The sequence below is a fragment of the Aegilops tauschii genome, chromosome 3, assembly GCF_002575655.3.
Source record: "Aegilops tauschii subsp. strangulata cultivar AL8/78 chromosome 3, Aet v6.0, whole genome shotgun sequence".
NCBI lineage: Eukaryota > Viridiplantae > Streptophyta > Magnoliopsida > Poales > Poaceae > Aegilops > Aegilops tauschii.
In genome coordinates, this window is record NC_053037.3 from 45,942,350 (window position 1) to 46,086,528 (window position 144,179).

Here is a 144,179-nt window from a genome sequence, read left to right on the forward strand (position 1 = left end):
CGTATTAAATTTTCAGGGCATTCCGAGAACTTTTATTTTTGGGTCATTTTTTATTGCACGAGAAATTCAGAAAACAGACAAAACATGGCATTTTATTTTATTTAACTAACGAAAACAAAAGGCAGGGACAGAAGGTAGTGCTTACTAAATTCATCAACTTCATACCTCTAAAAAATGATCCATTAATAAGGTTGATCAAGTCTTATTAACTACCACTTTCGATTAGCATGAAACCGAAGAACTTTCGTAAATCACTAAGTTACCTCAAGGGGATATGAATGTCCCCAACAATAAGCATTCCATATTTCTTTTTAACAATAGGTAGAGGTAGATGAAAACTTCCAATAGTGATTGTCCGAGATTTTTCAATAACATTAATACCATTCACTTGTAATTGTTTCTTCGGAAAGTGCACCGTATGCTCATTACCATTGATATGAAAAGTGACCTTGCTTTTATTGCAATCAATAACAGCCCCTGCAGTATTCAAGAAGGGTCTACCAAGGATAATCGACATGCTGGCGTCCTCGGGCATCTCAAGTATAACAAAGTCAGTCAAAATAGTAACATTAGCAACAACAACGGGCACATCCTCACAGATACCGATAGGTATGGCAGTTGATTTGTTAGCCATTTGCAAAGATATCTCAGTAGGTGTGAGCTTATTCAAATCAAGTCTTTTATATAAAGAGAAAGGCATAACACTGACACCAACTCCTAAATCACATAAAGCAGTTTTCACATAATTCTTTTTGATGGAGCAAGATAGAGTTGGTATTCCCGGATCTCCAAGTTTTTTAGGTACTCCATCTTTAAAAGTATAATTAGCAAGCATAGTGGAGATTTCAGCTTCCGGTATTTTTCTCTTATTAGTGATGATGTCTTTCATATACTTTGCATAAGGAGGCATTTTCAAGATATCAGTCAAGCGAGTACGCAAAAATACTAGCCTCAGCATTTCAGCAAAGCGTTCAAATTCTTCATCATCTTTATTTTTAGTTGACTTAGGTGGAAAGGGCATAGGTTTTTGAATCCACGTTCTCTTTCTTTATCGTGTTTTCTAGCCACAAAGTCACTTTTATCATACCTTTTATTCTTAGGTTGTGGGTTATCAAGATCAACTGGTGGTTCTATCTCAACATCATTATCTGGTTCTTTTTCATTGTTGGGTTGTGTATCTTCATGAACATCAGCATTATCTTTTTCATTATCACTAGGTGGATGTTCATTACCAGACTGAGTTTCAGCATCAGAGACAGAAATTTCATTATCATTATCAGGATGTTTTTCTACTTCAGGTTCACTAGAAGCATGCAAAGTCCTATCATTTTTCTTTTTCTTCTTCTTTTTAGAAGGACTAGGTGCAGTTGTGTTGTTCCTTTGTGAATCCCGTTCAATTCTTTTTGGGTGTCCCTCAGGATAAAGTGGTTCCTGAGTCATTTTACCTCCTCTAGTTGCTACTCTAACAGCAAAGTCATGTATATTGTTATTCATTTCATCAAGCAACTCTCTTTGAGATTTAGCAACTTGTTCTAATTGAGTTTGAACCATAGAAGCATGCTTTCCAACACCTCTAACATCATTTGAGATTCTAAATAACAAGTCACTCAAGCGAGCAATCATACTAGAATTATATTTCAATTGTTTCATAACATTTGCATTGAAGTGATCTTGCTTTCTAATATAATTTTCAAACTCATAAAGGCATTGTTTAGGGTGCATATTGTGAGGATTATCATTATCATTGAACTTCATTAAAGAATTTACCTCTACCACCTTAGGCAGTGGTGGTGTATCAAGCCCATGTATTTCTTCAATTGGAGTTAAAATTTTAATATCCTCAGCTTTAATACCTTTTTCCTTCATAGTTTTCTTTGCCTCTTGCATATCTTCAGGACTGAGATATAATATACCCCTCTTCTTTGGAGTGGGTTTAGGCGGTTGTTCAGGAAGAGTCCAATCATCATAATTTTTCAATATGTTATTCAGTAATTCTTCAGCTTGTCCAACAATTCGTTCCCTGAAAACACAACCAACACAACTATCTAGGAAGTCCCTAGAAGCATCTGTTAGTCCATTATAGAAGATATCAAGTATTTCATTTTTCTTAAGAGGATGATCAGGCAAAGCATTAAGCAGCTGACAAAGCCGCCCCCAAGCTTGTGGGAGACTCTCTTCTTTAGTTTGCACAAAGTTAAATATTTCCTGTAAAGCAGCTTGTTTCTTATGAGCAGGGAAATATCTTTCAGAGAAGTAATAAATCATATCCTGGGGACTACGCACACAACCAGGACCAAGAGTATTGTACCAAGCTTTAGCATCACCCTTTAATGAAAACGGAAATAATTTGAGAATAAAGTAATAGTGAGTCTTCTCATCATGAGTAAAAAGGGTGGCTATGTCATTCAACTTAGTAAGATGTGCCACAACAATTTCAGTTTCATAACCATGGAAAGGATCAGATTCAACCAAAGTAATTAACTTTGGGTCGACAGAGAATTCATAATCCTTATCATCAATAAAGATAGGTGAGGTAGCAAAGTTACGATCATATTTCATTCTAGCATTCAGAGATTTTTCCTTATACTTGCATAATAATTTCTCTAGATCATCTCTATCCTTACAAGCAAGAATATCTCTAGTTGTCTCCTCATTCATAACATAACCTTCCGGTACCTTTGGCAATTCATATCTAGGAAGGCTAGCTCTAGCAGGTGTTTCAGGAGTTTCAGTTTCAAGCTCATCATCAGATTCAACAACATCATGGTGTATTACTCTAGCAATTTGTTCATCAAGAAATTCACCTAGTGGCATGTCATCATTATCAAGCAAGGTACTAGCATCATCATAAGCATTATCCATAGCAGAAGTAGCATCATTAATAACTTGCTACATATCAGAATTGATAGCATGTGGTGGTGTTGCAAGTTACTTATAACAGAAGGTGAATCTAAAGCAGAACTGGATGGCAGTTCCTTACCTCCCCTCGTCTTAGAGGGAAATATCTTGGTCCTAGCATCCTTCAGATTCCACATAGTGATAATATGATAATAATCCCAAGCAACTCAACAAATATAGTTATGCTCCCCGGCAACAGCGCTAGAAAAAAGTCTTGATAACCCACAAGTATAGGGGATCGCAACAGTTTTCGAGGGTAGAGTATTCAACCCAAATTTATAGATTCGACACAAAGGGAGCCAAAGAATATTTGTAAGTATTAGCAGCCGAGTTGTCAATTCAGCCACACTTGGAGATTAATTATCTGCAGCAAAGTGATCAGTAGCAAAGTAATATGATAGTTTTGATAATGCTAGCAGTAGCAATAGCGACAGTAACAGTGATAGCAGTATTTTTGTAGCAAGTGCAACAACAACGATAGTAGTAGTAACTTAGCAAGAACAATATAGGATAAATTCGTAGGCATTGGATCGGTGACTTGTTGGATGATATTCATCATGAGACAGTTATGGAAAGAACATGCATGACATCTTTTGTCCTACCCTCCCGTGGCAGCGGGGTCCATATTGGAAACTAAGGGATATTAAGGCATCCTTTTAATAGAGAACCAGAACAAAACATTAACACATAGTGAATACATGAACTCCTCAAACTACGGTCATCACCGAGAGTGGTCCCGACTATTGTCACTCCGGGGTTGCCGGATCATAACATGTAGTAGGTGACTATAACTTGCAAGATCGGATCTAGAACATGGACATAATGGTGATAACATAAACGGTTCAGATCTGAAATCATGGCACCCGGGCCCAAAGTGACAAGCATTAAGCATAGCAAAGTCATAGCAACATCAATCTTAGAACATAGTGGATACTAGGGATCAAGCCCTAACAAAACTAACTTGACTACATGATGAATCTCATCCAACTCCTCACCGACCAGCGAGCCTACGAAGGAATTACTCACTCCCGGTGGGGAGCATCATGGAATTGGCGATGGAGAAGGGTTGGTGATGACGAAGAACGAAGATCCCCCTCTCCGGAGCCCCAAACGGACTCCAGATTTGGCCTCCCGATGAAGAACAGGAGGTGACGACGGCTCCGTCTTGTGGAACGCGATAATTCTTTCTCCCTGATTTTTTCCTTGAAAAATAGCATTTTATGGCATCGGTTTCAGGGTCTGCGGGGCCACCAGGTGGGGACAACCCACCTGGGCGCGCCTGGTGAGGGGGGCACGCCCTGGTGGGTTGTGCCCACCCAGGTGCCCCCTCCGGTAGGTCTTGGCTCCAGAAATTCTCTTATTTGATATAAAACTTCCTCGCAAAGTTTCGTTCCATTCCGAGAACTTTTATTTCTGCACAAAAACAACACCATGGTTGTTCTGCTGAAAACAGCGTCAGTCCGGGGTTAGTTTCATTCAAATCATGCAAATTAGAGTCCAAAACAAGAGGAAAAGCGTTAGGAAAAGTAGATACATTGGAGACATATCAACGTGTCACCAAGATCAATCTAGGAGATGCTCGCAACGAGAGAGAGGGAGTGCATCTTCTTACCCTTGAAGATCGCTAAGCGGAAGCGTTACATGAACGCGGTTGATGGAGTCGTACTCGCGGCGATTGAAATCGCGGAAGATCTGATCCAAGTGCCGAATGGACAGCGCCTCCGCGTACAACACACGTACAACCCAGGGACGTCTCCTCCTTCTTGATCCAGCAAGGGGGGAGGAGAAGTTGAGGGAGAACTCCGGCAGCACGACGGTGTGGTGGTGGTGGAGCTCGTGGTTCCCCGGCAGGGGTTCGCCAAGCTCAACGGAGGAGAAGGAGGTGTAGGAGGGGGAGGGCTGCGCCAGGGGGAAGGGGTGCGGCTGCCCTCCCACCCCCTCACTATATATAGGGGAAGGTGGGAGGAGGAGGCGCCCTAGGGTTTCCCTAGGGGAGGGGTGGCGGCCACAGGGAAACCCTTGATGGGTTTGGGCGCCCCACCCCTAGGAAACTTGGCCCCCAAGCCGGGAGGGGCGCTGCCCTAGGGGAGGCGCCCCAACCTCTCCAGGTTATGTGAGATGGGGTGGGAGGGGCGCACACCCCCTTAGTGGGCTGGGGTGCCCCTCCCCTTGGTCCATAAGGCCTCCCAACGCTTGCCGGGTCCTCCGAAACTCCTTTCGATCACGCTGGTCGTCACCCGGTACTCTCGGAACAATTCCGGACTCCAATACCCTTCGTCCAATATATCGATCTTCACCTCCGGACCATTCCGGAGTTCCTCATCACGTCCGGGATCTCATCCGGGACTCGAAACAACCTTCGGTAACCACATACTATTCCCATTACAACTCTAGCGTCACCGAACCTTAAGTGTGTAGACCCTACGGGTTCGGGAATCATGTAGACATGACCGAGACACCTCTCCGGCCAATAACCAATAGCGGTATCTGAATACCCATATTGGCTCCCACCTGTTCCACGATGATCTCATCAGATGAACCATGATGTCGGGGATTCAATCAATCCCGTATACAATTCCCTTTGTCCATCGGTACTTGCCCGAGATTCGATCGTCGGTATCCCCATTCCTTGTTTAATCTCGTTACCGGCAAGTCTCTTTACTCGTTCCGTAACACATGATCCCGGGACTAACTCCTTAGTCACGTTGAGCTCATTATGATGATGCATTACTGAGTGGGCCCAGAGATACCTCTCTGTCATACAGAGTGACAAATCCCAGTCTCGATTCGTGCCAACCCAACAGACACTTTCGGAGATACCTATAGTGCACCTTTATAGTCACCCAGTTACGTTGTGGCGTTTGATACACCCAAAGCATTCCTACGGTATCCGGGAGTTGCACAATCTCATGGTCTAAGGAAATGATACTTGACATTAGAAAAGCTCTAGCAAACGAACTACACAATATTGTGCTATTCTTAGGATTGGGTCTTGTCCATCACATCATTCTCCTAACGATGTGATCCCGTTATCAATGACATCCAATGTCCATGGTCAGGAAACCACAACCATCTATTGATCAACGAGCTAGTCAACTAGAGGCTCACTAGGGACATGTTGCGGTCTATGTATTCACACATGTATTATAGTTTTCGGTTAATACAATTATAACATGAACAGTAGACAATTATCATGAACAAGGAAATATAATAATAACCATTTTATTATTGCCTCTAGGGCATATTTCCAATAGAGGAGTGATACATCTCCATCGTATCTACTTTTCCAAACTCTTTTGCCCTTGTTTTGGACTTTAATTTGCATGATTTGAATGAAACTAATCCGGACTGATGCTGTTTTCAGCAGAATTGCCTTAGTGTTATTTTTGTGCAGAAATCAAAGTTCTTGGATTGAGCTGAAAATTTACGGAGAATTTTTGTGGAATAAATAAAAAATACTGGTGGAAAAGATACCCGAGGGGGCCACCCATAGGCCACAAGCCCTGGGGGCAGGCCTACCCCCCCTCCAGGGCGCGCCTCCCAGGCTTGTGGGGCCCTTGGACCGCCTACAACCCTAACTCCAACTCCATATATTCCTATTCGTGGAGAAAAAAATCAAGGAGAAGGATTCATCGCGTTTCACGATACGGAGCCACCGCCGCCTCCCGTTCTTCCTCAGGAGGGCTGATCTGGAGTCTGTTTTGGGCTCCGGAGGGTGGAATCCGTCGTCATCTTCATCATCAACCTTCCTCCATCACCAATTCATGATGCCCACCACCGGGAGTGAGTAATTCCATCATAGGCTTGCTGGACGGTGATGGGTTGGATGAGATTTATCATGTAATCGAGTTAGTTTTGTTAGGGTTTGATCCCTAGTATCCATTATGTCTTGAGATTGATGTTGCTATGACTTTGCTATGCTTAATGCTTGTCACTAGGGCCCGAGTGCCATGAATTCAGATATGAACCTATTATGTTTTCATGAATATATATGTGTTCTTGATCCGATCTTGCAAGTTGTAGACACCTATTACATGTTATGATCCGCATACCCAAGGTGACAATAATTGGGATTCTTTTCGGTGATTACCGTAGTTTGAGGAGTTCATGTATTCACTAAGTGCTAATGCTTTGTTCCGGTTCTCTATTAAATGGAGGCCTTAATATCCCTTAGTTTCCTTATGGACCCCGCTGCCACGGGAGGGTAGGACAAAAGATGTCATACAAGTTCGTTTCCATAAGCACGCATGACTATATATGGAATACATGCCTACATTATATTGATGAAGTGGAGCTAGTTCTGTGTCGCCCTAGGTTATGACTGCTACATGATGAATATTATCCAACACAATTATCCATCACTGATCCAATGCCTACGAGCTTTTCACATATTGATCTTTGCTAAGTTACTTTTGCCGTGCTACTGTTACAATCACTACAAAACTGCTACTGTTACTATTGCCATGGTTACTGTCGGGGATATACCCCGCGGTGTGACCCGGCCGGAGATATAACCCGGCTGGGACTTGATGTTTCATTGGTGACCCGACAGACTATAAGCCGGCGGGAACAGTTAAGCAGGCTAAACCGGCGGGAACAATTAAGCAGGTTAAGCCGGCGGACACAGTTAAGCATTGTAAGCCAGCAGACACAGTCATGTAAGCCGGCAGACACAGTCAAGTATTGTAAGTCGGCAGACACAGTCATGTAAGCCGGACAGTTAAGCCAGACAGTTAAGCCAGACTGTAAGCCGAATTGTAAATCAGCTTACGTTAAGAAGCCCAAGACGATGATAAACCCAAGACGTTAAGAAGCCCATGGTAAGACGTCAAAATAGGTTATGTCCTATTCTGAGTTTGACTCTACATGTAACCCGCCCCTTCATCTTATATAAGGAGGGGCAAGGCACCCAAAGAGAGGAGAGCAAGAAAAGAATCATTAAGGCTAGACACAAAGAGAGGAGAGCCGGATTTACAGCGTCTCCCTCATGAGCATAATAAGACCTAGCCACAAACATCATGTAGGGCTATTACCGGATGATGTTTCCCAGGGCCCGAAGCTGTCTAAATCCTTGTCTTATGTGTTGCGTCTCTCGTCCTGATCAACCCCTCTCAAGCTACCACATAGATGTGTTGGCCTCACGACTAAGTCCTCACACTAGGACATCTGCCGTGACAAATCCACGACAGTTGGCGCCCACCGTGGGGCCCGCGCACGGTGGTGTTGAGTTTTTGGAGGGATCTCCCACAGGGGTCGAGAAGTTCGTAATTTTTCAATGAAGAGGAGCCGACTTGAGAGGATCTACATCAGCTTCAAATTTATCAGTTTGGATTTGCAATTTTTGAGATTTGTGGTCAAGAGAAAACTAGGGTTACGCGTGGAGCCGGCCTTCCTCTGTCGTTGAGCTGCCTTGCGTCGGAGCCGCCAACCTACAGAAGAATATGAATTGGGGGTGGATTACACTCAAGGGCCGATTCACCTGCGACCCGAGTCAGCGCCTACAAAATACGGCTACGAGCCGGACTCCGTTGCCTAAAGCCGCCTCTGTGAGCAGCTGCCTCGCCATGAACCTCCTGACCGGAGTTGCCGCCGTCAGGGCCTGCCTTGCTCTGCCCGAGTTGCCGCCTCTGCTGTCGGAGCTACACCCACGGCCTCCCAAGACGCCTCATTTCTGCGTTGCCAGCCATCTTCGCCTCTGAATCGCCGCCTGACGACCATCTCCGGGTTGCCCATGAGTCACCCCCGAGCACCTCGCTTTTGAACCGCTGCCGTGGCTCTGTCGCCGGACCCCTGTGGACCTGCCTCGTCGACTCGCCTCCGAGCCAGCCCATTCGGAGTCGCCTTCAGCTCCGTGGCCTCACTCCGGGCCGCCCTTGACTCCAAACTTTCCTCAGCTGCTTCTGGGCAACCTCAACGCCAAATTGCTACTGTTCGACCTCACTAAGAGCCGCCCTCGCGGTCCACGTCTCCGTGCTCCTCCTGAAGCGCCTGCCGGCCACGGGTTGCAGCTGCAACATCTCTTCACCATGCCTGAGCGCCACCACTTGTCTGCACGCCGTGAGTCGCCGATCTCCGACAAAACCGCCGCCATGGGCCTGCCTTGACCCGCCATCGTCGCGGTCTCGGGCCCGACCGCGTGTCGCCGGCCTCCTCCCGTGCTCGCCGTGGACTCCGCGCCCATCTGCGCAAGTCGCCGAACTGTGAGCTGCTCCACTACCCTCTGAACTGCGCGCAATAAGTCGCCGTTGCGCCTCAGCGCGCCTCCGTCGTCCGCGCCTTCGCCGTCGCGCCAAGTCGCCGCTGGCTGGTCAAAGCTTCCGCTGACCTCACATCTGCCTCGAGCCACTACTACTCTGAGCTGCTGCCTCCACGGGATCACCTCGGGCTACCACCTCTGCCCGCCGGCTCATGCACCATCACTGAGCTGCCGCTGCCATTGCCTCCGTCCCGCATGGCCACTGACCCGTCGGCCGCTGAGTCGCCGAGCGCCTCAAATTGCCTCGTTGACCTGCCGGCTGGAACAAGTCACCAATCCACCTCTGCCGTGCCTGGGCCGGCCCTCCCGCGTCAGCCGCCTTGCCTCCGAGCCGCGGCCTGGCCTTGAGTCGCCCGGCGTCGCTGTTTATGCCGCCCGCCGGTTCACCTACTCCGAGCCACCGTCAACAAACCGCACTCGCGGCCTCGCCTTGCCTCGAGCTGCCTAGCCACCTGTGCTTGCCATCACTGTGCGCAGCCCTCGGGCCGTCGCCGCGGCCGCCGATGAGCCGCCAGCTGACTGTGCCCCAGCCTCGTCGCACCACCTCCTCAGTGAGCCGCCGCGCCGGCTCTCCTCTGCACGGCCGCGCCTCTCCAACTCGCCGCTGCCGCGGACGCACCCCGTCAATCCGTCGCCATACCCCGGTCCGCTTCAACTGGCTGCCGAGACCGAGCCGCCTCAATCCACCTCCGGCTTGTGTTCACTGCGGGCCGCATTTGAGATATCATCGTCTTGGCTGACCTGCCATCGCCGTTGACCCACCTCAGCTGCTTCACCGACCCGCCCTGTAACCCGCCGGGCGCCGAATCGTCGCTGTCTCATCCTTGCGATGAGCCGCCGCGCTACTACGACCTTGAGACGGCCGAAAAAGCCGCCCCATTACCTCGAAGTCGCCGGTGCATCCCCGCCTTGGCCTCGTTCTGAGCCGCCACCACCGTGCTTTGAGCCGGTCGCTGCATTGGAAAAGTGGGAGCAGTTCGTGGCTAGAAAGAAAAGTCAAAAGGCCTTAGTGCCCGACCAAAAAAAAGGGATCAATCTTGAGCCAGCCGGTTCTGCGCTTTAAGCTGCCACCTCCACCGCGGCCATGAGAGAGTGGCTAAATCACAGCTGAAGTGACTGGAGGTGATCTATGGACGCTATATACGGCTCATTTTTTCCAGACAAATCAGGTGAAAGCTGTCCAATCACTTTTTATTGATACATTTTTATTCTCTTCGAGAACGATTACTCTCGTTTGTGCAATTTCTTATGCAGAACAATTCATCATTACAAAAGAGGCCATCAAGCTATGTCCCTTGCTTACACCGGATGGGTCAAAGGACAGGGTCAATTATAACCCGGTCCTGGAGGCCACCGCCATATTGGTGAAAAGTTAAAAGGCCGTCAGAAAATTTCCGGCTTAAAAAGAAGGATTCCGGTTCAAGGGAAATCTGTCTCCCACAAAGCTCTGAAGCTCTCAAATCCGGTTTAAAATTTTGGCTCAAGAAGAATATTATCTCTCGCAAGTTTGAGTTCTCGGGAAAAGCTAAAAGGTTGCCAAAGAGAATTTGCTGCCATGATGCATGGTTCAAACATGAGTATCCTGCCTTATGGGTTTATCTTGATCACTTGGGGGCTTCCTGTTCAAACATAGGTCGTATTCGAACCAAAGAGAACATAGCTGTCGGTACCCTCTTGATCGGCGCAACGCCAAAACCCACTAGGGGCTTCTTGATCGTATTCGAATCATAGCTTAACCCCTTTTGGGTACGACTTTGATCGTATTCGAATCAGAGTCGTTAAAAAAACTCTCAAGGTCATTTGGGGGCTTCCTGTTCAAACATAGGTCGTATTCGAACCAAAGAGAACATAGCTGTCGGTACCCTCTTGATCGGCGCAACGGCAAAACCACTAGGGGGCTTCATGATCATATTCGAATCCTAGCTTAACCCCTTTTGGTCCGGTTTACTAATCGTATTCGAATCAAAAGCCTCATTTTTTCTCTGTTTGGCTTAAGTTTTTTTTGAAAACAATCTTTGGTTTTGTCTTGAGACCTTTTTGTTCATATCTGAAGCATATATGTGGTTTCGATTAACCCGGCTTGACTTTGGATGATAAGTCGCCATATATGACAATCATAAACATTTGGAAGTTTTGGCTTCTAAAGATTGGGTTATCACCCTTACTACACAGGTATCCTAAACCGGCAGTACGCTTCAATATCACAGGAACCGATTTTCCAAACCTGATTATATTATTCAAATCTTTAATAGCCAACATGGCTGGATTTTTATTATGGTTATCAATAGCCAATATTACGATGGAGGTCTTCAAAGTCGCTTCAGCGCAATGGTTATTATTTTATTAATGGACATGATTTATTTTTACAATGGAGGGAATAGTCCCGAGTCGCTGCAGGCTTACGACCCGGCACTTGGAGGCTACATTATTCAAATTGAGATTACATCAAATATGCAAGTCCCATGTCACTGCCAGCATGCACCATGGCACTTGGGGCTAATGTAAAGTCATTTTTTGATCAACTTATTGAAGACCCGACTCATCCCATTGTAATGAGCCGGCCCTTGGGGGCTACCAATTGCTCATGTCAAAAATTCAAGGTACACAAGCCTCAGTCCATTATATTGAAAGATCCACTACTCGGTTGGTAGAGTACAAAGCTCTTAACCTTATGGACGTGGGTTCAAGCCCCATGGTGGAGATTACATCATATGATGTTATTATCAATGAATTATATACAAAGTCCCAGCTCAGTATTATCTTACTGAGCCGGCCCTTGGGGGCTACACGTTGCTGCTCAAGTCTACATGATCATATTTACAAAGTCTCTGCTCATTATTGCATAACGACCCGGCCCTTGGGGGCTACAAGTGATATGAATATAATGGAGATCTACATCTTCAAGCCGGCTGAAAATCAGATGAGTATTTCAAGGCCAATATTCTTTACAATATTTTTCCATGAGAAACCAATGTCAGCAAATTGATTATGAAGCTGGTATATTGACCCGGACTTCCCACAAGAAGGAAATGACAAGGACTTAAGGATGACCAGGTGCCGGCTTACACGAGTTCTTAACCCAGAGCATTATCTGTCAAAATTGTTCTTGTGTTTGTTTTACGGGATCAGCTTAACATGGATGAATCCAAATTAAACTGGGGGCTAATGTCGGGGATATACCCCGCGGTGTGACCCGGCCGGAGATATAACCCGGCTGGGACTTGATGTTTCATTGGTGACCCGGCAGACTATAAGCCGGCGGGAACAATTAAGCAGGTTAAGCCGGCGGGAACAGTTAAGCAGGTTAAGCCGGCGGACACAGTTAAGCATTGTAAGCCGGCAGACACAGTCATGTAAGCCGGCAGACACAGTCAAGTATTGTATGTCGGCAGACACAGTCATGTAAGCCGGACAGTTAAGCCAGACAGTTAAGCCAGACAGTTAAGCCAGATTGTAAGCTAGATTGTAAGCCGGATTGTAAACCGGCTTACGTTAAGAAGCCCAAGACGATGATAAGCCCAAGACGTTAAGAAGCCCATGGTAAGACGTCAAAATAGGTTAAGTCCTAATCCGAGTTTGACTCTACATGTAACCCGCCCCTTCATCTTATATAAGGAGGGGCGGGGCACCCAAAGAGAGGAGAGCAAGAAAAGAATCATTAAGGCTAGACACAAAGAGAGGAGAGCCGGATATACGGCGTCTCCCTCATGAGCATAATAAGACCTAGCCACAAACAGCATGTAGGGCTATTACCGAATGATGTTTTCCGGGGCCCGAACCTGTCTAAATCCTTGTCGTATGTGTTGCGTCTCTCGTCCTGATCAACCCCTCTCAAGCTACCACATAGATGCGTTGGCCTCACGACTAAGTCCTCACACTAGGACATCTGCCGTGACAAATCCACGACAGTTACCGTTACTTCCATACTATTTTGCTACTAAATACTTCGCTGCAGATATTAAGTCTTTCAGGTGTGGTTGAATTGACAACTCAACTGCTAATACTCGCGAATATTCTTTGGCTCCCCTTGTGTCGAATCAATAAATTTGGGTTGAATACTCTACCCTCGAAAACTGTTACGATCCCCTATACTTGTGGGTTATCAAGATGAAAGCACTTGCTACTCCGGATGATTGAGTTTTCCTTCAGGACTGCTATCCTCTGCATTCATTCAATCAGCTTCTTATCTAAATGCAGTTATGTCTTGTAGTAGATGTCACCAGCAATATGCCCTACAAGGTATAATTATTCTAATCAATCTCCATTTAGTCCAATCATACTCATGTGTTATTATTATAAATCATAACTTGTTGGTGCATTTGTCTTGAACAGATTACATTTTAGGGGCACTGCACAAAAAGGCGAGGCGGAGATGTACTAAAGGCTAGGCAAGTGGACTACTTGGGACGATGACATAGTGTAAACACATCACAACAGGCTTACCTTTGTAGGTTTACAAGTATGTTTAATGTGTTGGCTATGAAGTGTGTTCAATGTGAATGTTTTCTTTGAACCCCCAATTACATGCTTGTATTGAAAAGCAAATTTCTTATCTAAATGAATGATGTGTGTTTGTGTATCATATGTGTATGTTTTTGTCAATCTCACTTGCTTTGCTGGTAACAAAACAGAAACAAAAGTCATCCATGAAAAAGAAATGAAGTTGTTATCACTGACTGACAAACTGGCCCGTCTGTGATCCTGAAGTCATCACTGAACCAGAAGCATTGCTGGGCCAAAACACGGCAGTGATGATATGATTTGGTCAGTTACTGTTATTCGAATCTGTAGTAGTGGCAGCCCAAACAAATAGCCTAGGAGGTCCAGATAAATAACTCCAAGAAGAAAGACACTGTTTGAAGATTTATGAAAGCTCAAGGATGCTCTCAATTGGCCATGAGGAGGATTCAAAGATGGCACAAATATTTCCAGCGGAACTCACATAGAGCAATAAATGGCCCCTGTTTCGAAGGTTTGAGATCCTGTTGACGCTAAAAATATTCCCAGTCTAATAAGATCTCCTATAGAGCATCTACAACTGGACTGCAAATCAGACTCCTATATGTCCGCGGATGCATCCGCAGACAGTGATTGGTCACCTCTCTTTTTTCCTCCGCTGGAACAAAGTACCTCATATTTCATAACTGAGGGAAATACTTACCGTTGCTGTGCTGCATCATCCTCTTCTCTTCAAGAAAATACCAACGCAGATACAAGCAATCAGCCACGACCATGGGAGGGGCAGAGCCGGATCCGCACCATCACCATTGCCCCTCTAGTGCTATTGCACTGCGACCATTGGGAGAGGAGGGCATCACCCACGGTAGGCTGGAGGCGGGGCACACGTGTGTCGGTTTTGAACGTCGCCACTCCTACCATGGATATCTGCAACGAGCACCCCGTCGTCACCCGCAGGAGATCCGCCCCTGGAGCACTAAGTGTAGCCCGCAGCGCCGCCGGCTCGCCACGCTTACGCTCACCCTTGGAGAAGCCACCGACTGCAGGCAACGCCACTCCCCCGCCCCCGGGCCACCTGCGGGAGGATCTTGGTGGCGGCAGGGCTCGGCCGCCTCGGGTGGGTGACATCGGTTAACACCTCGCCCACGGCCACCTCCCGCGTCGACCGAACTACTGCCGCCCAAAAGATCAAAGGCACACAACCCCGAGCGGCGAGATCGAAGATGGCTTCCTCAACTCATGTGGAGGAGAAAACCTTGCAAGCGCCGGCAGGGAGAGCAACTAGTTAGAGCATCTCCAACGGTCCCACAAAAAATTCGCGTCCAATAAAATTTATAGCGCGCTACTGTAGCATTTTTAGTGCGCTGGACCAACATTATTTTAGCAAACGCTCAAAAACCCACGCCCAAAAAAGCACGCTGTGCAAATTGTGAAGCGCGCCCAATCCGGAGCCCAAAATATGGTGCGTGCGATGGCGTTTTTCAGCGCGTGCCTAAAACTTTTTAGCGTGCGCATAATTTTACAGCTTCTGTTGGAGCTGTTCGGCGCAAAAAAAACAACTTTTTAACGCGTGGAGCTCTTTTTAGGCGCCTGGTTAAGATGCTCTTAACGAACGCTCCTTCGGGAGCCTCGCAACGATCAGCGCCACTTGTCGCGCTCTCAGCCATTCACCACGTGTCGCGCTCTGGGCGCTTCCTCCGGATTTTGTTTTTTTTTAAATTTTCCGCACGCGTTTTCGGCTTTTAAACGGTTTTTTCCAGGTTTTTTCGACGTTTTGGTTTTCCCCCGGTCTTTATTAGCTTTTCAATAAAAAAATCAAAAAAAAAATTTGCGCGAAAAAAACGCGTTTTTATTCTTTCGTGAAAGTCACGGTTTTTCTTTCGCGAGAGGCACGGTTGTGCTTTAGCGAGAGTCACGGCCGTGCCTTTCAGAAACGAAAAAAAATGCGTTTTCTGTTTTTTTCTTTCGCGAGAGTCATGGTTTTGCTTCCGCAAGAGACATGGTTGTGCTTTCGTGAAAGTCACGGCCGTGCCTCTCGGAAAGGGTAAAACAAAACGCGTTTTCTGTTTTTTTTCTTTCGCGAGAGTCACGGTTTTGATTCCGCGAGAGGCACTGTTGTGCTTTCGCGAGAGTCACGGCCGTGCCTCCAGGAAAGGGAAAAAAATACGCGTTTTTTATTTATTTTTCTTTCGCGAGAGTCACGGTTTTGCTTTCGCGAGAGGCACGGTTGTGCTTTCACGAGAGTCACGGTCATGCCTCTCGGAAACGAAAAAAAACGTGTTTTCTGTTTTTCCTTCCACGAGAGTCACGGTTTTGCTTCCACGAGAGGCACGGTTGTGATTTCGTCAGAGGCACGGGCGTGCCTCTTTCGGAAAGGAAAACAAACCATGCTCCCGGTTCGGTTTTTTTGTGAAAAAAAAGTTCGTCAAAACCTGTCAACATGGGATCTAGTTTTGAAGATCTCGACGCGAGGAATCCAATGGTGAAAACGGTTCGAGATTTGGACGCACGGTTTAAGAGATAAAACGTTTTGAATAAACGGATCTACGGAAAAAGGGAAAACTCCCTGGTTGCGACAAGTGGTGCACTGCATGTGCGGCACCTGTCGCGACCTGGGAAAGTGAAGTGTTCTTTGCAATGAGTACTCCTTAATTAGTGATTTCGGCCGGAGGAGTGGTACTCGTTGGCGGCGGCCAGATGGCTCGGCCACGTCGGGCGGCCCAGGATGTATAGGGCCGGCACGAGGCGTTTGTCTGCGTCTGTTTTTTTACCGATCAATGACGGGACCGTTCGCGCGGGTGGGCGGTTATGCTCTATTTTTTGAACACAGTACAGATGCAAGCGCTCATATACACGCGCATACACTCACCCCTATGAGTAAACACACGCATATCCTACCCCTATGAGCACCTCCGAAAGACTGAGCTGGCATATCATCTTGAAATTTATGAAGTCACCGTAGGCACCTCGTCGTCGACGGAACGTCTTCTCCCACTAAATGCGCATCGCCGGAAATCCTGAAATAAATACAGGAATAAATGCGAGCATCAGGATTTGAACCCTGGTGGGCTGGGGATACCACAGTCCCTCTAACCATCCAACCACAGGTTGGTTCGCGGTTATGCTCTTAAAGTATGGAAAACGGGGTAAAGATGCCCCCATGATGAAAATTAATTGCTAGGAACTGACTATGCACCAGGTACATGAAAAATAAACTTTCATTAGTCACTTTTATTCTAAACCGTTCGATCTTCATCTAACGGATGTAAACAGATGTGACACTGTTCATCTTCAACCTCTGGTTTCTTCTTCCTCCCGTGTAGCTGTCGGCCGGCCAAGCCTGGCCGCCTGCCTCCGCCCCCCGCGGTCGATGGCTAGGATCACCTCGCGGCCCCGTCCTCCCCTCTACCTCTCTCCACCGTTGTGCTGGCCGCCGCCCCTGCCATCCCTCTAAGCCCAGTCGCACCGGAAACAACACCGGCGATCCCCTACACCCCTTCACCCCTCCTAAGATAGATAATGGGGCCATGGCTCGCCCCTAAGATAGCTTCGTTGGCAAGTTCTCCGGCAAGCTCTAGCATGAAGGAAGGAAGGAAAATGAAGGAAAAAAGATGTATGATGTGAGCAAAATTTTGGGTACCTCATAATTAGCAAAACGGTTTTGCTAAATCTCAGTCGATGCTATATTTATGAGATCTTACGATTCGTGCAAAGGTTTTCTTTTCCTTTTATATGTTATGTCACTCGAGTGAGATCTAGCAACACCCTTGGCAAAACCGTAATTCCTAGGGTAGCTTTCCCAGCTGTGTGCACACAGCGGCAAGGACTACACGGAGAGAAAGCAAGGATCTTTTATTTAATTTGGCTTTTTCGTTGCCATTCAACCACCAAGATGCGATTGCGATTGCGATGCGAATAGATTTTGATTTTATTCTTGATGATGATTGACGCGCGGTTGATCTGCTAGTACTACAGTACAATCTGTGAGTCACTGGGGGTCGGGGTTGGTGAGCCTGACGACCTGCTTGCCGACGTTGCGGCCGTGGTAGAGGCCGATGAGCGCTCCGGGCGCGGCCTCGAGCCCGTCGGCGACGTCCTCCACGTACACGACCCTGCCCTCCTTGATGTGCGGGAGCACCCACGCCATGTACTCCGGGTAGAGGTGCTTGTGGTCGGGCTCGATGAACCCTTGCATCTTGATGCGCTTGGAGACGAGGGACGTGAGGTTGCGCACGCCGACGTCGGCCTCCTTCTCGCCGGCGGTGAGGTTGTACTGGGAGATGAGGCCGCAGACGGCGATGCGGCCGTGCACCTTCATGTTGAGCAGCACGGCCTCGAGCATCTTGCCGCCGACGTTCTCGAAGTAGACGTCGATGCCGTCGGGGAAGCGCTTCTTGAGCGCGCCGGCGAGGTCGCCGTCCTCCTCCTTGTAGTTGAACGCGTCGTGAAAGCCGAACTTGTTGATGAGCAGGTCCACCTTCTCCTTGGACCCGGCGCTGCCGACGACGTGGCAGCCGAGGAGCCTGGCGAACTGGCCGACGAGCTGGCCCACGGCGCCGGAGGCCGCGGAGACGAACACCGTCTCGCCGGCCTTGGGGGAGCAGATGTGGTGGAAGCCGACGTAGGCCGTGAGCCCCGGCATGCCCAGGATGCCCGTGTAGTAGGACAGCGGCACGCCGTCGTCGGGCTGGATCTTGGTGAGTATGGCCGTGAAGGGCGGCTTCACCACGCTGTAGTCCTCCCAGCCGGTCATGCCCCAGACGAGGTCGCCGGCGGCGAGCCCGGGCCGCGAGGAGCGGACCACCTCGGAAACGCCGTAGCCGGTGATGGCGGCGCCCGGGACGAAGGCGGCGGTGTAGGACTGGTGCAGCGGGCGGGACATCTTGGGGCGCATGTAGGGGTCGCAGGAGAGGTACAGGTTCTTGACCAGCACCGACCCCTCCTCGGCCGCCGCGGCCTCGTCGACGGCCGCGGCGGGGAGCAGCTCCATGTGCTCCTCCGTGGGGTAGCCCTCCACGTAGTCCTTGAGGATCACCCGCCGGCTCTTGAGCTCCGCCATCGCCGCTGTGGGTGGACTGCAAGACTACGATCTCGAGCACCGACTTGAATTGGTTTGGATATTTTATTTTGCTTGGAGTTGGAGTGGATATATGATACCTGCCGGGGATGGATGGGATGGATGGCGAGGGCGATGGTGCACGGTGGTCCTCCTCCACGGCGCTGCGGTGGCCGGTGCTGGTCCGTCCACTTGTTACGGTCGGTCCGTCGCTTCTCCACGGGCATCACGTGCCAATAATTGAAGCTGCACTCTGCACATTTTTGCAGCAGATCTTTATCGGCTCGCGTGCCGATAAATTTGCTGGCCTGCGCGACGACTCCATATAGGAAGATCGACTCCCAGCTCCCATGAAGAAATGACCTTCCGAGATCGGTCCTCACGACGAGAGCGACCTACCACCTCACAACCACCATCCTTTTTCTTTTCTTTTTGAACTGCATAACTACCATCTTAGCCCAAGATCTTAAAAAAAAACATCTTACCCCAAGGGCGATGCGACAGTGTCAATAGTGTCAATAATCGAAGTTGCAGGCCCGACCGACCGGGTCGAGCGGCCAGCAAATGAAGTCATTAAAATTGCTTTGGCCGTTTTCCCCTTTGCTTTTAGGGAAACGTTTCCAGCCGGCGCACCGGCCGAACCGTTACGCCGGTCTCACGCAAGCCGCGAGATGGATCGCAATCATGCGGCCAGAAACAGCTCATCCCTTTCCTTATCTGCAACACATCTCCTTCTTCCTTCTCCATCGCTCGCCTCCTCCGCCATAGCACCAGGCAGCTCCGAGCACTCCTCCCTTCACACCCCACAGCTGCACCTCCTCCATGGGGAGTGCTGCTCCCATGCGCCATGGCCTGCGAGCTCAAGGTCAGGGCGGCCATGGCTTACGAGCTCGGGGCGGACTGCGACTGGGGCTCCAACAAGCTGCTATGGACTGTATCGGGGCGCCGCGACGGAGGTGCTGGGACCGCGCCGGGGGAATCATGCCGAGCCGTGCCGACGAGCCTCCATGGATGACCACGGTGAAGGTTGCGTCGCCAACGAGCGGACATCTTTTTTTGCTACATCCGGCATCGTTTTTTGCTGGAACCAGTCGACTGCCCGCTACGGCTGAGCTTCAACCAGCGACGGTTGGAGGTGGAAGAAGATGACATAACGCTGCAGTTTTGCTACATGCTTCAACTGGCATAGATTTTTGCTACAACCGGCATAGCATTTTGCTACGACCGGCGTCACGTTTTGCTACAACACATAACTTTTCTCTGGTTGCAATGTCAGGTTGGAGCTTTCTTTCTTAACGATTGAAACTTTTTCATACACGGTTGAAGCTTTTTCCGTCCACGGTTGAAGCTTTTGTGTAAATGATTGGAACTTTTTTTGTTTTGAGCAGCCTTTGGTTAAAGCTCTCTCTATCATCTGGTTGAAACTTTTTTCATCTAAGGTTGAAGCATTTTGCGTCAGCGGTTGTATCTCCTCGTGAATCGCAGTGCCAGTTCAAGCTTTTGTTGGAAATATGCCCTAGAGGCAATAATAAATGGTTATTATTATATTTCTTTGTTAATGGTAATCGTCTATTGTTCATGCTATAATTGTGTTATCCGGAAATCGTAATGAATGTGTGAATACATAGACCACAATGTGTCCCTAGTAAGCCTCTAGTTGACTAGCTCGTTGATCAACAGATAGTCATGGTTTCCTGACTATGGACATTGGATGTCATTGATAACGGGATCACATCATTAGGAGAATGATGTGATGGACAAGACCCAATCCTAAGCATAGCTCAAAGATCGTGTAGTTCGTTTGCTAGAGCTTTTCCAATGTCAAGTATCTTCTCCTTAGACCATGAGATCGTGCAACTCCCGGATACCGTAGGAGTACTTTGGGTGTGCCAAACGTCACAACGTAACTGGGTGACTATAAAGGTACACTATGGGTATCTCCGAAAGTGTCTGTTGGGTTGGCACGGATGGAGACTGGGATTTGTCACTCCGTATGACGGAGAGGTATCTCTGGGCCCACTCGGTAATGCATCATCATAATGATCTCAATGTGACTAAGGAGTTAGTCACGGGATCATGCATTGCGGTACAAGTAAAGAGACTTGCCGGTAACGAGATTGAACAAGGTATTGGGATACCGACGATCGAATCTCGGGCAAGTAACATACCGATTGACAAAGGGAATTGTATACGGGATTGATTGAATCCTCGACATCGTGGTTCATCCGATGAGATCATCGTGGAACATGTGGGAGCCAACATGGGTATCCAGATCCCGCTGTTGGTTATTGACCGGAGAGGCGTCTCGGTCATGTCTGCATGTCTCCCGAACCCGTAGGGTCTACACACTTAAGGTTCGGTGATGCTAGGGTTGTAGAGATATGAGTATGCGGAAATCCGAAAGTTGTTCGGAGTCCCGGATGAGATCCCGGACGTCACGAGGAGTTCCGGAATGGTCCAGAGGTGAAGAATTATATATAGGAAGTCCAGTTTCGGCCACCGGGAAAGTTTCGGGGGTTATCGGTATTGTATCGGGACGACCAGAAGGGTCCCGGGGGTCCACCGGGTGGGGCCACCTATCCCGGAGGGCCCCATGCGCTGAAGTGGGAAGGGAACCAGCCCTTAGTGGGCTGGGGCGCCCCCCATGGGCCTCCCCCCTGCGCCTAGGGTTGGAAACCCTAGGGTGGGGGGCGCCCCACTTGACTTGGGGGGGGGGGGGAGTTTCCCCCCCTTGGCCGCCGCCCCCCCCATAGATGGGTTCCAGGCCGGCGCCCCCCCTCCCAGGGGCCTATATAAAGGGGGGGGGAGGGCAGCACTACTACAGCCTTTGGCGCCTCCCTCCTCCCCTGCAACACCTCTCCCTCTCGAAGAAGCTTGGCGAAGCCCTGCCGAGATCCCGCTACATCCACCACCACGCCGTCGTGCTGCTGGATCTCCATCAACCTCTCCTTCCCCCCTTGCTGGATCAAGAAGGAGGAGACGTCGCTGCTCCGTACGTGTGTTGAACGCGGAGGTGCCGTCCGTTCGGCACTCGGTCATCGGTGATTTGGATCACGGCGAGTACGACTCCATCAACCTCGTTCATTGGAACGCTTCCGCTCGCGATCTACAAGGGTATGTAGATGCACTCCTTTCCCCTCGTTGCTAGTATACTCCATAGATGCATCTTGGTGATGCGTAGAAAATTTTAAAATCCTGCTACGATTCCCAACAGTGGCATCATGAGCCAGGCCTATGCGTAGTTACTATGCACGAGTAGAACACAAAGCAGTTGTGGGCATAGATGTTGCCAATTCTTCTTGCCGCTACTAGTCTTATCTTGTTTCGGCGGTATTGTGGGATGAAGCGGCCCGGACCGACCTTACACGTACGCTTACGTGAGACAGGTTCCACCGACTGACATGCACTAGTTGCATAAGGTGGCTAGCGGGTGTCTGTCTCTCCCACTTTAGTCGGAACGGATTCGATGAAAAGGGTCCTTATGAAGGGTAAATAGAAATTGGCATATCACGTTGTGGTTTTACGTAGGTAATAAACGTTCTTGCTAGAAACCTTTACAAGCCACGTAAAAACTTGCAACAACAATTAGAGGACGTCTAACTTGCTTTTGCAGCATGTGCTATGTGATGTGATATGGCCAGAAGATGTGATGAATGATATATGTGATGTATGAGATTGATCATATTCTTGTAATAGGAATCACGACTTGCATGTCGATGAGTATGACAACCGGCAGGAGCCATAGGAGTTGTCTTTATTTTTTGTATGACCTGCGTGTCATTGAATAACGCCATGTAAATTACTTTACTTTATTGCTAAACGCGTTAGCCATAGAAGTAGAAGTAATCGTTGGCGTGACAACTTCATGAAGACACAATGATGGAGATCATGATGATGGAGATCATGGTGTCATGCCGGTGACGAAGATGATCATGGTGCCCCGAAGATGGAGATCAAAGGAGCAAAATGATATTGGCCATATCATGTCACTATTTGATTGCATGTGATGTTTATCATGTTTTGCATCTTATTTTCTTAGAACGGCGGTAGTAAGTAAGATGATCCCTTATAATAATTTCAAGAAAGTGTTCACCCTAACTGTGCACCGTTGCGAAGGTTCGTTGTTTCGAAGCACCACGTGATGATCGGGTGTGATAGATTCTAACGTTCGCATACAACGGGTGTTGACGAGCCTAGCATGTACAGACATGGCCTCGAAACACACGCAATACACTTAGGTTGACTTGACGAGCCTAGAATGTACAGACATGGCCTCGGAACACGGAGGACCGAAAGGTCGAGCATGAGTCGTATAGAAGATACGATCAACATGGAGATGTTCACCGATCTTGACTAGTCCATCTCACGTGATGATCGGACACGGCCTAGTTAACTCGGATCATGTTTCACTTAGATGACTAGAGGGATGTCTATCTGAGTGGGAGTTCATTGAATAATTTGATTATATGAACTTAATTATCATGAACTTAGTCTAAAATCTTTACAATATGTCTTGTAGATCAAATGGCCCACGTTGTCCTCAACTTCAACGCATTCCTAGAGAAAACCAAGCTGAAAGATGATGGCAGCAACTATACGGAGTGGGTCCGGAACCTGAGGATCATCCTCATAGCTGCCAAGAAAGATTATGTCTTAGAAGCACTGCTAGGTGAAGCACCCATCGCAGAGAACCAAGACGTTATGAACGCTTGGCAATCACGTGCTGATGATTACTCCCTCGTTCAGTGCGGCATGCTTTACAGCTTAGAACCGGGGCTCCAAAAGCGTTTTGAGAAGCATGGAGCATATGAGATGTTCGAAGAGCTGAAAATGGTTTTCCAAGCTCATGCCCGGGTCGAGAGATATGAAGTCTCCGACAAGTTCTTCAGCTGTAAAATGGAGGAAAATAGTTCTGTTAGTGAGCACATACTCAGAATGTCTGGGTTGCACAACCGCTTGTCTCAGCTGGGAGTTAATCTCCCGGATGACGCGGTCATTGACAGAATCCTTCAGTCGCTTCCACCAAGCTACAAGAGCTTTGTGATGAACTTCAATATGCAGGGGATGGAAAAGACCATTCCCGAGGTATATTCGATGCTGAAATCAGCGGAGGTGGAGATCAGAAAAGAACATCAAGTGTTGATGGTGAATAAAACCACTAAGTTCAAGAAGGGCAAGGGTAAGAAGAACTTCAAGAAGGACGACATGGGAATTGCCGCGCCCGGTAAGCCAGTTACTGGGAAGAAGCCAAGGAATGGACCCAAGCCTGAGACTGAGTGCTTTTATTGCAAGGGAAGTGGTCACTGGAAGCGGAACTGCCCCAAATACTTAGCGGACAAGAAGGCCGGCAACACCAAAGGTATATGTGATATACATGTAATTGATGTGTACCTTACCAGTACTCGTAGTAGCTCCTGGGTATTTGATACCGGTGCGGTTGCTCATATTTGTAACTCAAAACAGGAACTGTGGAATAAACGGAGACTGGCAAAGGACGAGGTGACGATGCGCGTCGGGAATGGTTCCAAGGTCGATGTGATCGCCGTCGGCACGCTACCTCTGCATCTACCTACGGGATTAGTTTTAAACCTCAATAATTGTTATTTAGTGCCAGCTTTGAGCATGAACATTGTATCTGGATCTCGTTTAATTCGAGATGGCTACTCATTTAAATCCGAGAATAATGGTTGTTCTATTTATATGAGAGATATGTTTTATGGTCATGCCCCGCTGGTCAATGGTTTATTCTTGATGAATCTCGAACGTGATGTTACACATATTCATAGTGTGAATACCAAAAGATGTAAAGTTGATAACGATAGTCCCACATACTTGTGGCACTGCCGCCTTGGTCACATTGGTGTCAAGCGCATGAAGAAGCTCCATGCAGATGGACTTTTGGAGTCTCTTGATTACGAATCATTTGACACGTGCGAACCATGCCTCATGGGTAAGATGACCAAGACTCCGTTCTCCGGAACAATGGAGCGAGCAACCAACTTATTGGAAATTATACATACCAATGTGTGCGGTCCAATGAGTGTTGAGGCTCGCGGAGGATATCGTTATGTTCTCACTCTCACTGATGACTTAAGTAGATATGGGTATGTCTACCTAATGAAACACAAGTCTGAAACCTTTGAAAAGTTCAAGGAATTTCAGAGTGAGGTTGAGAATCAACGTGACAGGAAAATAAAATTCTTACGATCAGATCGTGGTGGAGAATATTTAAGTCATGAATTTGGTGCGCACTTAAGGAAATGTGGAATCGTTACACAACTCACGCTGCCTGGAACACCTCAGCGAAACGGTGTGTCCGATCGTCGTAATTGCACTCTATTGGATATGGTGCGATCTATGATGTCTCTTACCGATTTACCGCTCTCATTTTGGGGCTATGCTTTAGAGACTGCCGCATTCACTTTAAATAGGGCTCCGTCGAAATCCGTTGAGACGACACCGTATGAATTATGGTTTGGGAAGAAACCTAAGCTGTCGTTTCTAAAAGTTTGGGGATGCGATGCTTATGTCAAGAAACTTCAACATGAAAAGCTCGAACCCAAGTCGGAGAAATGCGTCTTCATAGGATACCCTAAGGAAACTATTGGGTATACCTTCTACCTCAGATCCGAAGGCAAGATCTTCGTTGCCAAGAATGGGTCCTTTCTGGAGAAAGAATTTCTCTTGAAGGAAGTAAGTGGGAGGAAAGTGGAACTTGATGAGGTGATAGTCACCCCTTCCAAACCGGAAAGTAGCACAGCGCGGGAAGATGTTCCTGTGGTGCCTACACCAACTGGGGAGGAAGTTAATGATGATGATCATGAAGCTTCGGATCAAGTTACTGCTGAACTTCATAGGTCCATAAGGACACGTTCCGCACCAGAGTGGCGGCAACCCTATCCTGGAAATCATGTTGTTGGACAACGGTGAACCTTCGAACTATGAAGAAGCGATGGCAGGCCCGGATTCCGACAAATGGCTAGAAGCCATGAAATCCGAGATAGGATCCATGTATGAAAACGAAGTATGGACTTTGACTGACTTGCCCGATGATCGGCGAGCCATAGAAAATAAATGGATCTTTAAGAAGAAGACAGACGCGGATGGTAATGTGACCATCTATAAGGCTCGACTTGTCGCTAAGGGTTATCGACAAGTTCAAGGGGTTGACTACGTTGAGGCTTTCTCACCCGTAGCAAAGCTGAAGTCCGTCCGAATCATGTTAGCAATTGCCGCATACTATGATTATGAGATATGGCAGATGGACGTCAAAACGGCATTCCTTAACGGCTTCCTTAAGGAAGAATTGTATATGATGCAGCCGGAAGGTTTTGTCGATCCTAAGAATGCTAACAAAGTATGCAAGCTCCAACGCTCAATCTATGGGCTGGTGCAAGCATCTCGGAGTTGGAACATTCGCTTTGATGAGATGATCAAAGCGTTTGGGTTTACACAGACTTATGGAGAAGCCTGTGTTTACAAGAAAGTGAGTGGGAGCTCTGTAGCATTTCTCTTATTGTATGTGGATGACATACTATTGATGGGAAATGATATAGAATTCTTGGAAAGTATAAATGCCTATTTGAATAAGTGTTTTTCAATGAAGGACCTTGGAGAAGCTGCTTATATATTAGGCATCAAGGTCTATAGAGATAGATCAAGACGCCTCATTGGTCTTTCACAGAGTACGTACCTTGACAAGATATTGAAGAAGTTCAATATGGATCAGTCCAAGAAGGGGTTCTTGCCTGTATTGCAAGGTGTGCAATTGAGCACGGCTCAATGCCCGACCACGGCAGAAGATAGAGAAAATATGAGTGTCATCCCCTATGCCTCGGCCATAGGGTCTATTATGTATGCCATGCTGTGTACCAGACCTGATGTAAACCTTGCCGTAAGTTTGGTAGGAAGGTACCAAAGTAATCCCGGCATGGAACACTGGACAGCGGTCAAGAATATCCTGAAGTACCTGAAGAGGACTAAGGATATGTTTCTCGTTTATGGAGGTGACGAAGAGCTCGTCGTAAAGGGTTACGTCGACGCTAGCTTCGACACAGATCTGGATGACTCGAAGTCACAAACCGGATACGTGTATATTTTGAATGGAGGAGCAGTAAGATGGTGCAGTTGCAAGCAAAGCGTCGTGGCGGGATCTACATGTGAAGCGGAGTACATGGCAGCCTCGGAGGCAGCACAGGAAGCAGTCTGGATGAAGGAGTTCATTACCGACCTAGGGGTGATTCCCAATGCGTCGGGCCCGATGACTCTCTTCTGTGACAACACTGGAGCTATTGCCCTTGCGAAGGAGCCCATGTTTCATAGGAAGACCAGGCATATCAAGCGTCGCTTCAACTCCATTCGTGAAAGTGTTCAAAATGGAGACATAGATATTTGTAAAGTACATACGGACCTGAATGTAGCAGATCCATTGACTAAACCTCTCCCTAGAGCAAAACATGATCAACTCCAGGACGCAATGGGTGTTCGATTCATCACAGTGTAACTAGATTATTGACTCTAGTGCAAGTGGGAGACTGTTGGAAATATGCCCTAGAGGCAATAATAAATGGTTATTATTATATTTCTTTGTTCATGGTAATTGTCTATTGTTCATGCTATAATTGTGTTATCCGGAAATCGTAATGCATGTGTGAATACATAGACCACAACGTGTCCCTAGTAAGCCTCTTGTTGACTAGCTCGCTGATCAACAGATAGTCATGGTTTCCTGACTATGGACATTGGATGTCATTGATAACGGGATCACATCATTAGGACAATGATGTGATGGACAAGACCCAATCCTAAGCATAGCTCAAAGATCGTGTAGTTCGTTTGCTAGAGCTTTTCCAATGTCAAGTATCTTCTCCTTAGACCATGAGATCGTGCAACTCCCGGATACCGTAGGAGTACTTTGGGTGTGCCAAACATCACAACGTAACTGGGTGACTATAAAGGTACACTACGGGTATCTCCAAAAGTGTCCTGTTGGGTTGGCACGGATCGAGACTGGGATTTTTCACTCCGTATGATGGAGAGGTATCTCTGGGCCCACTCGGTAATGCATCATCATAATGAGCTCAATGTGACTAAGGAGTTAGTCACGGGATCATGCATTGCGGTACGAGTAAAGAGACTTGCCGGTAACGAGATTGAACAAGGTATTGGGATACCGACGATCGAATCTCGGGCAAGTAACATACCGATTGACAAAGGGAATTGTTTACGGGATTGATTGAATCCTCGACATCGTGGTTCATCCGATGAGATCATCGTGGAACATGTGGGAGCCAACATGGGTATCCAGATCCCGCTGTTGGTTATTGACCGGAGAGGCGTCTCGGTCATGTCTGCATGTCTCCCGAACCCGTAGGGTCTACACACTTAAGGTTCGGTGATGCTAGGGTTGTAGAGATATGAGTATGCGGAAACCCGAAAGTTGTTCAGAGTCCCGGATGAGATCCCGGACGTCACGAGGAGTTCCGGAATGGTCCGGAGGTGAAGAATTATATATAGGAAGTCCAGTTTCGGCCAACGGGAAAGTTTCGGGGGTTATCGGTATTGTACCGGGACCACCGGAAGGGTCCCGGGGGTCCACTGGGTGGGGCCACCTATCCCGGAGGGCCCCATGGGCTGAAGTGGGAAGGGAACCAGCCCTTAGTGGGCTGGGGCGCCCCCCATGGGCCTCCCCCTGCGCCTAGGGTTGGAAACCCTAGGGTGGGGGGGGGCGCCCCACTTGACTTGGGGGGAAGTTTCCCCCCCTTGGCCGCCGCCCCCCCATAGATGGGTTCCAGGCCGGTGCCCCCCCTCCTAGGGGGCCTATATAAAGGGGGGGAGGGCAGCACTACTACAGCCTTTGGCGCCTCCCTCCTCCCCTGCAACACCTCTCCCTCTCGCAGAAGCTTGGCGAAGCCCTGCCGAGATCCCGCTACATCCACCACCACGCCGTCGTGCCGCTGGATCTCCATCAATCTCTCCTTCCCCCTTGCTGGATCAAGAAGGAGGAGACGTCGCTGCTCCGTACGTGTGTTGAACGCGGAGGTGCCGTCCGTTCGGCACGCGGTCATCGGTGATTTGGATCACGGCGAGTACGACTCCATCAACCTCGTTCATTGGAACGCTTCCACTCGCGATCTACAAGGGTATGTAGATGCACTCCTTTCCCCTCGTTGCTAGTATACTCCATAGATGGATCTTGGTGATGCGTAGAAAAATTTAAAATTCTGCTACGATTCCCAACAACTTTTTCATCTAGGGCTTGAAGCTTTTCCATCCAGGGGTTGAAGCTTTTTTAATAACATTTGCAACACAGAGGGTGTGCGATGGTTCAAGCCTTGCCTCGGTTCAGACGTGAGCTTGTCTTCGAAGGCGCGCGTCTGGTGATCTTCGCCGCCGCAGCTCCGACCGTCGCAGCGGAGTTGTGACCATCGCCGGGGGAGCTGCAACCGGCGCACACGCTGCTGCATGCGCCGAGCCAGCATGAAACACAGGTGGCCACCGGCGGCGAGGGCGGCAACCGGCGGTGAGGGCGTTGACCGGCGCCGGGGGCGGCCAAGCCTGGTGGGCTTCGAGTCTGGGTGCCTCGCTCATCCATGGCGGCTAGATGTGTACACCAGCGGAGGAAGAGATGAAGCTGCGTTTGACTTTGGTGAGGATTAGATCTGACGGTTAATACAGAGGTAAATCGGGCGGCTGCGGTGCGACCGGCCGAATCGTTCCGCCGGCGCACCGGCGCAGATCACTGCCCTTGCTTTTAGGTGTCCCCTTGAGTTTGGTATTTGTTCTACTCAGAAAAGGCGTGTGGACAACAGCTCATCAAGATGGATTAAGATTCTCTCTAGCTAACCCTGGCCATGCGTCTAACATCGTCAAAGGGTGTGTGAAGGTGTGTTTTCGGCGGGTCTCATATGATTAGATCGATCTTGCTCTTCGGTGGATCCGGTTTTCTTCCGTCTTTGTACGTGTGTCTACAGGTTGGACCTTTTCGATCTATGCTTCTCTTCCTCATCTGTCATTGTTGTTCTGATGTGCTGGTCCCGTGAAGCCTGACCACGATGATTTCTCGACAGTCTGCTACAACAAGTTTTGTCTGGCTTCAATGAGGGATGATGGCGCCAGTGCTTTTAGTCATCTCAGTCTCCGCAGTCTCGAACACAACAATACAAATCACATCATCACATATAAATGTTTTCAACATTTTATTTTATATGCACATAAGCAAAGTATTTGAACTTCGTATTTCAGGGCATCGCATACATTGCATTGGGTAGCCTCATATACAAAGAATTGCATGTCATGATCATTGCATTGGCAAATTTTCACTACATGTAACACCCCGGATGTAACTTTCCATATTTGTAACTCCAACTCTTGCCATTTTCGGCTATGTGTTATGATATTCCCTCCGTGGTTGGGTTTTTGTCTTTCGTTTTGCATTTTGTTCATGTCATTCATCTCATATCATGTCATCATGCGCATCTCATTTGCATATGTGTTCGTCTCATGCGTCCGAGTATTTCCCCCGTTGTCCGTTTTGCAATCCGACACTCCCACATGCACCGGCGCACCCCTCTTGTCTCTTTTCGTGAGCGGGTGTTAAACATTCTCGGAATGGACCGAGTCTTGCCAAGTGGCCTTGGTACACCACCGGTAGACCACCTGTCAAGTTTCGTTCCATTTGGAGGTCGTTTGATGCTCCAACGGTTAACCGGGTAACCGCAAAGGCCTTTCGTGTGTTTCAGCCAAACACCCCCTCCAAACAGCCCAATGACCTATCTAAGCCCCCTCCATGCTCTCGGTCGTTCGATCACGATCGTGTGGGCGAAAACCGCACCCCATTTGGACACTCCTAACTCCCTCTACCTATAAATATGCCTTCCCCTTCCAAATTCGCGGTCTAACCCTAGCCTCTTCCTCCTCCCGCCGCCGGACGCGTCCACCCCGCCGCCGGACACGTCCGCGCTGTCGCCCCCATCCAATCCCACCTCGCCACGTCACCGCCGCCGGCCCCCCTCTCTCTCCTCCGCCGCCAGGGCCGCGGGGCCCAGATCCGGCCCGCGGGGCCCGAGTCGCCGCCCGCCGCCGCCTGTGCGGATCCCGCGAGCCGCCGCCCGCCGCCGCCCGTGCGGATCCTACGCCCGAGTCGCCGCCCTTCGCCGCCTCGTCGCCGGTGCCGCCCCGCCGCCTGTTCGCCGCCGCCTCGCCCCGGCGCGCCCGCACCCGAGCTGGCGAGCTCCCGCGCCAACTCCGGCAACCTCGTCCACCCGCACCCGCGCCCTCGCTGCCGGGTCTTCCCCTCGCCGGATCCGTTCTTCCCCGACCCCGGCGACCTCTCCAAGTTCCTCTCCGGCCGCTCCATCCTCCAACTCCGGCGAAGCCCCGGCCATCCTCGGTTCGCGTGCCCACAGAACCCTAGATCTGGAAAGGTTGACCCCGAAATCCTCCAAGTCCTGAGATATATCACTTTATGTTGCTCTGTTCATCGCATCATATCTCATTGCATACTACTCCGTTTTGCGTGCATGATATATCGAAATGTTCACCACGAGATGCTCTTCATTTTGTTCCATTGTGCCATGTCTGTTTGAGCTCATCTTGAGGCCCAAATCTTTGATGCAAGAGTGCTATATGATGTTTACTGCTGTTACTTATCAGAACTTGATGTTTTGTTATTTTTGTTGCATTTGATGTGTGCATCTTATGAGCATGGGCCCTAAATGTGTTTTGATCTATGCCATGATATCTTTACAGGGGTGTATGCCATGTATTTTTGTGATCTATGTGGTGACTAGCACAAGCATGCAAACTAGGCTTCGTGATGTTTCTGTTTTCAGGGACTTAGGATTTTGCTGTCTTTTACTGCTGTTATTTTGATGCCATGTATCCATGTGTCTATAGTGAGATATATGCTTATTTTCAGTAAGGATGTTTTGGACATATGATTATGCTCTATCCATCCATGCCCCTATTTGCAATTATGGAGTGCCCTAGTATGTCTTAATCTTGCTCTACTTTTGCTATAAAATGTTCCTGGCAGAATGTTAACATGACATTCAAATTTGCCAAGGTTGTTGTAGTTGATACATACATGCTATGAACTTTCTCTTGCCATGGTTAGCTTCATGAACATGCCTTCTTGCTGTAGGTATGCTTGTTTTGTCATGCATTGCTTTGTGATGAGTGAATCGAGCTCACAAAGATGCCTTCATAATTCTGTTAATGCCATGCTCTGTTTTCTGCTGTCTGAAACCTGTTAACGAAACTTGCTATGTTTACATGGGTGCCATCATATCTTCTGATACTTTTTGGCTCATGGTCAGTAAGGGACTTTTGTTCTATGCATTTAGTGGATTCATGCCATGCCTTGTTTTGCTATGTTAATTTCCTGTAGCATGTTGATTGCTTGCTCTGGACATTGCTTCCTGATGTTATTTCTGGCATGTTCAGTATTTTGAGTCTGTGAAGCTGATATCTTTTACACTTTTGCCATGCTTGTTTGAACCTGTTATTGAGTGATCTAGCCGTAGCTCAGTGTTCATCTTTTGTCAAGCATCTCTTGTAGATCACTGCCATATGCTTTGTTACTATGTTGGGGTGCTGTAGCATAGTTTCTTGATGTATTCTAAGTGCTATCATGCTGTTAATCGCAGAATCGTGTCATTCTTGTTTTGCTCGCCATTTGCAAACCGTGCATCCGTTTCCGGTGATCTATATATCGATTTCGACCGAAATCATCTCATCTTTCCAGTGGAATACTTGGTTTGCCAATTTGATGCCTTGTTCATACTTTTTCTTCCGGAGCACGCATATGCATAGCATATCACATCTCGCATATCATGCATGTATTGCATCATGTTATTTGTGCATTTCCCGTGATTGATTGTGGTTCCATTGCTTGTGTTCTTGCTGTGGATAGAGCCGGGAGACGAGTTCGTGAACGAGGAACCTGTTGAGTACGCTTACGAGGATCAAGCTTTCGACAACTCTGAGAACCTTGCAGGCAAGATGACCATACCCTCGAAATCACTTCTATCTTTGCTTTGCTAGTTGTTCGCTCTATTTCTATGCTGCGCTACCTACCACTTGCTATATCATGCCTCCCATATTTCCATGTCAAGCCTCTAACCATCCTTTCCTAGCAAACCGTTGTTTGGCTAAGTTACCGCTTTTGCTCAACCCTTCTTATAACGTTGCTAGTTGCAGGTGAAGTTGAAGTTGGTTCCATGTTGGAACATGGATATTTTGGAATATCACAATATCTCTTATTTAATTAATGCATCTATATATTTGGCAAAGGGTGGAAGGCTCGGCCTTATGCCTGGTGTTTGGTTCCACTCTTGCCGCCCTAGTTTCCGTCGTACCGGTGTTATGTTCCTTGAGTTTGCGTTCCTTACGCGGTTGGGTGATTTATGGGACCCCCTTGATAGTTTGCCTTGAATAAAACTCCTCCAGCAAGGCCCAACCTTGGTTTTACATTTGCCTACCTAAGCCTTTTTCCCTTGGGTTTTCGCGAGCCCGAGGGTCATCTTTATTTTAACCCCCGGGCCAGTGCTCCTCCGAGTGTTGGTCCAAACTAGAGCACCGTGCGGGACCGTCCCTTGGCAACTTGGGTTACGTTGGTACCTGTACGCTTAGCTTATCCGGTGTGCCCTGAGAACGAGATATGTGCAGCTCCTATCGGGATTTGTCGGCACAGCGGGTGGTCTTGCTGGTCTTGTTTTACCATTGTCGAAATGTCTAGTAAACTGGGATTCCGAGACTGATCGGGTCTTCCCGGGAGAAGGTTCATCCTTCGTTGACCGTGAGAGCTTATAATGGGCTAAGTTGGGACACCCCTGCAGGGTATTATCTTTCGAAAGCCGTGCCCGCGGTTATGAGGCAGATGGGAATTTGTTAATGTCCGGTTGTAGAGAACTTGACACTTGACTTAATTAAAATACATCAACCGTGTGTGTAGCGGTGATGGTCTCTTTTCGGCGGAGTCTGGGAAGTGAACACGGTTCGGGTTATGAATGAACGTAAGTAGTTTCAGGATCACTTCTTGATCATTTCTAGCTTCGCGACCATTGCGTTGCTCCTCTTCTCGCTCTTATTTGCGTATGCTAGCCACCATATGCTTAGTGCTTGCTGCAGCTCCACCTCATTACCCCATCCTTTCCTATAAGCTTAAATAGTCTTGATCTCGCAGGTGTGAGATTGCTGAGTCCTCGTGACTCACAGATTCTACCAAAATAGTTGCAGGTGCCGACGATACCAGTGCAGGTGACGCAACCGAGCTCAAGTGGGAGTTCGACGAGGAACGTGGTCGTTACTATGTTTCGTTTCCTGATGATCAGTAGTGGAGCCCAGTTGGGATGATCGGGGATCTAGCTTTTGGGGTTATCTTATTTTCATTTGGATTTGACCGTAGTTGGTCTATGTGTGGATTTTGGATGATGTATGAATTAATTTATGTATTGTGTGAAGTGGCGATTGTAAGCCAACTCTCGTTATCCCATTCTTGTTCATTACATGGGATTGTGTGAAGATGGCCCTTCTTGCGACAATACCTACAATGCGGTTATGCCTCTAAGTCGTGCCTCGACACGTGGGAGATATAGCCGCATCGTGGGCGTTACACTACAGTACTGCGTACCTTTTGTTGGTTTCACCGTTGTCGTACTGTTGTTTCATCACTGACGTTTCTCACACTGTTCGTTTCCTTGTTGTCATTGTTGATAGATGGAATTAACCCATGTTCCATGTTAATTATCCGTACTATTGCAAGAATTATTTATTCATGTTCCATTTCAACAACAAGATATATCTACTCGATCATGGCTATTTCCTACTTTTTTTGTAAATATTATACCCAATCTTGGATATATCTTATAATCTTAATTAAGTAGAGAGAGCTATTTTGTTATAACTATACCATTGTCTTTCTAGCCGCCATTTCAATCTTGTTCGAATCAATAATTGGGGCAATTATACCAACTAAAGACACGAAGGCTCAATCTTTTTGTATAGTGCAGCAGAAGCCGAGAAACGTTACCGGGGTGATATTCTTGTCGCACTATACAAAACACTATTCATAAATAAATGATTTGTATAGTAGAAAAATGCCGCAATAGAAACAGGTGAATGATGTGTCCCTATTTGCAAGGAAAGAACAAAATATACTCAGCTAAACACTAATGGAAATACACCATCCTTTCTCCACTAGCTTCTCCAAGAAGTCACTGGTGGGGAAAAACCGAGCAGATCATATTGTTTCGTCGATCTTCTTCGTAGGAAGAAATCTCGACTCTGTCAAATGAAATGAACAATGTGATCCTTTTGTGTAGCATGACATACATAATATATTTGTTTTAAATGAACAACTCTCATCATGTGGATAAAATGTGTCCAGAATAGATGAGAAGGAATGAGTAGGTAAAATATTTACTGCTATATTGAAATAAGGTGAGAGGAGATACAAAGACTATGAAGTTAATAATGTAACACACAAGCATGCATGCTAAACCTCTAACATATTCGTAGGAACATTTTTATAATTTATAACTACACAATGACATTTTAACGTATGCCACAATGACATAAAGGTTGCAACATTCATTCCTTTTAACATATAACACAATGACATTTTGTCATAGCAAATTGAGCATTCCTCTTTCTGTAATTCTTAGCACAATGACATTATCACATATAAAGCGTGCTTATTTTTATAAATTACATAGCGAATAAAAACCAAGGCATGTGACTCTGCCCATACGAGCACCTGCAAGGCCTAATATACCACTTCTCCCCCTTTGGCAACAAGTATAAAAAAGGGTGAAGGGAACTAATGAGACCCAAATGATCACTGCTCATCGATGTTGTCATCGTCGGGGACCCCATGTGAGAAATAGTGGTCTCAGACGCGAAGCTAAACTCAGGGATCACAGGAACTGGAGGGATAGGATCATCATTACTGATAGGACTCCCACCTCAGGCACGAAGACAAGTCTTATCCTGGTTGACCTTTGTAGTATGAAATGACTCCATGGTAGGAACGTTTATTCTGCTGACAGTGCAGGCAGCGATGATGACCTGCTGGGACTAACCAGGGAAGCGAGCAATGCGGCCAAGGGGCTCAGCCATTGGCCTTGCCTTTTGGCAAGGATCCATAGGTGCACTACCCTTGGTCTTGTCCCTTTTCCCTTCATGCGGAGTCCAGAGCTGATGAGCAACGGTATTATGTACAGGAAAGGGAGCGGGATCATCAATGAGAGGTAGCGCACTGTTGGTGCGGCTGAGGAGGCCGTCATAGGTGAGCAAGTAAATTGTTCAAAACCACCACATTTGTGGCTTGGGTATCAGTACCATCGCTTTTGTCGAAAATAACAAAACACCACCAACTCTACAACAAGTGAGTAACAGATTGCACTAAACGAACTACGAGCTGCGGCTGACAGGAAAACTGACAAGCCTGTCCCACCTATCGGGTCCACGTGGCATATCTAAATGGCCAATGCACTGATCTGGCCAAGGGTCCCACATGTCAGCCCCACACCTCTTTCTTCATGCCCACATCTCTCTTCCCCTCACCCTCCCTCGTCACGGACAACACGATCAAGTGACTCCGGCCCTTCCCCGGCGGCAACAGCCCCGACTACATCACACCCCCACCGCCTTTGCTCCCCGGGGCCCCGATCGCAGTCGATCATCGCCTGCCCATATGCCTCCTCTCACTGCCTCCCTCCTCTCCGCCTTCCTGTTCCTCTCGCTCGGGCTCACGACGCCCCTCCTGTCACTACAAAAAAATACACTTCTGTGATGATACGTGTTTGTCACAGTAGGTCGCGTTTTTTGTCATGCATGTACATCCATGACAGTTTTATGACAGAATCAAGATAGTCATACCTGTGCTGTCATAGAAGTGTTCCATGACATTACCAAAATTATCATCACGGAAGTGTCCACTTCCATGATGATAAATCGCGCGTCACAGAAGTGCTTTCGTCAAGGGTGACCGACACGTGGCATCCACCGTAACGGAACGCCGTTAAACTATCGGGTCCGGTTTTGGATCCGATAACCCGTTAACAGCCTCGACCAATGGGGATTTTCCATGTGTAAAATCATCATTGGCTGGAGGAAACACGTGTCGGCTCACCGTTGGAACAGGTGTCATCCACTCATTGGACGCAAGGCGCCTATGATACATCGACACGTGGCACGGCCCAACAGAGGCCCATTCCTGTGAAAAGACCCGCCCGTTTGACTTGGTCAAAAGGTGGCGGGCCGGCCCACGGAAAGCCTGTTAACGGCATGTTCGCATATAGCCCATTTACAGCCCGCTAACTCACGACCCGTTACGACCTAACGGAATTAAGCCTAGTAGCGTCATCTGGGCCGTCCAATATGATTCCAGCCCGTTGTAACTTCCGGCCCATGTATAGCCCATGACGTATTTCGGCCCATATGAGTCCCTTTGTAACTCTTGGACCATTAATGGCCCGTGGTGAAACCGGCTCGTAATGAAAAGTGTATCGCTTTATACCCATTAGCGGCCCATTATTCCATTGGGTCGTATCCAGCTCGTGTTACCTTTCGGCCTTCTGAGGGTCCATTTATTCTTGGGCTCATTTCCAACATTCGGTTACTTACGGCCCGTTACTGGCCTTTTCTGCTTGTGGGCCAAATTCAGCCCGTGAATACAGTCGGCCCGTTTGTGGGCCGTTAATCTGTTGGGCCATTTTCATAGCATCATCAAATACGGCCTATTAATGGCCCGTTATGGTCAGCCCATAAAACGTACGATTTCCACTCTAGCCCGTTTACGGCCCCTTATACGGCCTGTACAAGGCCCATAGATGAGACAGCCCGTACAAGGCCCATGGATCCTACGGGATGTAGAAGGCCCATTGACCCGACGGCCCATAGAAGGCCCATTGATCCCACGGCCCATAGAAGGCCCATCGATCCGATGGCCCATAGAAGGCCCATGGATCCGACGACCCATAGAAGGCCCATGGATCCGACAGCCCATAGAAGGCCCACGGATCCGACGACCATAGAAGGCCATGGATCGTCCGTCCCATAGATGGCCCATGGATCATACGGCCTGTGGAGGGCCATGGTCACTACAACGTTTGGGCGAGTTGGCCCCCGTTTGAACGATATAGCATATTCAAAGAATTATCCTACTCTATACTATCACCTCTAAAAAACATACACTATACAATAAAGAGACTAAGGCATAGAAACATAGAATAATCCTACACTATAACATAAAGAAATTACAACCGATTATACCCACTGGGCATTATGGTTCGGCACCAGTGATAATAAAGCATACACAAACAACAAATTACATACACTGGGCAAATACAACTCATACATCATGGACGCGCATCAACATAACTTACCATTTGAACTATAATCTCTTCAGAAAATAGGATTGGCCGGATTTAGATAGCACAAATTTCAGTCTGCAAAATCTCCAATTCCTTCGTTGTTACCTCAGTGTCTTGCTTCATTTTTTTGACTCCTGCATCTAATACATGCATGTCCAGTCTCAACTTGTTGATTGTACGTTGAGAATCATGTACACGTTGTCTTGCCAGCTCTAGTTGATGCTCGAGAACATCAGCGCATTCCAATTCCAATCCATAATCATTCGGCAACGACCATGCCGCACTGCTCGCAGATCTTTGTGTTGATGTCACTTCATCTTGAAATGTTTCTGTAAGTACACATGACTAGGGCAAAAATATAGTTACAATAGTGAAGCGAGCAAGACAGACTATTTTGTACATGGCAAAACAGGACTAACAATAATGTTACACGTCATGAAGCATAAGCAGGTGATATTTTAAAAATTATAAAAAAGGTAGTCTGTGCAGCCTGCATACAAAAATCTCTCTTAGCTCACCAGAGGAGCATGATGTTGGGGCCCAATCCAAAACACAGACACGTTACAAATTTAGACAGCACGTTGCGTAGAAGTAAGCAAGCAGTTGGCCATTCTGTAGCTCAATTAAAGTCTTAGGGAGCATAATGAAAAGCAGAGGGTTTCATACAAACATACAACGCAAGCAAAACTATGCAATCATTAGCCTCGTATAAACTAGATTGTGAGCCTCATGCAATAATAGTTGGTTAATAGACTTCAAAGCTTCAGGCACACCTCGGTAGAGTAATTAAATGGTAAGGCCTTTAATTATGTTAACTAATAGTTATACAAGTACCCAACATCAGGCATCATTCTTTGGGCATGTCATTAACTAAGGACAAATAAAGCAATTGAAAAGAGCAAATTAACTATGCCTGAAACAAACAAGGAATTGAACTGTTGAGTTGGATACAGTGACTTACCTTAACAGGTTGAAGAGGCTCAGCGCAGCTCCTACTTCTCTTGCAAGGCTCCTTCCTAACATCTTGTACTTGGAAATCCTCAATCTTATCTTCATTGCACCCCCTCTGCAAGGTGACACAAACTAGTTACTCATCTCCTTGGAAGATAAATATGCATACTTTCCAGTCTGTGAAAACAAAAGGATGAGATTATAACAAAACAACACCACATAATGAAACATGCCGCATCTCTTGCACTTGCACACAATGAAATGAGCATTTACTATGTCTGCACTATGTAAAAACTAGGCATACCTTCGAACTGGATCTCTAGGTACTCTTGGAGAGCCTACTTTAGTGTACAACCAAACCTTTATGTCACCTATGAGTTAGAAAAGGCCCCACTACAGCAGCCCTTAGTGTTTAAATCGTTGACAAGCTCTGTTAGAGTGTTAGGTCAAGAACAACAAGTAATCAAAGCAAACAATCCTAGTATGGCTGGCTGATGCAAACAAGCAATTGAACAGATGTGTGAGCAAATCTTACGTATCAAGAAAAGAAGCAAAGAAGGAAGCTTAAAGACCATCACTTGACTGACCAGATTTAAGGGGCATTTAAACATCATGTGCAACGTATGAACTAACATAAACATTGCATATTCCAGATTCTACAATGGAATGCACATGTATTAGGTTATGCCATGTATGATGATGCCTAAATGTACACTATAGCAGGCAGGAGTGATTCATCATTGCATGCACAATTGAATTGCAGGTTAAGGGCCAGTTCTATTCCGCTTTTTCAGGGCTTATTGTCAAAATAAGCCATAAAAGATGTAAATACGTCATTTTTGACTTATGGGCTTGGGCTTAACTAATTTCGCTTTGGAGGGGGGTGTTTCGGGTAGAACCTCACTAAAAATTGAAGGGGAGGGGAATAGTGAAATGACTCTGTTGTCTGCCTATATTACACTCAAAATGCAACTGCTGACGCCCGCGTCACCCCTCACCCTCAAGTAAAAACAAACACGCAAGCGTTCATTGCCCTGCCCGCTTGCATCTCCTCTCCCCTTTCCCTCTACCTCGATCCCCTGCCTGCAGCACTAGGGTTCCTCTAGCGAGCCGCCGCCACTGGTCCCATCTGGCCTGGTCCTCGACGATGCTCTGTCCAGCTAGGCTACATGGCCGGCGGGTAGGGGCAAATCTCCCTGGCTGCTCCTCCCTCTGGCGCCACCCCTCATTCTCATGGTCTCCAGCAGCTGCTCCATTGTGGTTCGTCCAACGCACTACTCCGGCAGGCGCTGCACAACTACGGCTGATGCCACACTGCGGCAGAAGGCACCTTATTCCCCCTCCCCACCTCCCAGGCCGTGGCCTTGAGGTGCTATTGAAGGATGAGCTCATCCAACAAGGTGAGGATCTCCTCTGATTTTTTGCCAAATTTTCATTCTGATCCACTATACGATGAATTGATATGAGCTGCTTCTGCTGCTACTATATGATGCATTGCTATGAGCTGCTACTGCTGCTGCTATATGATGAATTGCTATGAGCTGCTACTGCTATATGATGAATTGCTATGAGCTGCTGCTGCTATATGATGAATTGCTATGAGCTACTCCTGCTGATGCTATATGATGAGTTGCTATAGGCTGCTCCTGCTGCTGCTGTATGATGAATTGCTATGAGCTACTCCTGCTGATGCTATATGATGAATTGCTATGAGCTGCTGCTGCTGCTGCTGTATGATGAATTGCTATGAGCTGCTCCTGCTGCTACTATATGATGAATTGCTATGAGCTGCTCCTGCTGCTGCTATATGATGAATTGCTATGAGCTGCTCCTACTGCTGCTATATGATGAATTGCTATGAGCCGCTGCTGGTATATGATGATTGCACACTGCTGCTGCTGTATGATGAGTTGCTATGAGCTGCTGTTGCTGCTATATGATGCTTTCAGGTGGTGCTGCTATATGATAATAACTAGCCACTTGGACCATCAAATTTCAATAAATAATTGTTCTTCATTTAAATGTGGGTCATGCGTTATTCGTTTAAATTAGGCAATGGGATCTCTATGGAAAACATTGACCAAAGTAGATTGTGCCAAGTAGATGGTATCTTTGTATTTGCATTTTGAGCAAATAGTGATGGTCTGTTTTCCTATCATATTAATTACTGCACTGGGTTCAATTTGTGATGTTTGCAAGTCAAATTAATTTTCATATGGGCAGCAAAATGGAAAAATATAATGCAATCTAGACTTTTCACTGATCATACCAAAGATAAGTTGAAAACACAATGAAAATAACTGGTTGGCTTATTACATGGAGCTTATATTCACAGGTGTTTATTTTCTTAGGATAACTCGTAATAACTGTCCCTAAGAAACTTGGCCAATAGAACTGACATACAAATAACATGTCATGATGATTGCAATGGAGGAGTGACGTACCATAGCACAATGTATAGGCTCACCACTGGCTCTCCTTTTTTTGCGATGTTCCATGAAATTGCCACATACACACTACTAGGGAAAACCTTATACACAGAACTTTAGCAGTAGCGCTTGTTAAAAAAGGGCGCTACTGCTAAATAGCAGTAGCGCCTGCACGATAAACGCGCTGCAGACACAAACGTAGCAGTAGCGCGTCTACTTTTAAACGCGCTACTACTAAAATTCTCACTACTAAGCCGATAGGCTACATATAGTAGTAGCGGTCTTCTAGAAAGAGCGCTACCGCTAAGTTTATTTTAGCAGCGCGTTTACTGCGAAACACGCTACTGTTAATGAAAAGAAAATTAAATGAAAAACAAATAGAAAAGTAAATGAAAATGAAAGAAATAAAAAAAGGAGAAAGAAAAAAATAAAATGTAAAGAAGCATAAATGAAAAGGGGAAAAGGAGAAAGGAATAGCAGTAGCGTATGTTCATAAGAGGCGCTATAGATAACTTAGCAATAGCGCTTGTTTAGACCCCCGCTATAGAAAGAGAAAAGGAAATAATAAAAGAAAAGGAAAATACATAGCTATAGCAGTAGCGCGTTTACTGAAAAGCGCTATAGCTAACTTAGCTATAGCGCGTTGACAGAAACGCGCTACCGCTAAGTTTGACTTAACCCAAAAGCGGTCCCCCCCGGCCACCACTTCTCCCCCAAATCTCTCGCCCCACTTCGCCGCCGTCTCCCCAATTCGCCGTCGCCCTACTTCACCGCCGTCTCCTTCCGATGTCAACGCCCCCGGAGTCACCAGAGCCGCGCGTCGTCGACGCCACCGGAGCCGCGCGGCCTCATCAACGCCACCGGAGCCACCCTCGACGCCCTGCCTCCCTCGCCACAACTGCCTCCCTCGGCACGACCGGAGCCATCCTCTGTAAGCCCCCACCCCTCCTCTCTCTCTCTCTCATGCATAGCACAAACATTGGACAGAGAACTAGCTAGCTAGGTTAACTAGTTTAATTAGGTTAATTATCTAGGTTAGTGCAAAATTTTAGTTAGGGCTTTGACAGAGAACTAGCTAGGTTAACTACTTTAATTAGGTTAATTATCTAGGTAAACTAGGTAAACTAGCTAGGTTAACTAACTAGGTTAAATAGCTAGGTTAATTAGGTTTGTTAGGTTCGTTAGGTTAAATAGCTAGGGCTTTGACAGAGACTTTTATTGTTGATTTTATCTTTTTATTGAAGTGGTCATGTTATATCTTTTCATTGAGGTGTGGTTCGATTGTGCCCATGTGGCCTTTTTTTGTTTCCAGGGAATGAAGCGCGGGTGGCCTATGTTTTGCCGGAATGTTGATTCATTTCCGTTCCGGCAAATTTCAGGTGCTCGATTTGTCCACTTTTTAGCAAAGGTCATGCCGAAATTTTCCGTGAATTTCGGCATAACTTGTGTTACAAACTAGGACATATTGAGTGCCCGCGATTTGCCGCACCGGGAAGGAGTCAACGTTCCTGCCAAGCATAGGCCTTTTTATGTCATTATTCATTTTATTAGGTCTAGAATTAATTGAGTAGATTTAATCGTAGGAAACATGGCTAGCAACGATGAAGGACAGGGTTCTGGTGACTGCGACAACGTCTACCTGGCGGCAGAAGAATTTTTGAGGGAAGCCGACGATCAAGAGTTGATGTTGCTGGGTCCACCTATCACATCGGAGATTGAGACCGACATCGAGACCGGCGCTGAGACTGAGACCGGCGCTGAGACTGAGATCGGCATCGAGACCGGCGCTCAGACTGAGACCGGTGCCGAGACAAGCGTTGCCGGTATAGAACCGAAAGCAAAGAGGCAACGACTTCCTAACAAGCTCAGGACTACTAGACTGGTGGTCACGGAGGTGGACGACGGCAATTTTGAGCCAAACGCGCCCGCGGAAGCGATTGCTTGTTACGGCAATCAAATAGGCTGCATCATACGGACAACTGCCACCATCAACGATGAGAAACTACAGAAGATAGATAATATGAGGCCCTCCCTCCTAAAGAAGCTGCACCGGATATTCTTGTTCCCGGGCCGGAATGAAAAGGATTATAAAGATCCAGATAAGGACCCGTTCTACCTCTTGAGCACTGCGTTGGTTTTCCCTTGAAGAGGAAAGGGTGATGCAGTAAAGTAGCGTAAGTATTTCCCTCAGTTTTTGAGAACCAAGGTATCAATCAAGTAGGAGGCCATGCTCAGGTCCCTCGAACCTACACAAACAAATAAGAACCTCGCAACCAACACGATAAAGGGGTTGTCAATCCCTTCACGGTCACTTACGAGAGTGAGATCTGATAGAGATGATAAGATAATATTTTTGGTATTTTTATGATAAAGACTAAAAGTAAAGAAAGCAAAATAAACGGCAATAGAAATAGCTTGTTGACGGAAGATTAATATGATGGAAAATAGACCCGGGGGCCATAGGTTTCACTAGTGGCTTCTCTCAAGATAGAATAAGTATAACGGTCGGTAAACAAATTACTGTCGAGCAATTGATAGAAATGAGCATAGTTATGAGAATATCTAGGTATGATCATGTATATAGGCATCACGTCCGTGACAAGTAGACCGAAACGATTCTGCATCTACTACTATTACTCCACACATCGACCGCTATCCAGCATGCATCTAGAGTATTAAGTTCATAAGAACAGAGTAACGCTTTAAGCAAGATGACATGATGTAGAGGGATAAACTCATGCAATATGATATAAACCCCATCTTTTTATCCTCGATGGCAAAAATACAATACGTGCCTTGCTGCCCCTGCTGTCACTTGGAAAGGACACCGCAAGATTGAACCCAAAGCTAAGAACTTCTTCCATTGCAAGAAAGATCAATCTAGTAGGCCAAACCAAACTGATAATTCGAAGAGACTTGCAAAGATAACCAATCATACATAAAAGAATTCAGAGAAGATTCAAATATTGTTCATAGATAATCTGGATCATAAACCCACAATTCATCGGATCTCGACAAACACACCACAAAAGAAGAGTTACATCAAATAGATCTCCAAGAGAATCGAGGAGAACTTTGTATTGAGATCCAAAGAGAGAGAACAAGCCATCTAGCTAATAACTATGGACCCGAAGGTCTGAGGTAAACTACTCACACATCATCGGAGAGGCTATGGTGTTGATGTAGAAGCCCTCCGTGATCAATGCCCCCTCCAGCAGGACGCCGGAAAAGGCCCCAAGATGGGATCTCACGGGTACAGAAGGTTGCGGCGGTGGAATTAGGTTTTCGTGGTGCTCCTCGATGGTTTGGGGGTACGTAGGTATATATAGGAGGAAGAAGTAGGTCGGTGGAGCCACGAGGGGCCCACGAGGGTGGAGGGCGCGCCCAGGGGGGTAGGCGCGCCCCCTGCCTCGTGGCCTCCTCGTCGGTTGCTTGACATCCACTCCAAGTCCTCTGGATCACGTTTGTTCCAAAAATCACGTTCCCGAAGGTTTCATTCTTTTTGGACTCCGTTTGATATTGTTTTTCTGCGGAACACTGAAATAGGCAAAAAAACAGCAATTCGGGCTGGGCCTTCGGTTAATAGGTTAGTCCCAAAAATAATATAAAAGTGTATAATAAAGCCCATTAAACATCCAAAACAGAATATATAATAGCATGGAACAATCAAAAATTATAGATACGTTGGATACGTATCAAGCATCCCCAAGCTTAATTCCTGCTCGTCCTCGAGTAGGTAAATGATAAAAACAGAATTTTTGATGTGGAATGCTTCTTAGCATAATTCTCAATGTAATTCTCTTATTTGTGGTATGAATTTTCACATCTGAAAGATTCAAGATAAAAGTTTAATATTGACATGAAAATAATAATACTTCAAGCATACTAATAAAGCAATCATGTCTTCTCAAAATGACATGGCTAAAGAAAGTTATCCCTACAAAATCATATAGTCTGGCTATGCTCTATCTTCACCACACAAAATATTTAAATCATCCACAACCCCGATGACAAGCCAAGCAATTGTTTCATACTTTTGATGTTCTCAAACTTTTCAATCTTCACGCAATACATGAGCGTGAGCCATGGACATAGCACTATATGTGGAATAGAATGGTGGTTGTGGAGAGGACAAAAAGGAGAAGATAGTCTCACATCAACTAGGCGTATCAACGGGCTATGGAGATGCCCATTAATAGATATTAATGTGAGTGAGTAGGGATTGCCATGCAACGGATGCACTAGAGCTACAAGTGTATGAAAGCTCAACGAATGAAACTAAGTGGGTGTGCATCCAACTCGCTTGCTCATGAAGACCTAGGGCAATTTGAGGAAGCCCATCATTGGAATATACAAGCCAAGTTCTATAATGATAAATTCCCACTAGCATATAAAAGTGACAATAAGAGAGACTCTCTATCATGAAGATCATGGTGCTACTTTGAACTACAAGTGTGGTAAAAGGATAGTAACATTGTCCCTTGTCTCTTTTTCTCTCATTTTTTGGGGCCTTCTCTTTTTTATGGCCTTTCTTTCTTTTTTTTCTTTTTTTTTCGTCCGGAGTCTCATCCCGACTTGTGGGGGAATCATAGTCTCCATCATCCTTTCCTCACATGGGACAATGCTCTAATAATGATGATCATCACACTTTTATTTACTTACAACTCGATACTTAGAACAAAATATGACTCTATGTGAATGCCTCTGGCGGTGTACCGGGATATGCAATGAATCAAGAGTGACATGTATGAAAGAATTTTGAAGGTGGCTTCGCCACAAATACGATGTCAACTACATGATCATGCAAAGCAATATGACAATGATGGAGCGTGTCATAATAAACGGAACGGTGGTAAGTTGCATGGCAATATATCTCAGAATGGCTATGGAAATGCCATGATAGGTAGGTATGGTGGATGTTTTGAGGAAGGTATATGGTGGGTGTATGATACCGGCGAAAAGTGTGCGGTATTAGAGAGGCTAGCAATGGTGGAAGGATGAGAGAGCGTATAATCCATGGACTCAACATTAGTCATAAAGAACTCATATAGTTGTTGCAAAAATCTACAAGTTATCAAAGCAAAGTATTACGCGCATGCTCCTAGGGGGATAGATTGGTAGGAAAAGACCATCGCTCGTCCCCGACCGCCACTCATAAGGAAGGCAATAAATAAATAAATCATGCTCCGACTTCATCACATAACGGTTCACCATACGCGCATGCTACGGGAATCACAAACTTTAACACAAGTATTTCTAAAATTCACAACTACTCAACTAGCATGACTCTAATATCACCATCTTCATATCTCAAAAACAATTATCAAGTATCAAACTTCTCTTCGTATTCAACGCACTTATAAGAAAGTTTTTACTAATCTTGGATGCCTATCACTTTAGGACTAATTTCTCAATTTAAGCAAATTACCATGCTGTTTTGTAGGACTCTCAAAATAATATAAGTGAAGCATGAGAGAACAATAGTTTCTGTAAAACAAAACCACCACCATGCTCTAAAAGATATAACTGAAGCACTAGAGCAAAAACTATATAGCTCAAAAGATATAAGTGAAGCACATAGAGTATTCTAATAAATTCCGAATCATGTGTGTCTCTTCAAAAGGTGTGTACAGCAAGGATGATTGTGGCTAACTAAAAACCAAAGACTCAAATCATACAAGACGCTCCAAGCAAAACACATATCATGTGGTGAATAAAAATATAGCTCCAAGTAAAGTTACCGATGGACGAAGAGGAAAGAGGGGATGCCTTCCGGGGCATCCCCAAGCTTTGGCTTTCTGGTGTCCTTGGATTTACCTTGGGGTGCCTTGGGCATCCCCAAGCTTAGGCTCTTGCCACTCCTTGTTCCATAATCCATCAAATCTTTACCCAAAACTTGAAAACTTCACAACACAAAACTTAACCGAAAATCTCATGAGCTCCGTTAGCGAAAGAAAACAAAACACCACTTCAAGGTACTGTATTGAACTCATTCTTTATTTATATTGGTGTTAAACCTACTGTATTCCAACTTCTCTATGGTTTATAAACTATTTTACTAGCCATAGATTCATCAAAATAAGCAAACAACACACGAAAAACAGAATCTGTCAAAAACAGAACAGTCTGTAGTAATCTGTAAATAACGCTAACTTCTGGAACTCAGAAAAATCTACCAAAATAGGACGACCTAGATAATTTGTTTATTGATCTACTGCAATTGGAATCAGTATTTTATCGCGTTCTGGTGATTTTTAACAATTGTTTTCACGAACAGAAAGTTTCTGGAATTTTCAGCAAGATCAAATAACTATCATCCAAGAAGATCCTATAGGTTTAACTTGGCAGAAACACTAACTAAAACACACAAAAAAAATCTAAACAGAGGCTAGATAAAAGATTTATTCCTAAACAGAATGAAAAGGCAAAAAACTAAAATAAAATTGGGTTGCCCCAACAAGCGCTATCGTTTAACGCCCCTAGCTAGGCATAAAAGCAAGGATAGATCTAGGTATTGCCATCTTTGGTAGGCAATCCATAAGTGGCTCTCATAATAGATTCATAAGGTAATTTAATTTTCTTTCTAGGAAAGTGTTCCATGCCTTTCCTTAATGGAATTTGGAATCTAATATTTCCTTCCTTCATATCAATAATTGCACCAATCATTCTAAGGAAAGGTCTACCAAGAATAATAGGACATGAATGATTGCACTCTATATCAAGAACAATGAAATCTACGGGCACATAGTTCCTATTTGCAACAATAAGAACATCATTAATTCTTCCCATAGGTTTCTTAATGGTGGAATCCGCAAGGTGCAAGTTTAAAGAACAATCATCAAATTCGCGGAAACCTAGCAAATCACACAAAGTTTTTGGATTCGTGGAAACACTAGCACCCAAATCACACAAAGCATAGCATTCATGATCTTTAATTTTAATTTTAATAGTAGGTTCCCACTCATCATAAATTTTTCTAGGGATAGAAACTTCCAACTCAAGTTTTTCTTCATAAGATTGCATTAAAGCATCAACGATATGTTTGGTAAAACCTTTATTTTGACAATAAGCATAAGGAGAATTTAGCACGGATTGCAACAAGGAAATACAATCTATCAAAGAGAAATTATCATAATTAAATTCCTTGAAATCCAAGATAGTGGGTTCATTGCTATCTAAAGTTTTGACCTCTTCAATCCCACTTTTACCAAATTTTGCATCAAGATCTAAATACTCCGTATTTTTGGAACGCCTTCTAACTAAAGTTGACTCATCTCCAGTCCCATCATTATCAAGATTCATATTGCAAAACAAAGATTTAATAGGAGACACATCAATAACTTTTAGATCTTCATTATTCTCATAAAAATTTTCCGGTTTAGCAGCCATCTTATTAACTAAGGTGGCCTGCTTATCCGAAATTTCAGCAATTAATTTTTCAAGATGAGCAATCTGAGATTTCAAAGCATAAAATTCCTTAGACATATCGTCGAGCTCTTTATTCATGTAACCCATAAAGCTTTTTTGTTCCTTCAGTTCGTTTCGAAAGAAATTGTTATGCTCAAATTGTGAAGTCATGAAACTTCTGAGCCTTTTAAGGTGAAGATCACCAAATCTAGATAGAGCCATCGTGACAAGCAAGCAATCCAACACACAAGCAAACAAGAAGCAAACGAAAAGGAGGCGAACGGAAAGAGGGGGCGAATAAAACAGCAAAGGTGAAGTGGCGGAGAGGAAAATGAGAGGCAAATGGCAAATAATGTAATGCGAGGGATAAGAGTTTGTGATGGGTACTTGGTATGTCTTGACTTGTGCATAGACTCCCCGGCAACGGCGGCAGAAATCCTTCTTGCCACCTCTTGAGCACTGCGTTGGTTTTCCCTTGAAGAGGAAAGGGTGATGCAGTAAAAGCGTAAGTATTTCCCTCAGTTTTTGAGAACCAAGGTATCAATCCAGTAGGAGGCCACGCTCAAGTCCCTCGAACCTACACAAACAAATAAGAACCTCGCAACCAACGCGATAAAGGGGTTGTCAATCCCTTCACGGTCACTTACGAGAGTGAGATCTGATAGAGATGATAAGATAATATTTTTGGTATTTTTATGATAAAGACTAAATGTAAAGAAAGCAAAATAAACGGCAATAGAAATAGCTTGTTGACGGAAGATTAATATGATGGAAAATAGACCCGGGGGCCATAGGTTTCACTAGTGGCTTCTCTCAAGATAGCATAAGTATTATGGTGGGTAAACAAATTACTATCGAGCAATTGATAGAATTGAGCATAGTTATGAGAATATCTAGGTATGATCATGTATATAGGCATCACGTCCGTGACAAGTAGACCAAAACGATTCTGCATCTACTACTATTACTCCACACATCGACCGCTATCCAACATGCATCTAGAGTATTAAGTTCGTAATAACAGAGTAACGCTTTAAGCAAGATGACATGATGTACAGGGATAAGCTCATGCAATATGATATAAACCCCATCTTTTTATCCTCGATGGCAACAATACAATACGTACCTTGCTGCCCCTGCTGTCACTGGGAAAGGACACCGCAAGATTGAACCCAAAGCTAAGCACCCATTGCAAGAAAGATCAATCTAGTAGGCCAAACCAAACTGAAATTCAAAGAGACTTGCAAAGATAACCAATCATACATAAAAGAATTCAGAGAAGATTCAAATATTGTTCATAGATAATCTGGATCATAAACCCACAATTCATCGGATCTCGACAAACACACCACAAAAGAAGAGTTACATCAAATAGATCTCCAAGAGAATCGAGGAGAACTTTGTATTGAGATCCAAAAAGAGAGAAGAAGCCATCTAGCTAATAACTATGGATCCGAAGGTCTGAGGTAAACTACTCACACATCATCGGAGAGGCTATGGTGTTGATGTAGAAGCCCTCCGTGATCAATGCCCCCTCCAGCAGGACGCCGGAAAAGGCCCCAAGATGGGATCTCACGGGTACAGAAGGTTGCGGCGGTGGAATTAGGTTTTCATGCTGCTCCTCGATATTTGGGGGTACGTAGGTATATATTGGAGGAAGAAGTAGGTCGGTGGAGCCACGAGGGGCCCACAAGGGTGGAGGGCGCGCCCAGGGGGGTAGGCGCGCCCCCTGCCTCGTGGCCTCCTCGTCGGTTGCTTGACGTCCACTCCAAGTCCTCTGGATCACGTTTGTTCCAAAAATCACGTTCCTGAAGGTTTCATTCCGTTTAGACTCCGTTTGATATTCTTTTTCTGCGAAACACTGAAATAGGCAAAAAACAGCAATTCGGGCAGGGCCTCCGGTTAATAGGTTAGTCCCAAAAATAATATAAAAGTGTATAATAAAGCCCATTAAACATCCAAAACAGAATATATAATAGCATGGAACAATCAAAAATTATAGATACTTTGGAGACGTATCACCCGACAATGAAGAAGATAAACAAACACGCCATGACCAAGTTTAGCGACGCGTTGGCCGCCTGGAAATCAAGGGTGAAATATCGGATCGTCAACAAAAAGGAACCCTACTCCGAGATTGTAAAGGATAATCCGACAATCACGGCAGATGTCGGGGATATACCCCACGGTGTAACCCGCCGTATGTATGACTCGGCTAGAGCTTGGCGACTCACTGGCGACCCGCCCAGACCTGGCGGTTTATGGGTAACCCGGCTGAGCATTACGACTCACTGGATACCCGGCAGATGGGTCAAACGGACGACAAGGCCCAAGGCCCAGTAGGCCGGTTCATATGAAGGTGGGCCGGTTTAAGAGGAAAGGCATAAGGAATATTCTCCTACAAAGGAAGCAAGACTAGGACTCCACTTGTAATAGAGTAATCCTAATCCTACTAGGACTAGTCATGTACCCCGCCCCTTCAACATATATAAGGAGGGGCAGGGCACCCCAAGAGGGGGGAGAAATAATTGCTAAGGCTAGACACAACTAGGAGAGCCGGTTTACGGCGACTCCCTCATGAGCATAATGAGACCTAGCCACAAACAGCATGTAGGGCTATTACCGGATGATGTTTCCGGGGCCCGAAGCTGTCTAAATCCTTGTCTTGTGTGTTAATCCACCTCGCGTCTCTCGATTCCGACCAGCCCCTTCAAGCTAACGCGTAGATGCGTTGGCCTCACGACTAAGTCCTCACACTAGGACATCTGCCGTGACAAATCCACGATAGCAGAGCACTTTCAAATATTCAAGGCGGCTTGCGAGGCCGAAGCTGCCAAAAAAAGTCGAAGTACATGAAGGGGCTTCAACAGAGGAACATTGGGTGCAACCACCTCGGAAGCCATGGTTACGGCGGGAAGAGGTCCATATGGGCCAAGGAGGACGCGAAAGCCGCGAGTCTGGGCATCCCAGACCCCTTGGCGGAGTTCACCGTCCCGCAGGAGCGTGACGTCCTCAGGGCCCGGCACCGTTGGGACCGAGTGAAGAAAATTTTCGAGACGAACGCGATCACGACGGAGTTCATGAGTCTGCTGGTAATTTTAGTTGCTGATCAATTCGACTGCACGTTAGTCATATTTGTAAACGATCCTTGTGCCTTTTGCAGAGAGAGCAGCACAGGATTGCGGCCGAAAGCGACTCGCCGTCTGAGGCGTTGGCGAGGCCGAAGTGGGACACTCCATTCAACCGGGCGTTGAACATATTGAAACGACTCCCGGCGGAGACTCGACCGTCGTATGGACGCGTGCACGGTGTCGGAGACGGCGCCACGTGGAAGAAGTACTACCGTGAGACCACGGAGGAGAGAAAGGAAAGACGGAGGTTAACTGAAGAAAACATCGACAAGAAGGTTGAGATTGCGGTTGAGAAGAAATCATCTGAGACAGTCGCAACAGCGCTAGCTGCCGCAAAACAGGTGCTTGTAGATATGTCTACTTCCTTGGTTCCGGCCGTTTTCAATTGGAGCAGGCAAAATCCAGAAAAAAATGCAGCGGACTTTCCCCTTGCTGACTTCTTGGGGAGCAGCTCGAGTAGCGTTGCACCAACACCTGCCGCTGCACCTGCTCCCGCACCGGATCCTGCACCTGCTCCCGCACCTGCTCCGGCACCGGACGTGCTCGGCGGTGCTTCATCTTTGGCTGAGCTCGACGCCCTCACGGTATCTGTCACACCGGCCCCCTTCCATAAATGTATAATCTCATGTTTTCGTTGCCTTTCGGATGTCTCACGTCACAGACTTTGCTTTGTAGGCCGACGAAACCCCGTGCACCATATTGTACACCATCGGCGACCAGAAGGTGGACGTGGGGAAGGCGACGATAATGGAGCCGAAGGAACCATTGTTCCATAGCCGGCCGATCCCCCCGGACGTCTTCAAGGTTTCCGTCGCCAGTGTCAAACCAGGCCACGAGAATTTGCCTCCTCTGGTACTAGTGGGGGATGACGACGAGACCCCGCGGCGGCTTGGTGATTGTTGCAATGGGTGGGTCCTGTTGTGGACAAAGAGTCTGCTTCATCTGGAGGCGGCCGGGAGCACACCCACGAGCACACAGTTAGGTATGAACATCAACACCTCAGCTACCCAATTAGCGTCGACTGTCGTGCTGGGTGATAGCGGAGGGGGTGAGGAAAAGGCTACATTAGTCGCTGGTGACGTCGCCATAGATGAGGATGAGGATGACGATGACACTCAACAGTATGTCAATACTGGCGCCTACTTAGGGTTTGAGCGTCATGAGTCGGTGCCTGAATTGCCGTCTTCGGAGGCTGAATGTATTATGGACGACCTTCCGGTAGTAAAGAAGTCTAGGAAGAGACCTAGGAAAGGCAAAAAAAGCTGATTCTATGATCCAGCCGCCTCAGCATCCTCATGTTCAAGACCGTATAGATATCCCCGGTGCGGAAAAATGGCATATCCCCGGTCAACCAATCCTACCTGAAGCAGCGCTAGGGGCCAGATTCGGCGATCTAAGGAGACTTCATGACGATGTGCTGCGGATAGAGAAAGGCCTCATCGCCTCGAAAGATCCAGGATACCCACTCTACGTGGTTAACGTTCCGCGGCAATTTTCGTACGTCGACACATTCCTCGCGGAGAAGTTCTTCCTTCGATTCGATTACATATTCGACATGTTTCACGTGAAGAAGCTGGATTTTACGTTTGTCCGCCTTTATGCCTTGCACATGAACTACATCATCGGGGTTGAGAAGATACCTCATATCTGTGTCGCTGACCCGTACTTCATGCACGAGGGCTTCTTGGGAGTCTGCGCAAAGCACCGTGAATATGCGAGGGAATACATCGTCAATTTCACGCTCGCCAATAAGGACAAGGAGGTGATTCTCGTGCCTTATCATCCCCTGTAAGTCATCCGCGCGGATATCCTTCCTTCGATTTCAATCATTCATTTGCACGGTGGAGGCTAATTAATTTGAGGTGTACTTATTTTGCACAGTGGCGGGCGCGCCGTCCTCATCATCCTCTACCCCCAATACTCCCACACTCTTTACTTGGACTTGTCGAAGAATATTAACAAAAAGGATTACACCCACATCAAGGATGTTCTCGACAGTGCTATGTTTTACTATGACGCACGGGGTAGAGAGGTCAAGGACAAGAAGAGAAGGGACGGCAGGCCCGCCTTCGGCCATAAGACCGACTTCTGCTGCATCCAGCAACCAAGTGATTCTCTTAATGATGGATTCTATGTCCTACACCACATGCTGGAGTACAGACGGGATCACCAGAACCTTTGCATGCCACCTACATCCGGCGATGCCCATATTCTGCAATGGGCAAAGAATGTAGGAGATATCGAGGATCGTCGACTTCGAGCTGAGTTCTATCACATCCAGCGCGAACTTTCCCAAATCATCATGAAGGAGGTCGTCGGAAAAACAGGGATGTTCTACGAAGAAGGACAAATGTCACGAGAAGACGTCCGAACACGGGTAGCCGCTCAGCGTCTCGACCTGAAGCCTTTCACTAGGCTCGGGACAATCTCCCTGACTTGGATGGATGGCACTACATGTTGGAGTGATTGTCGATATATGACAATGTGTCCGTTTAGTCCATACTTTTTGTATGACAAAACTTTGATTTATGCACGACGAAACTTTATTTGTGATCTAATTAAACCGTCCTCCTCGACTAGCGACGATCACTCTAGTTAGGGCATTTTGGGTACGATCAACTTTGTTATTTATGCTTATGATATGTTGCTTCTATTTTTGCCAAGTCTGTCTCTTTCTGTTGCTCAACTATATATGTTGCATATCATCAACTCATGTGACGATGCAGGTGCATAGATCATCGACGGCAAAGAAGTGCTACGCCAGGAGTATATATATGACGAGTGGCCAGAGTGTCAGGCCCAGGTGTACCGGTTTCCGGTTTCTGAGCGACAGGCAGTAGTTAGTTTAGGTTCACACTAATGCGAGAGAGGGATACGAACTCATGTACTGCATAGTTTCGCTCTCACTCAAAGTGATAGCTCTTCTCGCATATATCATTGTTTAGATGGATGACGATGTAGTTGCAAGTAATCGAGACTTGTATCGCTATTTTCGAGATGATGACGAGAGACCACTTTGTGTTGGATGATGATTATGATGATGAAATAATTTGATGAGACTATTTGTATGTATATGCTATGATTACATTTGTATGTGTATGATATGCTAAAGATTATTGTATAAAGCCTATTCAAATACAAAACAAATATGCAGAAAAAATAGAAACTAATAAAACTAGCAGTAGCGAGGGGAACAAAGTTAGCAGTAGCGCTGCCTTACCAGTAGAGCTTCCTGCTAAAAAGCGCTGCAGATATTAGCAGCAGCGCTCTGCACTAAAGCGCGCTACTGCTAGCCATGTATAGCAGTAGCGTGGGACGACAGGCGCTACTGCTACACGTTACCTGTAGCGCCTTATCAGTAGCGCATTGTCCCGCGCTACTGATAGGCAAAATACACGCGCTACTGCTAGGGTTTTCCCTAGTAGTGACATCTTGTACTTTTTCATTGTGTAACCCTATCTGCAAGTTGACACAGCTAATTTCAGACATCTCTACATTGCATATCCCTTGCGCATATTTAAACCACCAATTAATGATTGTGTGTGTAGCATAAACTAGCCAAGACTCTGTGTGCTGGACTAGCAGGCACTCTAAAGGAGCCTAATGTAGTGCACTGCAATTCCTACATGCCACCTACGATTTTGTGTAATGTACTGCCTCTTTTCCTAAATATATGTCTATGTAGAGATTCCAGTATGGACCACATACAGATGTATATAGATGCATTTTCGAGTGTAGATTCACTCATTTTGCTCCTTATGTAGCCTATAGTGGAATCTCTAGAAAGACTTATATTTAGGAACGGAGGTACGAGGTAGTATCATGTATGACACCTACATATCTAATTTAGCAGCCAGTAGTAGAAATCATTGTCTGCACGAAGGGATTACTGGTCGAAAATCCTAGCAAAGCATGCTGGCAGGCACAGAAGAATACAAGAGAGAGAGACGTGCTTACAAGATCATAGCAATGCCTCGGTCCAGGATCTTGGTTGGCAAAGCTGTTAGATCCAGAAGAAACATCGTCCTTGTAGTTTTTGCCAGCTGCATAACAGGTAACAGTGACCTGTTAGTATATTTGAAGTACATCGGGTAGGTGATGCTGGTCGGGTTTAAAGGTGACAAGTACCTAGGCCGTGGCAGGTGCTTGGCATCTTGCCAGACGGTGGGAATCAGGTTATAAACGTCAAGGGTGATGACGCTGCGCTGGCTGTCGGAGTCCGGTAAGGAGATCTAGAACCGTCGAGTAGGGTGTTTGTGGAGCGGCTCCGGTAGGGTGGACTACAGTGTGGGCGAAGCGGATCTGTGGCCGTGGACGAGGGCGTAGGTGAAGCTGCTCCGGTGGTTGGGTTAAGGATGGTGTCGACGATGCGGATCTGCGGCCGTGGAAGGGGCGTCAGAAGCTGCTCCGGTAGGTTGGATGAGGGTGCGAGGAAGCGAATCTGAGGCCGTGGACTTGTGAGTTGGCAAAGCGACCCCGGTAGGGTTGAGAATGGTATAGGCGAAACTACTCCGGTGGGGTTGACGATGGTGTCGGCGAAGCGGCTCTGGTAGGGTTGAGGAAGGTGTCGGCGAAGAGGATCAGAGGCCGTCGACGGGGGCGTCGGTGGGGCGGCTCCGAGGGGGTGTGGACGAAGCGTCTCCGGTGGGGAGTACGAATGAGCCACTGCAGATGCGCTGCGGTTGACGAGAGTACCGGCGAAGCAGATCCGGCGCCGTGGACAAGGCCGGCACTAAATGGGCTGTGGTACAGTGGTGGATGAGCAGTCTACTTGTTTCTAGGGGAGGTGGGAGGGGTAGATGCGGCCGCAGAAGCAGATCCGGTGAGGTGGACGCCGCTGGCAGTGAATTGGGCTCTAGTACGCCGATGGATGAGCAGTCTAGGGTTTCGAGAGGGGAGGGGAGAAAGGCCAATGAATTACGGACGGCGTGATGTGAGATGCTCTGGTGCTGTGGAGTTAGTCGTTTTTGCGGGAGGGGGAGAGGAAATGGGGGTGCCGTGTAGTGGGGGGAACCGGAAGTTACCAAAGCATCCCTGACCTATTATGTAGATGAGGGCGGTATTGTAACTATTGGTCTCCGTGCACCAAGGACAAAAGGGGAATTTCGCATGCTAAAGACTAAGGTGGCGGAAAGTTTAGAAGGAGGCGGGAGATTTTGCCGCCCGCGGGATCGTTCGTATCCAGTTTCAACTAATTTTGGACCGTGCTAGCGGGAAGGTCATGCAAGACTGTGTACACGGGGCACGCGTCAGCAGTTAATAACTGGTGTGAAGTCCACCCCAGAAAAAAGACAATAACTCGGGATGATGCGCCGATAACTTGGACGTTCACACGGGCGCGGCCAATCGTACGGGTGTAGTGGCGCGTTCACAAAAAAAAGGATCAAACGCTCAGCCTATGTATTTCTCGTGTAAATAGATAATTTAGTGCAATTGGTTATTTACTTTAAACATAATGCATTGACGTGTTAGTGTAGAGGCGCACAAAAATAAATGGATATTGTAGTCCGCTACTTAAAAGTGTTGCCTCATATGATTACATAGCCTCCATTTCATAAATTGCGTACCCGTTGAATTCATATATGAATATTACATATATTACTTCATAATAGAACCTTAAATCATCCAAGACTAATGATTTTGAATGCAAGAGTAACAATGGTGCATGTACAGGATAGCTACATTGGTTGTTTGAAGAAACATCACTGTAACTTTGGCATGCACAACTGAAAAGGTTTATTTAAATAGAAAAATGTGATATGTGAGTGCCCAATCTTTATAGCGTTGAATCGATATTGTACCTTTGGCCACGATACGAAGTAGATATTGATATATGTTCAAGCGATGCACGTCCACGATCACTAGATAGTGAGACATGAATGAATTGTGCAATCTCTCTCACACGCATACATATCTCATTTCCCTGTGGGCATCGGAATCACACACGCGCACTTCGTGTATTTCTCTCCCTCCGTCAAGGTTAGAATTCATCTTTCTACCCTGTCCTACAAGTCTCTCACACAGAAACACACACGCTCTCTTTGTCGAACACGCCCACCCTTTTAATTCCGCCCATCCACAGCCACTAATGTCTCAAAGTATAATAATGTCTCTCACACATATGCCTAAGGTTAACTCGAGTTCCGGAACCATATTAATACATACAATGAGATTCCAGCAGAGCACCTTTTGTTTTGAGATTTCGCTCTCTCTCTCTCCCCCCCTCTCTCTCTCTCAAACACACACACGCGCGCGTGCACACACACATTGTTTCTCGCTTCATTTTTTCGGCACTTGCATGCACACCGTTTTGTTTATCTTCGTGATGCTTTATGTATGCCTCGCACAAATGCTATCTACCTATCCCTTAATATAGCTAGATATGTGTCACACAAACTCCTTCTCCCTACTAGCAAGATGCCCATGCATTGCACGAGACATCAAGATGCATTTGTATGAATAGTTTATCTTGTGGGTGAAAAGGATGAACGAGGGAATGCCTTATTTGCAAATGCGGAGAGGGGTGTGGGTATCTTTTTGCAAAATTGCCACAGTTTCCTTCCTATCCGTCGGATATAAATCGGATGGCCTATATTGCAGGATGGCAGGAACACCATCATCACCAACTCTGTTTTTTATAAGAGTAGGGATATGTAAGTGTCACTACCCCCCCGACACACACACCCACACCCACACAACCACACACACACACTTCCCAACACCGAAGGAGTAGGGTGACACCTCGATCTTGATACTGATCTATCGACTGGCTTCTCTCTCAAACACACACACACACACTACCCGACACCGAAGGAGTAGGGCGGCACCTCGATCTTGATAGTAATCTATCTACTCCTCTTTCAAACACACACACACTCGCTAGTTGTGCCTCTGTGCCTACCACGCACACTCTCGATACGTCTTTCTCTCCCCCCCCACCCCAACAATGACAGCAGAAGGGTGACAACTCGACCTGATCGTAATATGTCAATTGGTTTCTCTCTTGAACATTGTGTCTCTGTGCCTCGCTCAGTAGCCCCCTCGATATGTAGACTTCTCGCGCACGCACAGCAGTAGTGACGATGACGCTGAACCCAGTGTGCATCGTTTTTACCGGCCTCACGTGATAGTTTTCACCCTGTTTTCTGTTAATTAACAAGTCAACCATTTCTTTTTTACTACTAGTGAATCTAAAATCATTCGGGGCAGACATAAAATATATCACTTCAACCCAATTATCGCAGTAACTATTTTAAAAGAAACTAGCTAGATGCCCGTGCGTTGCACGGAACATCAAGATGCATTTGTATGAGTAGTTTATCTTGTGAGAGAAAAGGATGAACGAGGGAAGGCCGTATTTGCGAACATGGAGAGGGGTGTGGGTATATTTTTGCAAAATTGCCATAGTTTCCTTCCTATCCATTAGATATAAATCCGACGGCCTATATTACAGGATGGCACACACACCATCATCACCAATTCTGTTTCCTACTCCCTCCGTTCCTAAATATTTGTCTTTTTAGAGATTTCAACAAGTGACTACATATGGAGCAAAATGAGTGAATCTACACTCTAAAATATGTCTACATACAAATCCGTATGTGGTAGTCCATTTGAAATCTGAAAAAGACAAATATTTAGGAACGGATGGAGTATAAGAATAGACATGGAGATATATCTCCAGCATGGTCTACAACAAAAATGTGCTGGACTGGTTAGCGTCGGATGCTCGCAACGCGATGACATGAGTTCGAATTCTGTCTTTAACTTTAGATTTTTATATTATATATTACTTATTTAATATATACTTCTTTCACTACTGTACTGACAGTGGAACCCACAGAGTACTTAGAATACAAGATTAAGGATGGACTTGTTTCTTTTTAACTTTCTATATGAAGCTGTAGCCACCCTGCAAGTCATGTGTACACTGTACATGCAATTAACTTTTTATAGAGGGACAATCATACACGCAATTAACTAAAATGGATTGGATGTCACTCTATTATTTCCAGCATAAGAACATATCCAACGGCAGCCGGCAAATTTCCTCCCGCTTCCTTCCGCGGAGGACGACATCAAACGCCAGCGGCATACATTTTCACAACTCTAACCAACCAGATGAAATTCGTGCAAACACGGACTGATTTCATATAAGCATGAAGGATTTCGTATAAAAAAGCCGGATCTTCATATAAACATGATGGATTTCATTACATTTACATGAACTAAGCGGTGCCAATCCGGCTCTCTTGGTATAATTAATACTCCCTCCGTCCGGAAATACTTGTCCTAGAAATGGATGTATCTAGACTTATTTTAGTTATATATACATACAATTTATCCATTCTTAGAACAAATATTTCCCGTCAGCTGGAGAGGGAGTACATAATCTAAATGGCCGCCCGCGGATCCCTTTGTCTTCCTCATGTCCGGCAGACACTTGCGGGGTCGAGGAAGGTCCTCGGAAGAGACGAAGAAGTAAAGAAACCACCTGGATGCTTAGTCGTTGCCTCGACGGTGGCCTTCATGGGACCCTAGTGGCTGCGGCCTCCCATGTTCTACTTCTCCTCGATGATGGCGGCGGACACGGAGAAGTTGGCCACCGAATCGTCGCTCTCCATGCACCCGGCTTCTGTCTCCGTCTGCATGGCGCTGCCGCAGGCACGGGAGGCGCGCCCACAGACATGGGAGGCGCGGCACTGGTGGCGCGGTACGATGCGGCAGCGACGCCCGTACCGGTGTGCTCGCCGCTGTGCCGGCGTGGAGCAACTCGCCACTCCTCATCGAGCTGAACTGGAGCGGCGAGTTGCTGAATCACGCGCCTGCTTGGGGTGGCAACTAGCTCCCTCGGGCCAAGCGAGGTTGGTGAAGCACCGAGCGGCCTCGCCCGTATCCGGAGGGCTCGGCGGGCCACCCAGCCGGGTAATATGCCGGAGAACGGCTCCTCGGAAGCCATCGGAAGAGTGGAGAAAATGGTGAAGGAGGAGATGGGGGAGCGGTGGAGGGGTGCGATTCTTGCCCGCCGTCTGTCTGGCCTCGTGTAAATAGAGGGCGGACGGTCGGAGCTTGGCCGGTGTCTGGCCTTATTTAAACTAAGGGCGGACGGGAGGAGCTTGGCCGGTGTTGCGTTTAATTCCGGCCCACTCATGAACGACGTGGCGCCAGAGTAGGTTTCTCGGTTTGCATGCGGGTTTAATGGAGGGGTTTGATGAAGGCGAGGAGGCGTGTTCAGCCGGGTGTGCAGCGTGCGGTGCAATACTATTAGATTTGACAGCGGGCGGCGCAGTTCCCGATACGGCTTTAATGCAGACGAGGGAGGGAGTAGCAGTTCCTGAAATGTTGAACGGCCAATGCATCCTCCTTCAATTAATGCATGAGGGAAGTAATGGGAGGAGGACCGGGAAAAGAGGCTGCACGATGTGAATGCAACGCAGTTTGCCCTCATATAAAGGCACCCCTCCATTCCAATGCATCTACCACATCATACGCACCTAAGCATTTGCCTAAGCACCTACACTAAGCACAAAAGAGCTCACTCCAGACCCATGGCGGCGATGCGCGCGAGAGGCCAGCAGTTGTGCCAGATGGTCCACGACGTCAGCCTGCGGCATGGCGCCGAGGATCGTCTCCAGACGGTGTTGGAGATCGGCTGGTGGATGGCCGCCGTCGACGCCAACTACGACTCTCAGTTGGACCAGATGATCGTTGCCACCACCAAGTTTACCGTCCTCAAGAAGCTTGCGGGCGACATCGCCGTACTCCTCCAGCACGCGCGCCCGGGCTCCTCATTGCCTGCCACCCTAATCGGCCTCCATGGCATGAACCTCTTTCAAGCACTGGTGGCCCTGCGACTGCCCGCCGACGCCACGAAGAATGTCCACCTGGAGGTCGCGCTCTCCGTGAGGCGCCTCGCCCTGCAAGAATTCATCGACCTACACATCCACGTGTACGAGCAAATCGTGTACATAGGTATCTACAAGGCCAGTGAGGACGCTACGACGTTAGCCTTCCTCAACCGGCTGGAAGCCTTGGATGCCTTTGCTGAGAAGCACCTCGACCTCGCCACAAAAGCCGCCGCTCCTTAGCCACCGGTCGGTAGCCCGGCGCACTAAGTTGAGGAGGAGGAGGTCGTACGTTGATGGATGCATCTTTCTTCTTGCCTTCTGTAACCACCACTTCGATCGCATCATCATCGTGGCCTTAATTCTTATTGTGCTGTTGCATTCTCGTTCCAGTCAATACCGACATGTGCGATCCCTTTGCTTAATTATATGCATCACTGTAACTAGTACTCCAACCGTCAATTTATAAGTTGTGCTTACCTTTTCCATCAACTTCGTGTAATGCGCGGGCATCTTGCTAGAAACACTAGAACATGTCGGACCACGTGTAACCAAACCGACGATGCGCCAACCTAGCTACTACGTACCCTGCTTATCTGGCAGAAATAGCCCTGCCCTAGCGTTTCCAATCATTATTTCTATCTATCGATCGTGCCAAGGAGCAGAACCAAAATGTTACAATTTATACATGTTTCTCTACTCCTACTCCTACAAAAGACTCAGTTGGTGATGGTGGTGTGTCTACCATCCGTCGTTTCTGACCATTAGATCTGCATCTAACGACTGTGAGGTAAGTTGTGGGATTTTTGCAACAATAGCCCACTTCTCTGCTCTAATTTGCAGAAAACCCCTTATTATCTTGAAAGCAACCACATCCCTCCCTCACCTCATCAAAACAGCCTGAGAAATATATTTTGAGTGAAAAGTACTCCCTCCGTTCCTAAATATTTATCTTTCTAGAGATTTCAATAAGTGACTACATACGGAGCAAAATGAGTGAATCTACACTTCAAAATATGTCTATATAATCCGTATGTGATAGTCCATTTCAAATCTCTAAAAAGACAAATATTTTGGAACGGAGGGAGTAATATATTAGGAGTATATCAAAACAAGAGTGATTTCTTTCAAGTTTGTGAACAAGTACTACTATTCTACTACTTTGGATCCGTCGCAACTCACGGGCACATTGCTAGTAAAAGGAAAAGGCCTGCCGCGTTCGCGTCACACTCCCCCCACACATGCCCGGGAATCGGGAGCACTCCACGGCCCGTCCGGCACGACACATAGCTTAGGGAAGGCATGTCGCCTAGCATTTTCACTTTCATGCGGGACCGCCGTTGAGCAAACCTACTATTGGCAAACCGCACCCCGCCCGCCGCCGGGTTGGAAAACAGAAACGAGGGGAAGATCTAGCTGTAGCACGGAAGCCAAGAAATTTTGTGTCAGATGGGGCTCGTTGATAGAGTAGGAGCATTCCGTACTACTCTACTCCTACTAGTACCAAGTTCGTACTATACAACTAGTACTACCACTATACAACTAGTAGGTACGTGCACGACACAACATCGTAGGAACAAAAAACGGGAAGATCTTGTTTTGGGTGATTTATCTTTTGTTTAGTCAACGTAGTATGAATAATATGATGTGGGGGGCACCCATGAAGCTTATGTGGCTTGGTTTCATGGCTATGAAAGGTTAGAGAAAAATAAATAGATAATGTGTTTAGAGTGCACTCCACTAAACAGATATACTTTGGATCCATTGCAACGGGCTGGCACATCTATATCTATACCCCCTATATAGTGTGTGAATAACTTTGAAAGTTGGTCGTTGGATGAAGCCAATCCGATGGTACAAAGATGGCAAATCCGAGCACTACTGGTTGTTGGATATCATCTACATTCCACCTGATTCTGCCACATGTAGAATCTAGAAGACTCCATGGTTGAACTTCATTCATGACTAACTTTGCCACAACTAATCTTAGGCAAAGTGTGTCTGCCACAAAAAATGTGGCTAACAAAATGGCCACCACAAGTGTGGCAAGGTTTGGCAAGAAGTTGAGTCTATGACATGTGGACCATGTAGCTAGAAAAGTGTGGCAAGCCACAAGTGTAGCAATGAACCAAACACTTGCCTGGTGTGTTTGGTAGGGTGTATGAAGGGTGCATGATCCCAAGAGTTCCCTTCTCGACCCACTTTTGGGTGTTTGGTAGAATGTATGGAGGGTGCATGAGTCCACACTAGCTTAGCACAAAGACACTAGAAGCATGCATGAAGAGAGCATACATGAAGAGAGGTGTTGAGTTGAGCATGCATGAAGAGGGAACAACTATGCTGAGACGAGAACGCAACCAAACACACTTGTGGCACGCCTAAGCTTAGGCGTGGCAACCTTAGGCTGCAAACCAAACATCTATACCCCTATATAGTGTGTGAATAACTTTGAAAGTTGGTCGTTGGATGAAGCCAATCCGACGGTACAAAGATGGCAAATCCGAGCACTACTGGTCGTTGGATATCATCTACATTCCACTAGATTTTGCCACATGTAGAATCTAGAAGATTCCACATGTAGAAGCATAATGCACAAACCACCAGAATCTCATGCGTGCAATGCACATGTACCTTACTAGTAGTTGGGAGTAGTAGTAAGAAACAAATTCCGGCTTTGGCACGAGCTCGTACTGCGGGAGCACCACCAGGCCTGCCGCAGGAGTTACATTTCCCTCTCGGGGCCCACGGGACCGAACTTCAGTGGCTTAGTGCTCGGCCTATGAGTCAATGACATGCGGACCTTAAATGCGGCTGGCCCACATGTCATTCTCATGGTGGTGGTGTGGTTCGCGACTCACTCGTTCGAGATGAACCGGCCGGTGGTGGCATGGCCGTGGCGAGCGTGCCACAGCTGGGCGTCGGGGCGATACGAGGCGTAGATGGCCACACCGGCGGGTACTACCTGTAGTACAGAAGTACTCCAGCTGAGAATTGATGCCCGGGACGAAATGTGTCACAGCCGCTGGATGAAAATTCGATGGTGCGGGAGTACAGATCGGAGCACAACAGCGGAGCAGGCAAACCGAGTCCAATCGGGTGTGGCTGTGGTAGAAAGTTAATGGTCGCCGCAGTTCAGCTGGCCCACATGTCATGCACACAAAGGCAGAGGAGCGGTGGGGCCGAGAGGGATGAGGCGCACGTTAGGGGGATGAAGATCCCCTGACGTGAACAATCCTACCATTCTTTCACTGACATGTGGGACCCCCAAGTGTGGGTCCCACCTGTCAGTGAAGGAAAGGCAGGGTAAGGCAGTGATAGCCACGTCAGAGGATCCAGGTCCACGTCGGGGGACGTCGTGCTTACAGGTAGGGTTGGAGCGGCGTCGTGGGAATCGCCTGTGGGTGTGGCAGTGGTAGAAACAAGAAACGTGATGGTCGTCGTGGTTCAACTTCCATGGACAAGCTGTCATGTCTGCTGACACATGTATATCAAAACTAGAGTGTTTATATTTCAAGCACGTGAACAAGTATTATTCTACTACTTTGGATCCATTGCAATGCACGGGCCAGCACATTGGTAGTAGTAGTGTCTATCTCTATCTCTAGAGGCCTTCCCTCGTTCATCCTTTTCTCTCACAAGATAAACTACTCATACTAATGCATCTTGATGTTCCGTGGAACGCACGAGGATGTTTCCTTGGGGGTCTCTCCAGCGCGGCGTGGCCGTAGTTGCAAGTTGACGCCCCTTGAGATGCCGACGTTGAGGGGCACTCGGATTTCCTCCGATGAGCAGGTAAGATGAGTTTGATCACGTAGTAAATGCATTCTAAAGAGTACTTCCGTGTCCATTTCCTAATTCTCCCCCTACCCACTGTTTCACAGGTTAGGATCGGTGCGAGTGGAGATTGGCTTGCATATGTACGGGAGGGTACCAACATCAATTTGCACAACATTTACAACGGTGACACCGTTCCCGTAGAACCTTTGTCCAACATTGGGATCAGCCATGCAACGGGCCACCGCATGAATTGGTACGATGGAACCACGGTGGGATTGAATAAGATAGCATGAACCTTGCACATGGTGGTCAAAGGTGGACCATGCTGTCTACGGCCGATTTGTTGTCATACAAGTACGAAGACGCTGTGCTCCTTTCTAACTGCATCTTCGCGGTGACAAACCAGTGGACTTGTTTCGTATGGGACACATCCTACGATATACTCCCTCTCTCCCAGTTTATTTGTTTTGAATCTTTTCGTTTTATAAGTTTCAAATTCAAATATAGAGCTCCCCATCACATGTTGAGATTACAATGTCCATTAAATCATTGTGTGCATGTATAGTAAAGAAACAAATCTCGAGTTTGGCACGAGTTCATGCAGCGGTAGCACCAGCCTCGCGCAGGAGTTACATTGCCCTCTCAGGGCCCTCGGGACTGAGCTTCAGCGCCTTACTACACCTGCCTTTGAGTCAATAACATGTGGACCCGACAGGTGGCTGGTCCACATGTAATGCTCCCGAAGGCAGAGGGGCAGTGGGGTCGAGAGGGGTGAGCCACAAGCCGGGGGACGTGTGGTGTCATGGGTTCGTGCAGCATCGTGGGAATCGCATGTGGCGTGGTAGAAACGTGATGCTCGCCGCATTTAAGGTGGCCCACATGTCATGCACACAAAGGTAGAGGGGCGGTGCAGCCGAGAGGTGTGAGGCGCACGTCGGGGGACGTGGTGCCGTGGGTTGGAGCGGCGTCGTGGGAATCGCGAGTGGCAGTGGATGAAACGTGATGGTGCCGTAGTTGAACATCCATGGACAAGCTGTCATGTCTATGGACACATGCATTGCATACCGATCACTGGAAGGAGTAGTAGAGAAAGCTTGGCGGATAAATAGTTCCTTATAGTCAAGCGGACCCACGCTACTACTTGTTCCAAAGACATGCACACCATCGAAATAGTCCATCTATATCAATATACATAGAGAGGGAATATTTTTTTACAAGAGAGGAAATAGTTCATCCATCCATAATGCCCTACTGCTGGTGCAGCATCTTCTTCTTCTTCTTCTTCTTCTTCTTCTTCTTCTTCTTCTTCTTCTTCTTCTTCTTCTTCTTCTTCTTCTTCTTCTTCTTCTCCTCATTTTCTGTGGGAGACGGCTTCGCAACAAGCTCTCTGGACCTTGCAGCTATCTCGAAACTCACATGGGCATCAAGGGCATCATATTTTATCCGCTCGTACGTCAAGGGATAATTCTCCCATCCAGACGACCTTAATGCCAGCGTCTCGTTGCCCTTCTGAAGATTTGTTCCTAGCACAAAATTTGCTACGTCGAATAGGGATGGTGTCGGTTTATCACAATCTTCTACATGAATTTTTATTTTGGTTTGTAGGTCAGCGATGCTTTTCAAATCAAGGTTGTACGGCTCCAACTTCCGTTTGTCCCCTGCGATGGCTGCCCCATAGAAGTATATGTCCTCCCGAGACAAGAAATCGTGAAGCTCACCTGGTATGGAGGGCGCGTGTATGATGTGGTACACCAAAACATCATCTTCGAGGCACAGCTGAAGGACAGCGGCGCGTTGGATCTTCCCAGTGGCACGCTCCATGTACTCTGCGTCGAGACCGATGACATTCATCTCCACCTTTTGGAGGGAGTTGGATACATTGTTGATCCACTTCCAAACAACCCTTGGGTGGTCGGTGACTGTGGCAACTATGCTCAACGAGCCTTCGATGAGGACATGTTGGACGCTAAAAACCTGCATCTCGATCTCTTTCGCCATTTGGAACCGCTGGACCGGAGGGCTATGGTTTGGAGAATTAGGATTAGATGGCTAGTCTAACTGAAGAAGATGATTACTTATAGGGGCTTCGGAATTACTCCAGGAGTATGTGAAGAGGTTAAAACAATGTGAATGCAGTGTGGTTTGGATGCAAAGGAAGATCAAGGAGTAGTGAAAAAGCCGAGGAAAATCGGTTCCCGATGGAGAAGTAAATGGGAGAAGTTATGCGCATGCATGAGGAGAGCTGCGGTGGTTTGACTGCTGCATGCAATGGATTGGACGGGCTCTTCGGTTGCCTTTTCTCTCTCCCACGCACACAGAATGGCCCACTTGCATGCTGCAGTTTATTGGTTGGAGTCTGGCTGCAGCTGCTCATGCGTACGCTAATTAATGCTGTGAATGCGGGGCATGGATGGAAATGGGCGCATGCAAAAGGGTATATACGCAGATTAATTAGAGAAATACTGAAAAAGTTATGCGCAGACAAAAGAGGACCGGAGGGAGTACTACTCATGTTCCTACTACGGTTAAGGAATATGTGGTTATCCTCAAAAAAGAAAAGTCCTTCTTCGCGCTTCTGCATGCACGAGAATTTGGTTCTGCTCGCAATATGGACGAGGCATGCTAGCACGGGAGTACTACTCATGTTCCTACTACTCCTACTACTAGTAGTAGTACAACTGTGGTACACTTGTTGGTCAAAATACTATTATTCATCCGGTCCTCACAGTGAAGTGACAAGACCCTACGCCCGAGGTGACACCAGTCCAGGCGGCGTGTCCGGGTACCAAAGTCAGCCTCACCTTGTGCACTGTGCAGTCACTGTCACCGCCGCTGTATAGCATGCCTCGCCTCGTCTCCCTCTCCCCTAGCACCACTCCATCTCCATCTCCGTCTCGCCGGAGATCCTGAGGTCACTCTTCATCATCTCACTGTGCCCCCGCGTACCCTCGCCTCACTCGCTCCCCCAGTACCACTATTCCCTCGCTAGCCGCTCCAGCACCGACAACCTTCTCCCCCGTAAATCAAGCCCCCCAAAACCCCACCTTCCGAACTCCACCATGGCCAAACGCGAACCGCGCAACATCCATATGAGCCGCGATTGGAGCGATCTCCCCAGTGATGTCCTCGACCTCTGTTGTTCGTGTATGGATATGTTGAGCGCCCTGCGGTTGGCTGCATGCTCGAGGGGCATGCACACGGCCATCATCGAAGCGAGGCCTAAGCTTTTCAAGACACCCTGCTTGCTGCTATCTGGTCTTGCGAGATTGGCTCACCATGATACGGAGGCTTACATGATGCCCCTCGACTTCAATCCAATCTCCATTAGCCGAAACTTCTTTGCAGGTATGTAGTGGGTCACCGTACATCATTTCCCTCGACTTCGATCCGATCACCATCGCCCGAAACTTCTTAGCAGGTATGTACTGGGTTGGCATGAACTCCCACTGGATGGCTGCCTTCAGAGAAGACGGTAAAAAGTTGGTGCTCGCGAACTTCCAGACCTCCCATGAGATTATCCTTCCTCCATTGGATTATATAGAGTTTTACCATCGCGGTCCAAGTCATCTAGATTACCACGTCAGTTGGACGGACCTTGTTTTGTAGAAGATTGTAATCTGCCAAGTGCCCACACGACATGCGAATTACGCAGACTTCAAGCTAATTGCCTTGTTCGACCGTGGACTCGCCTATCTTTACGCCGGTGCCTTCTTTAGCTGGAGATAACCACTACAAAAAAAGACACATCCTTGACATTTTGGGCCGAACGAAAATCTTTTCTGTCATACTTTTGACACTTCTATGACGATAATTGTGACAAAACACGGTATCATCATAGATGTGGTGGGGTCCTACTTCTATGACAAAAATTCATGACAGAAAATGGCCTTTTCGTCCTGGGCGGGCCGGAGACGCAGCTGCATGACATTCTTTGGGCCGTCCATGACGGAAAAAACCGTGGTAGAAGCGAGGGCAAGTAAAATATCAGGGTGTCCCCAGTTACGGTGGGTGGTCGGGGGCCGAGCGATGCATGTTTCTCTCGTACGTACGCGCGCGTGTGCGAGTCGTTGGGCTCTAACTGAACCCGAGTGAGGTGTTGGGCTCTAACTGAACCCGAGCGATTGCACTGCAGGCTACGCGTTACGACTGAACCCGAGCGATCGATCGATGGCTATTAACTGAACCCGATTGAGCGATTCCTTCGCTACTGCTGCTAACTGAAGCCGATCGATGCTGCCTCTGGATGAACAGTGAGCGTTGCTGGGGGGTTTGGATGAACAGTTCCCGGTGGGGGTGGATGAACAGGACCTCGTGGCGTTGCCTCTGGCTGAATAGTGAGCGTTTCTGGGGGGTTTGGATGAACAGTTCATGGTGGGGGTGGATGAACAGGACCCCGATCGTTCGAGCCAGTTGGGGCTGGATGAACAGGACCCCGTGGAGGGCACGATGAACAGGACCACCCCGTGGAGGGCAGGATGAACAGTAGACGGTGGAGGGCTGGATGAACAGTAGCCCGTGGAGGGGTGGTTGAACAGGAGCCCGTGGAGAGGGCTGGTTGAACAGTAGCCGGTGGAGTAGCGCGCAGTGGAGGCTGGATGAACAGGAGCCCGTGGATGAACAGTCGCAGGTGGAGGCTGGAGGAGGTCGACGGTGGATGAACAGTAGCCCGTGGAGGCTGGAGGGGGTCGACGGTGGAGATGAACAGTATCCCGTGGAGTCCCGTTTTGCGGTACGCCACACCCCTCCCGATGAACAGGACCCCCGTTTCGACCGTAGTGCTCCAACACAAGTACGTTTCCTCTGTTTTGCGGTACGCCACACCCCTCCCGATCAACAGGACCCCCGTTTCGACTGTAGGAGGTCCGTTTCCTCCATTTTGCGGTACGCCAAACCCTCCCGATGAACAGGATCCCGTTTTGAACGTGGCCGGTCGAACACAAGGCCGTTTCCTCCGTTCTGCGGTACGCCAGGCCTCGTTTTCATCGGCTGTTCCGTCCAAGCCCTCCCGATGAACACGATGACGCATTCCATTCTGACCCAGCCGGTTGTCTCCCCATGAACACGACGACGACGCAGTTTCTCCGTTCCGACCCAGCCATGTACACGAGCCCTGGCCGTACGTATGCGCGAGTAGGTGTTCGAGACCCTGCCCGTATGTACGTACGTGGCCGTATTTTCTTTCTTGCACCCTGGCCGCTGTACGTACATGTACATGCTACGTGCGCGCCTCTACTACGACACGTGCGCGCCTCTACAACAACCAGTATGTACGTACACGTTCGCGACCAGAATGACAATGCTACGTACGCTTCGACCAGGTGGGTCCCGACTGTCAGGCACTTCCTTGCCTGCGAAGATGTAGCTGGTGGGTCCCAGCAGTCAGGGGGAAACGTTTTTTTCGCGAAATACGGTGGCCCTGAATAATTATTTTGTGCGTAATAAGGAGGCACTTCCTTGCTGCGGCCGTGGACCCAGCTGTCAGCCTCTCCACGTACAGTCCACGTCCGATGGAAGCCGTTCCTTGACCACGTTAACCACGCCGCGCCGAGAGCACCAGGGCGGTGGACGACAGCGAGGCCTAGGAAGGGGACGACGCGGAGCCGGGGAAGATGCGGCAGTGGATGCCCACGCGTAGAGGAGTATGAGGGTTCACTGGTTCGCTGCGGTGTGAGGCTGCCGTCGCCGCAGAATAACAGGGGCTGTGGGTGAGTAGAGGGATGGCCTGGCCAGCGGTGGGAGCAGTAGGGGGCGGTGAGGCCTCCGCCGCGTCGCAGCCGGCCACGGGAGGCAGGAGCACGAGGCACGACCGGCGTTGGTTTGGGCGGCTGGAGCAAGAGGACCAGAGGTTGAAGAAGCACTACGGCCGTTGGATGGACATCGTACGGTCACTGGAGCTAGAATCGTGCATATTGACTAAGTTGACAAAGCCCTCCGTCCCCATCAACTTAGTAGGCCCACAAGTCAGCCTGCCACTATACTGGGTCCTAGCTAGCAGGGGGAGTATTCATTTTTTTGTGCGTAATAAGGAGGCACTTCCTTGCGTGCGAAGATATAGCTGGTGGGTCCAAGCTGTCAGCGGCGGTAACATGTTTTTCATGAAATACAGAGGCCCTTTCGGTGGGTCCCAGATGTCAGGTGGAGGAATCATTATTTTGTGCGTAATAAGGAGGCATTTCCTTGCATGCGGACGTGGACCCAGCTGTCAGCCTCTCCACATACAGTCCACTTCAGATGCATGTCGGTCATTGACCACGTTGACCAGGCTGCGCCGAGAGCACCAGGGCGGTGGATGACGGCGAGGCCTAGGAAGGGAACGACACGGAGGCAGGGAAGACTCGGCAGTTGTTTCCCACCCGGAGGGGAGTACGACTGTACGAGGGTTTACTGGTTCGTCTGTCGTCGCCGGAGAATAACAGCAGGTGTGGGTGAGTAGAGGGATGGCTAGGCCAGCGATGGGAGTACGGTGGGGCGGTTAGGCCTGCGCGGCAGCACAGCCGGCCGCGGGGAGGAGGGAGCAGGCAGTCCCGCCGGCGCTTGTTTGAGCGGCTAGAGCAGGAAGAGCAGAGATTGAAGAAGCACGACGGCCATTGGATGGAAATCCAACAGTCACTGCTTGTGCGTCAACCTTTTTTTAGGAAAGCCTCAAATCTGTGGAAAACAGCATACAACCCATCTGCCATTATTTCTAATAATTTACAGCCCATTTGCTAATTATTAAGGTTTTTTTGGAGCCCATATTCTTTTTGTTAGCATTACAGCCCATATTGTGGCCACGGTTAAAAAATTATACGAAATTTTGCATATTTTGGTGCGGTCCGAACTGTTTTTAATCCTGAAATTTCGAGTCACATTCAAACTGATTTTAAAAATAAATGTGTATCAATATAAAATCCAACAAATTGTCCACGCATAAAAATCAATGCAATTTAAAATCTCGAAATGAAAAAAAGAAATTTGAAACTAACTGCCGATTTGATGTGTTTTAAAAATGTACAACCCATTTCTCATTACTGATAGGCCATTTTCTCGGCTAGCCGACTGAAGCTCTCCTCGTCTTGGAAGATTTGCAGCCCAACAGGCCTGACAAAGCGACTTACTTGGCAAATCACAAAAAAACTGGGCTGTGGCCGTGGACCCAGCTGTCAGCCTCTCCACGTACAGTACTCTTCCGATGGAAGTCGGTCGTTGACCACATTGACCATGCCGCGCCGAGAGCACCAAGGTGGTGGACGACGGCAAGGCCTAGGAAGGGGACGACGCGGAGCCGGGGAAGATGCGGCAGTGGATGCCCACGCGGAGAGGAGTACGAGGGTTCACTGGTTCGGCTGCGGCGTGAGGCTGCCGTCGCCGCAGAATAACAGGGGGTGTGGGTGAGTAGAGGGATGCCCTAGCCAGCGGTGGGAGTAGTAGGGGGCGGTGAGGCCTCCGCGGCATCACAGCCGGCCACAGGTGGCAGGAGCACGCGGCACGACCGGCGCTGCTTTGGGCGGCTGGAGCAAGAAGACCAGAGGTTGAAGAAGCACTATGGCTGTTGGATGGACATCATACGGTCACTGGAGCTAGAATCGTTCATATTGACTAAGTTGACAAAGCCCTCCGTCCCCGTCAACTTAGTAGGCCCACAAGTCAGCCACCCACTATGGTTGGTCCCAGCTAGCAGGGGGTATTCATTTTTTGTGCGTAATAAGGAAGCACTTCCTTGCGTGCGAAGATATAGCTGGTGGGTCCGACCTGTCAGCGGGGGGGGGGGGGGGGGGACGTTTTTTTTGTTGAAATACAGAAGCCCTTCCCACGTATAGTCCATGTACAGTGCGTAATAAGGAGGAACTTTCCTTGCGTGCGACCATGGACCTCGTGGGTCCCGGCCGTCAGGCTCTCCACGTACAGTCCTCTTCCGATGACTCTCGTATGTTGACCACGCCGCGCCGAGTGCACCGAGGCGGTGGACGACGGCGAGGCCCCAGACTGGAACGACCCGGAGATGGGGAAAACGCGGCAGTGGAGTCACAGATGGAGAGGAGTGGGAAACTTGACTGCTTCGGGTGCGGGGGGGGGGGGGCCTACACTCGGCAGAGAATAACAGGAGGTGCGGAGTGGAGGGATGGCCTGGCCGTCGGCGGGGTAGCGTTTCGCTGAGGAGCGCAAAACAACGCCGCTGGACGCCGGAGGCTGGAGCAGGCAGTCCCGGCAGCGCTGGAGGAAGAAGACGAGAGATTGAAGAAGAATGCCGGTCGTTGGATGTAAATCCAACGCCTTCTTAGGCTTCGACCTACTGGCCCACATGTCAGCCAGTCCATTTGTTTTTTAGTCCATTTGGTGGGCTGGGTGAAACAATGATGTAGCATCTATGCAGCCCGTTTATATGTATGGTAGAATTTAAAGCCCATTTGCATTTTTCTCGAAATCCGCGGACTTGCTGGGCTGGGTGAAAATATCATGTTGGGCTAGACGGAGAAATGTTATAAAAACATAAACACATGATTGCACGTCTATTACTGCATTGGTCAGTAAAATCTTTGCAAGCTTATGTACGCAATCTCTAGGAGTTAACTTGCCAAGTTATATATAAACAATTATTATTATTATTTTGTAAGAACTTTCAACTTACGAAATAAAATATCATTTAAATTTGATGAGTTAATAGTACGTGGGGTATTATTATTTTTTAGGCTAGACGTGGGACAGTTGAGTTGGTTCTAGGGAACAGTACTGGGAGAAAACTCAGTTTACATCGAAAAAGAAAGTGGGAGAAAATTCAGATATAGGATTAATGAAAACAAAAAATAGAACTGAGCTGTATAGGAAGAGGACGAAAGATTGAACAAAATAAAGAAATACAAATGGATTGGTGGTTGTTCCCATATGTCTGTGTACGAGACCTGCTGGGTCCACCAGAGGAGGGGAATATGTTGGGAGGAAGGAGATTCAAAGCACGGCAGCCGAGTGAACTAGTGTTTTTAACGGACAAGTGAACTAGTTACATACATGAGCAAATAGCCACTAAAAAAAGCAAACAGGTTAATGGGTTCTTAAAAGAAAAATTTCGGACAAAACAGATAATTACGAAACTTAGGCTAATGCATGAAACACTCAGATGAAAAAGGTTCTTATAAACAGATAAAGTACAACATCTAGACCTTCCTGGCACGCTTGATCATGATGCTGCGGCTGTCTGTGTACTCGTCGGTTACGGGAAGCAGACATGCCCTCATGTCCAAGATCTGCCTGTACATGTCGTAGCATGCGTATGCGTCCTTGGCCGCGTAGGTTATGTAGGCTAGATTTAGAGGTACCTCCCACGTGTTCAGGTCCTTGGTATCATTGTCTTCTTTCATGTTGGCGTATCAGGGGTCGATGATGGTCTCGGCGAGGTCAACCACGGAGTCCTTCTCCTGCCCGTTGTTGATGATCTTGTATTGCTTCTGGATGTCGACAAGCTTGTTGCACGAGATGGCCGAATCGTCGCGTTCTTCCTTCTCTCCACCATAGCGAAGGTGCAGTTGGCGCTGCCGATGAAATGGGCGAATGCTCCAGAACCTCTGATGGCCCTACATAAGTGGTAGATGAGAACCTTGTCCCGCACACATACCTGGGCGACGGTGATTTGCTGGTCCCTGTCAGGAGATGAATGGATGGGCACAAGGTCTAGTCCTGCAACCTTCTGCTTTCCCGTCCTGTAGGTACTGCTTGAACTCGGCGAGGCAGAGCTTCACCAAGTCCGGATCGTTGGTGTACATCACATTCAACTTGGTGCAGCCATAGGACTGAACGGTGAACTCAAAGGGGAACTCCTTGCTGAAGTCCATATCCAGCAGGCTCACCCCTCGGATCGCCATTGGAGTCTCTTCAAGTGAACGAGTGTGTAGGCGGCGGCAGCAGTTTGTTTTTCAGCTCTTGGGGAACTGGATTCAACAGTAAACTGAGTGTGTACATGCGACACCAGTTACTACCCCTCCCTCGTCCGCTGCACGCCCGGCAGAAGATGCACCCTTGGCGCATTCAAACGCCTCCATTAAGAAACCTACTCCGGCCACACGTCGGTTCATGAGCGGGTCTTTATTGGTCCTGTAATAACAGGAGTTAGTGGTCACTTTACTTAAATTTAATTAGCTTTAATAGAAATTTATACTTAAAACAAGCAATGCATTGGCTCGTTCTATCATTGCCACAGGATCAACATGCACAACAATTAGAATTATTATTCTCAGGACGCACACGATCAGCACATTTGTCGCACTTTCACAAAGATAATACTACCAAGTTTGAACTTTTTGTTATGGTTGTTGTCCTCTGCATCATCATGCCGTGTTTCCCAGCTTGCAAGATTCAGAACCAACAAATAAGATCCAAATAATAAGTACAACAAAGATGCCTACACATCTCATTGATTCCCAGCTTGCAAGATTCAGAACCAACAAATAAGATCCAAATAATAAGTACAACAAAGATGCCTACACATCTCATTGATTCCCAGCTTGCAAGATTCAGAACCAACAAATAAGATTGAAATAATAAGTACAACAAAGATGCCTACACATCTCATTGATTCCCAGCTTGCAAGATTCAGAACCAACAAATAAGATTGAAATAATAAGTACAACAAAGATGCCTACACATCTCATTGATTCCCAGCTTGCAAGATTCAGAACCAACCTATTAGAGCCTTTTGATAAAGTGAATATTGGGATTAAATCCATCTTGGCTAGCCATGTCATACAATCGAAGAACTTGGCGAATGCTCTTGACCGTCACAACATCTGTAGTTGAGTATTCCTGTTTGCACACCACAAACCAGGAGAGCATGATTTCACTTTAATAGTGGCCTCCTTTACTCAAACTGCAGCTCCACTAGGATGAGGCCTGCCTGGTCTTCCATGATTCAATTCATGCGCCTTTTTCTGCAGTTCACCTGAAATGAAGCAAAGATTGCATCATTCAGCTAGCAAGAAGTACTTGCTCTCATGAGCTGGCAGGTTCTTCTTTAGTAGTTGCACTAAAATTGAGGAACATTAAGGTTGGATGTCCGGCTCATGTAAGGTGCAACTATAATTTTCTTATCCTTTTGTGCAGTTCCACTAAAATAAGGTGCCATTGTGGTGACAGTAACGGCTCATCTTGCAAAGGCTAATAAAATGTTGCACGAGATTACCAGCAGAACTTGACGGAGATTTTGGAAGCTCCAATCACCATTTTGTGCAGTTCCACCAAAATTGAGAGATGTTGCCCACGTGACATTTTAGTTGAACTGCACAAGACACTCATTCCAAAAAAAGTGTTTTGTGCAGTTCACCAAAAGGTCACAATAGCAACAAGGTGAAATGGATATCCCTATCTGCACAAAAAGATAGAAAGTAAACAGTTGCTGGTCAATAAGAATATACGAAACATATACGAAATGAAAAGAAGCATCTTAATTATGTTCATGGCAATCACGCAAGGACAGTAGAAATTTTAAAAAGTCATCAATGCTTCATGTTACGAGAAGCATTATGATCAACAATGAGATTCCTCAAATCTGGGATTACTTTAATGGTGGCATTGCTTGTTTACCAGATACAATAAATCAATAGCAGCTAAAGAGTTGGTTTAAGAGCATGGGACCGTGGGGACACCAGGACACTCAACAGCGTAAAGGAGCAACTTACTTATCATACTGGGGAAAACAGCAGGAGTGCCATTTGTAACACAGTTTAATTGCATCTTATCACTGGAGGCATTAGATTAACAATAACACTGGTTAGACATGTCCCTAAGGTAACAGTGTGATCGCTTCATTTTACATGCGCCCTTACATTAACAACAGCAAAAGGTTGGTATAAGGACATGCGACAGTGGACGCATCAGCACAATGTACCTACAAGGAGGCATAAAGTGGTAATGCAGAGTTTGTTCATGCTATGTGAGGGCAGCAAATCTAATCCTGGAGACCTTTTACTATGTGAGGGCAGCAAACCTAATCCTGGAGACCTTGTACTATGTGAGGGCAGCAAATCTAATCCTGGAGACCTTTTACTATGTGAGGGTAGCAAATCTAATCCTGGAGACCTTTTACTATGTGAGGGCAGCAAATCTAATCCTGAGACCTTTTACTATGTGAGGGCAGCAATTCTAATCCTAGAGACCTTTTACTATGTGAGGGCAACAAATCTAATCCTGGACATACTCTGTTGACTTGTCCACCAGCCGCCACTTTCTATCCTTTTTTCAACCAATAATAGATTTATTCCTTATCTAGTTTGTACTGCGTTTTCCCATTATTTTCGTTTTCAACCAAGAGACCGGTTGGGTATCCGGTCTCTACTACTTTCACCATATTATTTCCTCTTTGAATCAAGTCCTAGATTTATGCTACCACTTTCCCCCCTTTCTTCGTTGTTTGAACAAAGCCCTAGATTCGAATGCATGAAGTAGCTTTACCTCTAATAATACTAAAAATTTAGGTGGCTTTGGAAGAGCTGATGGGAGTAGAAAAAGATGCACATGCAGACACGTGGGGAGCTGGGGTAGTAGAGCAAGGCCGCTTTCGAAGAACTTATACCTGAGGGTCGTCGGGATGTCGGCGGTGGCAGGTCGGATCTGCGGACAATACGGCAGGGAGGAAGAAGGGTCGGAGGACCTACCGAGCCAGCGCTGTGTCGGAAAGAACGGCACGGGCAGAGGATCGGGCATGTCCGGCAGCTGTGGGTTTCCTCCCTCGCCGGTGATGACCGCGCGAACGATGCACCTAGTCCTCTACACACACCAGCCGAAGGGATCCGGCCAGATCTGTGACCAACGGTGAGCAGAGAGAAAATGTCGCTACCGCTGTCTTGTTTATATCTGGAGAGGATGAGAGAATGAAGAGAGCAACCCTAGTAAAGCAAGCGCTCAGGCCCCTGCGCACATATATAGTGGAGTGATTATCTTTTTCTCTCTACAACAAGCGTTTCAATTTATGTACGTGGCATTAAAGAAAACAAACTCTCTATTTAAGGTGACTACCTGTACGACTCCTACTTACTACTACTAGTAGTAGTATTGTTCACTTGTGCTCCCCGGCCCTCCATTCATTGAACAACCCCACGGGTGAATAAACATACAGTACTAGTATTTATGTAGAACGAACAAGATCAAACTATTTTCGCATAGTTAAAAGTTGAGGGCGGGGCTTTTCCCGGGGAGTACGCACGGCAGTTTTCGCGTAGGTGGTTTGACACAGAGGCGAGGAGGGTGAGGGAGTAGCAGATTCAACTTACTTACTGCTGGAAAGGTCGGGCTGTGCAATTTGAACTCAACTAACCCAAAAAATATCCAAACAGGAGGGTTAGTTTGGGTTAGTTTGAACTCAACTAACCCAAAAATATCCAAACAGGAGGGTTAGTTTGGGTTAGTGTTTGGATCCACGTGTTAGAGTTAGTTTGGGTTAGTTTGAACTCAACTAACCCAAAAAAATCTAACCCACCCAAGAGGTGCTTATTTGGGTTAGTTCTTCTCGGGACACTAAAAAACACATTTTTCTCTCGCTCTCCCTGCAGCAGATCCCTCCCTACTTCCTCGAAGCTTCTCGTCCTCTCCCTCCCTCCCTCCCTCTCGCACTGCCCATGAAGGCACCTCGCCGTATCCGCGCTCCATCTAACCCTGTCATCCAAACACATCTAGCATCAAGGTGCACGTGTCATGCAAGGTTCGTTCCATCTATATGAAGAACACATGGGACTGGAACTACGAGACGGACATGTACCCAGGAGTGGACGTGCGAACCTGTGTAACATAGCGCAGTAAGTGAAGTAGAAAGGCACAAATAGTATGAACATGCATGGCATATAGGCATTTGTCTCTTACTACCACTAAATGTTGTACGTGGAATGCCCGGTGATGTTATGGAGTACGTGACTAAGTACTCTACTACTACTATATTAATTGGAGGCACATATTAGGTTTTATATTTGTTTACGTGTATGCCCCGAGACCTTCCAACTAGACGTGTCTTTCTCCCCGGGTCGCACTTTGTATCGTTCATACCACTAGTACAGTAGTACTACTACGTGTGGTCTCCGACCCAGAAGTGGAGACGCTCTACCACGCTGTTCATGTCCCACTCCTTTCGCTGACGTGTGTGACATCCAGCACGTGCCGTGTGTTTGGCACTCCTTCGTTGTAAGAGTTGAAACGCTAGCATTCATTAGAAATAAAAATAAATATAAATCACCAGTGATACTATACCACGCGGTTTCCTTGCTCCTCGATATCGGAAAGAATATTGACGCTCGCCGACATGTGGGACGTCGACCATCCTGGTCCACTTGCCATGCCCGCAGAACTCCAAGGGAGACTCACCCCGGTCGTCGCGCCGCAGTAATTACTAATGAGCCGTCAAATCACAGGCCCAACCTTACCCACTGTGAAGTTGCTCGAACGAAGGAACCATCATGACTTTGAATTCCGCTTCTTGAAGAAAACTACTATACCAACAGTACTGCTAGCTACAGTAGTTACTCCAGCAGACGCCTCCTTTGGTTCATAGGATAGGAATTTTATAGGAATATGAAAATCATAGGAAGTGAGATGACATGCATCTCAATTCCTATAGAGAAAGATATGCCATTTGATGCATAGGATAGGAATTTTTCCATTGAGTCTAGGATAATGTACTGGTAATTTGCTCTAAAAACTACAGTAGTAACTAGTAGTACTGTTACATGCTCGTAATTAATTAAACAAACATACGGGCGACACAGACACACACACTAACTACTAGTACTACTACTTCTCAGATGCTGGCCAGACGCCGTCGTTCTCCTTCCCGGCTTTGTCGGCGACACCCCATCGTGCTTGGATCTCCGCTGACCTCTTCGCAGCAGCGCGTGCGTCCTCTTCTTTCTTGCGGCGGTGGGCCTCTCTTTTCTTGAGTGCTTTCTGACTTTTCCGCTCCCTCTGTGCGGCTTTGGCGCCTCTTGCTCTACCGCCCCTTCGGCCTTGGCAGCTTCAAATTCCGCCCACATAGGTGTGAGGTCGCGAGCGGCGATGAACTCGGCACGGCGGGATACCACCGCTTGCCTACCATTCTGTGTGCGGTCGTGGGCGGCGAGGAACTCGGCGCGACGGGATGCCATCGCTTCCTTACCGGTTAGTGTGCGGCGCGGTGGCATGAACGACGCTTGGTGACAGCTCTGGGGTGGAGTGGCCGGACAACCATAAAGTGCATTGGTTTTACAACAGCTCAAGGACAGAAGATGGAGGAAATTTGGATTCCCCTTCAATCCTGGTCATTTATTACCGAGTAAAATGCATTGGCGGTCATTGAACTTGTCTTGATAGCTCACTTTGATCATTGTATACGAGATATGGTGATTATACGGTCACTGGCTCAGCGTATAGCTCCGTATTTGTCCGGTTAACCAGTCAAACAGTCCGCATGCACCTCATCAGCTCGTGTTCTTTATCTATCTATCTATGCGGGCCTACCTATCAGTGGAGAAAGAAATAAAAAAAATTATGCATATGTGACATTACTGTTTAGACGTTTGCTGGAGGCCTCCGCGAACACCAAGCATGTATTCACCTGGATCAACACCAACGGTCATACTCGTGACTCGGCGCCTTGCTCATGTATATCGTCCATCACAACGACAATCTATAAAACAGCCTAGCTAGAGAGGGTACTATGGTGCGGAGTATGTACTATCGTGAGCAACCGATCATAGTGCCACTGCACACGAGTGTGTGTCTGATTGATTCGTCCATTATTCGTAAGTTATGTATGGTTGTGTGGTGTCTAATGGTGGTCGTCGAATGCTAGCTGGCGACAAGAGTGGTTGCATGGACGCCTGGTTGTCAATACGTGCTGCATACGCTTCAAAGGCTCGTCATCCATGAGTTCACATTTTACCACCACGCCAGCGTCTGACCGCCCTGGCCTACCGAAACCCCTTCCATCGCTAGCGCGCACTCCCCGCCTGAAACGATCACCGTCTCTCCAGAACGTCAATGCCACATTCACCAGCCTTAACTGCAGGTGCAGTTGGTGTGTCACTAACATGCGGGCCTGACGCCCGTTGGGCCCACATGTCAGTGAGACAAAGCACCTGTGGTTAAGTCACTGAAGCAGCGTCCGCATTCATGCCCGACGCGACCTCTCACTGGCGCCGGCATTGCAGCAGCGCAACAGCCGAGAGAGCGCCACCCGCGAGACATCCCGGTGCAAGCGATTGCTCCGCGTTACACCACGACTACCGACGAACCTACTCCAGTGCCAGCCGTCCATCCGTCTGCCGTGGCTCATTGCCATTCACCCGCTATATTAACTTGAGCCCCAGCTCCCAGCCATAGCCAAAAACCCACACTCATTCTCCTCCGGTCCCTTCCTTCTGTTGGCACCACTCCAACCATGGCCTCCGGGCACTCCAAATCTCTCTTGGATGTACTGTCGCAGGAGCAGACGAAGGACATCGGTGGCTCCGCTCTAGGCGCGCTCCAAAGCTCTCTTGGACGTACTCTCGCAGGAGCAGACGAAGGAGATCGCCGGCTCCCCCCCGACCGCCCTCCGCCGCCACGACCATGAAGCCGGCAGCGAGGAAGAGTAGTACACGGTAGGTCGCCACCGCTCTGGTCCCAGGAAGGCCACCGCTCCTCCACTCAGTCGACGCCAAGCTTGGTGGGATAAAAATCGGCGGCTGATTAGCCGCTTGACGGCGACGTGTAGGCGGAAATCTACATAACCTTGTGCTCCAGAGGAGGAGGTTATCAAGGCAGATAAGGAGGAGGCAAAGGCAATGGCTGGCTTTCTCGGGTTCAGGGCCGAACATGGTGGTCGGGGCCTAGCGATCGTTTAGATTAGGTTTACAGTAGGTTTTAGTACGGTTTGTGCGAAATATGTAATGAATTTCGTCCAGTTTATAGGAAAAGTTCTCGAAATGTAATGAATTTCATCCGGTCAATTTGAAATTTGCTTTGTTTGCACGAATTTCGTTCGGTTCGTTCATATAGTTGTCGAAAGGTATGCGGGCAGCATTGGATGGCATCCACCAGTGTCCTCGGACAGATGCCCGTGTAAATTTGAGGGCCAGCGCTGGAGATGCCCTAACTATCATGCTATAATCGCTAACAGTGCTCCATTATTTCGCAGGGAACAGTTATCCCTCGACAAAATCAGATCCACCGTGTTTCGCACTCCTCCCACGTAAGAGTGTAGACTCTTGCTTACATAAAATGGAGCAAGTGGACGGCACTGTAGCACGTCATATCACTCAAACTAGCCCGCCTAACGCGCGGGAAAGCACCGCCCTCGTCATTTTGTTCTGGATTTCTATCAATCGATCACACGAAAATGTTACACTTTGCAAGTTCAAAAGGAAAAGGCGACACACTTACAACTCGTAGGCGTCGCGTTCACGTTGCACCCCCGACAGTCCGGCTCGCACGCCGCTCACCAGAGGGGACATGCGTTGTCTTGCATTTTCACTGACATGTGGGACTGCAATTGAATAAACCGTCGATAACCGAAATCTAATCACTCGGCGGGCGTCGGCTGAGAGGAGAGAGACGGGGGAGGGAGAAGAGATCGCCCGCCCGCCGTGCACAGACTCCAAGAAATATGTGGTGATAATGTGAGGTGGGCCATGCGGGAGTCCGCACCGCTTCCAAGCCCGCTTCTTACCAGCCTGGCCCACCAGAACCCCTCCCCCACCCCACCACCTCCCCGCGCGTGCTCCCCCCTCAGAGGCCAGCTGCCCGCATTCATAGCAAGTACTACCAGTAAAGTTCTAGGCTATAAAGGGCATGTACAATGGTTGATAAGATAGTCTTATCATAAGTCTTGCATGTAATTTAGAGATGAAAAAAACATGTGTACAATGGATCATCACTTAGCCTCATCTTCAATAACTAGTTATTCCTAAAAACATGGTGAAACATATTATGCTAAGAGATCATCTCTTGTCTTCTCGACAAGCCCGCTTATGTGGAGGAGAGAGAGGCATTGACAAAGTCAAGGAGTGGGATCTGTAGGAGCTCGTCTCTACACGTGCTCCTAGGTATAAAAAACTAATTCTAAAAAAAGAGGCATACAAAACAATTGTGTCTAAAAAAAGAAAGGTAAAAAACATTTGAGAGGAAATAGATAGAGAGAAAGTGAGAAAAAGTTGTAACCTTATAGTCAACACTATGGTAGTATTACATGAGGAAGGAGGGAGTGGTGCACATGCCAAGTTCACTGGGCTGCCGTGTTTCACACTCCTCCGTCGTAACAGTGGACATAATAGGTTTCATCAAAAATAAACAATGAATACTCGTTGCTCGTCCACTATATCGGAAAGAATACTTTCATTCGCCGACATGTGGGACGTCGACCATCCTGGTCCACCTGCCATGCACAAAATTATCCTGGTCCACCCCGATCGTAGCGCAGGCTCAACCTTTCCCACTGTAAGTTAGTCGAATGAAGGAATCATCATGACTTCGTTGAATTCCGCTTCTTCAAGAAAACTTACTCTACCCGCAGTACTGCTACCACACGCGAAGACTGGACGGCACTGTACCACGTCATATCACTAAAACCCACTAGGCCAAACTAGCCCGCCTAGGATCTGTACTCCCTCCGTTCCAAAGTTAGTAGTACAAAGTTGACTCATCTATTTTGAAACAGAGGGACGTCTCTGTACTGCTATGATTTTGTGTTGTACGTCTCTGTACTTTTGCTACGATTTTCCTAACCTATGAACCAAATGAGGCCTGAATGTATCTGTGTCGACTATTGTCTGATCGATCGCTAAGCCTACAATTTTAGGAGCTTGGGCTATTGGCCGATCGACGACGGATCAGTATAAGCGTACCACGAGCTCATCAGCCCCAACATTTCTCTTCGGTGAGTGTTTTGCAAGTACTATAGCTTGCACAGTAGCTAGCCTACTAACACCAAGAATCATCAAATAAGCCCTGCTGATATGATAAACAGTTCAAACTTACATCTAAGCATACCATATATTACATCAAAAGCTGGTGAGGATACATCTGTTTCCATAACTCGGAGAGGGTTCACATGATTCACTATCAAACAAAAGTACTAGCAAGTACCGCCCACACAAGACAGTGCACTAGCCCTAAGATGGTTTGATAACACGCATCGTTCTGGTAATTAAACACATGGCAATGCAAACTACCCTGAAGGATTAGCGCGACCAACTATTTCTTATCATCGATCTCTCGGTCAATGACCACAGCACGGACAGCGGCATGGGAATCGATCTCTGGGGCGATGTCCACAGAACTGACCGCGACATCGGAATCGATCTCTGGGGCGATGTCCACAGGATGGACAGCGGCATCAGAATCGATCTCCGGGGTGATGCCAACAGGACGGACCACGACATCAAAAACGATCTCTGGGGCGTTGTCCACAGGACGGGCCGCAACATCGGAATCATCAAGGACGTCCACTGGCACCTGCACAACCCTAACATATTAGCAAGCACATTGCAAATAATCAAAAACCACAACTTTCATTTTTTACCTTGTGCAGCTCACCGGGGGATCCCATCCCTCCGGGGGCCATCTCCTCGTCCTCGATGGGGGCCATCACCTTGCCAGGGGAATACTGCTTCTCAATGGCGACTATCTCCTCAAACTCGGCCTTGAGCCGTGCAAAGGTGGCAATCAGAGTTTCTGGGGTAGGCACGGTGGGGCCCTTGTTGTTCTTCCAACTTTCTTTGAGGAGTTCGTCCGCCAACGTCGTCAACTCTTCGGCCAGTGCTTGTTTCTTGGATTTCTTTGTCTCCATGGGTTGGCCCGCCAACATGGTCAACTCGTTGGTTGGTGCTCGCTCCCTGGAGATCGCTGTCTCCAGTGGATTGTCTGCCGGCAACTCTTTGCCTAGTGCTCCAGGATCCATCAATGAACTGACAAACAAAAAGCAATCGAAAGGAAACCACAATCGCAATGAAAACGGGAAAAGAATAGGCTGTGAGAATCGGTCGGTGCTTCGCAAAAAGAAGATTCTTGGAATGAAAATATAGCAGCATCACTGATTCGCCCACCTTTCCTTCGTCGGTACAGAAGAAAAATGGCAGAAGTGAGTAGCCTGGAGTGAGGTTTTCTTCAAGAAATGGGAGAAAGGGCTTCAACGAGCGTTCCAGTGAAATGATGGTTGCTTCGTCCAGTCCAACTTCGAGGCCACTTTACCACTGCTGGTAAAGGTGTGGGTTTTGTGATATGACGGGTCATGACGGCCACACCGGGGTGACCAGTGAGTTTCGACTGTAGCACCTCGCTGTGATTTGGTGGATGGCATGCGGGCCCGGATGCTTTGATGTCCCACATGTAGATAGAGCGGCTAGTCATATAGGAGTGGTCATGTGACACCCCGAATGTAACTTTCCATATTTGTAACTCCAACTCTTGCCATTTTAGGCTATGTGTTATGATATTCCCTTCGTGGTCGGGTTTTGTCTTTCGTTTTGTATTTTGTTCATGTCATGCATTTCATATCATGTCGTCATGTGCATTGCATTTGCATACGTGTTCGTCTCATGCATCCGAGCATTTTCCCCGTTGTCCGTTTTGCAATCCGGCACTCCTATCTCCTCCGGCGCACCCCTCTTGTTTCTTTTCGTGAGCGGGTGTTGAACGTTCTCGGAATGGACCGAGGCTTGTCAAGTGGCCTTGGTATACCACCGGTAGACCACCGGTCAAGTTTCGTTCCATTTGGAGGTCGTTTGGTACTCCAACAGTTAACCGGGCATCCGCAAAGTCCGTTTGTGTGTGCAGAAAAAACCCTTCTCTAAACAGCCCAAAACCCCTCTAAGCCACTTCCATGCTCTAGGTCGTTCGATCACGATCGTGTGGGCGAAAACCGCACCTCATTTGGACTCTCCTAGCTCCCTCTACCTATATATTTGCACCCCTCCCGAAATCATTCGCAGTCCAAACCCTAAAAATCGCCCTCTCCGCGGCCGGACGCGTCCGCCGCCGCCGGATGAACCAGCGCCGCCGCCCTCGTCCAATCAGGGCGCACCACGTCACCACCCCGGGCGCCCCACTTCGCAGCGAGCCCGCCGGCCCGCCGAAGCCCGCCGCGGGCCCTCCCGAGCTCGTCTCCTCCGTGCCAGTTCCCGTGCGGGCCCGCGCCCCGCCAGCCCCGAGCCCCGCCGTCCCGGCCGCCCGTCGCGCCACCGCGGCCCCGCCGCGTCCGATCCCCGCCGGCGCCTCCCCCCGTCGCGCCGCCGCCTCCTTCCTCCACCTCGCTGCCTCGCCGTCTCCCTCCTCCACGCCGGACGCCGGCGACAGCACCTCTGCTCCGGCCGAAGCTCCGGCGGCCCGAGCTCGAAGCCGCCCGATCTAGATCTCCAGTGGTTGACTTCCTTCTTCCCCGTTTTTTTCTCCAAGTCCTGAAAGATTTGACGTTATATGTCCATGTTCATAGCATCATAACTCTCTGCATATAGCTCCGTTTCGCGCGTGTCATATATCGAAATGTTCGTCTAGTGATGCTCTTCATTTTGTTCCATCGCACCGTGTTCATTTGAGTCCCTCTTGATGCCCAAATCTCTGGTGCAAGAGTGCTAGTTGCTGTTATCTGCTGTTACTTATCAGAACATGATGATTTGTTATTTTTGTTGCATTTAATCTGTGCATCTTATGGGGCATGAGCTCTACATGTGTTTTCTGGTATGCCATGCCATCTTTTCAGAGTTGTATGCCATGTATTTTTGTGATCTCTGTGGTGACTAGAACAAGCATGCAAACTAGGCTCCGTAATGTTTCTGATTTCAGAGAGTAATTTCTGAGTTTTTGTCTGCTATTATTTTGTTGCTATGTATCCATGGGTCTACAGAGAGATCCATGCTTATTTTGGAGATGTTTAGTAAGGATGTTTTGTAGATATTGTTATAATTGATCCATTGCTGACCTTTTTTGCAATTATGGAGTGCCATAGCATGACTCAATCTTGCTCTACTTTTGCTATAAAATATTTCTGGCAGATTGTTTACATGGTTGCATGGTTGCCATCATATCTTCTAGTCCTTTTTGGCTTATGGTAAGTAAGGGACTTTTGTCATATGCATTTAGTAGAATACTGCCATGCCTTGTTTTGCCATGTTAAGTTCCCGTAGCATGTATATTTCGTGCTCTGAACATTGCTACCTGATGCTGTTTCAGGCATGTCCAGTAATTTCACAAAGTCTGTGAACCTGATTTCTTTTGCACTTTTGCCATGCTTGTTTGAGCTTGTTATGTTGTGATCTAGCCGTAGCTCAGTGTTCATCTTTTGTCAAGCATCTCCTGTAGATTACTTTCATATGCTTTGTTGCTATGTTGGGGTGCTGTAGCTTTGTTACTTGTTGCATTCTAAGTGCTATCATGCTGTTAATCGCAGATTCGTGTCATTCTTGTTTCGCTTGCCATTTGCAAACCGTGCATCCGTTTTCGGTGATCTTTATAACGATTTCGACCGAAATCATCTCATCTTTCCAGTGGCATGCTTGGTTTGCCAAGTTACTGCCTTGTTCATCATTTTCCTTCCGGGGCACGCATATGCATCGCAGATCATATCTCGCATATCATACATGTTTTGCATCATGTTGCTTGTGCATCTCCCGTGATTGATTGTGGTTCCGTTGCTTGTGTTCTTGTTTTGGGTAGAGCCGGGAGACGAGTTCGTGAACGAGGAACCTGTTGAGTACGCTTACGAGGATCAAGCTTTCGACAACTCTGAGAACCTTGCAGGCAAGATGACCACCCCTCGAAATCACTTCTATCTTTGCTTTGCTAGTTGTTCGTTCTATTGCCATGCTGCGATACCTACCACTTTCTATATCATGCCTCCCATATTTCCATGTCAGCCTCTAACCATCCTTTCCTAGCAAACCGTTGTTTGGCTAAGTTACCACATTTGCTCAGCCCTTCTTATAGTGTTGCTAGTTGCAGGTGAAGTCGAAGTTTTTCCATGTTGGAACATGGATATGTTGGGATATCACAATATCTCTTATTTAATTAATGCATCTATATATTTGGTAAAGGGTGGAAGGCTCGGCCTTATGCCTGGTGTCTTGTTCCACTCTTGCCGCCCTAGTTTTCGTCATACCGGTATTATGTTCCTTGAGTTTGCGTTCCTTACGCGGTTGGGTGATTTATGGGACCCCCTTGACAGTTCGCCTTGAATAAAACTCCTCCAGCAAGGCCCAACCTTGGTTTTACAATTCGCACCTAAGCCTTTTTCCCCCGGGTTTTCTAGAGCCCGAGGGTCATCTTTATTTTAAACCCTTGGGCCAGTGCTCCTCCGAGTGTTGGTCCAAACTAGAGCATCGTGCGGGACCGTCCCTTGGCAACTTGGGTTACGTTGGTACCTGTACGCTTAGCTTATCCGGTGTGCCCTGAGAACGAGATATGTGCACCTCCTATCGGGATTTGTCGGCACAGCGGGTGGTCTTGCTGGTCTTGTTTTACCATTGTCGAAATGTCTTGTAAACCGGGATTCCGAGACTGATCGGGTCTTTCCGGGAGAAGGTTTATCCTTCGTTGACCGTGAGAGCTTATGATGGGCTAAGTTGGGACAACCCTGCAGGGTATTATCTTTCAAAAGCCGTGCCCGCGGTTAAGAGGCAGATGGGAATTTGTTAATGTCCGGTTGTAGGGAACTTGTCACTTGACTTAATTAAAATACACCAACCGTGTGTGTAGCCGTGATGGTCTCTTCTCGGCGGAGTCCTGGAGGTGAACACGGTTTGAGTTATGAATGATGTAAGTAGGAGTTCAGGATCACTTCTTGGTCATTTCTAGATGACGGCCGTTCCGTTGCTTCTCTTCTCGCTCTCTTTTGCGTATGTTAGCCACCATATATGCTTATTGCATGCTGCAGCTCCACCTCATTACACCATCCTTTCCTATAAGCTTAAATAGTCTTGATCTCGCGGGTGTGAGATTGCTGAGTCGTCGTGACTCACAGATTCTACCAAAACAGTTGCAGGTGCCGACGATGCCAGTGCAGTTGATGAGATCGACCTCAAGTGGGAGTTCGACGAGGAACGTGGTCGTTACTATGTTTCTTTTCCTGATGATCAGTAGTGGAGCCCAGTTGGGACGATCGGCGATCTAGCATTTGGGGTTATCTTATTTTCATTTGGATCTTGACCGTAGTCGTTCTATGTGTGTATTTTGGATGATGTATGAATTATATTTATGTATGGTGTGAAGTGGCGATTGTAAGCCAACTCTCGTTATCCCATTCTTGTTCATTACATGGGATTGTGTGAAGATGACCCTTCTTGCGACAAAACCACAATGCGGTTATGCCTCTAAGTCCTGCCTCGACACGTGGGAGATATAGCCACATCGTGGGCGTTACAAGTTGGTAATCAGAGCCATCCCCGACTTAGGAGCCCCCTGCTTGATCGAATCGCTAGCGTTGTTGAGTCTAGAACAAAAATGTTTTGAGTCTTAGGATTATATATATCAGAGAGTAGGATTCTTTTTACTCCTCAGCCCCTTCGTCGCTCTGGTGAGGCCTCCTGGCGTAGAAGTTTTGACTCTTCTCTCCTCAAATTTCACTAAAATTTTTTTTAGGATCACGCGGGTATCTTAGAATCATTCCGATGGTTTTGTGACGAGAACATTGTTCTTGGTGCCTCCTGACATTTAGGGGTTGTTGCAGTGTCCCGGGGAGTTGAGCTCCGAGGTGTTGTCGTCACAATTTTATCGTTGCAATTCTGGAATACCTGAGTTTCGCCGACATCGAAATCTCTTTTATGCAGTTGTTGGTGAGATCACCTCGACGCCACCCAGTACTGGGGCGGGAGTTCTGGAGTATTTCCATAACTCGTATAACGGATGTTTTTCAAAGGTTGAGGTACACGATTTCCGAAGGTTTCTTGGTTATGTGTTGATGGATGGATACAGCTGGATCTAGGGATTGCTAGTTTGGGTGATATATTTTGTGTCCCCTGTATCCCCAACACCAGATTGCATAACCAGAAAGTTTCGGGAGTTTATAAGTGGGAATTCAAGTAGCTCTTAGGATATCTTTCCGACAGACGCATGATATGAGATTGGGGTTCGACGTCTAGTGGTCCGCCTTTCCACGGTTGGTTTTACAGTGGTCTCGTAGTGTCTTAAAGAGTCCTTGGCTATGCCGACTCGGGGACGCTTCGTATGTCATGTGCACACCCTTGTACATGATGGTGCTGTACGATCGAGCCCATGTGGGCCCCACCACGAAAACTTCAGACGAAATATCTATCATATGTTTGTTCTGGCTTATTCTGCAAGCCAATACTTTGTTTTGTTTTGTATTGTGGTATTCGAGTTGCTTCGAGGTCAAATGTTGTTTCCATATTTTTTCAAGTGGCTTCTCACCTCATTGGAAGTGTGATGATTTACTATGGAATTCATTCGTTCATCCTCGTTCGAATGTTTATTGTGAAGACTATATGTTGCAATTTCTATCCGTTGATTCTACTTGTCTATTTGTCTATCAAGATGCTAACGGATGTCACCCTCTTCAGGATGGCTCCGCCAACGCGTCAGAATCCGGATCGCAATGAAGGGAGTCAGGCGAACCCTCCGCCACCACCTCCGCCTCCGAAGGCATGGCAAGCTATCATGGCAGCCACCAACGCCAATGCTCAGATGATTCTGCAACTCTTGCAAGAACGCACCCAAGGGAAAGGCAATCAAGGAAATCACGGTCAAGGCAACAATCAGCCTCACTTCGCTACCCTCAACCAGTTTCTCGCAAATCAGCCCAAGTCTTTCAGCTACTGTGCCGAGGCCACGGATGCCGATGATTGGCTCGTGGACATCAACAAGCATTTTGAATGTAGCAATGTCAGGCCTGAGGACTATGTCAAGTTCGCTTCTTTTCAGCTCAAGGACCAAGCTGCTGATTGGTATCAACAATACAAAGATTCCAGAGGAGGTCGTGTGATCACTTGGACTGACTTCTGTCGGGACTTCAAAGTGCACCACATTCCAACAAGTGTTGTTGAGAGCAAGCGTGAGGAGTTCCGCAATCTCAAGCAACGCAACATGTCCGTGTATCAATTCAACATCCAGTTTCAGAAACTTGCTCGCTTCGCTAAACAAGACGTTCCTGATGAAAAGAGCATCATCTATCACTTCAGGGGTGGCCTTAGAGAGGATCCGCAGTTAGCTCTCGTTCTTGTTGAAACTACTCAGTTCGATCAATTCTATAACATGGCACTGAAGCAAGAGGCTGCTCAGCTCAAGTGTGAGGCTTCTAAGAAGAGAGTCAAGGACGCAGTTCAGTCTTCTTCTTCCTCACTTGTGGTAGCTAACCAACAGAAGTTCCGGTTGCCTCCTCCTCCTCCGTTTCGTCAGCCTTACCAGCAGAAGAACAAAAGTGGCCATGGATCTTCCCACTCTTCCAACTCTGGCTATCAGAACAAGTCTCAGAATCAAGCTCCAAAGTCGAATGCTCCTTATCACCGTCCACTCTCAGAGGTGACTTGCAACAAGTGTCAGCAGAAAGGTCACTATGCTAACAAATGCTTCAACCAAAGGCGTCTTCCGCCTCCTCCTCCTATCAGATCTTCCAGCAATGCAGTGGTCAAGCATAATCCAAAGTCTGCAAAGGTGAACATGATGAATGCAGCTCAAGCGGAGGAATCTACTGATGTGATAATGGGTAATCTTCCTGTTAATGACTTTCCTACAAAAGTTCTTTTTGACACGGGTGCATCGCATTGTTTCATGTCAAGATCATTTGTTGCAAAGCATGATTTCATTTCGGAAATGTTGGAAAAACCCATGGGAGTTGTTTCTCCGGGCTCTTCTATGAGGGCTACCACAATGATTCCGGATGTTTCTATCAAGATGGGCAACTATAAATTTCTGTCTAAACCTTTTGTTCTTGGTGACTCGGATATTGATCTCATTCTCGGGATGGACTGGCTTTCTAAGCACAAGGCTCAACTTGATTGTGCTGCCAGGGAAATTCGATTGACACACTCTTCTGAGCATGTTATCATTTATGCCGCTCGTGATGAAACCATTCGGTTATTTTCTCTCAATGAGAAGGGCGAATTGAATGCCATCTCTCAGATTCCAGTCGTTTGTGAGTACCAAGATGTCTTTCCGGAAGAGCTTCCGGGTATGCCTCCTCACCGGCCAGTTGAGTTCGTTATCGGTCTTGAGCCGGGCACTGAACCCGTTTGCAAGCGTCCTTACAAGCTTGGACCCAAGGAGCTGAAGGAATTGAAGAAACAGCTCGATAAACAAGAGCGTCTGGGTTTGATCAGACCGAGTTCTTCTCCATGGGGTTGTGGTGTTCTTTTTGTCCAGAAGAAGGATGGCACGGACCGACTTTGTGTCGACTACCGTCCATTGAACAAGAAGACAATCAAGAACAAGTATCCACTTCCCAACATCAATGAGCTATTCGAGCAACTCAAAGGTGCTAAAGTATTCTCCAAGCTTGACCTTCGTATGGGTTATCATCAGATTCGCATTCGTGAAGAAGATATTCCCAAGACAGCATTCAGAACAAGCTTTGGTTCTTATGAATATACTGTCATGTCTTTCGGTCTTGTCAATGCTCCTCCAACATTATCTCGGATGATGAATTTCATCTTCAACCCCTATACCAATGAATTCGTCCTGGTGTATCTCGATGATATATTGGTCTTCTCCAAGAATAAGAAGGATCATGCCAAACATTTGCGATTGGTGCTCGACAAGCTCAGAGAGTATCAATTCTATGCGAAGTTCTCAAAATGTGAGTTTTGGCTTGATGAAGTTCTTTACCTTGGTCACATTATCTCTGCCAAGGGCATCGCTGTTAATCCCGAGAAGGTGTCCGCAATTGTGAATTGGGAACCTCCTCAGAATGTCAAGCAGCTCCGTTGTTTTCTTGGTCTTGCAAGCTATTGCCGAAGATTCGTTGAGAATTTCTCTAAGATTGCAAAGCCTTCCCCAGAAGCATGTGAAGTATGTCTGGTCTCCTGAGTGTGACGTTGCTTTCAACACTCTCAAAGAGAAACTAGTCACAGCTCCTGTCTTAACTCCTCCTCACGAATCCAAGCCATTTGAAGTTTTTTGTGATGCTTCTCTCCAAGGTCTCGGTGCTGTGTTAATGCAAGAGAAGAAAGTTGTGGCCTATACCTCTCGTCAGTTGAAGCCCAATAAAAGAACTACCCCACTCACGATGTTGAGTTGGCGGCAGTTGTCCATGCATTAATAACGTGGAGACATCTTTTGTTGGGAAGACAAGTGGACATATTCACCGATCACAAGAGTCTCAAGTACATCTTCACTCAGCCCAACCTCAATCTCAGGTAGACTTGATGGGTCGAAATGATTCAAGAGTACAACCCGAGTATTGAATATACTCCAGGCAAGGCCAATGTCATTGCAGATGCTTTAAGCAGGAAGGCTTATTGCAACGGCTTAATTCTCAAGCCATTCCAACCGGATCTTTGTGAAGCTTTCCGCAAGCTGAATCTCCAAGTTGTTCCTCAAGGCTTTCTTGCCAACCTCATAGTCTCTCCTACTTTGGAAGATCAAATTCGTGAGGCACAACTCCTAGATACCATGGTGAAGAAGGTGAAACGTGGTATCGACAAGGGTCTTTCCAAATACAAGTGCTACCGCATTGATGACAGAGACACTTTATTCTTCGAGGACCGGATTGTGGTTCCTAAAGGTGATCTAAGGAAAGTCATAATGAACGAGGCGCACAATTCTCTTCTTTCAATTCATCCTGGAAGTACAAAGATGTACCATGACCTCAAGCAGTCGTATTGGTGGACTCGAATGAAGCGAGAAATCGCGCAATTCGTGAATGAATGTGATGTCTGTCGAAGAGTGAAAGCAGAGCACCAACGACCAGCTGGTCTCCTCCAACCTCTTGCTATCCCAGAGTGGATGTTTGATCATATCGAAATGGACTTCGTGACTGGATTTCCAAAGTCCAAGCGTGGAAATGATGCTATCTTCGTTGTCATTGACAAGCTTTCTAAAGTGGCTCATTTCCTTCCAATCAAAGAATCTATCACAGCAGCTCAGTTGGCAGAGCTATACACCTCCAGGATTGTCTCCTTGCATGGTATTCCACAATTGATTTCTTCAGATCATGGAAGCATCTTCACCTCTAAGTTCTGGGACTCTTTCTAGAAGGCCATGGGCACAAACATTCGCTTCAGCACAGCTTTCCATCCTCAAACTAGTGGCCAAGTCGAGCGAGTCAATCAAATTCTTGAAGATATGCTCAGGGCTTGTGTCATTTCCTTTGGCATGAAATGGGAAGATTGTCTTCCATATGCCGAGTTCTCCTACAACAACAGCTTCCAAGCAAGTTTGGGCAAGGCCCCATTCGAGATTCTCTATGGCAGAAAGTGCCGTACTCCTCTCAATTGGTCAGAGACTGGTGAACGCCAACTTCTTGTCAATGACTTAATCACAGAGGCTGAAGAAATGTGTAAAGTCATCCGTGAAAATCTCAAAGCCGCGCAATCGCGCCAGAAGAGTTACTATGATAGTAAGCACCGTGATGTGGCTTTCGAGATCGAAGACCATGTCTACCTCCGCGTCTCTCCAATGAAAGGCACTCGTCGCTTCGGTATCAAAGGGAAGCTTGCCCCTAGATACATGGGTCCTTTCAAGATCATTGGCAAAAGAGGCGACCTCGCCTATCAACTTGAGCTTCCTTCCAACTTCGCGAACGTGCACGATGTGTTCCACGTGTCACAGCTTCGCAAGTGCTTCAAGACGCCTGAGCGCACCATCAGCTTCGAAGAGATTGACCTCCAAGAAGATCTGTCTTATCATGAGCACCCCGTTGCTATTCTTGAAGAAACTGAGCGCAAGACTCGCAACAAGTCAATCAAATTCCTGAAAGTGAAGTGGTCACACCATTCCGACCGAGAAGCCACCTGGGAATGCGAGGACCATCTCCGTTCCGAATATCCGGAGTTCTTTCAGTCCTAGATCTCGGGGCGAGATCCTCTCGTAGTGGTGGAGTGTTGTAACACGCCAAATGTAACTTTCCATATTTGTAACTCCAACTCTTGCCATTTTCGGCTATGTGTTATGATATTCCCTTCGTGGTCGGGTTTTGTCTTCCGTTTTGTATTTTGTTCCTATCATGCATTTCATATCATGTCGTCATGTGCATTGCATTTGCATACGTGTTCGTCTCATGCATCCGAGCATTTTCCCCGTTGTCCATTTTGCAATCCGGCACTCCTATCTCCTCCGGCGCACAGTTGGAAATATGCCTTAGAGGCAATAATAAATTGGTTATTATTATATTTCCTTGTTCATGATAATCGTTTATTATCCATGCTAGAATTGTATTGATAGGAAACTCAGATACATGTGTGGATACATAGACAACACCATGTCCCTAGTAAGCCTCTAGTTGACTAGCTCGTTGATCAATAGATGGTTACGGTTTCCTGACCATGGACATTGGATGCCGTTGATAACGGGATCACATCATTAGGAGAATGATGTGATGGACAAGACCCAATCCTAAGCCTAGCACAAGATCGTGTAGTTCGTTTGCTAAGAGCTTTTCTAATGTCAAGTATCATTTCCTTAGACCATGAGATTGTGCAACTCCTGGATACCATAGGAATGCTTTGGGTGTACCAAACATCACAACGTAACTGGGTGGCTATAAAGGTGCACTACAGGTATCTCCGAAAGTGTCTGTTGGGTTGGCACGAATCGAGACTGGGATTTGTCACTCCGTGTAAACGGAGAGGTATCTCTGGGCCCACTCGGTAGGACATCATCATAATGTGCACAATGTGACCAAGGAGTTGATCACGGGATGATGTGTTATGGAACGAGTAAAGAGACTTGCCGGTAACGAGATTGAACAAGGTATCGGGATACCGACGATCGAATCTCGGGCAAGTACCATACCGATAGACAAAGGGAATTGTATACGGGATTGATTGAATCCTCGACATCGTGGTTCATCCGATGAGATCATCGAGGAGCATGTGGGAGCCAAATGGGCATCCAGATCCCGCTGTTGGTTATTGACCGGAGAGTCGTCTCCGTCATGTCTGCATGTCTCCCGAACCCGTAGGGTCTACACACTTAAGGTTCGGTGACGCTAGGGTTATGGAGATATTAGTATGCGGTAACCCGAAAGTTGTTCGGAGTCCCGAATGAGATCCCGGACGTCATGAGGAGTTCCGGAATGGTCCGGAGGTAAAGATTTATATATGGGAAGTCTTATTTTGGTCGCCGGAAAAGTTTTGCGCATTATCGGTATTGTACCGGGAGTGCCGAAAGGGGTCCGGGGGTCCACCAGCCCCGGGGGGGGGGGCACATGGGCTGTAGGGGTGTGCCTTGGCCTATATGGGCCAAGGGCACCAGCCCCAAGAGGCCCATGCGCCAAGAGATAAGGGAAAGGGAGAGTCCTAAAGGGGGAAGGCACCTCCGAAGTGCCTTGGGGAGGATGGACTCCTCCCTGGCCGCACCCTTCCTTGGAGGAAGGGCCAAGGCTGCGCCCCCCTCTCCCTTGGCCCTATAGATAGTGGGGGGGAGGGAGGGCAGCAATACCTAAGCCCTGGCGCCTCCCTCTCCCTCCCGTGACACATCTCCCTCCTCCCGCAGCGCTTGGCGAAGCCCTGTTGGAATCCCGCTACTTCCACCACCAAGCTGTCGTGCTGCTGGATCTCCATCAACCTCTCCTCCCCCCTTGCTGGATCAAGAAGGAGGAGACGTTGCTGCTCCGTACGTGTGTTGAACGCGGAGGTGCCGTCCGTTCGGCGCTAGGATCATCGGTGATTTGGATCACGACGAGTACGACTCCATCAACCCCGTTCTCTTGAACGCTTCCGCTCGCGATCTACAAGGGTATGTAGATGCACTCCCCTTCCCCTCGTTGCTAGATTACTCCATAGATTGATCTTGGTGATGCGTAGAAAATTTTGAATTTCTGCTACGTTCCCCAACACGCACCCCTCTTGTTTCTTTTCGTGAGCGGGTGTTGAACGTTCTCGGAATGGACCGAGGCTTGTCAAGTGGCCTTGGTATACCACCGGTCAAGTTCGTTTCATTTGGAGGTCGTTTGATGCTCCAACGGTTAACCGGGCATCCGCAAAGTCCTTCTCATGATCTCCACTGGTTGACTTCTTTCCCGTTTTTTTCTCTCAAGTCCTGAAAGATTTGACGTTATATGTCCATGTTCATAGCATCATAACTCTCTGCATATAGCTCCGTTTCGTGCGTGTAATATATCTAAATGCTCGCCTAGTGATGCTCTTCATTTTGTTCCATTGCACCATGTTCATTTGAGTCCCTCTTGATGCCCAAATCTCTGGTGCAAGAGTGCTAGTTGCTGTTATCTGCTGTTACTTATCAGAACATGATGATTTGTTATTTTTGTTGCATTTAATCTGTGCATCTTATGGGCATGAGCTCTACATGTGTTTTGTGGTATGCCATGCCATCTTTCCAGAGGTGTATGCCATGTATTTTTGTGATCTCTGTGGTGACTAGAACAAGCATGCAAACTAGGCTCCGTAATGTTTCTCATTTCAGAGAGTAATTTGTGTTTTTGTGTTCTGTTATTTGGTTGCTATGTATCCATGGGTCTACAGAGAGATCCATGCTTATTTTGGAGATGTTCAGTAAGGATGTTTTGTAGATATTGTTATAATTGATCCATTGCTGACCTTGTTTGCAATTATGGAGTGCCATAGCATGACTCAATCTTGCTCTACTTTTGCTATAAAATATTTCTGGCAGATTGTTTACGTGTTATTCAATTTTGCCAAGCTTGTTGTAGTTGTTTCATACATGCTATGTACTTGCTCTTGCCATGTATAGCTTTATAAACATGCCATCTTGCTGTAGGTATGATTGTTTTGTCATGCATTTCTTTGTGGTGAGTGCATCAAGCTCACCAAGATGCCTTCATATTATTGTTTCTCCCATGCTCTGTTTTCTGCCAAGTCTGAAACCTGTTAACGAAACTTGCTATGTTTACATGGTTGCCATCATATCTTCTTGTCCTTTTTGGCTTGTGGTCAGTAAGGGACTTTTGTCATATGCATTTAGTAGAATACTGCCATGCCTTGTTTTTCCATGTTAAGTTCCTGTAGCATGTTGATTTCGTGCTCTGAACATTGCTACCTGATGCTGTTTCAGGCATGTCCAGTAATTTCACAAAGTCTGTGAACCTGATTTCTTTTGCACTTTTGCCATGCTTGTTTGAGCTTGTTATGTTGTGATCTAGCCGTAGCTCAGTGTTCATCTTTTGTCAAGCATCTCCTGTAGATTACTTTCATATGCTTTGTTGCTATGTTGGGGTGCTGTAGCTTTGTTACTTGTTCCATTCTCAGTGCTATCATGCTGTTAATCGCAGATTCGTGTCATTCTTGTTTCGCTTGCCATTTGCAAACCGTGCATCCGTTTCCGGTGATCTTTATAACGATTTCGACCGAAATCATCTCATCTTTCCAGTGGCATGCTTGGTTTGCCAAGTTACTGCCTTGTTCATCATTTTCCTTCTGGGGCACGCATATGCATCGCATATCATACATGTTTTGCATCATGTTGCTTGTGCATCTCCCGTGATTGATTGTGGTTCCGTTGCTTGTGTTCTTATTTTGGGTAGAGCCGGGAGACGCGTTCGTGAATGAGGAACCTGTTGAGTACGCTTACGAGGATCAAGCTTTGACAACTCTGAGAACCTTGCAGGCAAGATGACCACCCCTCGAAATCACTTCTATATTTGCTTTGCTAGTTGTTCGTTCTATTGCCATGCTGCGATACCTACCACTTTCTATATCATGCCTCCCATATTGCCATGTCAGCCTCTAACCATCCTTTCCTAGCAAACCGTTGTTTGGCTAAGTGTTGCTAGTTGCAGGTGAAGTCGAAGTTTGTTCCATGTTGGAACATGGATATGTTGGGATATCACAATATCTCTTATTTAATTAATGCATCTATATATTTGGTAAAGGGTGGAAGGCTCGGCCTTATGCCTGGTGTCTTGTTCCACTCTTGCCGCCCTAGTTTCCGTAATACCGGTATTATGTTCCTTGAGTTTGCGTTCCTTACGCGGTTGGGTGATTTATGGGACCCCCTTGACAGTTCGCCTTGAATAAAACTCCTCCAGCAAGGCCCAACCTTGGTTTTACCATTCGCCACCTAAGCCTTTTTCCCCCGGGTTTTCTAGAGCCCGAGGGTCATCTTTATTTTAAACCCCCGGGCCAGTGCTCCTCCGAGTGTTGGTCCAAACTAGAGCACCGTGCGGGACCGTCCCTTGGCAACTTGGGTTACGTTGGTACCTGTACACTTAGCTTATCCGGTGTGCCCTGAGAACGAGATATGTGCAGCTCCTATCGGGATTTGTCGGCACAGCGGGTGGTCTTGCTGGTCTTGTTTTACCATTGTCGAAATGTCTTGTAAACCGGGATTCCGAGACTGATCGGGTCTTTCCGGGAGAAGGTTTATCCTTCATTGACCATGAGAGCTTATGATGGGCTAAGTTGGGACACCCCTGCAGGGTATTATCTTTCGAAAGCCGTGCCCGCGGTTAAGAGGCAGATGGGAATTTGTTAATGTCCGGTTGTAGAGAACTTGTCACTTGACTTAATTAAAATACATCAATCGTGTGTGTAGCCGTGATGGTCTCTTCTCGGCGGAGTCCGGGAGGTGAACACGGTTTGAGTTATGAATGACGTAAGTAGGAGTTCAGGATTACTTCTTGGTCATTTCTAGATGACGGCCGTTCCGTTGCTTCTCTTCTCGCTCTCTTTTGCATATGTTAGCCACCATATATGCTTATTGCCTGCTGCAGCTCCACCTCATTACACCATCCTTTCCTATAAGCTTAAATAGTCTTGATCTCGCGGGTGTGAGATTGCTGAGTCCTCGTGACTCACAGATTCTACCAAAACAGTTGCAGGTGCCGACGGTGCCAGTGCAGTTGATGAGATCGACCTCAAGTGGGGGTTCGACGAGGAACGTGGTCGTTACTATGTTTCCTTTCCTGATGATCAGTAGTGGAGCCCAGTTGGGACGATCGGGGATCTAGCATTTGGGGTTATCTTATTTTCATTTGGATCTTGACCGTAGTCGGTCTATGTGTGTATTTTGGATGATGTATGAATTATATTTATGTATGGTGTGAAGTGGCGATTGTAAGCCAACTCTCGTTATCCCATTCTTGTTCATTACATGGGATTGTGTGAAGATGACCCTTCTTGCGACAAAACCACAATGCAGTTATGCCTCTAAGTCGTGCCTCGACACGTGGGAGATATAGCCGCATCGTGGACGTTACAGGTCAATATTGTGCACCGCGACCAAGGCGGAGAGGAAAACGAGAAAACTACATAATTAATGCATGAGTTTAATTAGGGTAGTTTTAAAGTACGAGATACATTCCTCCAATCGCAAAATGCCTTGGTTGATGAGATTTGAGATTTGAGCCCTATAAACCGGAAGGGAGATTTGAGATTTGAGATTTGAGATTTGAGATACTGCACGCGGTGTAGTCTAGTCACTTGTTGGAATCTCTAGTATACCACATGATTCTTTGCTTCTTCTTACTACTACGTACTACTTCGCCGACATGTGGGACAGCCAGCAGCATCCGGGTCGACGTAATACGTGTCATGCACCAGATTAGAGTGCGGAACGGAAGGGGGGCATCACCCCGGTCGATGGCCAGCCTCGACACGGAGCAGTCGGTGCACCGGGAAGCGGCGCTCTCTCGGCCGTCGCGCCGCTTCAAAGCCAGCGCCAGTGAGAGGTCGCCTCCGCTCTGGCCGGGCCTTAATGCGGCACTGACGCTCCAGGGCGACACTGACCATTTCACGCGGGAAGCGCGCGCTGGCAAGGCAGTATAGGTTTTGAACCGTTTCATGTGTAGTACTGGTAGTTTGCAAAACTACTCAATTATTGCACTCAGTTTCCTAAGAAATTGTGGTAAAAAAGTTATTCCACAGCCCGCTTCCCTTCTCCTTCCTCTTCCACCGCCCGCGCACGTCTGCGGGAAGCGACCGGTCAACCCTTATATAGGAGTGCTAGCACAAAAAGATGCATACATGACCACTAAAATTTCCAGATTAAACAGCCGCTCCGGCGGGAGTATGGCGTATATTGTTACCTTCGGCCGGGCCATGGATACCGGGCGACGGCGACCAGAGAAGAGGCGGCAGGAGGGGAATGAATGCAGCTACTGTTTGGGTTCACCGTCCGGCTTAAATAAATGCGCAGCATCACGTGTACCCGCAGGTGCACAAATTGTAACATACGTGTCTGCTTAATTGGGCGTCACGTAACTGGTGTGTGTGTGTGAGATTCTGAGAGACAGAGTGCATGTGTGCGACTCTACTCTTCGGACATGTACTCAACCTTTTGCATCGAGATATAAGTATAATGGTATTTACTTTAGCTAGTGATTTACGTGGCCATGTTAATGTGGTTGTGTAAAAAAATGTCACTTCCTGCTCGTGATTTGCGTTATATAATTACAAGCAAGATGCTCGTGCATTGCACGGAACATCAATATGCATTTTTTTACAAAACACATGTTGTGATTTACCCATGCAGGAGTAATCCCATGTGTAAGAACTGATGATATTTCGAGAATTTTACCGAAAAACTGGTATCTCGAGTATGTCATCGAAAAAATGAAAGATGAGAGATAAGGTGAGGAGGAGTGGAGCGTGGTGGTGACTGGTGGTCGGAATGGGCGGAGGCATGGGGATGGACGGCGCCAGCGGCCACCACGCTTGATTGTTCCGGAGACTTTCTTTTTTAATTGCTCAGCAATGAGGTGTGGGAGATAAGGATGTGGAGAGAGGTGCGGCTATCTTTTGTAAAATTATCATAGTTTGCTTTCTATTCGTCAGATATAGATCAGCGGTCTATATTACAAGATGGCAGGCACACCATCATCGCCAACTCGGTTTTTTATAAGGGTACAAATGATAAGTTTGCTAACTACTAAAGTAAAGTGGAATTTGTCCATGTTATACAAGTAAATTAAGGTGATTGTTTATCATACGGGTAAGGGTGGATAAAGGGTGGTAGGAACAAATGCTCCGCCTAGAGCATGTGTGTGAGATGGAGTCTCAGTGTGTGTGTGTGTGTGCGGGGGGGATAGAGAGAGATGGAGTCTTAGTGTGTGTGTGTGTGTGTGCGTGTTTGTGTGATGAAGTCTTACTCTGTGTGTGTGCGTGTGTGTGTGTGGGTGGGTGGGTGCGTGCGTGTGTGTGTGTGTGTGTGTGTCGCGGGGTCTTCGGTGGCGGATGTAATTTAAGTGTGCATGGCTTCATCATAGCGAGGTGATGTGTATGGCAGAGGCCACCAACGATGGGGTGCGAGAGAGAAAATGCCCGTAGAGAGGGAAGAGAAGGTGTGTGCGCATGAGAGTAGTCGACATCGAGAGAACATGTTTGTTCGAGAGACACCAAGGAAGACTACTATATATCGATGGTGCATGTAGGCGGGAATTAAACGAAGGGATGGTCTTATTGGTTTCGGGGATATAGCGGAAGAGTGAGTGTGTGTTTTACCCATCCAGGCGGAAGTTATGTGCACACGAGAAGAGAACGATTCTATGTGGTGTTACGGTTGAGGGTAATTAACTACGTATGGAGACATAGAGACCTTCAACGTGCGTGTGTGAGAGGTATACATGTATACGTGGGATGCGTGTGGGTGTGCGCGCATGATCGAGATAAAAGAAAGAAGACATAAGTCATAAGCTAAGATCAACGACATGGGAGAGACGGATCGGTATGAAAATATGCATGCATGCGAGAATGCAGGGAAGAAGGCCCGACAATTGAGCATGTGTTTTTGTCTTTAAGAGATAGTGGCGTGGGCTGGAGCATGCATCTATGGCGAGCAGAGGGAGTGAGGCACAACGATTGTGCAAAAGAGATCAACCTATAAATGAAAGAAGGTTGATGGAGAAATAGATAAATAGAAAGATAAAGATGCTAGCTAGTGTGCGTTAGAGATAGGAGTCGAGTGGATCAGAAGGCTGAGTTATGGGTGTGGGTGTGAGAGAGATGAAGAAAGGGTGCATGTGACTCACATACAAACAAATATCGGAGAGAAATGAGATCCCGAGAGACGGAGTTTTGTGTCTGCGAGAGAGAAAGATATTTCAAGACGAGAGTGATAGCTAGAGAAACATATGAGGGAACGCAAGATATCTCTAGGGAGAGACAGTGTGTGTGAGCGACATGCAAGAGAACAGTGGAGAAATATGTGACCCTGGGAGACAAAGTTTGTGTTTGTGTGTGAGAAAGAGATATTTAAGAGGAAGAGTCGTAGGTTCTCATACCTATGGAACGAAAGACATCTCTGTATTAGGGGTGTGCGAGTTGCACATAGGGGAATAGTAGAGAGAAATGAGACCCCGGAAGACAAAGTTTTGTGTTTGTGTGAGAGAAAGAGATTCCACATGGAGAATCATATTTACAGACATATAGCAGGGAGCAAGATATACTTAGAGAGAGATAGAGTGATGAAGGTCGATGGAGAGAGTACCGTCAGTGTGTTACGAAGATAAAAGATCATTGTCGACATACAGGTAGCACGAGAGATACCCGAGAGACGATGAACGCGTGGTCTAGAGAGATAGTCCTATATAAGCATGAGTGATAGTTATATGAGACGAATATCTGGATTAAATGGGATTCAAATATTTAAACTGGAGATCACGACATCGATAATATCATAACGCAAATTGGTGTATCAAACATGCATATTCATTTGAATTTCGGGACACGTGTAATGTTATATAGTTTATTAATATTGGTGATCCATAGATTCTTTACTTAGAAACAATGCATGGTTTATTTGCATTTAATGTCTAAACGGGATACACTATATGTTGCGTGTGTGAAACACATTATACATGTTTGAGAAGTAAAAAAAATCTGCATGAATCACACATTAATTGGAGACAGTTAGCGAGGAATGCATACATTGGATTTCAACATAAAGTGGTTTCAAATATTTGAAAATCCAAATTGATGGATACAACCTTATGAATCTGAGATCATGCCATTTGTAAACCATATTTATGTATAAAGGGTGTTGTGCTTTTGAAAGTATATATAAAAAAATGATGTATATAGAATTTTATTCCAATCGAAAATGGATCCTGCCCAAAAAAAATAGAATACAAACGGGATTCGAATTGAGTTGGCACGGTAAATGTGCACTCTGCAAAATTTGAATGAAGCAGGGAAAGTCGCAGTAACCGCCCGAAACCAAAATCCGTGAGATGGAAATTACTACTGCCTATCCCTGCCACGCAAAGCCTATCTGCTCGATTTCTATAGGTTTCGATAGGGGTAGGTTTGTAATTTCACTCGAATGTGACATAACCGCCTCTCACCCGGATTCATACACGGTGGGCGCCAAAACACAGTGTGTCCTCAGCCGAAGTCAACTCCCTCCCCGATTCATACACGGTAGGCGCCAAAATCAAACTCTCGTCGGCAAATATTCGGTGTATGCGAGATTACCGTCCTATCCCCAACCAACTAATATTGCTGTGATGAAAGAAATTTGAAACGGGGGCTAAGTTTGTAAATTTCCTCGCATTTGAGACAAGCGCGCCCTGAAGACATGGTTCCCCCTTCCTCTCCACCTCCATTTCCCCATTCGTACTCCGTGAGCGCCAAAACACACTCTCCACCCCAGCCTCCTCCGTCCGCCACCCCATCCACCGCCGTCCTCCTCCACCATGCTGGAGCTGATACCCCGACGCCGCCGTCCATTACAAGAGATCGACCTCTCTCATCCACGCCTTCGGACCGGGATCCTTGCATCCCGTCCTCTCGCTTCATCCCCGCCGTCGTCCACCTTGTCGGCGCCGCTCCTACGACCATCTCGTCCACCGCGCCCCGCCGCCACGGTCTACCCTCCTAGATCTGCTTCCACGCCGCCAACAGCCATCGCTACCGCGGCACCATCAAATTCTCAGCAGATGCATACACGGCGCCGCACTAGAGGCGGTACTCTTTCGTATCTGCTCAACTTATTGATCGCAGCAAGAAAATAGATCGCCACTGCGTTACTCTGATTTCTTGTCCATCACTTACTTGCTAGTTGAGAGCAAAAATTGGTTGCGAAGTTGCCTTTGTCCGGTTTGCACCTTTAGATCCACCATGGCACGCTCAACACTATACTCCCAATGCTTATGGTTTTCCCCTTTTATATTCCACACTAGTTAAATCACAGTAGACTAAAATTCAAAATTGGGTCAGTCGATTTTTTAGAGCTCGCCGAAGTTCGCCGGTGCGAACAAAGGGGCTCGGGTGGGGACTTTGGTTGTTGGGGGCGGTGGTGGGGCCTCGCCGAACGAAGAAAACTCGACGCGGGCGGGGGCGGGGGTGGGGGTGGGTGGTGGAGGAACACATGCAGTGGGGGCCGATGGTCCGGCCGGCGGCCCGTGCGGTGTTCTGTATGGGAAGAATCAGAGACGAGGAAGAAGAAGGGTTAGGAGACGTAGGATCTTCATCCAACCGCCTGAAATGGTCGACTGACCCAAATGCAGACATGCCATTATATTCAGTACCATCATCGTACCTACTTAGCACTGCTCCTGAATCCATCAAGCTAAACAACGTGCCACTCATAATTCCAAACTTGTTTCTCAAGTACGAATCTGATATGATGCTGATATTACTAAAACAGATAACATTTAATTGGTCAGCTAAGGTTCCTACTTTACTTTCGAAAAAGCACGTGCACCACATATAGAGAGACAATAGGGAGTTGCTTTCTTAATGCGCTCTGGTTCATCATGTGTGGGCACTGCGCAACTTACATTTTATTATCCAAAATCTGCTTGCTCTTCTTTACCATTCCCTCTTCCGTTCTTCTTTAATAAGTACTCTCTTCATTCCTAAATACAAGTCTTTGTATAGATTCCACCATGGACTACATATGGAGCAAAATGAGTGAATCTACACTCTAAAATGTATCTGGATGCATCTGTATGTGATCCATAGTGGAAATTTCTACCAAGAGTTATATTTTGGAACGGTGGGAGTATGATAGTAGTACAGTATGTTCCTTGTAGTGAAGATGAGCAGGGACATTTGCAGTGTAGAGGTCTATACGGTCGGTTGGTATGGACACTTTGAACTCGTCGGGACTCTTTGATTCGTAGGATTTTGTAAACATGGGAATAGGATTTGTAGTGGCCTGCCCACTTGAATCCTATAAGAATAGCAAGAAAATGCGGGGAGCTGTGCCGCCTTTGAGAGTTACATTGATATTAACAGTACCGCACCTTCAGTTGAAGAGAGCTGGTATCCGAAGCCTTTCTAGCCGTACCGGCAATACTAGCACATATATTCCAGCAAGTTCCACTTTGCTGATTTTACTCTGATGCTTATGGTTTTCCCGTTATATCTACACTATGATCTGTGTAGCTGCTTTGTGTCGCACTAGCAGCAGTCCACTCTTGAAGCTAAACACTGCAATGACTTACAAAATTGGCACCAAGGCATTGAGTGCCATTCTGGATGCAATGAAACTCATACGCTCCCCACCTGTTGACTCTTGTTCAGAATATGATCCTAATGACTCTTGTTCAAAATTGCCACATATAGAGAGACAACATGGAAATTTCTTTGGGTGTTGTGATTCATCATGAGTGGGCAACCAACATTGTATGCAATTAAGCGGAACCTCAAGAATATGTTTCCTCTTCTGTTCTTTAACAGGTTCCTCTTTTGTTATTCTGTATTTAGTACATACAGTATGTTCCTTGTCAGGAAGGGGAGTAGGGGCATCTGCAGTCAACAGCTGATAGAGCTGGCATGTACTTGATCGGTAGGCTTTCAATTACTAGCGGCAATACAACACCGTATTTTCAAGCCAGTTCCACTTTGCCAATTTATATATCGTGGTTATGGTGTACCCCTTTTATGTACACTATGATCTGCCTAGTTGCTTTGTGCTCTTGTTATCATGGTTTGGCAATAAACTCTCTATATAGTATATTTTGAACCTATCATCTGCCAACTATCCTTACTTCTGGAGCCTATTTTTGTGTGTACTTGTGCCAGATTATATAAATGCACGCACCATATTACAGCACACATGAGCTCTCTCATCATAATCCAGTGATAGCACACAAGTGTTTAGAGGGGCGCCCCTATATTAGAATATCCTCTGCATTACAAAGATAATCTCACAACTATTTATGTTTTCATGGTTCTCAGATATTATACGTAATTACCGTGAATATCAGAATCCGCGCATCAGAAGAATATTGTGGAACACTGCAATGACTTACAAAATTGGCACAAAGGCATTGAGTGCCATTCTGGATGCAATGAAACTCATACGCTCCCCACCTGTAGATTCTTGTTCAGAATATGATCCTAATGACTATTCTAACCTCGACGAGTCAAAGGCAGATGGCCTGTCATGTTCACCCATCAAGGTGCCTGCTCTAATTTGGCAAGGTTTTATTGATTGCGCATATCTTGCATATGTTGTCTTACATTTCTTCTACTTTGTTGGACCGCCATCTGCTTAGTTTACTCATCATATATGTCGAGATGCCTGCCCATCCATAATCAATACATATTCCATCTGTCATCATACCATGTTTTTCCACTCAAATGTTGTTCTTGTGCATCAGACATCAAAAAGGAAGAGGGTGATTGCCGAACCTGAAGGAGCACCAGCAAAGTCCTTGAAAAACGTGGTTGTGCCAGAGAAATCAGACAGCACCCCACTTATATTGGCTGTACAACCAGTGACACAAAACATAGGACCGACTCCAGCAGACTGTACCCATACTTCACTGGCCACACCACTAGCCCCACCACACAGGACCTGCACTCCAGCAAAAGGTATGCCGATTTCAGTTGCCATAGCACCAGCCGTACCACAGAAAAATCCCACTCTAGCAAAAAGTACAGCAAGTCCACCGGCCGAAGACCTATCCCAACTGCAGAGACGGCCAATTCCTGCAGACTGGAACCCCATTCCAGTTATTCCCAGTTTAAAAGACAATGCTTTCAATGTTGTTAGGGACTACGTGCATATATTCCCATCATTGGAAGATTATTGTGAAGACAAACACCATTTTCACATCTTCCTGTCCCACTTACGTGTAAGTGCTATTATTCATGGTGATTATTTTCCTTTTTTCTGCTGATTGAACACATCAATGATTTACATTACATTGTTGTAAGTAGGCGAGGGTCAATCTGGATAGTCATGACGAGCAAAGCATGCTTGCACTTTTCAAGGAAGCATTGCAGCAGTATTGGTGTTACCTGAGGAAATCACACTTTGATGGAAAGTCTATAAATGAATTTCTGGTGAAGTCTCCTATGCTAAATTTAGAAGGCATTGAATGGAAAAACCTTGTTATGCACTGGTCTCGTTCCGAGGATGAGGTACTGTCTATGATATCGCATGAGAATTTGAACTTCTACTTTTCCGCATGTGCCTTACGGATCTTTTTTGCAGGAAATCTGCTCGAAAAAGAATTCCGGTTTGAAAAGAACGACAGGATATCACAAATATGATGACCGCTGCTTTGCTCTTGTTAGTACATGTTGTCCTGTATCACTGTACTTGCATACATACCTGGTTCATTATGTGACAACAGTATGCATGATAGCTTGCTTATCAATTGTTCGCTCCAAATTATCTGATCTGTATGAATGGTTACATTAGTGTAGAATATATCCGATGCCAATGAATTTTTTTAGCTCTGCATTGTTCTTGTAATTACCTGCTGTCCTTTATCAGTGTACTTATATTGACAGGTAGTTGTTCATGTACCATCACTCTGCAGCTTATTTTCCTTTGCCCTCCATTTTCTACACATAAGATCTATATTTACTCTTACCATAAGGTTGGATAACACCGATGGTACTGAAGAATTTTAGCTCTGCATTGCTCTTGGCTGTACCTTTTGCCTGTATAACTGTACTTACATTTATAGCTACTTGGTTATGTAGCATCACTCTTCATCTTATCTTAAATATTCTCCATTTTTTCTTATATTGTCACATCTATATTTACTCTTAACAAAATGTAGAATAAAGGCAATGCTTATGAAGAAGATTCTGTGGGAAACTTCTTGAATTGCCCCCCCATCAGCATGGACAAGAGCTTTATAGAGCCTGCCTTCACCAATAATGTAAGTTTGTCCTTCTCAGGCCTTCAAACTTTGTTGTGTATATTTGGTTAGGCATGACTGCAACAGCTCTTTATTTTTGGTGTTTGCATCAAATTGCATGTTTAAAGTTTATTATGTACTCCAGTTCATAAACAAAAGTTTGTCCTTCTCAATTTAAGTTTTTAGTTGTACAACCAAGTTCCTTCTTCATACTATGTAAATTAAACTATACAGAGCAAGTGATCTTATTTTGCCAATCTGAAATGGGATAAATTGACAGCACACTAACCATTGATACTTATGAGTTCTTGATCTGTAATCCAGTGGTGTCGTGAAGCTGCCAACTCCTTCACTATGTCATTTCCTGCCATGTCGTGACCTGAACAATACCATATTGTGTTAATGCTATTTTAAAGTGTGTCACTTTATTCAGTAAGAAATGTGATGAATTGTCAGCACTAATACTTGTATGTGCAAAACCTGTCATCTGTCTGCTTGTTTATCTTTCAGAGTGAGGAGGATATAACTGTCAAACAAGTGCAGTCTCACCAGCTTGCTCAGCTGCTTGCGCTGCAGCTGCCGAGCAGGGCTATCCTTTCTTGAACTCTATTGAAGGGCTGTCGGTTTTGTATATTATTTTGTCAGCGTGTTTAGTTGCACTGGTGGCAATCTTTGATGCCTAGTGTATGTAATCTATTGTCTGCTTGTGCTTTATTATCATAGTGGCAAACTTTGATGCCCAGTGGATGTAATATGCCGTAATTTCTTTACTGTATAGTCTAGGTTTTTTTCTTATTCACGATGCTGCAGTTATTTTACTATATATATATATATATATATATATATATATATATATATCCTGTCTTCGCAGTAAACCGGCCAAACCGTAAAATTATGGTACATAATCGGCCCGTCATGCAAATCACCATGTATGATCCGCATCATGGGCCCCGTCATCTTAGTCTGTTAACAGGCCTAAATGTAAACTGGCCCACTAGTAGATTCGGGTCTTTAATAGGCCGAGTAAACCGCCGGCCCTATTTTCCCAAGAAAACTCAACGGGCCTTTAGGAGGCTGAAAAGTAGGTTGGGCCTGAAACGTGTCGAACAGCTCACGGGCCGGGAGCAGGCCGAAATAGACCCCGGCCCATGAATGTGCCAATCAAATCATGGGCTTATAACAGGCCAAAATTGTCTCGGTCCTTGTTTGGCCCAATCAGATTATCGGCTGCGAGCAGGCCGGATGCAAACCGTGCCGTAGTTAGGCCCAACTATATGACGGGCTTTTAACAGGCCGGAGTTAATATAGGGCCGAAATGTTAAACGGGCCCTTAATAGGCCGAAACTAATATCAGGCCGAATTACTAAATGGGCCTTTAGCAAATGGGCCCAAAAGCGTAGCGTCTAGTTGACGGGCCGAATCTGATATGGGCCATAATTTAGCCCAAAGCATCTTAAAGGGCCAGAACTGATCTGGGCCGTAATTTGGCCCAGAACATGGTAGGCTTTTAACGGGCCGGATCTCATATGGGCCATTATTAGGCCCAGAAGGTGGCAGGCCATTAATGGACCGGATTAAATATGGGCCGGCATTTGGCCCAAAACATGGCAGCTAGTTAATGGGCCGGCCTACTAGGGTCCTCAAAATCTTGTGGGCCTAAAGCTGGGCCGGCCCATTAATGTCGGTGAAATCTCATGGGCCTTTAGCTGGCCCGGCCAATTATGGTCCACAAAAATCTTGTGGGCCTTCACCTGGGTCGGGCCATTATGGCGCGCAAAAATCTTGTGGGCCTTTACCTGGGCCGGCCCATTATGGCCCGCAAAATCTTGTGGGCCTTTAGCTGGGCCGTCCCATTATGGTCCACAAAAACTTGTGGGCCTTTAGTTGGGCCGGCCCATTTAAACTTTATGGGCCACTGTTGGGCCGTGCCACGTGTCGACGTATCATAAGTGCTTTGGCTCCAATGAGTGGATGACATATGTCCCAACGGTGAGCCGACACGTGTTTCCTCCAGCCAATGATGATTTTACACGTGGAAAATCCCCATTGGTCAGGGCTGTTAACGGGTTATCGGATCCAAAACCGGACCCGATAGCTTAATGGCGTTCCGTTACGGTGGATGCCACGTGTCGGTCACCCTTGACGAAAGCACTTCTGTGACGCACGATTTATCGTCATGGAAGTGGACACTTCCATGATGATAATTTTGGTAATGTCATGGAACACTTCTACGACAGCACATGTATGACTATCTTGATTCTGTCATAAATTTGTCATGGATGTACATGCATGACAGAAAACGTGACCTACTTTGACAAACACGTATCATCACGGAAGTGTATTTTTTTGTAGTGAACTCAGCTCGCAGTGGATCATCGTCAAAGCTGATACACACTTCTGTGATGCTATTGAACACAATGGCATCATCTACGCGATCGACAAAGCAGATGGCACCACGTATTGCTGGGACGGCGCGTGTAAGTTGTTTCCATATCATGTTAATGATGACGTCATGACACTGTTTGAACTTTTTGTGATGATTGCATATCCCTGTTTGAGCAGAATTTGGGTAGAACTATGGCAATGTATTAGAGACGCCATAAATCAGCAATATTTGGAATGAGTTAATTCATGCAATTGTGACCATGTCATTACAGCCAATTTGTACCCCTGAATAATCAGACGGTTAGGAATATATGGATATTCTCCTTATTTTACAGTAATCTATATACTACTACTAAATATGAGTGTGTATCAATGGCCATGTTAGTTTCCTCATTTTCATGATGTAGAAACATGCACCACATTGTTGGTTTCATCTAACCATGCATTAAGGAAGTAAATGTGCATATGGAGAACTCTATATTTGGAAGTAGTGAAATCTTGTAATGCTTACCATGTGTACATACCTATATTCGCCCTTCAGCAATCAATGGCTAGAATAATATCCTCACAAAAAAATTTGCCCACAGAACACGAGTATATAACAATGCATGGTCTGTTAGTTACCTTGAAGAATTTGTTTGTGAGGACAGAACATGATTACATAACATGCATGACATGGTAGTTTCCTGTGAAGAATCGATTGCGAGATAACATGAGTATAACCATGCATGGCACTTCTATATTTTCGAACCCAGTATACATTTCCCTGTATTTTCCTCCCAGTTCCAACAGGGATATATCAATGTTGTTTCTTGCATTATCCTACTCATACTCTGAACAATGCCGATCTTACATTAACAATGCCTATCCTTTTTGATATGATGCAGTGTCCCTACAGTTACTGCCCTTTGTAATCACACCACCTTTGCCAAAAACAGGGAAGCACAACTGGTTCCTCGCTCGATCAGACGACGGCAAAAGACTGATGATCATTCGGACATGTGAGCCGGAAAAGTTATATTGAAAAAACCCCACTGTATACAAGCACCGTGAAAGACATGAGTATCCGGACAGTGGCTGTTACGTCTATGAGCAAGATACCAGTTTGTTGGGGCCTTCGGGATTTTTTAGTTGGAGGCGGGTAAACAGCCTTGGTTCACACTCTCTTTTTCTCGGACTCAATTATTGGATTAACCAGGAGATCACCGTTGGCAAGGACCTTGATGGCAGAGAGGCTCTGTTTGCTATGGAAAACTGTGTCTACACGGCGAGCCCTAGGAGTTCGGGAGTAAACTCCCCTGATTGTCAACGATACAGCCTGCAGCCGAAAGAAGGTGAGAATGACAAAGTCATCCGGATAAACTTTGATCCTTGGATGTCTCAATTACGACAGGCAGTGATGTGGTTCAAGCCTCCAGGTTGATAGGTAATTGGGCTGTTGCTTCGAAAGGGTGGAGTACTGGTGTCTCCAGATCATTGGTCGCTGAGTCAGGGCTGCAAATTATGATGGTGTTGGATCATCTCTTTGAATGACTTTGTTGTCATTGCTGCTTGTTCTGGATGGGTAGTTCTTTCTTTTGTTATGCATATTCCTTGTCATTTGGTCATCCTCGTCTATGTCACTCTTACTATGTAATAGTTTCCTCTGTTTAGAATGTCATTCTCGTCTGGATCACGAGAGTCTGAGCGCTGCAGATGGGTGCGTTTTGGTGGTGTAGCAAGACTTCTTATGAACTATCATGTCTTGCTGTTTATGTCAGTAGTAGTCACTAATCAGTGTTTGAATGTTGTATATATCGTTGTTTCGAACTGTTTATTGTCTCGGACTACTGGTGGGCTAAATGAGGACATCACCATTCTCCAGTGTTCAGAGTGTATCTCCTTTTTTCAAGTTATATAATTTGAGCTCAGTGTCTTTTTGATGATGTACACTTGTTTGGGCCAGTGAGGTGTCGTTGAATATGGGCCGAGTAGTAACGCAATGCCAAACAGGTCAATTATGGCTCTCGGGCCGGGCTCTCAAAAGATCCTCAAAAAAATGGTCGGGCTCTCCAAAAAAGAAAGAATAAGGACTCTTAGGCCGACATGTGGGCGCCACCGGTGTTTTCATGCGCTTGCGCGCCGAGAGCATATTGGCGCGTGTTCGAAATTCATGCTACCTTTTCATCCCCAATCTCCCGCCCCTCCCCCACCTCTGGAATCTCGATTCCTACTCCAGTTCCCCCAAATCCCCCTCCTGTACTCCCTGTACTCAAGCACACTATCATGTCGCCGGTCAACGTGGATCTCCGAGCCGGAGATCCTGAGGTCCGTCCAACCTTCGGTCGCTGCGTGTTGTCGGTCAACAGTGGCATGGTGGCGCTTGACGACCAGTTTGCCGGCAAAGTGCTGATGCTAACCATCAACGGCGACCGGCCTCCCGTCTTGCCGGACGACCTTGTCAAAGCTCTTGGCATTGCGCACGGCATCCAAATAAGTGACTTGCTCATCGAAGTCTGTCCGCCACCGGCTGATTTCTTCGTCAGGTTCCGGACAACTTTCGACTGCAGTCGTGTGTTCGAATCTTCCCGGCGTTTGTTCTGCGATGGCGCGCTGGTGAGCTTTGATCGGTGGCACCCAAGATGGGGCTCGGTGCCCTCTGAGCTTGAGTTTTTAACAAAGCTTACCTTCCACGACATGCCTTGACGTGCTTGGAACAGCGAGTCCATGAATGAGCTTATCAACGACCTTGGAGGTGAGCTCATAAGTATGTTTGTTCCTCCAGACAGCTGGGCTCTGACGGTTATGGCATGGATGAAGAAGCCGTCCACCATACCGAAGGTGATTGGTGTTGAGATACCGGTGCAGGAACCGAGGTTGTACTATTTGTCGCCACCAAGGCCGCCGTGGACCACGTTAGGGATGTACCTGTATCGAGTGTTCACGCATGTCGAAGAAGTGGTCAATCCATCAATCGAAGTCCTGCCGCCGCCGCTGGTGCCAGGGTCCGTCGACAACGTCCATTACAGGAGTCAACATCAGACTTTCCCCGTGTTGCTCGGAATGATGGATGGCACAGGGCCTACTCCATCGCACGGCAGAGGCCACTGCTTCTTTGGGAGAAGAGGCTGAAGGAAATATGCCCTAGAGGCAATAATAAAGTATTATTTATTTCCTTATATCATGATAAATGTTTATTATTCATGCTAGAATTGTATTAACCGGAAACATAATACATGTGTGAATACATAGACAAACAGAGTGTCACTAGTATGCCTCTACTTGACTAGCTCGTTAATCAAAGATGGTTATGTTTCCTAGCCATAGACATGAGTTGTCATTTGATTAACGGGATCACCTCATTAGGAGAATGACGTGATTGACATGACCCAATCCGTTAGCTTAGCACCCGATCGTTTAGTATGTTGCTATTGCTTTCTTCATGACTTATACATGTTCCTATAACTATGAGATTATGCAACTCCCGTTTACCGGAGGAACACTTTGTGTGCTACCAAACGTCACAACGTAAATGGGTGATTATAAAGGTGCTCTACAGGTGTCTCCAAAGGTACTTGTTGGGTTGGCGTATTTCGAGATTAGGATTTGTCACTCCGATTGTCGGAGAGGTATCTCTGGGCCCACTCGGTAATGCACATCACTATAAGCCTTGCAAGCATTGTAACTAATGAGTTAGTTGCGGGATGATGTATTACGGAATGAGTAAAGAGACTTGCCGGTAACGAGATTGAACTAGGTATCGAGATACCGACGATCGAATCTCGGGTAAGTAACATACCGATGACAAAGGGAACAACGTATGTTTTTATGCGGTCTGACCGATAAAGATCTTCGTAGGATATGTGGGAGCCAATATGGGCATCCAGGTCCCGCTATTGGTTATTGACCGGAGAGGTGTCTCGGTCATGTCTACATAGTTCTCGAACCCGAAGGGTCCGCACGCTTAAACTTACGATAACAATTATATTATGAGTTTATATGTTTTGATGTACCGAAGGTTGTTCAGTGTCCCGGATGTGATCACGGACATGACGAGGAGTCTCGAAATGGTCGAGACATAAAGATTGATATATTGGATGACTATATTCGGACACCGGAAGTGTTCCGGAGAAGTTTCGAATTAAACTGAAGTGCCAGAGGGTTACCGGAACCCCCCGGGGAAGTATTGGGCCTTAGTGGGCCTTGAGGGGAGAGAGAGGGCAAAAGCCAGGAGGTGGCGCGCCCCCTCCCAGGAGGAGTCCTAGTTGGACTAGGAGAGGAGGGCGCAGCCCCCTTTCCCTCTCCCTCTCCCTCTCTTTCCTTCCCCCCTTCTTTTCCTAGTAGGACTAGGAAAGGGGAGTCCTACTCCTACTAGGAGGAGGACTCCCCCCCTCTCCTTGGCGCGCCCATAGGCAGCCGGCCTCCCCCTTGCTCCTTTATATACGGGGGCAGGGGGCACCTCTCTACACACTTGATATACGATATTTTAGCCGTGTGCGGTGCCCCCCTCCACCATATTACACCTCGATAATACCATTGCGGAGCTTAGGCGAAGCCCTGCGTCGGTGGAACATCATCATCTTCACCACGCCGTCGTGTTGACGAAACTCTCCCTCAACACTCGGCTGGATCGGAGTTCGAGGGATGTCATCAAGCTGAACGTGTGTAGAACTTGGAGGTGCCGTACGTTCGGTACTTGATCGGTCGGATCGTGAAGACATACGACTACATCAACCGCGTTGTGATAACGCTTCCGCTGTCGGTCTACGAGGGTACGTGGACAACACTCTCCCCTCTCGTTGCTATGCATCACCATGATCTTGCGTGTGCGTAGGAAATTTTTTGAAATTACTACGTTCTCCAACAGTGGCATCCGAGCCTGGTTTTATGCGTTGATGCTATGCACGAGTAGAACACAAGTGAGTTGTCGACGATATAGGTCATACTGCTTACCAGCATGTCATACTTTTGTTCAGCGGTATTGTGAGATGAAGCGGCCCGGACCGACATTACGCGTACGCTTACGCGAGACTGGTTTCACCGTTCAGAGCACTCGTTGCTTAAAGGTGACTGGCGGGTGTCTGTGTCTCTCACTTTAGTTGAACCGAGTGTGGGCTACGCCCGGTCCTTGCGAAGGTTAAAACAGCACCAACTTGACAAACTATCGTTGTGGTTTTGATGTGTAGGTAAGAACGGTTCTTGCTAAGCCTGTAGCAGCCACGTAAAACTTGCAACAACAAAGTAGAGGACGTCTAACTTGTTTTTGCAGGGCATGTTGTGATGTGATATGGTCAAGACATGATGTGATATAATTTGTTGTATGAGATGATCATGTTTTGTAACCGAGTTATCGGCAACTGGCAGGAGCCATATAGTTGTCGCTTTATTGTATGAGATGCAATCGCCATGTAATAGTTTTACTTTATCACTAAGGGGTAGCGATAGTCGTAAAAGCAATGAGTTGGCGAGACGACAATGATACTACGATGGAGATCAAGGTGTCGCGCCGGTGATGATGGTGATCATGACGGTGCTTCGGAGATGGAGATCACGAACACGGTGCTTCGGAGATGGAGATCACGAACACGGTGCTTCGGAGATGGAGATCACGAACACGGTGCGCCGGTAACGATGGTGATCATAACGGTGCTTCGAAGATGGAGATCACAAGCACGGTGCTTCGGAGATGGAGATCACAAGCACAAGATGATGATGGCCATATCATATCACTTATATTGATTGCATGTGATGTTAATCCTTTATCCATCTTATCTTGCTTTGATTGACGGTAGCATTATAAGATGATCTCTCACTAAAATTTCAAGATAAAAGTGTTCTCCCTGAGTATGCACCATTGCAAAAGTTCTTCGTGCTGAGACACCACGTGATGATCGGGTGTGATAGGCTCTACGTTCAAATACAACGGGTGCAAAACAGTTGCACACGCGGAATACTCAGGTTAAACTTGACGAGCCTAGCATATGCAGATATGGCCTCGGAACACAGAGACCGAAAGGTCGAGCGTGAATCATATAGTAGATATGATCAACATAGTGATGTTCACCATTGAAACTACTCCATCTCACGTGATGATCAGACATGGTTTAGTTGATTTGGATCACGTAATCACTTAGATGATTAGAGGGATATCTATATAAGTGGGAGTTCTTAAGTAATATGATCAATTGAACTTAAATTTATCATGAACTTAGTACCTGATAGTATCTTGCTTGTCTATGTTAATTGTAGATAAATGGCCCGTGCTGTTGTTCCGTTGAATTTTAATGCGTTCCTTGAGAAAGCTAAGTTGAAAGATGATGGTATCAATTACACGGACTGGGTCCGTAACTTGAGGATTATCCTCATTGCTGCACAGAAGAATTACGTCCTGGAAGCACCGCTAGGTGCCAGGCCTCCTGCAAGAGCTAAGCCAGAAGTTATGAACGTCTGGCAGAGCAAAGCTGATGACTACTCAATAGTTCAGTGTGCCATGCTTTATAGCTTAGAACCGGGCCTTCAACGACGTTTTGAATGTCATGGAGCATATGAGATGTTCCAGGAGTTGAAGTTAATATTTCAAGCAAATGCCCGGATTGAGAGATATGAAGTCTCCAATAAGTTCTATAGGTGCAAGATGGAAGAGAATTGTTCTGTCAGTGAGCATATACTCAGAATGTCTGGGTATAATAATCACTTGATTCAACTGGGAGTTCAACTTCCGGATGATTGCGTCATTGACAGAATTCTTCAATCACTGCCACCAAGCTACAAGAGCTTCGTGATGAACTATAACATGCAAGGGATGGATAAGACAATTCCCGAGCTCTTCGCAATGCTAAAGGCAGCGGACGTAGAAATAAAAAAGGAGCATCAAGTGTTGATGGTCAGTAAAACCACTAGTTTCAAGAAAAAGGGCAAAGGGAAGAAGAAAAGGAACTTCAAGAAGAACAGCAAGCAAGTTGCTGTTCAGGAGAAGAAATCCAAATCTGGACCTAAGCCTGAAACTGAGTGCTTCTACTGTAAGCAGACTGGTCACTGGAAGCGGAACTGCCCCAAGTATTTGGCGGATAAGAAGGATGGCAAGGTTAACAAAGGTATATGTGATATACATGTTATTGATGTGTACCTTACTAATACTCGCAGTAGCACCTGGGTATTTGATACTGGTTCTGTTGCTAATATTTGCAACTCGAAACAGGGGCTACGGATTAAGCGAAGATTGGCTAAGGATGAGGTGACGATGCGCGTGGGAAATGGTTCCAAAGTCGATGTGATCGCCGTCGGCACGCTACCTCTACATCTACCCTCGGGATTAGTTGTAGACCTAAATAATTGTTATTTGGTGCCAGCGTTGAGCATAAACATTATATCTGGATCTTGTTTAATGCGAGACGGTTATTCATTTAAATCAGAGAATAATGGTTGTTCTATTTATATGAATAATATCTTTTATGGTCATGCACCCTTGAAGAGTGGTCTATTTTTAATGAATCTCGATAGTAGTGATACACATATTCATAATGTCAAAGCCAAAAGATGCAGAGTTAATAATGACAGTGCAACTTATTTGTGGCACTGCCGTTTGGGTCATATCGGTGTAAAGCGCATGAAGAAACTCCATACTGATGGAATTTTGGAATCACTTGATTTTGAATCACTTGGTACTTGCGAACCATGCCTCATGGGCAAGATGACCAAAACACCGTTCTCCGGAACTATGGAGAGAGCAACAGATTTGTTGGAAATCATACATACAGATGTATGTGGTTCGATGAATATGGAGGCTCGTGGCGGATATCGTTATTTTCTCACCTTCACAGATGATTTGAGCAGATATGGGTATATCTACTTAATGAAACATAAGTCTGAAACATTTGAAAAGTTCAAAGAATTTCAGAGTGAAGTTGAAAATCATCGTAACAAGAAAATAAAATTCCTACGATCTGATTGTGGAGGAGAATATTTGAGTTACGAGTTTGGCCTACATTTGAAACAATGCGGAATAGTTTCGCAACTCACGCCACCCGGAACACCACAGCGTAATGGTGTGTCCGAACGTCGTAATCGTACTTTGTTAGATATGGTGCGATCTATGATGTCTCTTACTGATTTACCGCTATCGTTTTGGGGTTATGCTTTAGAGACGGCTGCATTCACTCTAAATAGGACACCATCGAAATCCGTTGAGACGACGCCTTTTGAACTATGGTTTGGCAAGAAACCAAAGTTGCCGTATCTTAAAGTTTGGGGTTGCGATGCTTATGTGAAGAAACTTCAACCTGATAAGCTCAAACCTAAATCGGAGAAATGTGTCTTCATAGGATACCCAAAGGAGACTGTTGGGTACACCTTCTATCACAGATCCGAAGGCAAGATATTCGTTGCTAAGAATGGATCCTTTCTAGAGAAGGAGTTTCTCTCAAAAAATGTGAGTGGGAGGAAAGTAGAACTTGATGAGGTAACTGTACCTGCTCCCTTATTGGAAAGTAGATCATCGCAGAAATCAGTTTCTGCGACACCTACACCAATTAGTGAGGAAGTTAATGATAATGATCATGAAACTTCAGATCAAGTTATTACTGAACTTCGTAGGTCAACTAGATCAAGATCCGCACTAGAGTGGTACGGTAATCCTGTTCTGGAGGTCATGTTACTAGACCATGGCGAACCTACGAACTATGAAGAAGCGATGGTGAGCCCAGATTCCGCAAAATGGCTTGAAGCCATGAAATCCGAGATGGGATCCATGTATGAGAACAAAGTATGGACTTTGGTTGACTTGCCCGATGGTCGGCAAGCCATTGAAAACAAATGGATCTTCAAGAAGAAGACTGACGCTGATGGTAATGTTACTGTCTATAAAGCTCGACTTGTTGCGAAAGGTTTTCGACAAGTTCAAGGGATTGACTACGATGAGACCTTCTCACCCGTAGCGATGCTTAAGTCTGTCCGAATCATGTTAGCAATTGCCGCATTTTATGATTATGAAATTTGGCAAATGGATGTCAAAACTGCATTCCTGAATGGATTTCTGGAAGAAGAGTTGTATATGATGCAACCGGAAGGTTTTGTCGATCCAAAGGGAGCTAACAAAGTGTGCAAGCTCCAGCGATCCATTTATGGACTGGTGCAAGCCTCTCGGAGTTGGAATAAACGCTTTGATAGTGTGATCAAAGCATTTGGTTTTATACAGACTTTTGGAGAAGCCTGTATTTACAAGAAAGTGAGTGGGAGCTCGATAGCATTTCTGATATTATATGTGGATGACATATTACTGATTGGAAATGATATAGAATTTCTGGATAGCATAAAGGGATACTTGAATAAGAGTTTTTCAATGAAAGACCTCGGTGAAGCTGCATATATATTAGGCATAAAGATCTATAGAGATATATCAAGACGCTTAATTGGACTTTCACAAAGCACATACCTTGACAAAGTTTTGAAGAAGTTCAAAATGGATCAAGCAAAGAAAGGGTTCTTGCCTGTACTACAAGGTGTGAGATTGAGTAAGACTCAATGCCCGACCACTGCAGAAGATAGAGAAATGATGAAAGATGTTCCCTATGCTTCAGCCATAGGCTCTATCATGTATGCAATGTTGTGTACCAGACCTGATATGTCCCTTGCTATAAGTTTAGCAGGGAGGTACCAAAGTAATCCAAGAGCGGATCACTGTACAGCGGTCAAGAACATCCTGAAATACCTGAAAAGGACTAAGGATATGTTTCTCGTTTATGGAGGTGACAAAGAGCTCATCGTAAGAGGTTACGTTGATGCAAGCTTTGACACTGATCCGGACGATTCGAAATCGCAAACTGGATACGTGTTTACATTGAACGGTGGAGCTGTCAGTTGGTGCAGTTCTAAGCAAAGTGTCATGGCGGGATCTACGTGTGAAGCGGAATACATAGCTGCTTCGGAAGCAGCAAATGAAGGAGTCTGGATGAAGGAGTTCATATCCGATCTAGGTGTCATACCTAGTACATCGGGACCAATGAAAATCTTTTGTGACAATACTGGTGCAATTGCCTTAGCAAAGGAATCCAGATTTCACAAGAGGACCAAGCAGATCAGAAGACGCTTCAATTCCATCCGGGATTTAGTCCAGGTGGGAGACATAGAAATTTGCAAGATACATACGGATCTGAATGTTGCAGACCCGCTGACTAAGCCTCTTCCACGAGCAAAACATGATCAGCACCAAGACTCCATGGGTGTGAGACTCATTACTGTGTAATCTAGATTATTGACTCTAGTGCAAGTGGAAGACTGAAGGAAATATGCCCTAGAGGCAATAATAAAGTATTATTTATTTCCTTATATCATGATAAATGTTTATTATTCATGCTAGAATTGTATTAACCGGAAACATAATACATGTGTGAACACATAGACAAACAGAGTGTCACTAGTATGCCTCTACTTGACTAGCTTGTTAATCAAAGATGGTTATGTTTCCTAGCCATAGACATGAGTTGTCATTTGATTAACGGGATCACCTCATTAGGAGAATGACGTGATTGACATGACCCAATCCGTTAGCTTAGCACCCGATCATTTAGTATGTTGCTATTGCTTTCTTCATGACATATACATGTTCCTATAACTATGAGATTATGCAACTCCCGTTTACCGGAGGAACACTTTGTGTGCTACCAAACGTCACAACGTAAATGGGTGATTATAAAGGTGCTCTACAGGTGTCTCCAAAGGTACTTGTTGGGTTGGCGTATTTCGAGATTAGGATTGGTCACTCCGATTATCGGAGAGGTATCTCTGGGCCCACTCGGTAATGCACATCACTATAAGCCTTGCAAGCATTGTAACTAATGAGTTAGTTGCGGGATGATGTATTACGGAACGAGTAAAGAGACTTGCCGGTAACGAGATTGAACTAGGTATCGAGATACCGACGATCGAATCTCGGGCAAGTAACATACCGATGACAAAGGGAACAACGTATGTTGTTATGCGGTCTGACCGATAAAGATCTTCGTAGAATATGTGGGAGCCAATATGGGCATCCAGGTCCCGCTATTGGTTATTGACCGGAGAGGTGTCTCGGTCATGTCTACATAGTTCTCGAACACGAAGGGTCCGCACGCTTAAAGTTACGATGACAGTTATATTATGAGTTTATATGTTTTGATGTACCGAAGGTTGTTCGGAGTCCCGGATGTGATCACGGACATGACGAGGAGTCTTGAAATGGTCGAGACATAAAGATTGATATATTGGATGACTATATTCAGACACCGGAAGTGTTCCGGAGAAGTTTCAGATTAAACCGGAGTGCCAGAGGGTTACCGGAACCCCCCGGGGAAGTATTGGGCCTTAGTGGGCCTTGAGGGGAGAGAGAGGGCAGAAGCCAGGAGGTGGCGCGCCCCCTCCCAGAAGGAGTCCTAGTTGGACTAGGAGAGGGGGGCGCAGCCCCCTTTCCCTCTCCCTCTCCCTCTCTTTCCTTCCCCCCTTCTTTTCCTAGTAGGACTAGGAAAGGGGAGTCCTACTCCTACTAGGAGGAGGACTCCCCCCCTCTCCTTGGCGCGCCCATAGGCAGCCGGCCTCCCCCTCGCTCCTTTATATACGGGGGCAGGGGGCACCTCTCTACACATTTGATATACGATATTTTAGCCGTGTGCAGTGCCCCCCTCCACCATATTACACCTCGATAATACCGTTGCGGAGCTTAGGCGAAGCCCTGCGTCGGTGGAACATCATCATCGTCACCACGCCGCCGTGCTGACGAAACTCTCCCTCAACACTCGGCTGGATCGGAGTTCGAGGGACGTCATCGAGCTGAACGTGTGTAGAACTTGGAGGTGCCGTACGTTCGGTACTTGATCGGTCGGATCGTGAAGACGTACGACTACATCAACCGCGTTGTGATAACGCTTCCGCTGTCAGTCTATGAGGGTACGTGGACAACACTCTCCCCTCTCGTTGCTATGCATCACCATGATCTTGCGTGTGCGTAGGAATTTTTTTGAAATTACTACGTTCTCCAACAGAGGCAGGGCTGGCTGGCTGGATGTGCTCTAATTTGAGGTAACAACTGAATCTTGTCAGATACTAGTTAAATCCGAGCTATGGGTGTGAAGCACTGATGTGCCAGTACATTTGATTGTGACATGTTCTAATTTTGTACCTGAACTTTTTTTAGAAAGGGTTGTACGTCAACTTAATGTGCTAGGAGAACTTATTGTGTTGTCTGTCTGTTTTCTTTGCACAGCATTCAAGATATTTCCCCGTCATTGATAAAGACGATGAATCGTTATGTACGAGTTCGTTGGTTTCTACATAGCCCTACCCGTAGCGATCCACTGCTTCCATCCTGATTGTGCCGCCTGCGTGAAATTTTTGTATGCAAGTTCAATGTGCTATGATGTTCTATATGATTGTGTCAACTATATAAGTTTTTACTGAGCATCAGCAATGTATATGGCTGAAAGATGTATTTACAAGCATCGACCGATGGGTCTCTCTCTCACACACACACACAAGTGGGACCCGTTGAATTATTTCTTTGCTCATGACAGCTTTTAATTAGGTTCCACTGTAATCTAACTTTTTTCTTAAGTTATTAATTGAGCTCAGTGACTTCAAAAAGTTGTGCAAAAGCCTTGTTTGGGCCTTTCCGGCGTCGCTGAATGTGGGCTGAGTAGCCATGTTAGGTTGTACTGTACTACACATGCCTTTTTTTCAACATCAGCAATGCAACTGGGCCGACAGTTGTACACAATATCCGGGTCAACTTGTTATTCTCCGCCCCGCTAGGCTGCAAACTTTTCTAGGAGGTATGCATTAGGCTTAACAAGAAAATGGACTTTAAGAAATAATAAATGGAGGCAAACACCAAATGGCGACTCCCACCCCACCCCTCTCCCATGGCGACTCCCACCCCACCCCCACCTTCTAGATCGTCTAAGGTGAGTGTTGATCCTCTTGAGATCCAATGGCAAGTCTCATCCATTGGGATTTTGCCCCGGGGCTTAAGGTGGAACAGAAGGTACATGACAAGTTTAGATCTACGGTGCATTTTGAGAGTGCTTCGGGAACCAAGGAATTTTTCTTGGTTGTTTCTTTCTCTTCGGCCTCCTTCCCTCTCTCTGAAGAGGCTGTAGGAGTGGTTTTGCAATGTTGTATTGGAGGTATGGCCAAGGGTTTCAACGTCAAGCAATTGGGTGTTCGATCGTTTCGGTTTTCGGTGGCTTCCAATCGTGTCGGTCATTTCATCTATGGTTTGAAGGATCGTGTCCGGCCAAATTTTGTTTGTCATTTCTGCCTGTTCAAGTTATCAGTGGATTATTCTTGGAATGGATCTGATTGGCATCTTGATGAAGTGATTCCGGAGGTTTCTGCCAGATCGCCTATGGCTATCAGAAGTTCTCTAGGGTTTTTACGTAAGAGTGCGCAAGGGGACACCTCATCTAGATCTGAATTGGCCAAATTTAATCTCGTTAATGCTGAGGACAGCAGGATTTCCATTCATCATCAGGGTTTGGAAAAGCAAGATGTGATGCGAGATCATTCTTCTAATGCATCTCTAGCTTCGAACGACTTGTCGGATGAGTTGGTGTTTGGTAGTTTTCATGCACGTATAAATCGGGATGATCACCAAGTTATTGGCAAACATTTCTCTGGATGCTCTTTTGCAACCTTATCATGGAACCTAATCACTGAAGCGAAGCTTGAGGAAATTCTTGATTTATGGCAAGCTGGTTATACCAATGTAATCATACAATCGGTACTCGACATCTCTTCCCTGCCTACTAAAGAGTTTATATATAACAAGCTTCATTTTTGTATGCTATGTGGGAGACGAGATCATTTAGCCGAGCATTGCATTGATAAGACTTTGGTAACTAATCAGCCCACTAAGAAAAATGATGAGACTTCTCCCATGCTTAATTTTTCTTGGTGTACAAAGTGCTGGACCAAAGGTCATTTTTCTTCAACCTGCTCTTTTGACAATAGATGTTGCAATATTTGTGGCATGAGAGGACACGTTCAATGGAACTTCCTGGCACGTACACGTTCAATGAAACTGGTTGCATGGGTAAAGAAAGGCGGGGATGTTGAGAATGGCCGCTCTGCTGGCTCTCCGATTCTCATTAGACGTGATAAGATTTGGCGTAGAAAATCTCAGAGTCAGGCCCAACAAAAAAGGGATAGGAAGCAAATTTGGATTGTCAAGCGAAATGGAAGGGATCTGGTAAAATCTTCTGTCAGTTGTACTGAAAATGCCCCGGACGTTCGCCTCCTATCCAACCTATCACCACCCTCCAGATTCCCGAGACCAGGACTCCTCCTCTGTTTCGCCCATCACCTTGCGCACCTTAGCTCACCTCCACCCCCACACCTCGAGCTTCCCTCCACTCCAAACCTAGCACCTCCAATGGCTAATCTGCCAGTGCTGCCCTACCAGTTTGTGCTGGGGGAGATGGATATTCAGCAAGGTCCGGAGGGGAGGCTGCAGCGCAACATGGTGATTGTTGATGACCCACCTCTGGATCGCTCGCAGCATGCACTTGTGATGGTGGTGCCGCCCCCTAGAGATCTGCAACGTGAAGAAGTTCTTGCAGAGGTCAGAAGAGTTCTTCGAGATGATCATGGTGCGCCTACTACTGAGGGTGAGATCTATCCTTTCTGCGTGGGTCTTATTCGTTTCAATGACAGTGTTGTTAGAGATACGATGATTAGTAGAGGGGAGCAACCCTTAGATGAGCATTCCAACTTCTATCTGCTACGCCATGATGAAGGTCCAAATATGCGTAGGCCGGTGATTGAAAGAGATGTGTGGGTTATGTTGCTTGGGTTTCCTCTGAACTACCAAACAGAGCACTATATTATTAAGGCAGTGTCATGTTTTGGGTGATGTATTTATTGGCACCGCCCAGGTCACAGAAAGTCTCGTGTGCTTGTCCGTGTTCTGATTAATGAACTTGCTCTGGTGCCTTTTAGTCTGGTGGTTAAGAGATTCACTGATATCTGCGGGCTTGGCACCTTGTGGACTGTCCCTGTTTATGTTCTTAACGGCAGAAATCCTAGCCAGGGTCTGGTTGGAGATGAAGAGGCGCCGCCTCCTTTGGGTGCTTCCCCGCATCCGGAGCATCTTCCTTTCCTAAATGCAATGCAGCAGCAACAACACGATGCTCAAGTTTGGCAGCTCTAGAACGCGGCCAATGCCTGGGAGGCTGCTCCACCTCCCCCACCGCCACAGCAGGGCTGGGGCGAAGGGCCAGTACTTCCACGTGTTCCGCCAGTGTATCAAGGTTTTAGTTATAGGAGTTATACTGGTTACGATGGGCCCTCTATGATGGATGGTATACAGACTGCTGATTCTGGTTTTGATAATGGGTTGTGGGTTCGGAACGAAGATGTTGCAATGATTGAAGAGGTGACAGACAGATTTGTTCAGGGAAGCCCTACTAGAGATCTTTCATTTCAGCAGATTAATGCTCATGAAGTGGTTTTGGAAGTACCTGATGAGGAAAATTGGCTTTCTTTCATGATCTGCTTCTATTGCACTGTTTACACTCCTAGACTCTATTGGGTGTCTGACGAAGATAGCCTGACCATTATTTGGAGTAAGTTTGCAGATGGTCTACAGAGCATGCTAGTGGATCTTGTGGGAGGGGCATGCTTCTCTTACTTCCCATTTTCACCATTTGCACCAGGCACCAATGTCATTTGCTTACCTCAGGATGCTTGGTCGATCTGCTGTGATTTTGTTGCTGCTCAACTGAACAGAGTTTCTCAGCTGGTTACTGCAGACACCATGGTTGGTGCTAACCCCATGGTTGTGGAACACAACAATCAGGAAGTTAACTTTCCACTTCTTGACTCACAGCTTGAGATGATGGAGATGGAGGCGGCTACTAATAAGAGAAAGCGCAGAATGGTCACACCGCTGGATGTATCTGAGGTCAGGCGCAATGTGCGCGCAACTAGGTACCAGGGGTTTAAGCCGCCTTCTTTGGCTGACACCAAGCGTAAACCCTCATATGTCAAACAGAGGAGGACACCGGATTTCTTGGAAATGCAGCAAGGCAAGAGCACTAAAGAAACATCGGCCTCCACTCTAGTTCCTCCTCCCACTACGATTGAAACTCTGCAATATTTGGGAACAACTCAGTGTGCTATTCCACGGGAGGAGCTCACCAAGGATAAGCTACTTGCACCTCTCAAGGGCAAGGAGAAGGACGAGGCCTAGGCCTTTTATTTCGCTGTTTGTTTCTGCTGCGTTGTGGAATTTTATTAGGGTGCTTCTGAACTTATTTATACGCTTTATCTAGCTTGTTTCAAGACTTAATGGCATCTGTTATGTGGAATATTTTGTGCTGGAATATTCGTGGTTTAAATGCAAGTTCTAAATGTGATGCACTTCGCAATAAGATTGATGAATCCAATTGGTCGATAGTATGCTTACAAGAGACCAAGAAACATGAGTTTGATCACTCTTTTACTAGAAAATGCTGCCCGAGGAGATTTGATAAATTTGAGTTTATTCCATCTGATGGTGCCTCAGGTGGTCTAGCTATTATATGGTGTAGCGCCAATTTTTGGGCCAAATAATTCATCAGTTTTCTTTTGCAATCACTATCAAAATGACCTCGGTTCAAACAAATGAAAGTTGGTTGCTTTCTAACATATATGGGCCGTGTGATGGACCTGAGAGGGTAATGTTCACTGACTGGATGGAAAATATAAACATAGAATCTGAAGATCTTTGGCTTTTCATGGGTGATTTCAACTACATGCGCTCTTTGGATAACAGAAACCTACCAGGTGGAAATGTGGATGATGTGATCAAATTTAATAAGATTATCAGTCATCTTGGATTGCTCGAAATTCAAATCAAAGGAAGGAGATACACATGGAGTAACATGCAAGAAACTCCTTTACTAGAGCAATTAGACTGGTTTTTTTCTTCTCCAGAATGGATTTTGAAATTCCCCAATACCATTGCAAAACCTCTTGCCCGTCCGATCTCTGATCATGTGCCTTGTATACTCTCTGTGGAAACTTCGATCCCAAGATCTAAGCTTTTCATATTTGAAAACTTTTGGCCTTCTCACCCTGGATTTTTGGAGGTTGTGAAATCATCATGGCTTGCTCCCATTAAGGCCTCTTCCAGTGCCACAAGAATATCTGCAAAATTAAAGAGACTTAGATATGCTTTAAAAATGGAGTAAATCAATCTCTAAGTTAAAACTATTAATTGAGAATTGTAATAGAATTCTGCTCCAATTGGACAACCTTGAGGAATTGAGACAGCTTTCCACTCCTGAAGCCAATTTCAGAAACATATTAAAGGCACATTTATTACGATTGCTTAAGTACCAAAGTGAGTATTGGAAAAAACGTTGCACGTTTCGGTGGGCAGTCCAAGATGAGGAAAATACTAAATATTTTCAAGCACGTGCAACTGAAAGATTGAGGAGAAATGCCATCACAAATTTGGTTTTAACTGATGGTCGCCTGCTAGAAAATCATGATCAAAAGGCAGCAGCTTTTTATGATTGCTTTAAAAAGAGAATGGGGGTGTCATCTCAGCCTGTGTATGACTTTGAGCTAGCGAACCTTATTCAGAAATGCCAAGGCCTGGAGGAACTTTCAATACCTTTTACGAAAGAAGAAATTGACAATATGATCAAAATCATTCCGGCTGATCGTGCTCCAGGACCAGACGGTTTCAATGGGCATTTCCTTAAAGTTTGTTGGGATATAATCAAAGAGGATTTTTACTCTCTGTGTGAGGATTTCTGGAAGGGGACAATCAATTTGCAATGTTTGAATACATCATTAATCATGCTAGTACGGAAGAAACTGGCGCCTGAATCTGTCAATGATTACAGACCAATCTCCTTACTAAATTGTGTGCTCAAAGTTATAACAAAAATTCTTTTAGAAAGGCTTCAACGTTGGATTCTAAAGGTGGTGCATCGAAATCAATATGGATTCACTAAAACTAGGACAATTCAGGATTGTCTCGGTTGGTGTCGGGTGGTTGGTGCGACATATGCCAACGTGTGGCTTATCATTGTGGGTGCCAATAAGACGTCGCCGGTGCCTGGAAACGGGATGAGGCGAAGACATGCACGCCGACGGATGTTACCCAGGTTCGGGGCTCTCCGAGGAGATAACACCCCTAGTCCTGCTCTGCGGGGTCTTCGCATGATCACTAGATCAGTAAAAGTAGCTACAATCGCTCCTAGAGCTGTTGGGTTCAAGGGAGAAGAAGAACAAGGCTAGCTCTCACTTCTCTCTCTCTATGGCGTGTGTGCTATGCTCAGAAGCCAACCCTTTGCATGGGTGCCCCGGGGGGTTTATATAGGCCTACCCCCCGGGGCTACAATTGTAATCCGGCTGGGCTCTGGTCCCAGCCATCAGTGTCTACGCTCGCCGGCTTCTCCACCGGCTATTGGGGCCCGCCGACTAGTGGGTCCCGCCGGCTGCTGGCCTCTTGGTCGACAGGCCGGCCCCACCGCCTAGGATCTTGTCGGCGGCTGCTTACTGTAGCCTCGCCCCTGATGACGAGGGCTTTGTTGAGGTAGGCGTGGCTACAGTGGGCCGCCTCGGGGGCTCTCACAGTAGCCTTACCTTGTCTTGTCTCCTTAATGTGGCGCATGCTTCGAGGGAGGGAGTAGCCGGCTTCTGGGGGGGCGGCTACGCCCTTGGCCGACTGGGGGAGGCCGGGCCGCCTCTGCGCCTCTCTCTGGCTGAAGGGACCCGCCGCCCGTCGGCCGTACGGGCGTCTGTCGTGGATGACGTTGAGGCTAGCATGGCTATAGTGCCGAGCCGGCCGGGAGATGGCCGTCCCGTACGGCCTCCTGTGGCCATGCCTGCCTCGGGCTTCGGGGGTAGTGGGTCGCACTGTGGCCACACCCGTCTTGTCACCGTTATGTGGCGCAGCCTGGGTGGTTGCGGTCTTGGCCGGCTTCTTGGAGTCGGCATCCTTTACGGCCGGCTTCCTGGAGTCGGCCACCCCGTGGTTATCCCGAGGGGGGAGGTTGCTGAGGCTGGGCCGCCTTCCGTGAGTCGGCTTCAGAGGTAGCCGGCTAGGGAAGGTGGTCCAATGCTTGGAGTGCTTGAAGGCCCAAAGGCCTGATAATTTTTTTGGAAGAGCCAGGGTCAGTCGGTTAGGCTACCCGTGGCCATTTACTCCGACAGTAGTCCCCAAAGCTGATTGGGCTTCGAGGTTGGGTAGGAGTCAAGAAGCTCGATCAGCTTCCTATCTTGACAAGTCGGCAGCTGGGAGCCGGCTTTGGTTAGGTGCGCCGCCTTGGTTGAAAAACTCCGGAGTAGGAGGGCGGGAGCTCGCTAGTGCGTGCACCGGGCCGCGGGCCGGCCACTTGCCGCCTGTGAACCACGTGGCCTCTCTCGGCCAAAAAGCCTGTCAGCCCACGCGCGCGACGCGACGTCGCCGCAGGGCGGGGGCCCGCCACGTCCACGCCCGGGCCCAGGCGCGGATTATCTGCAGCCCGAAACCGCCCGCACATCTCCTTGCGGCAGTTTCGGCTCGCCTTTAGGGCGTAATAACCGCGAGGCATGGGGGAGTGGGTGCAGTTAATCCCACGTCTCCCCCCACGTCCGGCCTCCCCGGCCTCACCTTGCGAGGCTATAAGTAGGGGGAGAGGGAGAGCGGCAGGCTCTCGCACGCTCCTCCTCCTTCCACCATCTTCTTTCTCTCGCCGTTTCTTGCGACAGCGCCTCGCTGCCGCGCTCTTCCACCGTACGTTCCTCCGCCGTCGTGCTCGTTTTCGCCATGCCTCCCGCCATGGAGCAGTATGGCGGGGATTGGGACGGCTCCAACGTCCACGAGGATCACGTCGAGTTCCTCCGCAATACGCGGCGGCTGCCCAGCGCGGACAAGGTGGAGGTCCATCTTGCGCCGGCGAAGGAAATTACGCCGGAGCCGCGGGAGGGCGAGCGGGTGGTCTTCCGCTCGCATTTCTTGCGCGGCATCGACCTGCCAGTGAGCGCCTTCTTCCGCTCCTGGCTCGAGTTCTACCAGCTCCAGCCGCACCACCTCACCCCAAACGCGGTGGTGCTGCTGTCTGCCTTCGTCACCCTGTGCGAAGGCTACCTAGGCGTCCTCCCTACCCTCGAGCTCTGGGGGGAGTTCTTCCAGTCCAAGCTGGGCACACGCATGCAGGGCGTGCCGGCTCAGACTGGCGCCTTCATCGCGTCGCGGAGGTCGGTCGCCGACAACCCCTTCCCCGTCATCACGCTGATCCAGTCGGTGAAGAAGTGGCAAAAGTCGTACTTCTACGTGCGGAACATCGCCCCACGGGGCGACTACATCAACCTGCCGGCTTACGTAGCCGGCCCACCGGCGGGCAGGCGGCCCCAGTGGTCCTTCCGGGCCGTGACTCTGACGCCGGCCGGGTCCGCAGCCGTCGCCCGAGTGCGAGTGATGACCCAGTCGGAGGGCTTGACGGGGCCCGACCTGCTGGCCGCCTTCGTCACGCGCCGGGTACTTCCGCTCCAGAGCCATCCTCATCTGATCTGTCAGATGAGCGGCCAGCTTGATCCGAGCCGGATGTGCACCAAGGACATGCCGCACGAGGAGGTCGCCTATATGGTGAACTACCTCGCGAACTGCAAACTCTCCGAAGAGTGGCAGTTCGGCAAGGAGCCATACAGCCGAGCCAATCCACCGCCCAAGGTATGCTCTCCTTGTCTCTTTTTTTCTCTTAACTTTGTTGCCGAGTTCCTCTTGGCCGACTCTAAATCAGTCGGCTTGTTTTCGACAGAGCCCTCTTCTTCGGCCAGCTGGCGGGTCAGAAGCGGAGCGCCGATTCGTCCCCGACCGGACGGAGCACGATCTGGAGGACCCCGACTTGGGGGCGGCCGCTATGGATGATAACATCGAGCCGGGTGGTGGCCAAGCCGGCGGCGAAGGAGGCGGCTCCGGGCATGGAGCCACCTTCGACGACTGGCCGGACGACGATGAGGCCGAAGTCGCCCCGCGCCGCCGGCTGGCATCTGGAGGCGGCGCGGGTTCCTCCGCTGCACCGCCTGCTCGGGACGGAGGGCAGAAGCGTCGCGCCGCCCAGGGTTTGTTCGGCAGTCGGACGAAGAAACCCAGGGGCGGGGCGGCAGCAACCAGGCGGGAGGAGGCGGCCGCGAAGGCGGCTCGCTTCCGCAAGACGGTGAAGCAACCTCACACTGTGTCGGCGTAAGTTCGAATTCTTTCGTATACTCTTTTTTCTTTCTTTTCTCTGGTGGTTCCTGAACCCTTGTCTTTTTCTCCAAACGACCAGAGCTCCGTTGTCGCTTGAGCGGGCGGCTGCCGCCTCCGTCATCGAGTCGCCGAGGGGGTCTGGGAGCACCACTCGCCGCGTGGACCCCCGTGCCGACCTTCAGGAAGCGACAGAACGGAACGCGTGGGAGGTGCGGGAGGAGCGGGAGGCGCGAGAGGCGGAGGCACGGAAGGCGGCCGCCGCCCAGGCAGTGCAGGAGGAGGAGGCGGCGAAGGCGCTCGCCGATGCCGCAGCCAAGGCCCAAGCGGAGGCTGCAGCTGCGGCAGCGGCGGAGGAGGTCTTGATGGTCACCCCGCTGCGCGTCGTAGCGCCTGGGGCCATGGAGCCCTCGCCAGAAGGAGCCAGCGGGGACCAGCCAGGGCTGGAGAGGGACGAAGACGTCATCGTCCTGGAGAGGGCGCCGGTGCTGACCCCGCCAACTGGGGCGGCTCAAGGCGGCCGGCCTGATCTGCCGCCTGCGCAGTCGGCGGGGGGCGAGCCGGCCGCGAGGACTGAGATGGCGGTCCGGATGCCGCCGAGCCATCGTGCGGGGAAGGCTGCGTCGGAGCCACAGAAGGCCGCATCGGAGCTGCAGCCGGCCGCGGGCTCCAGCTCATCGGCTCGGGATGTGGAGGTGGCCAGTGCTACCTCGGGGTGGACGCCAGGCGGAGGGACAGCCGTGATGAACGTGGCTGCGCAGGACGTCCGGACCCGGCTTCAGGCCCAGGCTACGGCGCTGAGGCAGTTCACCGACGAGTTCCTTGTGACGCGGGTGGCCATCCGGGTTAGTCTTCCCATCTTGCTTCTTCTTGATCTTGATTTCTTCCATGGGGCGCGTCAGCGCACCCACTGGGTGTAGTCCCCGAGTTCCGAGTCGGCTGCTGAGCAGGCGGCTTGGAACTTCTTAGTGGATTTGTCTTTGCTATTCTTGTTCTTACTTCGATCTTCTGTCTATCTTGCAGGACTACCACAATCTTCGTGCGGCCGCCTTCAACTCCCAGGCTCGGGAGCTGACCCAGAAGACCGCCGACCTTACTGAGAGCCAAGGTATGTGCTTTTTTCTTTATCTCATGTGGGGGCGCGTCAGCGCACCCACTGGGTGTAGTCCCCGAGATTCGGGCCGACTGCTGAGCAGTCGGGTTGGATCTTCCTTGACGACTTCCTCTTACTGTTCTTTCTTTTTCTGCCGTCTCTGCAGCGGCCAACGCCGGTCTGAGGGCACAGCTGGGAGAGTCTCAGACTACCCTTCGTGCCAAGGATGCCGAGCTCGCCGCCTTGGTGCAGGAACGCGACCGCCTGGCCAAGAAGTTGGCCAACCAGGAGGAAGGCCACAAGGCGGCTCTGAAGGCGGTGCAAGACCGCGAAGCCGCCCTCCAGGCCGAGTACGAGATGGAGGCGGCTGGCTGGGCTGAAGCCAGGCAAACTCTGATCTCTGGCTATGGTCAGATCGAAGATCTGGTCGACGGTAAGCCGCCTACCTCTTCGTCCTTTCTTGCCGTCTGCCACTTTTGGCTCGTTTTCTGACTTGGTGTTCTTTTCTTCTTCTTTCTTGCACAGAGTATTTCCCTGGCTATTCTACCGCCGCCAACCAGGTCATTGAGGCCCGCCGCCAGGCGCGGAGGCAGGCTGGCTTCGAGATTTCGCCAACCGCCGGCAGTTCGCTGGAGGAGCAGCTCTTGGCGATCCAGGCCCGCATCCAGCCGGCTCACCGATTGCTCCGCCGGCTTCAGCATTCCGGGGCGCAAGTCTTGGCCGCCCTCTGGCCCGGCCAAGTGGTTCCTCGCACCCCCAGTCGAACTACCGACTGGCTGGAGGTGGCAGTCGGCCGCTTCGAAGCCTGGAAGGCCTCGGCGGCTCGGTCCGGCGCCAGGCGGGCGCTGGAGTTCGTGAAGGCCTGGTATCCCGGCCTGAGCCTGGATCAGCTGGCTACCTGGTGGCAGCAAGCCGACACGGAGCTGGAGCCGGCGCGGCCGGCTATCATCCGGCGGGCTTCGGCGATCGCCGACTATACCGACACCAGCGTCTTCGCCCCCGAGGTAGATGACAACGGTGTCGCCCAGCCGGAGGAGTGGTTCGGGCTGAACCCGGCGGACAGTGAAGACTCGGCAGAGGAGATCGACTCCAGCGACGAGGGCGAAGAGGAGGAGGAGGAGGGTGAAGACGCCGAGCCGGCTGGTGGAGCAGCCGACCAGCCTCAGCCTGACCGCGCCTCCAGCACCACGTCGTGCGCGAGTGCGTCGCCTGCCACTGGTGGTGACCAAGCCGAGACCCGCTAGGCGGCCACTCCTTCAGCCGGCAAGGCTGTCTCCACCGACCAGCTCGGCTTCCGCACCGTGCCCTAGTCTAGTCTGCCGTCTTTTGTTTTCCTGTCCTGTTACTTTTGGAACAATACTCTGTTAAGTCTGCACAATTCCACCCACTGGGGGTGTATTCGAACCATGTTGATTGCCAGCCTGTTGGGGGCTTTATATGTATATATAACTTATGCATGCACTTGGCTTTTCCTCGTACTTTGCTTTTTATCCTTCCGCTGTTTCCTTTGCCACCCTCCCTTGGTTGCCGCCTCCCCAGTCAAACAGTTGCTCTGCAATCTGTAGCTGGAGGAGTGCTTGGCCAATTGGGGGGGAGTACTCTAGCTTTGCTGGACTAAAGCTAAGTGCTTAGGAAGCCGGCCAACCGGCTGTTCTGATAGCCGGCAGGCGTGTTTGGAGGCCGTCTTTTTGCTATACAAGTTCGTTGTTCCTTAGCCGTTTTTCGTGTGGGCATCCTTTCTGCCTTGCCTCTTGCTAGTCGGACAGTCGGTTCTTCGAGCTGCGACTTTCAACAAGAGAGGACTCGGGAGCCGGCACACTACTTGTCTGACTTCAGGTAGAACTTTTAATATAGCTCAAGGCGGCCAGTCCCCGGGCCGACTAGTCGAACCCGGTGCCAGACAAGAAATCAAATGTAATGATACATTCATGGATATGACACTCGTCATTCATAGATAGATAAAGGCAGTCCCCGAGTACTGTTCGGGGGGCCTGTTGGTTCGTGCTTAATACAAAAGGGTAGCATGATACATACTGCTTTCAACTGTAAAATCTTCTCAGGAGGTTCGCATTCCATGGTCGCTCCGACTCCTTGCCGGAGTCATCTCTCTTGCGTGCTCTTGGTTTTTGTGCGTCGATCAAGTAGTAGGAGTCGTTGCCGAGTGCCTTGCTGACGACGAAGGGGCCTTCCCAAGGGGCCGAGAGCTTGTGCTGGCCGGCTGTTCCCTAGATTAGCCGGAGCACAAGGTCGCCCTCTTGGAAGGATCTTGGCTTGACCTTGCGGTTGTAGTAGCGGCGCAGCCCTTGCTGGTAGATGGCGGACCGGCTGAGTGCTAACAGTCGGCCTTCTTCCAGTATGTCGACGCCGTCTTCTCTTGCTTCCTTGGCCTCCTCCTCCGTGTACATGGTGATCCGAGGCGAGTCGAACTCGATGTCTGTTGGGATGACAGCCTCGGCACCGTATACGAGGAAAAATGGAGTAAAGCCGGTTGACTTGTTGGGTGTAGTGCGCAGACTCCAGAGGACAGCCGGCAGCTCATCGAGCCAGCAGCCGGCCAATCGCTCCAGTGGTACAACCAGTCGGGGCTTGATGCCGGAGAGGATGAGTCCATTTGCTCGCTCGACCTGGCCGTTTGACTGCGGGTGGGCAACGGATGCTAAGTCCAGTCGGATGCCCTGCGTCGCGCAGAAACATGCCAGTGCTCCTTTGGCGAAGTTCGTGCCGTTGTCGGTGATGATGCTATGCGGCACGCCGTACCGAGTAGTGATGTCAGTGATGAATGTCACGGCAGTCGGCCCGTTCAGCTTCTTAATCGGCTTTGCTTCGATCCACTTTGTGAACTTGTCCACAGCGACAAGTAGATGCGTCAAGCCGCCGCGGGCTGTCTTGAAAGGGCCCACCATGTCCAGTCCCCAGACGGCAAAAGGCCAGGTGAGGGGAATGGTCTTGAGTGCAGAAGCCGGCAGGTGTTGCCTGGAACTAAAAACTTGGCATCCTCTGCAGCTCTTGACTATTTCTTTAGCATCTCCAAGGCAGTCGGCCAGAAGAAACCATGGCGGAAAGCCTTGGCCACAAGTGATCTTGAGGCTGCGTGGTGGCCGCATTCGCCTTGGTGGATGTCCTTGAGGATTGCCACTCCTTTTTCTGGCTCGACACAACGCTGGAAGACTCCAGTGACGCTGCGCTTCACAAGCTCTCTGTTGATTATTGCATATGCTGCGGCTCGTCGTTGCACTAGTCTTGCTGAGATCTCATCAGCCGGTAGCTCTCTGCTGACTAGGAACTTGAGGATGGGCTGGGCCCATGACGGAGCTGTGACTTCTTCTTCTGTTAATGTAGCCACCATGACTCGGGTGGGTGGGTTGGGTGGCGTGGAATTGGAGTCGACCACCGCTTCTTGTGTCGATGCAGTCCCCGGGCCGACTGCTGCAGTCCCCGGGTCGGGTTCTGAAGTCCCCGGGCCGGGTGCGACTACGGCAGTCCCCGGGCCAGTTGTCGAAGTCCCCGTGCCGCCTGCGGGGTTTCTCCAGTCGGATCCGGCTGCATCTGGCGCAGGCGGTACGAAGATAGAGTCCGACTCTGGAGACGGCTTGATGGACGGCTTGAGGAGGCGCTGGAGGGAGACGCCAGTCGGTATGGCTTGTCGGGTGGAGCCGATCCGTGCTAGGGCATCTGCTTGGTCATTGTCGGCCCTTGGCACGTGGAGGAACTCGCACCGTTCGAAGCATCCGCTGATCTGCTGGACGAGGAATCGATAGCTCGCCATGTTCACGTCCTTGGCGTCCCAGTCGCCAGACGACTGCTGGACCACCAAGTCTGAGTCGCCGTAACACAGGATCCGGCGTATGCCTAGCTCTTTGGCTAGCCGGAGCCCATGTACGAGCGCCTCGTACTCGGCCACGTTGTTGGAGGCGGCGAAGTGGATCTGCAGCGTGTACTTGAGCTTGTCGCCTTTGGGAGAGGTGAGGACGATGCCGGTCCCAAGCCGGTGCGCATCTTGGACCCGTCAAAGTGCATCCGCCAATGGGTAGAGTCGGGAGCCGGCGGTAGGTATTGGGTCTCGGCCCAGTCGACGAGGAAGTCGGCCAATGCTTGGGACTTGATGGCGGTGTGGGGTTGGTAGAAGATCGTGTAGGGCGCCAGTGCGATGGCCCATTTAGCCACCTGGTCGGATGCATCCGGGCTGCCTATGATCTCGGCGAGCGGGGCGGTGCACACGACCGTGATGGGGTGCTCTTGGAAGTAGGGCTTCAGTTTCTTGGCGGCGAAGTATACCCCATAGCACATCTTCTGGTAGTGCGGGTAGTTTTGCTTTGAGCTGGATAGCACTTCGCTTAGGTAGTACACCGGCCTCTGGACTAGCTGGGCTCGGCCTTCTTCCGGGCGCTGGACCACAACAACGGTACTGACGACTCAGCTAGTTGCGGCGATGTAGAGGAGCATGGGCTCCTTTTCAGTCGGCGCTGCCAGGACAGGCGGAGTGGTCAACATTTTCTTCAACTCATGGAAGGCTTGGTCGGCTTGGTCGTTCCACTCGAAGTGAGTGGACTTCTTCATGAGTCGGTACAGGGGAAGAGCCTTCTCTCCTAGTCGGCTGATAAAACGATTCAGGGAGGCTAAGCAGCCAGTGAACTTCTGCACATCTCGCAGTTTGGTGGGAATCTCCATCCTCTCGATGGCCTTGATCTTGACGGGGTTGCACTCGATGCCGCGTTCGGAGACCAGGAAGCCTAGCAGCTGGCCGGCTGGCACTCCAAACACGCACTTCTCGGGGTTGAGCTTGATTTGGAATTGGCGTAAGTTGGCGAATGTTTCTTTCAGGTCTTCCAGCAAAGTGCCGCGCTTCTCTGTCTTCACCACAATGTCGTCTACATAGACGTGGGCATTTCTGCCGAGTTGTTTCAAGAGGCATTTCTGCATGCAACGCTGAAAAGTGGCACCGGCATTCCTCAAGCCGAATGTCATAGTCAGGTAGCAGAAAGCTCCAAAGGGTGTGATGAAGGCAGTCTTCAGGCGGTCAGCTGGGTCCAACTTGATCTGATGGTACCCTGAGTAGGCATCCAAAAAACTCAACAGCTCGCATCCGGCTGTGGAGTCTATCACTTGGTCAATCTGTGGCAGAGCGAACGGATCCTTTGGGCAGGCCTTGTTCAGGCTGGTGTAGTCTATGCACATACACCACTTGTTATTCTTCTTCAGAACCAGAACTGGGTTGGCAAGCCATTCTAGAAAGAACACTTCCATGATAAAGCCAGCGGCAAGGAGCCGGGCTATCTCTTCACCCACGATTCTTCGCTTCTCTTCTGACAGTCGGCGGAGGGGTTGCTTGACCGGCTTCGCGTCGGCGCGGACGTGTAATTTGTGCTCGGCGAAATCCTTCGGGACACCCGGCATGTCCTTTGGGGACCATGCAAAAATGTCTCGATTCTCACGGAGGAAGTCGACGAGCTCGCCTTCCTATTTACTGTCCAAGTTCGCCCCAATGACAGCGAACCTCTCCGGGTTCTCCGGGTCCAGAGGTATCTTCTTCGTCTCTTTGGCAGGCTGGAAGGAGCCCTGCGCATCACAATCTTTGGGGTTGGGGGACAGGGCCGTTTGCTTGCCGGCCATGGCCACAACCCGTTCCAGCATCTTCTTCTCCTCTGCCACCACGAGGGACTCGGCCAGCCGGCTGCTGGCCATGGCGCACTTGATGGACTTCTTGTAGTCGCCGGCTACCGTGATGATCCCCTTCGAGCTCGGCATCTTCATCTTCAGGTAGGCGTAGTGGGGCACAGCCATGAACTTGGCCAGAGCAGGTCGGCCAAGCAGAGCATGATAGGGGCTCTCCAAGTCTACTACCTCGAACCAGATTGCTTCTCGGCGAAAATGATCTTTGTCTCCGAAGAGAACATCCATTTTAATCTTGCCGATTGGGGAGCAAGACAGGCCGGGGACGATACCATGGAAGACGGTGCGGCTTGGCATAAGCTGCTTTGCTTTGATGTTCAGCTTCTCCATGGTATCGCGGTATAGTATGTTGATACTGCTTCCGCCATCTATCAGGACGCGGGAGAATCGGGCAGCTCGCCTCTCTGTCGCGAGGGTGACATCCAAGACCATTGCATAGGAGCCAGGAGAGGGCATCACCTCTGGGTGGTCGGCCTGGCTCCAGCTGATTGGCTTCTCTGACCAGTGCATGAACTCGGGGGTGCTAGAGGCGACTGCATTAACTTCTTGATGATGTCGGTGCCGACTGTGCTTGTCGTCGGCTTGACTGGTGAAGACGACGTAGGCGGCGTGCTCTTCAGGGAATTCGTCTAGGATGGCGCCGACTGCCGACCGAGCCGCCGGCTGCTGGGGGGCTGGACGCGGCGGACCGGGAGGCAGAGGCGGTAGCATCCCCTCGCCCTTGGTGATGCGGGTGAGCCAATGGCATTTTCGGGTCGTGTGGTTTGACGGCTTCGCGCCGCTGTGGAACTTGCAGGGGGCGTCGAGAGCCTTCTCGTAAGAAAGTCGGCTGCCAAGCCGGCCTGCCGCCCTTCTTCTTGGGAGCGGGCCATTCTTCGGGCTACTCATCTTCAACAGTGGCCACCTGCCGACTGGCGGAAGTCGGCATGGGGGCCTTGCGCTTGTGGTCGTTCTGGTAGGGGCGCCGATTAGGGTCGCCGGCCGGCGTCTTGGGAGCCGGGGCGATCACCTTTCCCGAGGCGTCTACTCGGAGCTCGGTCTTCATCGAGGAGTCGGCCGTGGCGTACTTGTCCGCGATGACCAGCAACTCGTCGAGGGTAGCCGGCTCGTCGCAGAGGAGTCGGTGCTTGAGGAGGGTGCCCTCTCAGCACCCGGCGGTGAAGTACTCGATGGCCTGGACCTCATGCACCCCCTCGCAGGAGTTGCGGAGCTCGGCCCACCGTGTGAGGTAGTCGCGGGTCGACTCTTTGGGCCCTTGAATGCAGAGGGAGAGCTGGCGAGGTTTGGGAGGCCACTTGTAGGTGCTGGTGAAGTTGCGGACGAAGACTTCTGTGAAGTCCAGCCAACTGTTGATGCTGTAGGGCTTGAGGCTGTTGAGCCATGTGCGCGCCGTGCCTTGCAGCATGAGCGGGACGTACTTCACGGCGACGTGCCGATTGCCGTTGGCTATGCTGACGGCCGTGGAGTAGTCGATGAGCCAATCTTCCGGCTTCACTGAGCCGTTATACTTGGGCGTGTCTCTGGGGAGCGAGAACCCTTTGGGGAAGGGCTCGTCGCGGATGCGGGGGCCAAAACATGGCGGGCCGACATCGTCTTCTTCTTCTAACGCCAAGGATCGAGCAAGGCGGTCGATCCGGTGGCGGGCGTCGTTCTCGCCAACTCCTTCTCGGCGGCCGAGTCGGTCGCCAAGAGTCGGGTGCGTGATAGGCGGCGGGGTGAGACGTCTTTCTCTTCGAGGCGGGGGAGGAGGCAGATTTCCTTGGTGCTCCACCACTCGAGGGCGGCCCTCCGCGTCGCGCTCGATGGTGATGCGAGTCCGGCTGCGGCTGGCAGCCGGCTCCTTGTCTTTCTTCTGGCGAGCGGGACGTCGCGGCGTGCTCCCGGCGCGGGGGATGACTATCAGCACGGGCGCCGGCCTCGTGCCGTTCTGCAGCCGCGTCGATCAGCTGCTGGATCCGTCTCGTCATGTAGGGGAGCTCATCGGCTCCCAGCCCATTGAGCTCTTCTGCGGCCGCCTGGGCGGCTCGCAAATTCTTGAGCGGGGTGGCATAGACGGGGCGATCTGCCCCCAGCATGCTGGCGACGGCCGCGCCGCGCTTCTGGACGAAGCCGGCTCGGCTCGGGCCGCTAGGCGGCGGCGTACCGAAGGCGGCGCGGTCGACTTCGCGCTGGTGGGCCTCGGTGAGGCGTCTCATGGAGGCTATCTTCTGGCCTTCCGTGATGAGGGCGAGGCGGCGTGCCTCCAGGGTCTCGGCATCGGCCGGGATGGGGACGGAGAGGTCGTGCATCGCCGCTTGCAGGGCGTCGTGGGCGTTCTCGCCCGAGTTGGCGACATGGCTGATGACCAGCACTTCGGTGACAGCGCTGCTGCCGCTGTCAGCTCGAGGGAGAGGATCGTCGAAGACCACCACGTTGGAGGGGTAAGCGTCGAGCGATGCCGTGTCGGAGTCGACAAGCATCGGGTCGGTGGAGCCGACCGACTCCACATCTGCAGCAGGCTCGCTGGAGACGTGAAGCTGGTCGAGGAGGCTGACGAGGCGGCTCTCGGGGTAGTCCGTGCCTGCGTCGGACGCAGGCTCGTCGGAGATGCGAGTCTCGCCGAGCAGATCGGCGAGGCAGCTCGCTGCGCAGGCGTCGTCGACGCCTTGCAGCGCGTCGAGGCAAACGCCATCGGGCGCAGCAGGCTGGCTGCGCTCGCGGGGGAGGAAGAGGGTTCCCGTCCAGAACAGGTCTCCGGACGACGGTGCACCTGGCCCCACGGTGGGCGCGAAATGTCGGGTGGTTGGTGCGACATATGCCAACGGGTGGCTTATCATTGTGGGTGCCAATAAGATGTCGCCGGTGCCTGGAAACGGGATGAGGCGAAGACATGCACGCCGGCGGATCTTACCCAGGTTCGGGGCTCTCCGAGGAGATAACACCCCTAGTCCTGCTCTGCGGGGTCTCCGCATGATCACTAGATCAGTAAAAGTAGCTACAATCGCTCCTAGAGCTATTGGGTTCAAGGGAGAAGAAGAACAAGGCTAGCTCTCACGTCTCTCTCTCTATGGTGTGTGTGCTATGCTCAGAAGCCAACCCTTTGCATGGGTGCCCCGGGGGGTTTATATAGGCCTACCCCCCGGGGGTACAATTGTAATCCGGCTGGGCTCTGGTCCCAGCCATCAGTGTCTACGCTCGCCGGCTTCTCCGCCGGCTATTGGGGCCCGCCGACTAGTGGGTCCTGCCGGCTGCCGGCCTCTTGGTCGACAGGCCGGCCCCACCGCCTAGGATCTTGTCGGCGGCTGCTTATTGTAGCCTCGCCCCTAATGACGAGGGCTTTGTTGAGGTAAGCGTGGCTACAGTGGGCCGCCTCGGGGGCTCTCACTGTAGCCTTACCTCGTCTTGTCTCCTTAATGTGGCGCATGCTTCGAGGGAGGGAGTAGCCGGCTTCTGGGGGGCCGGCTACGCCCTTGGCCGACTGGGGGAGGCCGGGCCGCCTCCGCGCCTCTCTCTGGCTGAAGGGACCCGCCGCCCGTGGGCCGTACGGGCGTCTGTCGTGGATGACGTTGAGGCTAGCATGGCTATAGTGCCGAGACGGACGGGAGATGGCCGTCCCGTACGGCCTCCTGTGGCCATGCCTGCCTTGGGCTTCGGGGGTAGTGGGCCGCACTGTGGCCACACCCGTCTTGTCACCGTTATGTGGCGCAGCCTGGGTGGTTGCGGTCTTGGCCGGCTTCTTGGAGTCGGCATCCTTTACGGCCGGCTTCCTGGAGTCGGCCACCCCGTGGTTATCCCGAGGGGGGAGGTTGCTGAGGCTGGGCCGCCTTCCGTGAGTCGGCTTCAGAGGTAGCCGGCCAGGGAAGGTGGTCCAATGCTTGGAGTGCTTGAAGGCCCAAAGGCCTGATAATTTTTTTTGGAAGAGCCAGAGGCAGTCGGTTAGGCTACCCGTGGCCATTTACTCCGACAGTTGGACATTCGAATACTTGCATCAGTGTAAACAATCGGGCAAGGAAATTGTGATTCTAAAACTTGATTTCGAGAAGGCCTTCGACACGATGGAACATTCTTTCAATTTGAAAATGCTAGAATGCAAGGGTTTTGATGACAGGTGGTGTATGTGGATTGAAATGCTGCTACAATCAGGATGTTCGTCTATTCTTCTTAACGGTATACCTGGCACAGAGTTCAAATGCAAACGAGGTGTGAG

The 144,179-nt window shown here is 48.1% G+C and overlaps 1 protein-coding gene across 1 annotated transcript; it reads right to left on the reverse strand.

The window, feature by feature from the left end:
• Positions 1-17,445: 17,445 nt before the first annotated feature.
• On the reverse strand, positions 17,446-19,058 carry LOC141042250 (2-alkenal reductase (NADP(+)-dependent)-like). The gene is made up of 2 exons (XM_073509978.1): positions 18,770-19,058; positions 17,446-18,695 (listed from the first exon to the last, which is right to left on the reverse strand). The coding sequence occupies exons 1-2, from the start codon at positions 18,893-18,895 to the stop codon at positions 17,601-17,603; spliced, it is 1,221 nt and encodes a 406-aa protein (XP_073366079.1). The 5' UTR covers positions 18,896-19,058; the 3' UTR covers positions 17,446-17,600.
• Between the last annotated feature and the right edge of the window lie 125,121 nt (positions 19,059-144,179).

What these genes read in the sequence shown, in the direction of transcription:
- LOC141042250 (XM_073509978.1), bottom strand. Translation starts at nt 18,895, where the DNA reads ATGCCCGTGGAGAAGCGACGGACCGACCGTAACAAGTGGACGGACCAG. An exon ending in ATCCCATCCATCCCCGGCAG is followed by an intron (nt 18,696 to 18,769) that starts GTATCATATATC and finishes TCGAGATCGTAG; the next exon opens with TCTTGCAGTCCACCCACAGC.